This window comes from Megalops cyprinoides, chromosome 20 (assembly GCF_013368585.1).
Source record: "Megalops cyprinoides isolate fMegCyp1 chromosome 20, fMegCyp1.pri, whole genome shotgun sequence".
NCBI lineage: Eukaryota > Metazoa > Chordata > Actinopteri > Elopiformes > Megalopidae > Megalops > Megalops cyprinoides.
In genome coordinates, this window is record NC_050602.1 from 23,591,941 (window position 1) to 23,736,119 (window position 144,179).

Genomic DNA, 144,179 nt, shown 5'->3' on the forward strand with positions numbered 1-144,179 from the left:
TCCGACCCTGCACGGTTAGCTGCATCTGTCCGGAAAACACTGCTCAGCAGATAAGAACCTGACAGCTGTCTGTCCTCAGGTAGTCTGCGCAGCACCAGGATCCGCAAGTGTTTTTTGTTGTGGCGAGTGAAGATAAACTGTGGTTTCCACGGCGAACCCTCTGAAATGTACCAAACAGATCAATTATAACAGAATAAATTGTCAATGTAAAGGGTGACAACTAGACTGATATCCCCTGGCAGGAGATGCCAGGGAGCGGGTGCCGTCTCAAGGCTCCGCCGCGGAGATGGGTTGTCACAAAAAGCCAGGATGTATTACTTGAGGGGCCGCTTCCAGGGGAAGCAGGGCTCCCAGTCCAATTCTTGTCACTGTCTCGTCCAAAGCAAAATATATGTAATTACCAAAAAAAGTGCTGTCAGGGACATTCACAGCTGTCTGCTTTATTTCTGTTTCAATATTTTTTTTGTTGCCATACTCCTCCCCTAATGTCTCACCCCTTTATGACTCTATACAGGAAAGACTGAGGAGATGTCTGCTTGGGTGTAACTATCACTGTGACGCAGAACAACAGCAAACCTCCTGAAGTGTTTTTTGAAGTTGCTGTGTATTTACTGAGGAAGGCAGAGGGGAAGGTTTCCACTGATACAAAGGACTCAGGCTTCATTTGCATTGGAAAGAGAAGGAAACTGATCCACCCTCACATTCTTAAAAATAAGGCCGTTGTCTTCTGTCTTCGAAATAGCTGCCTTCTCTCCAGAGACTGACAAAATATAAACCCAGCTGTGATTGAAGGGATATTTGTTGAAGTTTGTTGAAACGTACATGCGTACATGCATACACACATACATACATGCACACATTGATTTTCCACACAAATACCCTGTAAGTCTAAACAGCACGGTAGAGGAAAGGTTAACAAACCACACTCTGCTGTAGCAATGATGTAAACACAAGTTCTGAGAATTGTGCCCCCCCCCCCCCCCAAAAAAAAAAAAAAAATCACACCAGGAATATCAGCACAGACACGAAACAGATTGACAGGTTACACTCCAGTGCACTCTCCATCTAAGACAAGCCAGCGCAGGAAAAGTGCTCCAGGCCTTGGGTAGCTGTTTTTTTTTTTCGGAGCCATACCTAGAATACCTGCATTGTGACCTGTTAGGATGAATGGTTCTCAGCCTACAGCACCAGCAGTGTGTCACACGGTGTGTTTTAAGTGTTTCACTTGGGAATATGCTTAGGCTTTGCTTCTAAAGAAAACTTGCATTGGATATCATTTGGGGTTTAACGTTTCTACTGTGTATCTTCTGCAAAAGGTTCACCTGCTTGGATATGTCTGTATGGTGTGTAAAAGGTATGGTCAGCGTATTCATTTTTAAAAATATGCACCCTGAAAAACTTGTAAATAAATAAGAAATAGGGTTACTAAATGTGAAACTATACACAAAATAGTTCAAACGTGCTGTGCTGAAAGACCCAGGGCATCTGGATGTGTGATCTTAGGCATCTCCATGACTGACTTATTCTTTAGTGCTGAACCCCATTAGGTGAACGGCTACAAGATATGCAGATCAAACGGTTAAGTTCACTGGCCCAAATAAGATGGGTAAAATGTGGGAGACTTGAAGATCTCAGATCTCCTGCTATGAAAATGAAAGTGCTCCAGTCTTTATGCGCACTTAAGCAAATTCAAAGTCCTTGATTTGGAGTCGATGTTATTAGAGCTCACCACAGGGACCTGCTGGGAGGGGGCTCTGAAGAGGAGTCTCAGTTCAGGGAGTGTTCCTCTGGGGAGCTGCCTCGTGTTCGATGAGAGGGGGATAATGGTTTCACTTTCTCCATCCCTGCTTGGGGGGGGGGGGTCAATCAAAGAACCTGACAAAAACAGTGTTTTTAAGAATACCATGAGTGATTCTGCCCGTTCCGGCCAGCATCTCCGGGAATCTGGAGGTCTGTGTGCATAGTAGTGGCTGAATCTGGGTATGACATTGACCAGGCCTTGAAATATAAAAAGCCATCACAGGAGGGAAATCTTATTAGACACAGCTTTTAGCACTGGGGGGGATCAGATAGGACGTCCAGCCCAAACAGCAGTTGCTTCTTGAAAGGATGTCGTACTAAATATTACTTTATAAATTGTCTATGTACGGTTATATGATATGAGCGTTCTGTTATCTAAGATGGATAAAAAGTGGGGAACAGACAGAGCAAAAACAGCGCGTTCTGCACAGGAAGGTATGGAGACAAGAAATGAGCAGAAAGAAAAGGTTGCAGGGGAATAAAAAGGGGATTCTAGCCTGATGTGTCACTGTCCAAAGTGTTGGAATTGTTCTAAAGAAGCTTGGCCATTGAGAACATGAAAAAACAAATGACTTCCCCATCATGGATGGACCACCTCCATTCACCTTTTACTCCCTGGTGGAGGTGGGAGGGGGATCACCATCAGAGGGGGCAGATGGGAGGATTTTGAATGTCGAGGCGGTGCATTTATGCTGAGAACGGTGAATGCTAACGGAAGGTTCAGAAAATGCAATCAAGTCCCTGACAGACTCTATTCTGCTGTCTGATTGAATGCATGAAGGAAATAATAGATAATGCCACTTCCCCTGTGTGTAGTTGTCTTGGCGTGGGCCTGCAGGGTGGCTTCGGTAATGGACAGGCAAACGGTATGTGGGAGGAAGCCAGGCTCGTGGAAATCCTTGTATCCATGCTTGTGGAAATCTCTTTCAGGCAACCTGGAGTGACCTTTGCCACTTAAAGAGCGACGTGAACGGAAATTTAAAAAGATAGCCTTTCTTGATGATTCCATGCCATAAATTCCCCTTTGGTGACCCTCACGCCTAATAGGCCATCTGACCTTGAGATAGATGAAGTCAAACTTAAAACGAAGAGGTCACTGGATGGGTGGTGACAGAGAGGTGATGGTAGAGGTCTACCTGCCATCTTTAATTTTGCTCCAGCCGGCATGCAGACCTTTGCAGCACACGCTGACATTGTTTCAGAAGCCTGCTCCCCTTTTAAAATATGACTTCAAAATTTGCGGCACACAGTTGTGGGTAGTGAAAACACACTATACCTTCTATTGCTAAGTTGTTCTATGAACTGCTAGTGTATGATATGCAAAACATCATCTTCGAGAAGAAAGAAGAGAGAAGTGTATAATATGCAAAATAACATCTTTGAGAAGAATTTTACGTAAAATGTTTCAGTCATTGACTGGTGTATGACGCTGAATAAAGATGAATTCATACAGCGCGAATAATGCTGTAGCATACAGCCTCAGCCTCAGAACAGTTTCATTGTAAAACAGGACAGAGAACAGGGAAACGAGCAGGTTTTTTTTTTGATAGCTACTGGTATTCCTCTGTGGTGCTATTATGTCTCCAGACACACCGAAAGGTCATTTCAGACATTTACCGGTGGTCCGCTGTTGTTAATGCATCTGTTTGATCAGAGAGGTATTTTCTTCTTATTGCAAGGCGTGTATCTGGCTGTCATCATCGTGCTCCTGTCAAACACAGCTCTGTGCACCTGGAGAGGGTGCGTACCACACTGTATGGGAAGACTGGAGAGGACAACCAGATAAATAACCATGCACTGAATTCACTACACCAGGGATTTTTCCTGTCGGTACTAGCTAGATGATACAATCGACTATTACTTATGACATGACTCCTAAAAGAAACAAAAGAGATTCATTCATTGATATAATTAACCCTTTATGGAAATAAAGTGGTAATTATATCACTAAAGGGTCCCTTTACGGACTCTTTGTGGTCTATAACCATGATCGACCCATTTAAGTTGAGTTTGAGACCTGTGTTTTGACTGGGGTTGCATTTAAGAAGCTGTATGTCTTGCTACCTCATGTCAAAAGTGATGTCCAAAGAATATGCATGGACTGTATATCCTTCACAGATGCTTGTCCACTGTACATTCAGAGTGATTGGTAGTTTATTCATTCATCATTGCAATGCATAATCCAACCCCTGTTCTACAAACCAGATATGAAACATCTCTGACTGCTGACTGTTTTGGGGCTGGAGGTTTGCCTCTTGTCATTTGAATCTATCCCTTCATGGTCCTCTCATTTCAGCAATAAAAATGCACTTATGTATTCTCAGAGCCTTCATGAGGCATTTTTAAAGGCCCTCATTGACATAATGTAACATCTCCAAAAATCATCCATAAGAAAATGCAATGTGTAAAGAAAGATGGCATAACACGTGTTGTGCAAAATGAAAATTAGTAAACACATATCATCAACTCAGTAAACCTAAGTAAACCTGCTGACTTAATTTGCTGCACATATGCTTATAAAGGAGTTATAAAGTTGTTATACTGTGGTAATAAAGTTGATGTATGTGCTATACATGAAGTCTTTAGGAGTACATACAGTATTTTGTGTAAGATGTGACTCATTTTACTCTAGGAGTCTTATTTAAATTGATCATGGATATTGCTTTAATCACAACATGCAACTCTACGATAAAACACAATCATTTACAATAATTCATGATAACATCATGCAACTGAAGGTTTCTTGTATCTTCATGAAGTGCTGTGATAGACTGTGTGCTCTGTAACATTTCATATCAGTAGTCAGTGGTGATTCATGTTTAAGATGATTAAAAATTCTATCAAACACACATGACTTCACTGAATACCGTGTGTATGCGGTCTTGAATCATGCAAAAAGGCATTATGCACACATAACCCCTAAAGTTAAATGTTACCACAAAGGACAAAGAGCCAGCTGTTCCAGTGGAGACGCAAAGCCGAATCCGTGCTAAATTGCTCTACATCACGTGTGATAAATGCATGGCGCTCCCAACACATGCCGAGGCACTGTCTGTTTGTCAGGGAATTACATGCTGTAGGAAGTACTTACTGGCATCATTAAAGCCAGCTGCTTGGCTTAACAACTTGGAGTAGCAACTTCAAAAAAAAAAAAAAAAAAACCCCACACAGCTGCTCACAGCCTCGGCTGCCCTGTCTAGCTCCCGTTGGGGATGGGGAGGTCTTCACATTCTTTACTGTATCCTGCAGTTTTCAGGATATTGTGCTGCAGAACATGATTTTAGAGACAGTAGAGAGTGTATGTGATGTCTCATCCTTCTCAGGGACTGGCTATAGCAATGTGCCATCTCATGCTAGCGTGTGTGGCATCTGGAATCTACTCCTGATTTCATAGAGTGGCTGAGTATACAAAAACAAACCACTAAACCCCATCTTATGAGACCAGAACACCCTGAGATCAGTAATGTTTGAATCAGGCGGGAATCAAAGATTTAATGGTTTAATGCACTAATATCGCTAGTAGCCAGCTTGTACCTTGTCTGGCCAACTATTGAAACCCGTTCATGCAGCACTTCTAATATCGCTGACTCCTTATATGGCTTTTTGCTTGTGTTGTACTGTGTTGTAAAAGCGTCTGCCAAATGAATAGATGTAAATGTAAATATGGGGATGCTGATGGAGTGGCACTGCTTTCAGCTCACTTTCTCAGTGTGCCCTAATAACAACAGTGACTGTCCAACTATGAGAGGCTGCCATCATCATTGGGAGCTTTATTAAACCCTGACCAGAGCCCAATTAGCACCCAGCCTGAGTTCAGCTACCGAGAAGTTGTCATCGCTAATGATCATTTTCATACCGGCGTCGCATTGACAGCCGTGGGAGACTCTTGGGCAATATTGATAGCTGATTATAAAGAGGCTGACATTCAATTATTTTTTTTTCCAAAATGTCACGCAATTACCTCTCCTGGAGACTTTTGTATGTTATGCCGCTGTCTCTTAGTCATTGCAGTTGGTCGGATACGATGACTCTCGGCAACCCGCTTCTGGTGACTCTGAGGGTCTGAGAGGCTATCTGTCAATTCAGCTTACAGCTGATATGACCCTCCTCCTGCAGGTGTGAGTTCCACTCATTAATAGCCGATACGACACTACCGAGCTGTCATTCTCTTCACTGGGTTGCACCAGAAACAAAAAAAAAATACAAAACAACAACACAAAAAAGGGAGACAGGGAACATAAGCTCATGAAGTCATCTCCAAATCGTCTGCCTCTTACCTTAAAACCGTCCTGAGGTGTTTACAAATTTGTCTTTCACTACCAGCCCAATCTAATTCATAATTTATACGCATTAATTGTGGTGTTTACAGCATCAGTCAAACGGGAGTGCCTCCTTTGCTGTTTTAACGGTGCAGCTGCCGTGTGTAAAATATGCCTAATGAGTTTCAGAGACTGAAAACTCAGCAGACAAATGGATGCTACGGCATCTCAGCATGCGTGGAGCAATGAAACAGGTGCAGCTGCCTCCTGTGTGCCCCTCTGCCCGCCTGCGGGTGAGGTGGGCGTGTGAGAGCGGCTGCGAAAAGAGGCTAACGCACGGTGAAATGATGGAGGTCAGCGCCGAACACGGCTTCACTGCAAACTGCGAGTCCCCTAACAGACCATGCAGGCCTCATTCAGTGCTGTGGTTAAAAATAGTTTGATAGAAGTACAATGTTTACCTCGTACAATTTAATGCTCAGGATCAAATAGAGGTGTTTGAATAAAACAGCATTGTCAATATTTATTTCCAATAGTCTTTTTTTCAGGAGTTTTTCCCTGCTTGCCAAGGCTTGAATAACAAAAAGACCCTGTTTGTTTTTTTATTAAGCTTTTTGTACCCTGTTCTTTCTTTCACCGTATAGCCCTAAAATCCTTTGCACTTACTTGTAAGTTCTCTTATAAATCAAGCGGTAAATCCCTAACAGTGGCCACTGAGTGAAATATGCTGTGGAGATTTGTAGAAAACAGTGCACTGGACCAAGCTGCTGCCAAAATACTCAATATTATACTCAATAGTGTGCTGTCTGAAGGCCTGGCAGGAGGAAAAACGTCTTCTAATTTGAAATGATTTGATGGTCCCACGATGAAGTCAATGCTCACTGATAATTGCAGGAAAGAGAAATAAAGGTGCCATCTTTAATCAAGTACAGATATGTCCTAATTAATGTGGAAACATTCAGGCTGAAAACACAATACCGCAGTGTCCGCTTTTGAAAATCTCACTGTAAACTGGAAAAGTCAGGGTTGATCATCAACAGAGATGACAATGTGTTCTCTGTCTGCTTTACCTTTCAGCAAACACTCTCAGCTTCGGCAAACACGTTCAGCTTCAGCAAACATTTTGTTCCTGATATAATATTTCCCCAGGCTGTCCTTCATATCTTTTCCCTTGTAATCATTTCATCTGTTCCCATCTCAGAATTGCATGATACTACCGACACATCAACAGACATCCATCAGTATATGTGCCTCCAGAAATATATAGTGACCTCTCATCTGCTTTCCAACATCATAAGCATATGTACTTTGTGGAAGAAACTTCCTACATGTAAGTATTACAAGAAACTCCTGCATTTCACAAATCCTGATTTCAGGTGGCTCAATGTGTTGCAATTCCAACAGCTTACTAAAAAAATCAGTCAAATGGTTTCAAGGCTGTTCTAACTTGAGAAAAAAACAACACATCTTGTGTGTTAGCCTCTGCCCTGTTCAGATTAATCTCTTTCTGTGTCTACGCTCTCTACACTGGGAATATCTAATCTCTGATAGCAGACAGAAGAGTGTGGCCGGGAATTTGAGAGGGTGACAGAGGGCATTGACATGATCAACTCCAGTCGCTCCTGTCTGCGAATGACGGGGGTGGGGTGGGGTGGGGTGGGGGGGTCTGCAGTCGTTATTGCTCAATATTTCTGATGCCTCCGAGGACACAGAGTGAAGCGCTCTGTTAGACCCATCCGTCTGGGCCACATTTTCTCTGACACACAATTAGAAATCCTCCAGTGCGGAGGCGATCTGACAAGGTTATATCGGCTGTGGCACATCTGGCTTGCTGTCCACTGTAACAGAGGTTTAACAAAAATAGAATAAAAGGTGCAGATAACTTTTCAACATTTTCCAATGATTATCGAAATCCCTACGGGGATGCGCGCCCGCAGAAAAAACCTTTGTTTGTTGCAAAAACATATCTAAAATGTGAGAAAATAACTTTGCGTTTTCCCGCTGCTAAAGTCGCGGCAGAATATAAGATATTTTGTTCCCCGCGTGAACGATCGCAGTCACCACTCTGTTTCTGCTGTGCGTCCAATTAGGACGTGCAAATAAACCAGTGTGGAGGAAATGACAAATGAGAGAGTCTCAATGTTAAGCCTGACTGTTTAATTATGATACTAATTTCTGAGGCAGATGTGGGTTTTGGCAGTTGAAAAGTATTTTTAGCTCGCCCTTGTCATTCCACTCTGCTCCACATTCATCAAGAACAAAACTAAGCATCGCACAGCTCGGAAAGGTCAAGGGCTGGCATTTTGCAGTTGAATAAATTGTAATAAATAATAGAAAAAAAATTAATAAACAATGAAATACAAACTAACGCTGGCAGTGGACACATTTCTGAGCAGGGACAGTGCTGTTCCCGGGAAGCGGGCATGAAGCAGTCGTTGTGTCACCGAGAGGGACTGTGAACTTCCTATTGAAGACATAACACTGAGGAACAGAACATATTTCTCGAGGCTTAGCTGCCCTACATAGCAATTATTCAAACGTATGCAATATTACAGCAGAGAAGAGAAAAAAAAATATTGTGGCAGCAGCCCCTAACATGTCTGCCCCAGACATTTCTTTTTTTTTTCTATTTTTCTCTGTTTTTCACCCACCTAATTTTGAGATTGCAAGGTGCACTACTTTTGGCCCTTCTCACCATGACAGCCTCTGAACTTGCATTGGAGCGCAGGAGGAAGTGAATGTCATCCTCTAGCACGCACCCGCACCAATGGGACGAAGTTTTACAATGCAAGTTCCACAGTGCACTTCAGTGAAGTGGGTGCTAATTGGAGGATAGGCACTGATGTCATTTGAGCACCTTGCTGGTGCTCAGTGATTTGAAGGGTACTGACAGTAACGAAGGAACGAATGATCCACCCCTATTGCTGGCAACATGCAGCCGATTTGTTCATTCACTGCAGGCCTCTGGTCACTGTAGGCAGATGACTGGTTGGCTTTGAACCTGGGCCATAGGGCTCAGCCTACCACAGAAATTTCCAGACTTAAGATTTATAAGACCTTTCGAGAGCTAAGATATTGGAATGACTACAATTAAGACTCTCCTCTTACCTTTCTCTTTAAAAGGTACATTTTCATTTTCAGTGTTAATTAGGCCAGTTTTAATAGTGTTTAGGCCAATGCACATCGTAAAGTCCCCCACCCCCGACAAAAGGCACAGTATGAAAAAAGGGGAAGGTATAAAGAGCAGCTTAAAAACACTCGTGCTCGGAGAGGTCTTTAAATTCATTTCAATCTCTGACTCTGAATCTGTACCTGTTCCTTACTGCAAGTTATTTATATTAATTCACTTTTGAACTGAAAATATGAAAGAATAAGTGATTTCTCTCTAACGGTTACTGTTTCCTTTCTCAGGGTTAATGGGCTGGATTCTGCAACCATAAACATGAATGTATATGCATATGAACCGCTGCTTTTATGTAGGAAGTGTAACATACTTTCAGTAAGCTAAAATAGGATATGTCATATGAGGTGATGTAGCTTCCTCTGAAATCAGCTAACAATTACAAGAAAGCCAGAAACAAAGGAAAAACATCAATTTGAATCTCTTTGTGTACAATGAAAGGGGATTTCTCCCCTCATATTCATTTCTCCATCAAATTCTACCTTCAACCCTTATTATAGCAAGTCTCTCTGAAGGTGATTGCCTTTATCAGAGACAAAATATATTAGCCAATTCTGAGCGCTGAAAGCTATAACCATGATTCAAAAACACAAAAGCAGAGTTCAATTACCCAATGTGGCTGGACACAAAAAGTATGCCCGGATATAATTTCCTAAGGAATGCACAGCAGCAATGTAACAAAACCTGGCAAGAAGACCAGTCACAGAGTCTACTGATCATCCAATTACACTGATCCCTTTACGTTGATTCAACTGCTGACACCTCTGTTGCATAACGTCGCCCTATTGAGTCCTTCAGAAGTGAGGGGAGATGAATGGTGAATGTATTTGTTCAAAGCACAATGAACACACTTCAGCAGCACTGTCCCTTTTTACAGCTGCTTGAGTGCAGTGAACAGCTTGTGAATGGCACATGGTCATGAAATTGCACCAAAGTAAGTGTGGCAGCAACCCAGTCTGCATGCTTGGCTGTTCATTTAAAAGTTGTAAACTGGGTTGCATATGAAGTCATACTTTTTTTTTTTCCTGACATATTCTGAGGTAGAAACCCCCCCAAAAAAATGGTTAAGCAAGCACGTCAGCAGTGAATGGTGAAAGGTTTCATTCAGTCCGACATATCGCTTGGCCAGATTCAACGATCATGTCTGCGTTGTTTTGAACCCACTGTTCATGAAAAACTAAAAATACAGTTAGTTCAGCTTTATGCAAAAAAACAATAATACAAAGCATTACTCATTCCACCAATGTTTGATAACACTGGTGATTACTCTAAAATGAATTTCTGTGCGACTGCCAGAGCTGTAATTCAATGACATCTGACCTGCAGTACTGTAAATGGAAGTTTTCAAGGGAGAAACGTATCAGTCAACTGTCTGTTTTGTTGCCCTTTCACTAAAAGATCACATTGGTTTCCCTTATGGTTGACATGCGTCAACGCCAACAGTGATGCATTGCTAAAGATGAACAACACTCCTCTCCCATAATTCCACATGTGAAGGGAAATGCATACATTCCACCAATGGATTTTGCTTTTATGATCGATGACCATTCCATCCAGGTGTAATCTGCACCTGCAATGTCTTGGGCCTTCCGTAACATTAGCGAGCCTGCTCTTTGCCTCATTATACAGCTAAAGGAGAGCTCCCAACAGCCGACCTCAATCTGCTAAATGGCAATAATGAGTTGCATGTTTGGACTGCACTGTGTGGTGGATGGCCCCGGTTTGTGGGACGTTTGCCCAGGCCTGCCATTATCGCTCCAACAATGGGGTCACGTGACTCAGCCCCCTCACTCTGCCGACCTTCCTCGCTTTTAAACGCACATTAAATGTTCACTGATTATAAATTCCAAAGCTGATCTCCAGATGATTCTGCTTCGCACTGAGAGCTTTGAATTCTGCCCACTCCCCAATGGTATACACTTCTGAACTCCTGATATTTCAGTTCCGCCGCTGAATGCAATTTCAAGTTGTGAAATTGAGAAATTCAGAAAAGAAGCCGATGCATTTTAACTTGTTTTTCTTCAGTGACTCATGCAGTTTTGGTGGCATCTAACCCATGACCCGCACTCTGATAGTTGTGTGGGTATTGTGAGTGAAATCAGCTACAGAAATGCTGACTTTTAAAGGGAGAACAGCATACAATCATTTGACGCTGTCGTTTTCAGTTGATTGATCAGGTCGTAAAGTGCACTTGTACAAGTGAACTGAGAGTGCTTCACAAATTCAGGGATGGGCGAGTTAAGCCTGTTCTGTGAATCCTGCTGGTTTGCAGCATTACTCTCCATAAATACATGGTACAGTTACTTTTCCATTACTTACCCAAACCTTTAGGTTCCTGTTTGTCTGAAGGAATAAACAGTAATTGGCAGAGATACACATTCAAAACACTGCAAGCAAGCAAACAAAATCATTGGCCTATTTGTAACAATACAGAGCACTATTAATCTTTCGATAGAAGGCCAGTTAATTGTCCATGTTTTAAGACATATGGATTTCCCCTTTTTTACCATTTCAGACTAAAATGAAAGTGATGGAAATCAATCTCTCTAAATCACTACCTTCACACCTTACAGACGTGACCTTATTCCTATAACGTCAATATAATTGAAATGCTTTCTGAAAGCCATAAACACCTCACACACGTCTCTCAGGAATGTTTATTGATGAGCTACATTGAAATTCCTGGTGAGTTTCGAAAGGTCACATGCCATTTCTACACACCCTATCTTTTCATAGACAGCACAGATTGTGGCAATTCTGGAAAGCATCACTTTAAAATTCAGTAGCAGCACACTAAGTTGCATTTGGGAATATTAGAGTACTTTTTTGGAGAGCACATCAATAACTTCTCAACAGCAAAGGGCTTTTTTGCATATTGAAGTATACTAAGTACATTGGGGCTCTTTTTTATTTCCCACTTAAAGGGTAATATTGTAATCTCTCTATAGCAAATCTCTATAGCCTGTACCCCTTTTTCTGAATGCAGCCATCTGAAAACTGAAAGCCCTCCAAACAATTTTAATCCATTCACATCCCTTGAATATAACATTACCCAAATATGAATTAAGGACTTCTGACGTTTTGATTGAATCTCCCCATTACTGTAGTGGCAATCCTCTGACATTCCAATGTAGCCTGTGTGTACTTCACCCTGATAATGAAACATAAGTCATTTTGTGAAATATTCTTCACATCTTCCTTTCAATACATTATTCATTTGCTGAGTAGAAGCCCTTATCTAAAGCAATTTTCATTGCTAACATTAGCATATTATCAATTTATACGGCTGCATATTTACAGAGATAGTTCAGATTGAGCCGTTTGCTTGAGGGGACAACAGCCCTGCCCCATCAGGGATTAGAAATTGAAACTTCCTGGTTCCAGTGCAAGCTACACATGCTCTTTGAATGTCATAATACGGCAGAATTTGTAGAAATGAGAAACCTTTGGCTGCGGAGCCCTCATTTAGAGAACCTTCCCGCTTCATTGCTAGCGAGAAATATATCCCTGCTATCTGCTCAAATCTCAATCAACCTGACTCAAATTGTCCGATCAATTAAATTAATCAAACTAGCGACATTGATCTAGTGGTGGCTTTTTGCTTTACATCTTACTGGCACAAATAGTACAGGGGAAATGTATAGAAATGAAGACAAAGTAATTCTGAAAATATTAACAATATATAAACAAAATCTATATTAAATACACTCAAATATCTATATATGATAAAACATGCAGCAATAAATATAAGGAAAAGTACATGGATTATTGCATGAGGTGCATTTCACATACATTGCATTAAAATGTATTCCTCAGCTTAGAATCATAGTTCACATTCACGTTTAAATTGTGTGGCACGTCCTTGCGATGAATCGGGAAAGCAGAGAACCGGCCTTGATCTAAATATGTGAAACTGTACAAATGGTAAAGTCCACCGGAGGTCTGAATGCCAGGGATTCTATGCAATAGGAGTCATGGTGACAATAGGTGAGGCCCATGTGGTGACATTCAGCTGGCCCCTCTCTCCTGTGCTCCTCAGGCGTTACCCGGCAACAGCCGCATTACATCACCGCTAGCAGTGAATGGGAGAGGCAGAAGAGGCAGGGAGGAAGGCGGCGAGCTTATCTGAGACCCCTTTAAAAAAAAAAAAATTTAAAAAAGCAGAGCATTGCTGTCTTCCCCCCTGAGAATTCACTCTCCGCGCCCCCCGAGGAGGTGGCTTTGACAGGTCTGCAAAGGGATTCCATTCACAGAAGGTTTCAGGCCCAAAAAAAGGAAGCACATGCATGCAAATAATATGGCTGACAAAAATGTCATTGTAGTTTTCTATGGACGCAGCGTGGGCTGAGTAAGAGCAATGGCTTGAGACTTTCTCTGACCTATTCACACCCTTGTAGGGCAGAAAAAGCTTATTTATACCAATCTGCATACAGTAGCAATCATAATGGCCCACAGGACTTCTGACTTCTCTATCAGGGTGGGGACTGTAGCTAATCTGGACCGGATATTGTCTGGAGACTGCAGTAGTCTAAGATGCAGTTTTTTTTGGTTCACACGCACTCCAAACCTCTTCTCTGCAGTGTGCCTTCACTGGGTTCCTCTGCAGAGCGCTTTAAGTGAGGCTGAATGTAAACCATCGGACCAGATGAACGGCACGCGGGCAATAACGGAGAGCGGAGGCGTTATTAATTCTTTTCTGCTGATGATGAAATGAATATCACGTCAGGGTACATTTCAGAGGCAATAACCGTCACACGGGTTTTTCCAGCCGTTGAATTTCGGTCAATTAGCGCGCGAGGACTGCGTCTTTTCACAGTCACTCCCCTTTCTCCCCGCTCTCCGCCAAACGCCTCTTAATTCTGCCATCTCCATCTAACACAGTCGGGCAGAGATGCGGAGATGGTTCTGGGAAATTGAATGGTTAAAGAAGAGTAAGATATTAAGAGAGGGGAGATTAAAAGAGCCGGGGAGGGAGTGTGAGTGCGTTTGAGGCGGTGAGAGGGGGACGGGGGTGGAGGCAGATACAGTAGGATAGTTTCCCAGCTCTCTGCACTGCTGGGATGCATTAAAAGCCCCCTGAGCATCAACATCCTCTGAAACACCTACTCGTTACAGTGCTTCTGTCTCACAGCTAATCAAACCTCATTTGCTCGCCGTAATGCGATACCTTAGCCACTGATCTCTGGGTTGCACTCATGCAGAGAGCCGTTCAGAGCGGGGTTTTACAGGGAAATTTAAGGGCACAGATTCCTGTTGCCATACTTTATAATGGCTGGAGGAGAAACACATACAGACAAAGGAAGAGGGTGGACAGACTTTGTGCCATCAAATAGCACGCATCGCTCACAAAGAACTCTCTTAAAGGGGAAGTCAATGTGACCTTCACGTCCTCACACCCCTCATCCAAATCTTAAGTCTAGTAAGGCCTTGAGGAGGGTCCCTATCATATACAAACACAACTACGGCGTGCTCGCAGAATTAAAGGATTACGAATGACACATCGATCTAGATCTCTTCTAACAGGCAGGGATTTGAATGCGGGCTTGAGGCAACTCCGCGACTCTGCTGACTGGCTCACTGGCTTCCTCAGATGCAGAGCCTTGGATCTCGGCTGAGCTCCTTCCCTCATTCTCAGGTCCTTTTATACCTTCAGCTCCCCTTCGCGGTTCTATCAAGGTATAAATAGAAGCCTATGTGCGTATATTCCAGTCCTTCGCTAAAGTACTGCAGTTTGTACCTGAATGGGCCATTGCTTTAAATGAGGGTAGAGGGTAAGTGGTCGGGAGTAGCTGGGTTCGGAAATGGTTGGGCTTTTATTTCTATCTCTGCGGGGTGGAGAGTGTCAGGGAAGAGGTTCGTCTATATCCCTCTGTCCTTCTGCCGGTAAGCTGCAGAGGGAGATGGCACTGAAGTTACTTCGGTACGTTGGACTTCACAGACGGCACGCTGTAGACGAGCTGCCACAGGGACGCAGGGACAGAAGCGCTGATGGTTTCAGAGAATCGGACACAGAAACAGGGCAGCGGGGAGGTTAGGTGTGTGGTGGGCTTCACTGCCCAGAAACAGGTAACAAAGCTTCTGTGGAGAAGCAGTAAAGACACAGGCCCTCAAGAACACAACGGAGAAGGCGCTGGCCCAGGGTCAGGTCAGGAGGGCTGGGCTGTTTGGTGGGAGCAGTGGGCAGCTGCCAGGAGCAGCGCGGCATGACCGGCACCGAAAGGGCACTTGTCCTTTGATGGGCTTTTTGTTGAGAGAGAGCAGAGGAGTATCAGGGATCAGCGCAACGTGGGCACAGATCTGGCCTCCGAAGCTCAAGAGCATTTTCCCTTACGCTGCCTTGACAACCGACTAATAATCCTATAATGTGCTTGCAGTTTGTTCTTACATTGCAAGAACGGGCGGCAGTGTAGCACAGTGGTTAAGGAGCAGGACTCGTAACCGAAAGGTTGCCGGTTCGATCCCCGCTGGGACACTGCTGCTGTACCCTTGGGCAAGGTACTTAACTCACAATTGCCTCAGTAAATATCCAGCGGTATAAATGGATGACATTGTAAAGAACTCTAACCTATGTAAGTCGCTTTGGATAAAAGCGTCTGCTAAATGAATAAATGTAAATGTATTTTGGCATATCAACTTGGTACTTTCTGTTAAAGTAACACATTTATTGGGTGCTTATGTCAGCATTAAGCAGCACTTTGCTTTCCAGTTCTGATGCTGGTCAATTTCAATGTAGCTTCTACTTGTGTGATGAATCTAACACTTTTTTCAGCATCACTACATTCGCCGTTATCATGAGCTGTGAAGTTCATCCTGATTGGTCATTGTTGTTTACTTACACAGTGGCTCATAGAAATGATCGCTAATAACATACCTTAACTTATTGCTCGCACTGATGTAGTGAATTACCATGTAACGGCACACTGTTACATGTCTGTTACTGAGTTATTACATGGATTATGAGGGTCTGTAAAAGGAGACACTACCAGCCCCTCTCCATCTGGCATCCTACTTCTATTCATATGCAGCAGTCCCAGAATGCATTGCGTTTGGGTCAGTGCTTCAGCACCGGACAGCACCGGTCCACACACAGGGCCTCTTCTCACCCCTGTTTTCAGGAGCACCTTTCCCATTTGAGACTATAGACTGCACATGATTAGAGGGTAATTTATTTATTTACTCATTTATTTCTTTGCTTTAGACACAGTGAGGTTCAGAGGGAGAAGAATACTCCCTATCAGCATGACAGACTATGCGAAAATCGCCTGCAGTGTGTGCAGGCTAAAAACAGTTGGACTGAAAATCTCTTCTTAAATTTGCTTTCTTAAAGAGTAATTATAGAGTACACAAAGAATCCATAATTACTATGATATTCAGAGGTATTTGCTCATTTAGATAAACACCAGTTCTAATAAGGAAATGTGAACAGTGAATTTACCAAACTGAAGAATATGATCTGTAAGAGAGTGACTCACATGCTCCAAATAGATTCAAATATGAAATGTTTATTCCTGTTTCAAGAAAAAAAAACAACAACTCTTGATTAGAAGAAGGGTTACATCACTGCCAAATTTCATGATAGCTTTACCGAAACACTGCACATCCACCGTCTGGATGGCGGCCTTCATGGAGAAGGAACACAAGAGGAACCAATGTTTTGACTCTTTTGTGAATGACAGGCATGACCTTACTAGACAAGTGATGAGGCACTGCTCTCTGAATAGCCAAGAACAAATCATGGGGACATTCTTTGTCCCATCACTCCCACACATTCTAATCTGTTACTCTGTTTAAAGTCTGTCATTGTTAGGGCATTGCCCATAATTCAGCAGGCAAGTCTCAAAAGCCACACAGATGGAATATCTATATTCAATATTTTTATAATTCAAATGTTCAAAATTTGATAAGATACACTGGGATAAACTGGGGGACTGTGTAGATACAGCTTAGTGTGGAAATTAAACTGAGGAGTGTTGAATCAGGGTGCAAGCAACAATGCAGAAGCATTTGAATAGGTTTTGCATTGAGGGAATGGACATTTTGCACAGTTTCCTGAAATGGGGTTTGAGAGAACATGGGGTACTGCAGATAATTTATCGTTTCTGAGGATCTGCTTCCCGGATCTGTTAAAAACGCTGAATTCAGGATGCCGCCTCAAGACTTCCCATCACAACGAGCTGAGCACATGCTAGTGAGGAGTTTATGATCCTACTGAGGTACGCAGAGATCTTATAGTAATGGCACACCTGTGAAACTGCATAAGTGAACTGACACAGTATCCTAGTCACTTTGTTCCCTGACTGTGTACTGTGGAGGATATTACTGGAAGAATTCCACAGTCAAAGCCATTATCAGATGTACCCATTACATCAGATATACTCATTACCAGATATAATGCCTTGCAAAAACATTCATACTCAGCTTGTAGATACTTATTCCTAAAGACTTAAAGTTGTTGCAGCAGAGGGTGGCGCTACCAAATATTGATGTGTGAGAGTTGAATACTTATGCAAACAGTATATTTCAGTTTTTTATTTTTCTTAAAAATATTTCCTAACATAAAACCAATGTCACCTTAAAAATAAATAATTTTGGATTTCAGTGTTTTTAAATAAAATATTACACAGAATGAGGTCTCAATGTATCAGTTGTAATTCAGTAAAGTGCGAGAATCGGTCAAGGCTCTGAATACTTTTGCAAGGCACTGTACACGCATGAAATCTTCCTGTTTAATATATACAGGAGAGGAAAGGCGTCACAGCCAGGCGCTGAGAGCGCCAGCTTCTTTCCCCCCGTTTTGTCTTTTGTGAATTTGCGCTGCTAACGCCTGGCTGGCTTTCCTGCCCTGGTCCTCTGCTTCAGCGGGCGCCGTATGATACCTCGCATCAGATCACAGTGGAGCGGCGAAGGTAGCGGTGATCCCCCTGCCCCCACGGAGAGAGAGAGAAAGGGAGAGAGGGGCGTCATGGGCCCCGCCGCCGCCAGGCTTGCATCTCTTACAGAGCCGCTGATAGACCGCGTCTCCCTGCGTCTCCCCGCGCCTGGCTTCCAGAGAGACCGAGAGGCCGGCACAAAGGCATGCAGTGGAACTGTTCCACATGACGGCCGTAATGAGATTCAGGGCCTGGCCGGTGGAGAGGGAGCCGTGTGACAGGGGCCGGCGCTGTCGAAAACACACGGCAGCTTCGCTTCATCACAGAGTCATCTCAGCTTTTCAGATCCCATGAACCCTCCACAGCATCCCCTCTTGACAAATGTTCCCACTTATATAAGCGCTTATATAAACATCAAATTAGTTGCGTCTATTTTTGCCTGTATAAGCGCCTGAAACCTGAAAACCGTCCAAATTTTGTCTTTGAACTCATTCTAGATATCCTTCATTCCTACATTCTATATATTTTTTAGTGTTTATAGCGATGTATGGTTTGGCCACGACTTGTATATTTGTTAAAAGTTAGAAAGGATGCTAGGATAAGAAAATAGTACAAAGAGTCTGGCTGGCTGCATTTGTAAATATATTTTAAGGCCCATTGACCTTAAACTAAATATCTTTAACTAACTTTCCAATACTTATTGAACTTAACTAGAAACTTAATTTTAAGTAGAAAATAATATGGTTTAAAATGTGTAGGTATTAAGTATTAAATGTAAAAAACCCTTCTGTTCCAGAAAAACACAGGGTATGGTACAGCTTGAATGTCAGCTCTGTATGACATCATTGGAATATTAATTCTTGCTGTGCATTACTGAAAAGGCAAATGGTCTTTCAGAGTTACATATGAACATGTCATTATTTTTCTGCACAAAGAGCTCTGATTGCCAAAACACACCGAGGGATATGGCACTGAGCTATCAGATTAACACTTGGTGCAGTTTTAGTGAGAGTTTCGAGGCCAGACACAGTATAATTTTCTGACACCCAAGGAATGCCTATCCATACAATATGTGTCACACATGCTGAATTCCCCTTTCACATCAAGCTACAACCAGACACATGTGACACGACGCTGTAAAGTGAACCGCTGTTTTTTTTCAGAGGAAACTCCCAGGTGCTCTAATTGAAAGGAAGCTGTCAACAACCCGACAAGTTCATACTGCAGTTCCTATACATACCTTACCAACAGCTGCGAAGCGTATCTAATGACAGTTATGCTTTACATTGCATGTAGATAAGTCAAAGTTAAGTCCAGAGCTACAGAAGCTATTTTTATATGCTGACTTCACCTACATTGCTTACCTTCACATGGACCTACAGCACAGAGCATAAGAACGACTAAATACACACCTCTGGCACAACAGTTACCTTGATAAGGCACATACTCTATATTTACACTCCTAATCTCAACACCATGACTGGCACTGTTTGAATATGCCTTGTTCTGTCCACGTTTTGCACAACGTTTCACGCTGTAATGTTTAATCCGCTTTACACTAGCACTTTGGAAGGTGCTCTGGGTAAGAGTGTTTGCTGAATCGCAAAACGTGAATGTAAATACACAGGTGGATTGCTGGAGAGGAAGGGCGGCCATGTTGAAGCCCAGTAAGCAAGCGGAACACTGCTCATGTCTCTCTGGCATTGTGCCTGAAGCATTGGAGCTTCCTAATCAATAGAATATAAAATAATTCCACTTTGATGACCAAACGTCTTCCTGATCATGTTTCGGTCCTTAGTATATCATTATAATGTTTGTCATTTAGAGCCAGTTGAGAAATGTTTTTTTTTTTTTTCTGTGTAATTGCCAGTGTTTGCTATTGCTTGCTTTATTACTAGTTTTATTGCTTTTTTATCATAATATCAGTTCAGATTCTCACTCACTAAGAGGAGGATGGGACTTTGCAGTCGCTGAGGACAATCTATGGTACCAGTAGGTCTTTGCCAGGCAGCCTAGTGAAACAACTTGAAATGAAAAGACCCTTCTTTGAGGTGTAAAACAGTATTGCATATTTGTAAACACCTGCTGTCCAAAAAATACCCAAAGCGATTCCCTTTTTTGTCCTTGCAACGATTTTACAAAGTCCCTTCCACATTAATCTATCACTATTTCAATTATTTTTTTAACAGACACACAAACACCCATACTAACAAATCAAAAGTGTAGATCAAAACCTCCTACATGTAGCTGTGGCTGATACAATTATTAGCCAGTCACGCTTTAATGTGTGAAACCCTCAACTGTCAGGCACGGTGTGGAATTATCCCCCCTTACTAATCTAACACTTCACATTTGCATAAAGCTGGTGAGATTTTGAAATGAGGATGTTTTGTATTAGAGCAACCAAAACCTCGCATTGTTTCCAACGTGGAACCAAAGCACAGGACCACCGTGCAGAGATCACCACTCACCTCTCCTCAACACAGTGACCTCATCAATGTCCACAACAAAACGAAGGGGGGGGGGCTACAGCATTTCATTGACCTCCCTTTGTACTCCTACGGCAATCAATTACACAAACGTGTTTAACAGGAACAATAACGACGGCGCCTTTTATTGTGACGGCGAAAAAAAAAAAGTCAGGTTCTGCTGGGGGTGTCCGGCCAGGACCCCACTGCAATTTACTCTCCATCTCGAATCCCATTGCTTTTTGGAATTGGATTTACCTGACTCATTCGCAGCGTGAACAGACTCTTCTCACAAAAGGGATTCGCTGTGAAATTGTCTGACCGAGTTTGAGGCTCGGAGCGGCGGCGGCGCTGTCAGTCTGCCATTAACCCTCAACAAGGACAAATATCCTCATTATGGGGGAGGCCGGGCCCCTGCCCGGGCGGGCGGGCAGCGTTGGCAGCCGAACGCCGACGTCCAACCCAGAGCGAGGCTTTGTCCCTATTGTGAGGTCATCGCCTTCTGCTGAGCTGCACTGCCCCTCTCTGCACCGACACTCTGCCCATAGCAAGTGCTGCACAATTCAAGCAGACTCGTGCACAGTTCATTAATAAGGAAGGGAGCTAAGGTAAGGAGCGGGGCTCATAACCTAAAGGCTTCCAGTTGGATGCACAGGTGTGCCGCTGCTGTTGTACCCTTGGGCAAGGTACTTAACCCGAATTGCTTCGGTAAACATCCAGATGTATAAATGGATAATATTAAAAAAAAAAAAAAAAAAAAAAAAATTGTAGGCTGTGTAAGTAATTCTTGATGAGTGCATCTGTTGAGTAAATGCAATGTAATGGCCCTTTTATCTTTAAGGGGTTTAAAGGCCTTTGGCGTTAATGCCAAAGGGGCACACAAACACGGAAACACCCCCTTAAAGACACCCAGGGCTGCTGGCTGAAAAATAATCAGGCATAAGAACTCAAGTTGACCTTACTGCACTATGTACTTCTAACTAGAGCTTACAGTTAATTCTATGTGTCTGGGAAAAAAAGAGAAATGCTTCTGGAAAAGAAGTGAACACTAGAGAAAGTTGGACATGGCAAGGTCACACCAAGTTAATGGCTCTTACAAGGCAGAATTATAAATGATAAGGACAACCAACCAGGCGCGTTCCCTGAATTACATTTTCTTACATGCATTCCTCACGTATTTCACAGAGTCACAGGAACGATAAATATGTTATCCTGATGTTAATTCAGAAAGGCACAAAGGGTACATGTATGACAATCTGTACTTGCTAGCTGAGCGCTTTACAGAAAACACTATATTATAGGCACAACCATGAGCAAGACAACTGAGACACACAATAATTACATTTTGCAAAGAGGGAGACTCAGTATTTGAAAATGAATCTTGAATATGTTCAAGATTTAGGGCCTTCACAAAATCCATAAGTGGTAAAAAGGATAACAAATGACTTGGGGAATCTCGAGGGAAAAATATTACCCAGATCAATGTATGTACTGTCACCCTATGGCTGTCCTTTGAAAATATGTGTACATACATTTAAAAACATCAAATGAACCCCATGGCAAGTAGCTACTGCATGAACCCAACATACTCCAAGTCAAGTGGCCCTCACAATGCCAATTTATAAATCATGTGTGTCCAACCAATCGCTTTCCCTGGGTTTTATTTCCCTCACAGAACTACCTCAGGTGCCTGATATGAAATAAATAAGCGGGATCGCCCTGATGCATGGGTGAAATAATCACAGTCTGTGACACCCAAAACGGATGCAGAGTGAATGAAGAATGACTTTGCATTAAGTAAATCGCATCAAAACAGGTTAGAGGACCATCAGGGGCAGATAAATGAATTTAATCTCGGGTCTGGAAACCTGTGCGGGATGTGTCTCTTGACACCTGAGACTGCGGGATGTGTCAGGCTTTGCTCAAGGCCGGCAGGCGAGGCGATGCATCTCAATTTTAAAGGACAGGAAACAATCTTGCCTCCCCCAGCAAGGCCCTCTGCCGACGGGGACATGCGTGGGGAACAGGGCCTGGTCCCTCCGGGTCAGGGAGAGAGGATGCGCAGGGTCCGTACCTGCAGGGGCTGTGTCGGGATGAGCGTGTGATCCGCCCGCTGACCCGGCGTGACCAGGCGAGTCCTGCTAAAAGTGTTAACGCCCCGAGCGAGAGAGAGACAGAGGGGGGGAGAGAGGGAACGAGATTGGGGGAAGGTTTGGAAGTGATGCAGGTGCCTCCGCTTTTGAGGACACGGAGCTAAAACCACTTCCCCTCAGACACACTCCCGTGGACTCATCCCGTCCACTTTCCGCAGGCGATTGCCTCCGAGAGCCCAGGATGAAAAATAGACAATCTGATGTAATACAGCGCAGCCTTTGTTTCAGTTGCACTTCTAAGAGAATGGCCAGGAATGTGGCAAAGGCAATATCACAAGCCATTTTTAAAACAACTGCTTACCGCGAGAGAGAGGGAGGAGGCTGAGTCAGGGGGTTCGGTGGAGCTGCCACGGTGTGAATTCATGACTGAAATCTTGGTTAATACAAAGAAAATCTGAGCAAGGCTCAGCAACCAACCCCCAGACACGGAAATCATATGACATTATCAAGCACTTTGTCATATGTGATTAGTGAGTAATGGCTTAATGTCTGTCTTGCTGCCATTTTACAAAACTTTTCTACTTCCTCACATCTCTGTAAAAAGCTACTGAATCTAGGGCAGCATTAATAATTTTTTTTTCCTGTAATCACTGTTCACAAATCTAGAATTAATACCAAACAGAGACTCTGGTTGGACAAAAAAATCCATCTGAAAACAAAAAACCGCTAATACTGGCACCAAGTTTTCCATTTCTGATTAACTGGTGATTTTTTATCATAATTATCATAATTCCTACCTCACAAGGTAACATTTATTCATATAATGTACCCCAGTAGACTGCCCAATGCCAGGGATTCTACCCTGGCCTGTGAGTAAACCAACTCTCAGAGCAATAAGAGCAAAAATCTAAATGACAGAAAAGTGTGTTTAAAGTCATGGAAGAATAATTATGAGCTTGCATGTAGTTTCGTATATCAGAATTATGTGAAAAGGCTCCTCAATTACTGTGAGAGAATATGGCCTATCATAGCTGTGATTACCAAAACAGAAGTAATTAGTCTGAGAGGACATCTTCAGCCTGCTTAGTCATTACTGTAGAGGCCTCAGAGATCTTGCTGTGAATTAACCAGCCTTCCAGAAGAGTTATGCATAATACAAAGGCAGTTCAGGACCTCCTGATTTATTTTTTTTTAACTCTCAGTGCAGACATACAGACTTCCGTTTTGTGAGATGATCAGTCTAATACACTGCACAATGTATGGGGTTATGGTTATTTAAGCACCTTTAGTGCGAGAGTGACTCAGGAAAAAAAAAAGCAATTTTACACTTAACCATGAAAATGGAAGATGCATTAGTATTGGGAAATCACATTGGACTCATAATGCTATCTTCACTGATGCAATAAACATTACTTTGTGTTAAATTAAGCGTCGTTCAGACATTCAATTTATGTTTATTTTCATATCTTCTGGCATTCTGATTACATTGACATGATTTGCTAATAGTAGAATGGATTCCAATGATTTTCACAAAAGCAGGCTCTTGAGTGGCTCATTTGGCAAGGGGTTGGTCTAGAGTGCAGGCTGAGTGAGTTCAATCTCAGACGTGTCATAAACCAGTAATGACCGGGAGCCTGCAAGAGTTAAACAAATTGGCTTTGTTCCATTGGAGTCGGGGTTGGTATATTGGCAGGATTTCTTTGTCTCACTGTCAGGCACCTGCGAGTTGAAGGAGTGATGTCAGTATAGTAGCACCTATCCTCAAATGGTGGCCCACTTCACTGTGGTGCACTGTGGGATACATAGAGTGAAATACAGCAATTGAGTGCCTGCGGATGATTGGAGGATTGCACTTATCTTGCTTTAGTGCCCCTGCACAACTGCAGTACTTGGCAGAAAGTCACAATGAGAGGTCAAAGGTTATCTGTACACTCTGGGATATCAGACATATGGAATCCTGGGATACCTGGCTATCGTGAGCGCGTAAAGTACATACGTGCATACTCGGTCGAAGGGAGCAATCAAGGACAAGTGAAAGTTCTTTTTAATTTTGGACACCCTTGACCACATGACTCTGTGCCATTTTGAGAGGAAGCGCTTGGGGCAAGTGAGCAAAAATGCCTGTTGGGATACATTGATTTTTTCTCTGCATTCTCAGTCCATCCAATAAGCTAATGAAACCTTTAGGAATGGCACCCTAGACCAGCTAATTCTAAATATTATAAAAGAAAAAAGTTCTTTACATTTTAATCAGAAGCATACATCATATTGGACCTGCCAAGACTCATTATGCACCCTCAGCAAATTTTTACTTTTGTTCATTTTAATTTCATTTCAATTTTATTCATTTTTTTCCAATTTACTTGCTAGTTATAAATGCATGTAGGATAATTACATTACATCAATTATAATACAAATAAAATAGCAGGCAACCTGGTCTTTCCAGTATCTTACAATCAGCAGCTAATTAACACTGAGAAAAAACAGGTGATTTACCTTAAAATCCAATCAATGACATCATTCAAGTAATTAGAGCCACAGGCTTGATCAAGCCCAGAAGGCATGTGTGGCCATACAGTCGACTGGGATGGCTTTCCATACGTATGTATACAAATCCACACATCCACACACCTGTACACAGACATGGGACCATATTACAGCAAGCTGCATTTTCTGAGGCTCTGCGAGGCAATAGTCTGAGCTTGGGGGGGCATGGATATAGGGGGTGTGGGGGCTGGGGGGGCTTCTGGACTGAAGAGCCGATGGCAGCACATTCTGCAGCACGACTGGCGCCGTGGATTAAACGTGGGAAAAGAGTGTGGCACATCCACCCCGACAGCTTATTAATAACGACCTGGGAATCCCCCCTCAATTCCCCCCCCCCCCCCCCCCCCCCCCCCCCCCCCCCCCCCCATTCCCCCTTCCCTCTTCCCTCTTCTCTTTACGCTCGGCGGGCCGCGCCGGCTTTCCAGCTCTATCCCTCTCTCCTGTATCTCACAGATTTGTCAGGCTTGACATCCAGGCACGCTGCAGAGGCCGGCCCCAAAAAGGCAGCTAAAAGGCTGGGAGGGAAGCTGGGACGTGCATCAAGCCCATGTCCCTGCACGCAGGGGTGAGAATCCATGAGCCGCACACAGGGCTCTCTCTCATCCTTTGACTGGATTTATGGCCCATGAGAAAATAAAAGAAATAAAAAAAAAGAAACCTCAGGCAAACACAGCACACATGCATGCCTTTGGGAGGGGCGGGGCTAGCTGGAGCAATAACAGTGGCAGCGGTTGAAATTTGTGTGATTAATGCATGCTGCTTACCTGGTGCGTTAAAGACAATTCAGATGTAGCTGGTGCTTTTTTTCCGAAATGGGATTTTTCTCCTTTGTGCTCACAGCCCTTATTCAGCCCACCTAAATGTCGTTAAAAAAACACTGGCAACATTGTAAGGCAACTTGTCTGCGATGTCTTGAGCACATAAGCAGTATATAACTACATGGAATGTTTGAGATTCTACAAAACAAAATACAAGCATGAATGTGTCAACAGAATTTGAGCTGGTTTTAAGAATGCATGACTGATCTAGGTGATCCAGGATTTAAATATGAAGGCTGTTGGATGAAAACCATTACAAACAGTAAAAGTCACTAAAATTTAGTTACCATCCTCTTCTTTTAGATATACAAGCCCTGTCTGCATTAATTAAACCCCTATGATCATATTCTCCACTGACTTAGATAGCTAAGATGTTAGCTCATGTACTTTTCCAAAGGTAAGGTATGAATTCCATTTCCTGTACTGCAATTAATAGGATACCTTTCAGACATGCACAGTGCTAAATTGAACATGAAAAGGACAGTCTGCTATATGGTGACTTTGATATATGGCAAAGGGAAAACTTTGCTCACCTCGTCTTTATTCAGAGTTAAGGGAATTGTTCCCTTAAAGTGTTGTTATTAATGAATAGTTAAATAGGTGCTGTTCATTTTAATGATATACTATTATTTGCAGTCTTCTGATTTTGAACTCTCACAATTAGGGATAATACAGCTGAAGCAATTTGAGATTAATGGTTAAACATTGGTAATGCCTGATGCTATTGCAAAGGTTTATTTAAGGTCTAAAGCAGCAGTAAGCCTTGAGTCCTGATGCTGTTTGTGAAGAATATTTGGTTTGGGTTCAGTCAGACATAAGATCATTTCAAAAGCCCTATGCACACAGCCTCCGGTGAATTATGTGATCTTTCAAATTTGCGTAAAGTCAAATAAATGTGCGCACATCCTATTGTGATTGTGATTATGTTCATAGTTGTTGCACACAGTTCTTCTATTAATGTCTTGATCAAAAAGCATTTGATTTGATCTTGTATTACGTTCCTCTAACACTCGAACAACACTGCATCAGATGCAGACGCAGTGCGACTGAAGTCTTTATTCGGATTAGAGTAAAAATCTCCTTTGATTGCACATCACAGAGTTTTATTTTAAGAAACGTGTAAAACGAAACGCTTCCCAAACTACGAACGTTATGCTGGAAATGCTCTCTAATTGATGTTCGGATGTTATTCCCCAGTATACGTGACTCACGAATTGTTAACAGGAGCCTTAACTAAACAAAAAGGTATTGAGCATGCCTGACTTCAGGTCATACTGAGGAGACTGAGCCTCATTAAAGGAAACAGAACTCTGGTGACACTCGTGTGACTCCTTTCATAAGCTCGGTAAAGCAGCATCTTCTCGGCGCTCACTTTGAACACAGGCGCGTGAGCCATAAATGCTCTTGCTATGGCCTCTCCCCCCTGCTCATAATGAAACTGTGTTTCAGAATTAAATGCGCACTCCGCCCCCCCTGTCGCCGCTTCCCACTGATGGCTCTCTTTCTTGCCCAATCATTAACTCCCTTTTCATCGTGCAACGCTCTCCATAAGCTCCCGCCATTAAATATGCATGGTGTTTGTAACCGGGTGCCGCCCGGAGCACATTTAGGTAATGCAGGGTATTAGCATGGTGTAATTGTTGCCAAGAGCGCTCCTGTCTTCCTGTACTCTCAGGGCCAGGGGACGTGCAGAGGAACAGACTGCTAACAGGGAAAAAAAAATAAAGCAAGAAACTTGCGGAAATATTGCTTTTGGCAGCAGCGGCTTGTGGTATCGTTCAGTCCGTGAGGCCACCTGTCACTGATAGTGGACCATGTGACCCTCTATGGCTGAAGACAGAGGCTGTCCGAGGCGGGATTGAGATTAGATTGGCACAATTAACAGGTGAGCTGGCCGTTGCTCAGATGAACCGATCCAGCAAGTGTGTAAACAGATGATGTGCGTAGGTATAATGGCGGTTCCACTCTCTCGCCCGCAGCCCAGGAGATTCTGATAGCGTGTAGGTGCGCACGCGGAGATCGCCGGACGATGCGTGGGAGTGGAGCTGGCTCGCAGCGCACAACCCTCACCGCGCGAGAGGACCAGATCCAGGCTGACTGGGGAAGGCCTCTGTTTCAGCACGCCCCTTGTTAAAGCCTCACAAAGACCCGCACCGCGCTCTCTGTTGTACCCTTCAACACCCTTACAGCGACACTTCACAGCGGCAAGCTGAGCAGCTGCGATTTATTCTGCTTAAATCAAAGCCGCGCAGCATCAGACATGCAATCCTCCTCCAGATGTATAGGCAATATGTGACTCTTCCTGTCCATGTGAGTGTGTGTGTTTACCAATACAGGTCTTAGCCTCCCGGGGGAGGGAGGCTTTGCACATGCACACATGCTGTGGGTAATTAAGGCTCGTGACAGGGCCTAACGCTGACACAGTAATGGTGTGGAAGCAACATCAAAGCGATCTCTGCCTGCCAGGTGGAGGTGGCAAAACAAGGTGATACGAGGGGTATCGAATTGGGCGTCAGGGACGGAGGCCCTTATCAATCCCCCTCCAAAGCCACCCCACAAAAGGGGCGCTGAGCTTATTGGGAGCGCCTCTGAGGAAGGCAGGAAATCCTCAATCCCCGCCACACCGGCCGGAATAGCGCTACAAGAGCGAAACCGCCCGCTTCTATTCTGCCCCTTTCTGTCGCCACCTTATAATAGCCCGCATTCATGACTCTGTTCTCTGCAGAGGATAATATGCTTTCAGTGGGGGAGGGATGGTGTGTGTGTAAGGGGGGGTGGATCTGTCATTTTGTAATGATTGCGAAGAGAATGAACCAGCTGAATTTCCCACACTGCTGAGGAGAGATCTGCTTTAAGGAGAAGGCTTCTCTAACGCTGGAAATGTGGGAGAGCGCTGGGAGAGCACCAGAGAAAGGAGAAACCTCACCTGGGGATCAGAATCTGGGCTGTAATGTTGGGAGGGCTGCAGGGAAAAAGGATCCCCTTTTCGAGAAGCAAGTAAGAAGTATCTGACTTTCAGTAAAAGGAGGGCACTAATGTCTTGTGTGGCGTTTGTTGACATTGTGCTGGCAAGGAAATACACCTTTAAAAATGATCTTTTTTTTCAGCAGGTTTATACCACCATTAACATAATTATCCCACCATATGGTAATGGCGTAGAATGGTTTTCAGGTGTCTATGAGCCTTTATGGGCCTCAGATCAGTATTTCACTTTCTGAGTGCAATGTGTCCTGTCAGTACTGAGATGCAAAATAGAGTGAAATATAATTTATCAAACACCGCTTTGAAAGATGCAAGCTCGCATATCTACCGCTCTCTCCCCAGAGCCCTGTCTCCAATTCTTGTTGAAACGACATGAACGTATGAAAAAAAATCAAAGCTCACAATCAAAGATATACCTCCAAAAGAAAAGCCCTAAAAATGTTGCAATCTTACTCTGTAACTGTCTAATTTTCCACCTCATATCACCTCTTTAAATTGCATCTTTTGTACTTTGCATTACCTAAAATTCTACGGAATTATACAAAAAGGGTAGCCAAACGGATGATTAATTTAAAGATAAACGGGTGGCACAGAATACAAGACATATCTTATTTCAGAAATGATGGTTCACCATACTGTAGCACACATAATCCTTCTGCTCAACACAGTGACTTTATGTTAGAGGACCACCCGGCAGCACTCTGCAGGCACGGCTGGAGTCAGATTCTCCTCAGGTGAGCGACTTGGCTCCTGCTCCACCCTGCCCCTGTTCCGGGGCCGGTCATTTCTCTTCATCATTTCACTTCATTTCATTGCTTCTCATTTCTCCGTCGGGGAAAGCGGGCTTTAAACAGCGCCAGCTCCGCCATCAGCTTCCAGGCACTGCGAAAACCCCCCCCCCCCCACCCCTCCTTTTGGCTCAACCTTCTGATCTTGGCATTCTCTTTGTCACTCCTAATCGAGTCCTGCAGATCTGACAGAGGTGAGGGATCAGAGGCAGACAGCTTGCATCCAATAGATGACTATCATCCCCCTCCCTACTGTCCACACGTGCACACACGCACACACACACACACACACACACACGTGCACACGCACACGCACACGCACACACACACACACACACACGTGCACACGCACACGCACACATACACACGTGCACACGCACACGCGCACACACACATGTGCACACGCACACACAAACACACACACACACACACACACACACGTGCACACGCACACGCACACGCACACGCACACGCACACACACACACACACACGCACACACACACACACACACACACACACACCCCTGTGCAGCACTTTCCCAACCTTTTAGCCATGGCTTGCATGCTCCCTTGAGGAGGAGCGATCGGTCCATTGGTGTAAGAGAGCATGGAATTAGAATCCCTATTTCTGCTGCAAATGGCTTGCTGCTAATGAAAATGCCACCGCACCCCCACCCCCCACCCCCCACCACCACCAGCACTCACCCTCTGCGGTGATCTGACATCACAGCTGGCGGGGCCACCGTGTTGCTAACGTAGCAGCAGTGCTGACATTACCTCTGCAGCGACTGGCAAGGTGAAGCCCCCCCCTCCCACTCTCTGCTGAAACGCACTGCTTCTTAAAGACAACCAAGACCTCCGAGGCCTCCATGGGATTTCTCGCTAACAGCTAACAATAACACGTGTGGCGTGGTGGTGTTTGGAGGGAGGTGACCTGACCGAGGAACCCTTTTCACACTGTCACATGGTCATTCCTTTGAGACCCTTCTCCCTGTGGTCTCTGTTCCATTAAGTTTTTTTTTTTTTCCAAAGCAGAGACCGAGCGCCCATCCTTCCTCCTTCTGACTACCAACCTTCCCTGTTCTCACAATATTCCACAAGCTCCTTCCTATGACTCACAATACACAGTGCAGCGTGGTATTTATGGAAATGGAAAAAAGCTTCCGCCCACCTGCCTTTCAGACATCACACTGACGTTTCCCCTCCAATATCTATATTAGACTTCGCGAATCAAGCTGCTGGAAAATTAGTCTCTCTGATTAAAACTTCAAAAGGGCGCACTAACACAGACCACGGAAATATTTGGATATAATGACCCGTAGTGGCTGCCGAAAGAACACAAAAAAAAAATTCTCTTTGATAACGCGTCTGCGACACTTGTCACGGTGAACATAAAAGGTGAAGATGAGCTGGTATGTCGTTGCCTGAAGCTTGCCGGCTCACTTCCAACAAGCAAACCCTGTCAGCCGCCGACTACCTATGAGGAGCTGGACCCAGGCCTAGAATCCACCATCAAAAGCCCAGCCAGCAGGGACTGTTTGGTAACACTGTCATTATCATTGTCATTTTAATGCTCTGCAATTTGCAAAGTAAAGCTGGCATGACAATTACTCAACAACAATGCTTTGCTAATTCGTGAAACTCTAAGGAATGCTCTGCAAGCAAGGGCATCTACCTGGTAGGCTGCGTAGGGACTTTCAAATTCATGTGACAGGCCACATGCTCAACAATCCATATAAAATATATTGAGAATATATTTTATATCTATACTGAGAATATATTTTAGAGAAGTTTTTGGGTACATTGCAATATATTTCTGCTTTGCATTAATATATTTTATTTACATTCATGAGCTGAACACCATATTTCTCAAAATATTACAATATATGTCGTTTTCATATGGAAATGCTCGTGGAATGGCCTTCAGTGTTACCTCAAGCACTGTCTGAACCCTTGCTACGTGGAATCACTGTTAAATAGTTTAGTGAAAAAGGACTGGGTTAAAAATCTCTTCTTCACATGCTGCATTTCCATAACAATGTTATGTTGCTGTGCAGCAAACTCTTGATGGCTATGCTTTCATTTAGGCATCCAGCGTACAGCTTGTCTGGATATTTTTTTATGCATTCACAGGCATGGATTTACATGTCTGAATGCTAATTTTCTGATTGTACTGTAAGCATATATTGTACTCAGTCACGACTATTTATTGATCGTACTGTTAGCAGGCCCCACACCCTCATGACTATTTACCAACCATACTATAAGCAAGCATCGCATCCTCATGACTATTTATTAGAGTCGCACTGTGGCGAGGGAGACGCTGCTTTATTTTCTCACCGCCGTTTCTGGGCAATGGCCCGTTTCACAAGATGTGCATCTCAATCCATGAACGGCCCCATTGTTTCTCTTTAATCCACAGTGTCTGCAGTATGGCACAGATCAAAGCCAAGCCTCTCTGTCTTCAATCTAGCACGCGCTGTAGAACACTCCCGAGAAACAAACGGGTAATCAATCCATTTCAGGGAAACATGCGTTCGCAAAACGACACGCCTCCTCTCCTTCAGTTACTTGCATCTGGAGGAAGGTGGGAGGGGTGCATGGGATGGGGGGGTGGGTTGTGGGTTTGGTGGCAATTGCACCTACTCACATGCCTGAAAATAATCACCATTCAACACAGTAATTTGAGAGAATTTAAAGTTACTTTACATTTAAAATTATCGTTCTTTTATATGTAAATTTTAAAAATGTATTATTACAAATAATTTGGGATGTATAGTAATGCTATTTTAAGCAGGCGTTTAACTAGGTGGTGCTGTATATGTCAGTAGCCATAAGAAGAGACTGTAACACTGCAACAATGGGTGGAATTGTTTTCAGGGCAGACTTACCACGCAATCTGGTCCATCTGTTACGTATTGAGGAAAGTTTTTAAATTTCAGTCCAAGGCTCTTTCTTTGAATCTGCTCTGCGCTCCCAAGCAGCAGTCCCAAGTGCCAGTTGGAAGAGAAATTGTTTGTTCCATTTTGGCAAGTTCTCAAAGAACAAGTTGAGGAATTATGTATTGCACTCGTCGACATTGATGTAGTTGCTTGACATCGTCATAAAACCCTGAGTAGAGATGATGTATATGGAATAGCTCAGCTGAATGGTTGACAATCCCCCTGTTTCTGTGAATGAAGGTAAGTATACCAGCTGTTGTTAGGGTGTTTAATGTAACACACTTGAGGCTGTGAAACGTGTTTGAACTTCTCTGTCTAAACATAATTAACAGCAGAAAATATTAACACACATGATTAAAAGGACTGGTAAAAATAATTTATCGGTGCACCACAGTTTTACACAATTTATGCAAACATTGTTCACTTTTGTCTGTTTTTAGTTGAAGTGATAATTCATTTTTTTATTATTATTATCCTTTTAAATATCGTTATTTTTTCAGGACCTGATTGTATGACATTGTGTCAAGAAATAAACTCGGATGAAAATGGAAAATAATGTTCTGAAAAATAAATGTTGATTTTATGCACTGGAACCGATAACCGCATGGAGTCCCCGTCCAAAGCCGGGGGGGGGGGGGGTTTCAAAGTGCAGGAACATTCTGGTGCACAAAGAGGCCCAATGCCTCTGTCTACGTGTGCCAGCTGGATGCATGGCCGTCAATCAAAAACACCTCCAGAATACCGAGTGGCAGGCAAAGGAGCAGTGATTACCATTTGGCTACTCTCTGGTATGACATATGGGGGGAACAAAACCCACAACTCTCTGGTGTCAACACATACAGAATCAGTCCATACAGAGAAATCGATATTGCTGTTTAAGTGAATGACGGAAGATCTGTCTACTGAAGCTTTCAGAACAAGACTGCAAGTGCTTTTTCCTTTGGTAATTATTGATCAGACTCTGACTGTCTGCTCAATAATTACCAATTGTTGAACATTTGTGTAACTGTCATACTAGGACTGGTGGACATTCCTTAATCTGCAGTGGAGTTTTCTTCCCTTATAGGCTGTGACTTTAAGGGGTATGATCAACCCTGCAGTAAAATTTGAAGGGAGCAGTGATTATTCCTGGGCCTGCGGCTTGCTCTCTCCGTGACATGTGAATACCAAACCATGACTTACTGCTTGGGGAAATAGAGGAAGCTACTCTGCTGGAAAAAGTGCTTGACCATTCAAATACCGGACTCTATCAAAGGTGGGAAGTGCTTGATTTCTGCACCAGTCAGAAGCTGTGACACTTTGACCCAAATGCCTCAAGGTGCTGTAAAAGGAGCCAGTGTTCTGCTTCTCTTGGTTTTCATTCATTAGTAACGCCAGATAAAAAATGCACACCTTGTTATCAACTGCTGAATCTGAAGAAGCTTCCGGAGCCTGACAGAGGCTTGGCTGTTGCTATCAATAATTGAAGTGTTGCCAGGTATTTGATTGATCCTGTACAGTTTCATTTTTAAGTGGTTCCCAGTGATATAACACTAATATGACGACGCATTCAAACAAACTTAACACGGTCTTCTTAAAACAAAGGGGTGGAAATGAATTATTTCAACTCGGATCGAATCAAACGGAAGAGCAACAGCTCCATTCCTCAGAGCGGGTTCCAAGGCAAGATCTCGAAAAGGGAGCTGGGCAACACAGCAACGCAGTGCATTGTGGGAGAGGAGCTGAGCAGCAACTTCTGCCCTTTGCGGCGGGTGGTCTTTCCGGGTCACGTGCAAGGACAATGCTGTCGGAATTGTGGCTTTTGTGAGGCATGACATTCCTTCATCTCTCAGCAGGGCCCCCCCCCCCCCCCCCCCGGGTCCCGCCCGGATCTCACGCCGCTATTTCAGTTGGCCTCGGTGGCTTGACGGTTGTGACAGGCATCTAATATAGGGCAACGCTTTAATTACTGCCTGGAAGTAGGGGGTCAAAGGACACATTCCGCTGCGTGCGGAGGGGCTGGACGGGCGCGGTCAGAGAATTCCAATGCAGCCTTTCGGTCTCATCAAATATCATTCCATCTGCCGCTGTGACAGCTCCGTTGAAGTGAACCGGAACACCGTCGGTGGAATTCCAGGCCTGCGTACTTTGACCGGTCAGCACAAGCCAGCGTACGTATTGAACAAATGCTAATGACCAGACACACGGGCAGAACCACAGCTTGGTCCGTGACACTTGTGTGACACGCTCACACAAAGGGAGTTCGCTTGAGTGTTTGGACCACACACAATGTGACACTGTTACTGTTAATTGGACCCCTGGTGCCATGACTTCATTCATTGGGGACCATGAAAACAAGAAAAAAAAAAAAACAAGACCACAGAATGGAACGATGGAAAACATGAGGCACAAGCATTATTTTGTTGGCTGGTTTATGCATTCGGTGAGATGCCACTAATCAATCAAACAGGAGAACAAGGCCTTTTATGGCTTGCATTTATAAGGAGGGGAGCAGGATGGTGCGGCCCTGCTGTAAATCCAGGAGCCCAAACCAGGTTGCGGCGTATGGTAATTGGATCCCTGTCCATTGTTATATTCTGCTATCCAGAGGGTTGTTATTCTGATCATAAAATACAATGACTGTTCGTAATGATTGTGTCAGAGAGGAAAGACTGAGCCATTTGAATATACTTTAGGAAGATTTAGTTGTTGTGCTTTTGGTACCATAACCCGAACCGGGCTCATAGATTTATTGAATGCATAGCCCATAGCCACCCTGCAACTTCACACCGAGGCATAATTTCACATTAGACCAACTCCAGCCCAGGCGTTTTTCTCTGATTCAGTGGATGGTATCTGTCTCTGACACCTACATTAAATCAATTCTGAATACAGAATACATTTTCTGCATTAAAAGAAAGCAAAAAGACTTTAAAACAGCAGCTCCCAGAGGCTCAAAATATTGCTGTTTATTAAATTATGAGAATCTCAGTTCATTTCGGGTCTGTGGACAACACAATTCTAAATTCAAAATTCTACTTATTTTGTAATGTCTTGAAAAGCTGGCACTATTCTACTGTAGTAGTATAACTTTGCCCCTTAATCCTTCCTTTTATGTTTTGATACTAACTATTTATTTAACTTTTTCCACTTTCTGTACCAGTTGTATTGTAGGCTCATATATGACAAAAAGATATAAATATAGATGAGCGCTGACTAAATCTGTCCTATCAATCAAAAGACACCCGCTGCAAGATGGAGCCACACCTTATTTCATTCTCCTCTGCAAAAATGCCACCATTGTGTTGCATAATTCTTTAAATCTTTCTAGTAATATCAAGTTCGGGCTTGAGCTCAATGTATGTTTTATGGAAACATACAGTATGTGTTGTTCAGGGGCAAAAAAAAAAAAAACATGCCCACGGTCAAAAATGCCATATTACGATCTCTTTTCAAATGACTGGCTGACAGGCAGTGTTTTTTTTTCTTATTGCATGAAATGGTGTATTCTCAAGTGGCCAAACGGTGATAAGTGCTGCCCCCCCACCGGGATGCACGGCACAGGCGTTTACCATAAATATTCATGTCTTATCCGTATCAAAATTGCACCGCGGCCTGTTTCTGTGCGCCGCTCTCTCAGCAAATGGCGCAGAATTGTCATTGCGCGTGGACATAAAGGAGCGAAAATGAGTCCGATCGGGCAGGGATCAGTGAATCCTCACTCCACAGCTATACTGCAATTTCCGCTGCTTACTGTGTGATTTACAAAGCGATTCTCAACAGCGCGTCAATAGGAAGGAGCTGAAAAAGAACTCCACGCCTAAAGAAAATGTGAAGAATGTCATTCCTATTCGGTGCTCCTCGCCTGACCCCAATGTTGTGTGTCAATGTAGGCGTCCATATTTAATTTTAGCTGATGCAGCCTTCAGTCAAGGACTCCTCTGCTCTCCATCTTAGACACCCTGAAAAAGTACAATGTTTAGCATAACCGAACCATTTTTCACATCAGCTTTAAAAGTTGTACCGCAAGGGTGCAGAAAAAATTGTGACGATAACAATGTTGTGATTTGAGATTATGTTTGCCTAAAACTGCAGACATCCCTGCCTTTGAAGAATTCTGTTGTTGGCGCATGTGGTACAAGGAATTACATCCTGCAGACATGAACAGAACGAAATGGTTCCACAGTTAGTAAACTCCATATGTATTTTTCAAGGTTAAAGCCTCTTTCTGCACATCTGTCTGAAATAATCAATCCGTTCAATTAGATTACAACTGAGGGGGGAAGGAATGGTCTATCAAGCCAAATCCAACAGACTCAGTATGAACCAATGGTTATTTTTGTTGATTCAGTGTTTACCCAGCCCTGGTTGCCCTCTCCCCATACTATACTTTCTTATCTTTCTGAAGCAGCTGTTTTGAAGCCCTGGCTTACAAAAGGCTTAATAGAGAGTCCCGAAGTGCTTGGTGCACCAAGAGCAACATCAGATTAAGCCCTGACTGGAGTTAAACGGCAGGTCTCCTATCATTGACAAGCCATCAAACACGATGGCGCAGGGGTCAGGTGGTACGCGCTGGCTGAGATCTTCACCCCTCCTGTCCCCTTTAAACCGGGGGCCCCATTCAAGCTCAGGAGTGGTGGCCATCTCCCCCCATCAATGCGTCCAGATGCTTTTGAGGCGGAAATAAGGGACCCTTTCATTCGCCACGTCCCCGAAATAGCTACTTCTGAGCGGGCGCTTTCTATGGGGGAGGCCTTTCATCTCCGCGGAAACAATGTTCCTCGGCTGTGCCCTGCCTGTTCTCACGCTATCAGCCCCGGACTCCTTGAAAGGCCCTTCCCCGAACCTTTCTCTGCGAGGAAGAGAAATGTGTAGAGTAACCTCTCTCCCCCCGGTGTTGCCTCTGTGCTGTACTTTCCTCCACCAGCCGCTGCCAACCGCGGGAAACTCTCTCTCCTGAGCGGCGGCAGCCAACAGAATGGAAGCGTGTGTCCCGGGCCCCAGCAGGACGTGCTCTGACTGCCCATCCTACTCTTAATCACTGCCTACAAGCACGTCTTCGCCTCCCTGGAAATGAGCTTTCTGTACTGCGTCTGGCCCAGACAACCAGCAAGCCAGCAGAGAGAGAGATCTAGGATAGAGAGCAGTTTCTCTCACTTAAATGTAACTTTTTACAGATTCACCCCATCTCCCTCCCCCCCCCAATCAGTCCAGGAAAGTTTTTTTTTTTTTTTGGTAATTGATTTTACAATTCGCTCAGCATATTCAAACAATGGTGTTTGTCTTGCTGGACCGATCTGTTTCAAAAGTGCTGCTGGGGGATCCGTGCAACACTGTGCAACACTTTGCCCTTGGGCTGCAACGCCTGCACCGCCTGATTGCTGCTCTAAAGCGCTGCCGCAGCAGGATCCTATAAAAAAGGTGGCAGCGATTTGGACATGATTTACAATATCAACAAGATGCTGCTTGACAAAATAGTGTCACTGCCAGCCTCATGCCACCGAATGCTTCACACACTGTGCAGAGAAACAGAAGTAAATCAAGGACAGCTCGTCACAACGAACGTCGAAGCATTCCTCGCCAAACAGAATATGTATGATTAATATTTTTAGAAACCAACAAAAAAAAAAACAAACCAAAAAAAATCAAGCTCGGAATCGAACTGACAACCGTAGAATGTCACCCTGTTTTACTGCCTAGATCTTTATGTTTACAGAGACTGAGTGTACTACAGATCGGCTGGCCTCACATTATAAGGCTTATCCTTGCGGACTCAATTTATACAATAACACAAAGGTATTTACTTCATATTGTTTGCATGGAGACAGAGCAGATCACTGTTAAACAGAGCATTCATCCCCCTCCCTCTGCTTGGAAGGTAATTTATTGTGTGAAATTAATAATGAAAGCGGAGACCATGGAGGCTTCCCCCTCAGCTAACATGCGGAATTGAAATGGTCCCAAACAGCATAATTGTTACAACTTAATGCACTGGTTTCACGCGAAACTCTTTAAAATGTATAAGCCTGAAATTTTTTTTTATTTGATTCACAAATGAGCATTTATTATTTAAAAGGATCGCCATTTTATAGTATGTACTATATATTGGATATTTTATGTCAAAAGCTACCAGTTGATATTTCAACAGTAATATAGTACGCATAATTTTCAACAGCACAACTTGTATCTTAATTTGAACATCACTAAAGCCCATGGGAAAACAACATGGATGGGACTGGGCACAGGCCAATGTTTTCAGCACTACCTGCGTGTCGCTGTCATGATTCACTGAGACTGAAGAATGCTATTGGACAGGAAAAGGAACCCTGAAACTCAACAAATAACTTTCCGTTCAGAATAATCATCCCATCGAACAACAATCTCAGCCAATAAATTCAGGAAAAGAAATGTGCGCTGCCAATATGTTATTCTGTAGGAAATACATTGGTATTTTTAGATTTTCATTTTCAAATCTCCCAGAAATGCAATGCATTAAGAAACAAGGTGCATTTGTCCATTTTATATGCATGCACACAAAAAAACCAAGAAAGGTTAATCTCTTTTAATCTCTCGAAAACGAGAACTTAAATGCCCATTTCAGACGAAGTGCGAGTGAGAGGGAGAGTGCGTGTGAGAAAGAGTGTGACATGACTGAAACAACATCACCAGAGGCTTACAGCTGAGCAGGAGCTTTGATGCGTGAGGGACCTACAGCTTTTGGATTCACTTCACAAGAAGTGTTTGAGTACCGGGGTCAAGAGATCCTCCTACTTACTTCACTGAAAGTAGAACAAACATTTTCAGGCAGCTCAACATCAAAAGGGTGCTGCGCTTCACTCCATCGTTTTAACCTTAAATTGAATTGCTGATTTGGTTGGTTTGGTCTTACTTTTAAACAATATATCTTTAACCAGGTTTTTAAAATTTTAAAATTTAGAGCTTTCTAATTATCATGTTTACCTCATTTAACAAATCTAATTGGAACATGATTTTGGTTTTAAAATGCTTGGTTCATTAAAATGTAATTAAATAATGATATAATTAAAATATATTATATCATATATATATATATATATGCTTTATTTGTACCATGCAATCAATCAGAAAAAACAACAAATTCAATGATATGGATGAAAACAACAAATTCAAATCAAGCAAATCCATTGTTAGGATCTCAAGTCAAGTCGTTGGCCAAAATCTGCCAGTGGGTTGACAGTACACCAGAAGCTAACACTTGAGAAGCCACTGACTTTAATAATGTATGTATAATAATATATACATTACTAAAAATACAAATATATTGGTATTCACAGCATTGATTTCTGTTAGAAATCAGTGCAGCTGAAAATAAACGTTGTGAGTTATTAGGGACACTTGGACCCAGTGAACTCTCTGACGATGTAATTCTATATTGTGTCACATGACCCTTAAATACTTTGCTGTGTTATTTGGTGGGGGATCTTTAGACTGTGTTTGCGGCTTTCTCATCACGATGCCAGTACTTTTATCAATACACCTTTTTGCTTGTGAGAGAGGCTTATGGCAAATGGCAAACACTTATCAGTGTTTATGCAGTTATATGTGTTTTATGCATTTATGTATTTTTATGTATGTTTTTGTATCTGTATTTTCATATAGAGTGAGCCACAACAAACAGTCTGTGCTGGTGCAAACTTTCTTCTGCACGGTATATTACATACACTGCATTCACTCACAAAGCATTAGCTTTGCTCAGCGCTCTAGGCTGAAAATTCCCAAATTTAAAACTGTAAACGTTTTACATATGTGGAGAAGTGCAAGACTGAAGAGTGAAAACATTACATTACATTACATTACATTACTGGCCTTGGGAAAGGCTCAAAGTGCCCGGCTCGGTGGGTTTCACGTTAATATTAAAGGGTTTGACTTCCGCAAAGGCCATGTGTAGCCCAGGCTGCGTTTCCCATTTTCGCTCTCAGAAGAGGGGGAACGTGCAGAGCTCCATCACAGCACCCCTGGTGGCATGTTGATGCGATCGCAGCGGTAGGTGGCTCATGGCTCATGCCACGGGAGCACGTGCTTTCTTTCGGTGAGGGTAATCGAGTCCCTCAGGTTGGCAGAGGCGCATTACCTGGAAGATGAGCTGAGGGGAGGCAGGGCTGTGTGTGTGTGTGGAGGGGAGATTGTGATACACTGTGCCAGCGGGGGGGGGTGGGTTTGGGGGTGGGGGTGGCGGTGGGGGGGGGGGGGGGGGACGCCAACCCTGCAGGTGACGCCATGTGTACAGAACAGTAAGGTAGCACGCTCAGTGATTAAGTGACATAAGTGACACGGGGGGGGGGGGGGAATGGGGGGGTTGAATGTCAGAGGGGTTTAATCATTTCACTGTTCCCTACTGGGATGAAAGCTCCGCGGAAGAGCGTGGCGATGTAGGTGCTCCACTCCTCTCTCTCTGACAGACATCATAATGGGACAGGCACTCGAAAAACAGGCTAACCGCACAATCCTTAGCAAAGGAGAGAGAGGGAACGTGCGTTACAGCAGAGTGCTTGCCAAGGGATTAGAATGCACTTAATCAAACTGATGTGGGTGTCAAATCTAATATCTTCCTATGGGTTCTTTTTTTCCAATGTCCTTTCTTTTCCCAGCTGGATATTCTTTACAAATAAAAGCCTTCTCCTATGGACAGCAGACTCCAATAGGCATTTCACTTTGTGTCACATATCTTGCATCCAGGGACCGCTGATTCAATTCAAACACCATTCAATGCCAGGATTGTTTGAATGCTCGGTTTGAATTCAGATGATGTGGTTAACCTTTAAGAAAGGGAGATAATACATTCATGGATTATACAATATTTAATTTTGGTTTTGCTTGCATCCCTCTGTTTCCTGAAGCTTCCTGTGTGCATCCAATTACACAGCCACCTATCCTCTACGCTGGTCACTTATTAGACAGACAATTACTGACAAATCACTGGAGAGAATGCGGCGCTACGCCACTGCAGATAAATGAAGAAATTCCCATTTTTAAGGGAAAATGAAAGCAATTTATTAAAGCAATGCAGCCTTAGCTTAAAATTGTGTGCTTTTAGTTTACAGCACTACATTTAAGATTTCATTCAAGTTTTGTAAAACAGCTCGTTCAGTGGCCTGAATGCCTTCCAAAAAAAAAAAAGAGGTGAGGCAGCCTACATTGTTTTAAAACAGCAACGGTGATTATTGAAGCAAGTGCGGGGAGCATAATGATGTTTTTATTTCGGCCATAATCACTGCAATTAGTTCTTGTACAATTTAGACTGAACAACACAAGACAAGAGCTAAAAATGGAGAAAAGGCCACCTTTGATGATTGCTGAGTGCGTTCTTACATCAAGAAATGCATTCAGTCTCTGAAAAAACTGTAAAGAGCTCAGAATGCCCATCTATTTGATACACAGAACCCCCTCAGATAGCATGCTTTTTTCAGCTCTAGGCACATTTCCACCTACACATTTCAATCAGTTTTATATTTCAGGTAATTATTTGTGGTTTAATTACGAAGGTACTTATAGTATTCTCGGAGAACTTGACATTGAGGCAATCTATCATTTTCATGCTCTATTGAAAAGTGAACAACCTGAAGTGTTTGTTTACTTTAGGAATAAGTTGCTTTAGGCAGAGTGATAACTTTTAGGTACTTGTCAGGGTAATGTGCATTTTGAAGGCGATTCTCTCAACTGGCATGCTTCCAAAGAGATGCATTTTTGCACTGACTAGCTCATCATGGTATGGATCTTCAGTCTTTGTAGAGACCCTTTGTAAAACACCACACTTTGTTTCTTAAAATGTCTCGGTCGATTGTAGTAGGCGGCCAGCTCATCTGCATCAGCATCTCCGTCAGCATCCAAACTGCGAAAGCGACTGGGTTAGCTATCCTCTACTTCCATGGACTCCCTTCCACACTTCTCCATCCAATGAATTACAGCATCCCATTAAGCAGCCAATCCAAGGCCTGGGGGGACCAAGAGGCAAAGAAATCATACAAAGAGATGCCTTGGAAAGAAACTGAAAGTTTCCCTCCAAACTCTCACCGCTCTCGTGGAAATGGTATGACTGCACTGTATCTCTCTGTTCATTTGGGAGTGGTAGTTCTGGATGCAATCAAGGCATGCATGAACTCACAGGAATGCGGTGCAGCTATTGACCAATTAAAGATGCAACACATACAGGGTCAGCAATACAGCACATTTAAATGTGGGAAAATTAGCCACCAGTGAGTGTAATTGTGTTGTGTAATATTCTCGATGCTAGTGTTTAATAATAACACACTCAACATTGAATGTGGAGTTAAGGCACTAGCTCAGCTTATTTTTTCTGTGGCTTTCTACACTGCAGCAGACCAACGCCTCAATTAGGAGCCAAATTGCTGCCTTCTGTGTAGGAGGCTGGTCTGACAGTTGCTTCTATTGGTTTTTGGGACGATTGTGGCGGTTTCTAAAATGCAATTTCAATGACACCCCTCACCTGAAGTGACCACTGGATTCCCCCTTTGTTTAAGTCTTATTTCAGAGCTCCTTTTGAACCACCTCAACTCAATGACTACTGATTGGGACAGTTCTTTATGCTGTTGGTGTGCTTCTCAAAATGAGACGGTGGTTTCAAGGAGTAAGTCTGAAAGTCAGCTAAAGTCCAGCTTTTGGTAAAAGCCCAGACTAACACTGGCCCTTTTAATATTTTAGTCAACATATGTTGATTGAATATTGCTTGTTCAATATAAATTGTGGTGGAAAGGTATTCAACCAAAGTTCAGATATCTCCATTAACAAAAGAAAACACTAATAAAATGAATCCTAAATGCACACATTAACACAGCGCAGTGGTGAGTTAAAATATCCAATGCACAACATGAAGAAAAGATGTAGGAGCTTCTTTTCAAATCCAACACACTTCTATGAAACCAAAGAAATGACTGATGCGTCTCTCATAAAATCATTGTCTTCATTAAATTAACAGAGAGAACCAAAACTCATTGCTCAACCGTTGCTCTCTTTTGCTCACTTTTCTGTTGCGGCTAGCCTCTTCTCATTTATATCTACACACACATCACCTGGTATTCTGAATTAAGAGATGCGGCCAATCAATTAACCAATTAACTTTCCCAGTGCCTGAACAGCTACTCACACAGACACTCACATTATCATGCACACAAATGGACTGACAGAAAGTGCTTACACACAATTAAAGATAGTTCACTAATTGAAAAGAGGACGGAAAATATTTGTGTTGGTGAGGACTGCATAGAAAGGTTATCCTTTCACATGTACAGACAGCCCTCTTCCCTGCTTATATGAGAAATTTCCAAAAAACAGTCTGCTTCTCTCCATTTATAAGGAGAGAAGCAGACTGTTTATCAATAAAATGAATAAAAATCACCAACAGGTGAAAGCAATCAGGATTAAGCTAATTAAACCCAACATGTGCACTGTTCAACTAAGCAATTAGGAAATTTGAATCAGGGCAAATGCCTTCCTCTGTTATACAGGTCCTTCTCAAAAAATTAGCATATTGTGATAAAGTTCACTATTTTCTGTTATGTAATGATAAACATTAGACTTTCATATATTTTAGATTCATTACACACAACTGAAGTAGTTCAAGCCTTTTATTGTTTTAATATTGATGATTTTGGCAAAAAAGTAAAGATAAACCAAAAATCCCTATCTCAAAAAATTAGCATATGTCATCCGACCAATAAAAAAAAAGTGTTTTTAATACAAAAAAAGTCAACCTTCAAATAATTATGTTCAGTTATGCACTCAATACTTGGTCGGGAATCCTTTTGCAGAAATGACTGCTTCAATGCGGCGTGGCATGGAGGCAATCAGCCGGTGGCACTGCTGAGGTGTTATGGAGGCCCAGGATGCTTCGATAGCGGCCTTAAGCTCATCCACAGTGTTGGGTCTGGTGTCTCTCAACTTCCTCTTCACAATATCCCACAGATTCTCGATGGGGTTCAGGTCAGGAGAGTTGGCAGGCCAGTTGAGCACAGTAATACCATGGTCAGTAAACCATTTACCAGTGGTTTTGGCACTGTGAGCAGGTGCCAGGTCGTGCTGAAAAATGAAATCTTCATCTCCATAAAGCTTTTCAGCAGATGGAAGCATGAAGTGCTCCAAAATCTCCTGATAACTAGCTGCATTGACCCTGCCCTTGATAAAACACAGTGGACCAACACCAGCAGCTGACATGGCACCCCAGAGCATCACTGACTGTGGGTACTTGACACTGGACTTCAGGCATTTTGGCATTTCCTTCTCACCAGTCTTCCTCCAGACTCTGGCACCTTGATTTCCGAATGACATGCAAAATTTGCTTTCATCCGAAAAAAGTACTTTGGACCACTGAGCAACAGTCCAGTGCTGCTTCTCTGTAGCCCAGGTCAGGCGCTTCTGCCGCTGTTTCTGGTTCAAAAGTGGCTTGACCTGGGGAATGCGGCACCTGTAGCCCATTTCCTGCACACGCCTGTGCACGGTGGCTCTGGATGTTTCTACTCCAGACTCAGTCCACTGCTTCCACAGCTCCCCCAAGGTCTGGAATCGGCCCTTCTCCACAATCTTCCTCAGGGTCCGGTCACCTCTTCTGGTTGTGCAGCGTTTTCTGCCACACTTTTTCCTTCCCACAGACGTCCCACTGAGGTGCCTTGATACAGCACTCTGGGAACAGCCTATTCGATCAGAGATTTCTTTCTGTGTCTTACCCTCTTGCTTGAGGGTGTCAATGATGGCCTTCTGGACAGCAGTCAGGTCGGCAGTCTTACCCATGATTGCGGTTTTGAGTAATGAATCAGGCTGGGAGTCTTTAAAAGCCTCAGGAATCTTTTGCAGGTGTTTAGAGTTAATTCGTTGATTGAGATGATTAGGTTAATAGCGTGTTTAGAGTACCTTTTCATGATATGCTAATTTTCTGAGATAGGAATTTTGGGTTTTCATGAGCTGTATGCCAAAATCATCAGTATTAAAACAATAAAACACCTGAAATATTTCAGTTGGTGTGCAATGAATCTAAAATATATGAAAGTTTAATTTTTATCATTACATTATGGAAAATAGTGAACTTTATCACTATATGCAAATTTTTTGAGAAGGACCTGTATATGTAACCATGATTTTGTAAAGGTGCATTCTATGAGGGATAACCGCAGTAAGAGAAAGGACTACGAACTTGGCTAAACTGGGAGAAAGGATAAAGTCCTGGTGCGTTTTGGTAGGCTTCCTAGCAGTGTCGTTAATAAAACCGGTATAAAAAGAGCTCAGATCAGAACTACTGGTGATGAGAATACCCACTTCACTGTGGTACCAGCATGCTGCTCGACAGAAACAAACTCAGTTCTTCAAAAGGAAGACAATGCTAAAGGAAGAAGAAGAAAAAAAACGATTCCTGGTGTTGTCATCACAGTCACAATAAAGGCAGCCTGGATGAGAACGGAATTGGGAAGCGGGTAAAAACCATGTGGGTTGTAGGGCCTGGAACGCTCAAAAAAAAAATAAAAACAAACATAAAAAAACCGCACTGCTCATTTTATTTTCATTTTGGGGAATATTTATTCATGTGCGTACCTCAGAAAATGAAACAGATCAAGACCAGTGGGTCTGTCATTCCAGGTGTCATGGTCCAGGTGGAATGACCGCAATCCTGCAACTGGATGTCAGAGTTTCGGAGAGATGGTGAGGCAGAAATGGGTGGAGTGGTCACTTATAGGCCTCAGCATGGCATGCCACATGTCACACCTGGGCCAGCAGGTAAAAAAGATGCAGAATGCAGATTGTGATGACAAAATTACTGGAATTTTGTGTTATGATGGCAACTGGTCAGAGTTTAGCACTTTCATCTCAGCTGATAAAGGCATCCCAGGTGAACACCAGTCTGTACTAGTGTGAACGCATCCGATTGGAGGACAGTCCAGAGGGTATGCATCTGAAACCAGCTGAATGGCCAGAGGAAGACTGGCTGTTTTTAAAGGAGTCAGGGCCGAGTCAGGCACTACCAGTACCACTGAGAATATCATCAAGACATACTTAAGAGATCTCACGGCAGAGCTCAGTGTTGTTGCCCAACAAACAAAGTTTAAGAAGACAGTTCAACAATGGCTGGCAAGCAGGCTCCATTCAGGAAGTCACTACATGCTTATGAACTTTTAGAAACGTTTAAACTTTGCGGATAGAGTCTGTGTAGATAAGCACATTTTTGAGATAATGCATCCAGACTGCAGGATAGGATAAACAAAGAAAAGGTTATTCACATGGTCAAGTAATATGTGGATATGTGCAAATTCTATGCAATATTATAGGTCACATAGTTTAAATTGCCACAAGAAGACACAATTAAGAGACAGGAAATTATCAACAGAATGGTGCATGTTGTTCCACAATTTGATTGACTATTAATCAAGTATAATGGAATAAACAAAAATAGGTTGAGGAATGATTCTTTTAAAGGAAAAGCTTCTGAGCTTACAGTGACAGATGAATAAATACAGCTCCCCAGCTACCTACATTTAAGAGTTAGCCTGATATCACCCTGATAAAAATATGTTTCAAGGAAATATGTATTTGTAAATACTTCATGGATGAAACAAACCATTCAAAGGTTCTCTAAAAAAGAGCAGCTTTGCGCATAGGGATTTTGTAATCATCCATTTTTCATGTTTTAAAACATTTTAACATGAGATAGGACTTACAGTTGTTTGTTGTACCACATGGTGGTATTATTTTAATAATTTGTTGTATGTGGTGTTGGCCGTGGACATGACATGTATAACTGTGTTTTCTGTGAGAACGGCAGACTCCACACGGGAGACCTGAATAGACTATACGCAATAAAGGTACGTTTATAAGAAGAAGTCTGATTACAATCAAGACGCCCATGCAGAACTCCACTTCAACATAACGACGTGGCACAGCCCAGTCTGCTTCTGCTGAAGAGAATAAGCACACAGTTCATCTAAGTTCTCGTTTACAGGTTGGGGATTGGCCAGCTTCAATGGCCCTGAAACCGTTACCCCAGGATTCGGCCTCAGTGGCTGTAACGGCAATTACCTGTGCGAATAGCCACACCACAGGTTATTGTGGAAACTTGATTCACATCATACATGGCCTGGGGGCAGGGGGGGGTAGGGAGGGGGTTCCTGGGTTTTGCCCATCTAAATGTAACACTCATCCCTTTGCACTGAGTTTTCATTATAACCACGAGGCAGTAGCCCTCTCTCCTACGGTATGTACTCTATTTCCAAAGGGCGAAATCAGCGTAAATCTGGATTTCTACCACTGATAATGACACTTCGATATTTAAGGCATCGATGTTCTGTTATCTGGGGGAAACAAACTGCTTGATTGAATGACCACAGACACAGATTGTAGAGGTAATTATAGGGTACTGCTCCCTGTGTCATACGCCAAACCTGGGTCAGGGAATAAAACTGATATAGATTCTGATGACAGGATTAAGGGAATTCAGTCCTGGAATTAATTAAATCACAGCTCTTTTGGTTTGAGCTGAGCAGGTCAGAGTGGAAATGCAAGACAAAGAAAGCAGAATATCACAAACCTGAAAGCATTGACATAATAATCAATATCACTGCACGCCTGAATTTCATTTGAAGGCAAGGTAAGCATAACCTCATTGCAAGAGCTTACCTAATTTAACATAACTGGTAATGCAATGCATTAGCAAAGAGGAGCTTGTAAACTAGAAGGAGCAAATTAGTAAAAATGCACATCCCATTACAAGGATATTATTTGAGAGTTCCACAGCATAATAAAGACGGAACAGCTACATTTCCTCAGTGATTTAATATATTTGTGGTGGTAAGGAATTAGCTGGGAAATAATATTTTTTCATTATTTATTTTTTGCTCAGCAAAATCCCTCTGCCTCCACATGTTGTTAGTGATATTCTCTAATAATGGTGGAGTTGGTCTATTCTGAAAAAAGAATAACTAAGACAATTAGCCTCTATATTTCTGTCAAAAGGTAGGTGGAGAATTATCTTTAAAACATTTTTTTTAAAGTCCAGCAAACAGCTAGTACACAACCAACAAGTGCATCTAGTACTCCTTGTCATAAGCTTAATGGGCCTTCACCAGAATTCTTATCAGGTTTTCAATCCAGCTTTGACTCGGCTTCAGAGAAACTTTTCACAGTGAACAGCAGAACTGTCTCTGAGTACCGGGATGGCTGTCGGACTGAGGTGAAGCTCAGAACTTCGGAGGAATCAAAAAGCCGAGTCAAAAGCTTCAGCAGCAGAGAAAGATTGATCACTCTGCTGCGGATCAAAACATTTAAAGCAAGGAGCGAGGAGATAAGCAAGTGTGTCTGGAGGGCACCGGCATTTCGCTTTTTTTTTTTTTTTTATACTTCAGCCAACCTTTGTAACCCCAGGCAACAGAGCGAGACATTTGGGCCTGTGAAGATCTGAGAGCCAGGCAATGAACATCTTTCTCAATTGCCTTTTTTTTGTTTTATTAATATTGAAGTGGACAATAGGAGTGATAAATTTCATCTTTCGAAAATCCTGGCGCTGGGTAATGTAATTCTCATATTGGAAATGCCCAATTGTGTCTGATTTTTTATATTATTATTATTTCACACAGGCTCCGCGTGAAACAATTGAATAAAAGTAAGAATATGTTTTTTTTTTGTTTGATAGGGAGGCCCATGCGGCTCTGCTTCAGTGTTATTAACAGCACGGACGCTGTGCGTTTTTCACTTCCTTACCCGAGGCAGAGAAACCGTACCGCACTGTGAACCTCACTCACATCAGCAGGTGCTAAATGGAGAACCTGTACGTGTTGGCCTGACCGCTTCCTTCAGTCTCTCCAGTGTGTTTTTAACACGTGAAGAGCAGTCTAATATTGCCAACCTGCGTAGATAGGACAGCTGTCACTCATGTTCTCGGGAGGCTTTGGTTTCTGCCCATTGCACAATTCGAATGGAAACTCATAGGGCTAAATGGCTGAAAGTTCAGTAGTAGTGGTTCAGTTGAATCAGAGCAACAGACAAGGATAAAATCGTCTCTGTACTACCCTGCACAAACTGTCATATTAATACATACGCTCTAATGAGAATAGTTGTCAGAATTTTTTTTTTGTCTGAAAGATGGTAAAATACAGCAATACAGTACACAGGAGGATAACACTAATTCTTAATCTTATAACTAACTCATTACAATACATGTACACTGTTGAGTCCTCCATTATAGGGCTAGATGAAGGTCATTTGTTCTTTTTCCTGAATTTACATTGATGAACAAAGAGTTTTGAGACATAATCAACAATATCAATACTGTTCTTTGTGAATGATGTAATACTTATAGTAAGTGACTTTGTCAAAATTTATAAAAATGCACAGTGTTCTAAGCCTTGTTTTTTTCTGTTACACATGATATATACCTTCATTCAGGGTACCACCATCCTAGGAAGAGACCACAGCACCTACAGTCATGTTCCCCACATTTTAAGGCCGTAGAGGCTGCTATTTTGGTCTTAACACACTTAACCCCCCCTCCATCTTGCACGCTGCTCTTTACGACCGCACCGGTCAGGATTCAGGATTCTTCACGGTCTCTGCATACCTCCGCAGTTTGGGGGGGCTGAGAGGAGGGCGTTAAGAGGCAGCGATCGCTTACATCGCGGCCACAAAGGCGAGGATGCTAAATCCATCTCGCGATAATCCTCATAATCCTCAACCCCAGAGAACCCAAGAGCGCCACACAAAAGCCACTCCTAATGCAGATATTTCCCACCTCGAACCACGGCGCCCGGGGCTGTCTCCGGCCACTGGCACCACCGTGCAACGGCCCAGAAGTTTTTCCGGTGCCCCATTTATCATTTACAATTAGACCCCAACCCCGCCGCATTAAGACACATGAGACCCGCTGGTGTGGGGAGTAATAAAGTGAAATTTTCGGGGCAATTTGTCCGCTATGTGGCAGACCCGTGGTTCTGATTAAGCATAGAGGGGAAATCAATGGAGTTGCCCCCCGCTGATTGAGTGTTGTTTTGCCTCTTAGAGGCCTCCGTGGGCTATTATAATCACCTCGTCCCAAATGAAGGGACCCTCTATTGATTTTAGGCGGGATTAGCCTTCTGGGACAAAATACCAGGCCTGATCAAACAACTCTAAAAGAAGCCCTGTTGTCTGGGGGAAGATTTATGTCGCCGACGGTAACCCACTTAATGGCAAAGGGAGCTGTTACCGCATGACAATAGAAATTTCATAAATCAAAGACAAATTAAATTCTATATTTCACCACTGTCTGTGGGTGATGTAGCCTGGCCCAAGAATTCAAGAGTAATTTATTCCCAAAGCCTTCTGTGGCGTTTATAGACCGTGTGTGCCACCTACCACGAATCCCGTTGCTAAAGATCACCATTTGTTATCCTGCAATCATGAGCGGGTCTCATATTTTATGGGTAAAATTGTAACTCTACATCTTGTTAGTGCGAACCTTTATGAAAATATTGTATGGGAAGAATCAATTTTCCGACAGTATCCTGTAGGGCTTTTTTTAGTAGCCCTATAGGATGTATGTAACAGAATGCACCATAAAAGACACTTCGCCCTTAACTACATAATCCTTAAACTTAACTGCGCTGCTGGCCAGAACAATGCAGTCACTCATTCACAACATTAATTGTCCATGAAAAGCATAACTTTTGTAACTCTTTTTTATGTTTTTCTGTGACAGCAGTGTGGTGTAGTGGTAGGGAGCAGGGCTCGTAACCTGAAGAGTGCTAGTTTGATTCCCTGCTAGGAAGCTGCTGTTGTACCGAGGTACTTCACCCTAATTTGCCTCAGTAAATATCCAGCTCTATAAATGGATAAAATCGTAACCTATTGCATGTAAGTTGCTCTGGATAAGAGTGTCTGCTAAGTGACAACAATGTAGTGTTTCTTCTCTGTGTAAACACCTTGACAGTAGGACAGAGGGTTAAATTTTAATCTTACACATATATTTTTTTTATATGATGGAATTTTCAGCCCTGCTGGAGCAGCCTTGTCATATTCTTAATAACTGCTGCTCTCACCAGTACTGCGATATGAATCTTCTGAGTCAAACCATTTGATGGAGGAGAGTGATAAATGTCATGTCTCCCTGCTGGCGCATGCTTCCCCCAGCTATCCTGCAACAAGAGGCAGCCTTCTCCTGCTCATTAACATGCAAACATCTGTCTCTGCTTTCAGAAAAAAAAAAAAAAAAAACAGAACGCCGTGCCTTTTCAGCATCTGTTGCCAAATGTCTTTCCTTTGGGTTTTGTTTCGCGGGGCGTTTATTGGCAGTTGACCCGGCCATGACGGCGCTACGAGGGGCTAAACGCTCACAAATAGCGGCAGTTAGCAAATTCCTTGCTTCCTTCTCTGCGAGGTGTACCTTTTTGTGTAATCTGTCTCATTCATCCCCCCCCCCCCCCCCCCCCCCCCCACCGCCCCCAGTTGTCTTGGGTGATGCTGACATTACTTTGCATGCAGAAAGGAAAAGCCTTGCCTTACTTGAATACAGCAGAAGTTGGCCACTTGCCAGCGTGTGACGTCAGAGGACATTAAAGCCATACATTGGAGGGTGGAATCAGATACTGTCATACTGTTCTCTCCTGCAGATTAGGAGCACGGTTACAGAGAGCCCAATCTCAGCCAGTACTGAAGGCCAGAGTGCATATTCACAACTATGGCCATCTGAGGGGCAATCCTTTCATGATGTGCCCCGATGATTTAGTGTGAAGACTGGCATGCTGCTTTGATCATCGTTGAAAACAAAAGAAAGGATGAGAAGATGAAGATGCTTGTTTTTGCTCTTGGCCCACTTACCTGACAGAATACTGTACCCGATGGCAATCCAGCAATCCTTCCACAGAAGAAGAGAAGAACGGAGCTCACATAACAGCCAGAAACTTCCCAAACCCCTAACATACAGAGGGACTCTGGGGACACACAGACATGCTGAATCAAACTGGGGTCTGGAATGCCAATGTTAGCATTTAGTATATGGTATGATCCCTCATCTGTAAGCTAACAATGCATACCAAGACATACCACTACCACTTGGTGCAACTGTGAGATGTAGGTCAAGACAAAAAAAAAAACATAAAAAAGGAAGTAACGGGAAATTTACTTTGGCATTGCACTGAAAAGGTGTATGAAAAGGTATGAAAAGGTTTGCTCTTTTATTGTAAGCTCTTAGACTTGCACTGCCATGCAAAGTCTATTTCCAAGTCTTACCTAATTCACACTCATTGATTCTTGGGTAATTTCATTGCGCTTTGCAAATCTACCATAAAGTGTGACAAAATGTGGAATTATGGGGGAAAAAAGGTTTAATTAACACACATTGCGTGACCTTTGAAATGTGGACTTGAATTCCTTTCATCCATGGCTCTCCTCACACATTAACCCACATGTTCTTTCACATGTCATTCATCAGATCTGAAAAATGTACCAATTAGATATCATCAAACTGTGCATCAAAGGTCATGTCTTTGACTTCTACTATTAGAGCCATTGTTTCAATTGCAACAGTGGATGAAGCTTCCTTAAAAATACTGCAGGCCATGAACAACATAACTCTGCTACTAATGAGATCTAAACAACACAAAGTTAGTAAATTGCCAGAGCAGAGCTGGAGTCATTAGCAGGCCAGCATTTCAATGTGCGTTTGTAAAAAGCACTTGAAAAACATATTTTCAACAGACACCGTGATAATCTCCTTTTACATGGAATCTGAGACAAAATCAATACCCTCCTTCCAAGCCTGGCATAATTTTTTTTTATCTCTCACTCTGTTCTGATTGCAGTGATTGCAGCGTGCTCTTGATCGCTTCCACTCTGGGTCCCTCTGCTCAGCATTTGCTCCGAGCTCTGTAATTCTTGCATGGGAAGATAGCTGCCTAAATGCAGAAAAACAGAGCACATTCCCTTGAAACCGTCAGGTTTCGTGGAATTTAGATCAAGCGCAAATGCAGAAAATATATATTAAAGAACAAAGCTGACACATCTTTGACAAGCACTGCAATATACAGTACCAGCTGCATCACTTATTTACCGCTAAAAGTCATTCATTCTTTTCCCTGTTTTTCTTTCTCAGTTCCACACATCAAAGTGTCTCTTACAGTTCTTTACGTTGGAAAATTGTCACTAACGTGGCAAACGACACAAATTCACTGGAAATACACTACTTTTACTGTTTGTTGAAGTTCTTAAAAGTTTGCTTTTTTTGTGATAAGTCAGTTTGAAATGTGCATACTCTTCTGATGAAATCACGCTACATGGCCACAGTAGTTGTATTTTGCATTGAAACCCTTATAAACTTTGTATGTCTTTTACTTGCTTTTAAGTTCATGCTGGTGTTGAAACATTATGTGTTTAGCTTTATAACTATTTATAAAAATGGTTGTAAGTGAATGTAAGCACCCATGAAAACAGTAGATTCTCACCTTGCAAAAACTATTTTGTGACGTAGTTGGCGACACAAAGTAGTATTGTGAATGTAAGGGACGGAGGATGCCAGTACCGACAGATATAACCACACTTTCGCAGAAATTGTAGAAACACTGGAATGCTTCTGGATGGTAATGGTGACCAATGAGTTCAAAACATCCATTTACGTTATGTTCCTTTAATACTTGGCAATAATGCCATGCAATAGTGTGAAACTCATAAGTAGTTACAGAGTACTTTCATATTGTTATTGCTTTGTATTTTCATAATAATTTCAAATACACATGTTGTTTTCACAAAATACCCTGTTATTATCTCTGCAATAACAAACTGGTGGGACTGCGTAGCTCTTTTATATCTCTTTTACATTTACAGTGGACCACGCACCCTGGGGGATGTTCAGATCATTTTAACTTGACATTGCAATCTAAACACATTTGACTGTATGTTTATTAATACCCCTCATGATAAACTGAAAAGTATAATTATGTCACTTTATCTAGCAGACCTATTAGCACCCGTTTAAGTGGTAATCATCATCTTATGTCTCTGTGACATCAGCTTGCATACCACATGGGGTGCGTTTATCCCAAAATATGTCAGCTGCTACAACACAAAGTGTAAACTAACAGTTAAATACTGTAAAGTACCACACAGTCATACATTTTAATTATGAAGGATGCAACATGCCACTTAACGCAGGTGTGAATGATCTGTGTGCTACAGGGAATCACACTGGAAATCATCGATTAAAAGGGAAGTAAAGGAACTGAAAAGGGACTGAAAATGTCATCTCAGATACCCAGGATGCATGAGGAAATACCACATTGATATTATTATTATTGATATATGTTCTATCGATATATCTATTCATCAGCAACAACCATGGAATTCAAAGCAATCCGTACTAGGTTAGTAAGGGGCAGAGTATGAGAGGTCCATGCTCCAGTTATTAGGTGTTAATTGGAAAGTCTGTGGCTTTATACGTCAATTAAAATTCCAATTGTCAAATGATTAATTAAAAATCCTTAATATATAGTTGAAGTTGGAGCCTTGATACAGAGGTTTTGCTCCACATACGGAACAATAAGACGCATGAGATATTTTCATATTTTCCTCAATTTCACTAATTCAAAATCGCACAGGGGAGACATGTTGAATTCTAAATGCTTTCAAATTTGGCAGCAAGTCATTAATCTTTGCATATAATTAGAGCTGCAGTATATGTGTTTATGTAGCAATGTGTTTTCTACACATTAAAGCCTTTGAATTTGTTCAAATTATTACAGCTGTATTTATAATTATAATTACTACTGCTAGTGTTTTTCTTCAAAAACTTGGAAATTACCTTCTTATTTCAACTGTTGACTTTAGCAATGTGTGAGTACTGAGCATATTGCAATGACACCCTGGCTAAAGTATATTTACTAATATATAATCTCTGCAGAGTGAACATATATGATGTAAGTGTTTCAAGTTAATTTTTGGCAGAATATTTATGAGAGTAGATGTACAACAAAGCTCACAAATATCATGGGCCTTCATATCCTTTAATTTCTATTAGGAAATTTAATTTCTATTAGGAAATATCTCTGTTGGCAGTGACTCTGATATATCATATACTGTATATTTCATTTATGACATATGAACATGGACATATGGATATCCATGCAGTTAAGGTTATGGACCTTGCCCAAGCATATAACAGCAGCATCTTATCAGATATGACAGTTGGTGGCCCCTTGATCAGGATTTTGGGATGCCTAACTATACCTTAACACTGTAACCTTTCCCTATGGTGTGTGAAGAAAAATTCTGCATGTCTATGTGTGATAGAAAAGCCAGTGTTTCCTTGATCGAAAACTAAGAGGTGCATAGTCAGTGGTGAAATGTTTTACCAACAAAACATGAACTGTTCATTTCCTTCAGTGTGTAGCCTCTTCAGTCTTCTGGAGGGTTGGAACAGATATGAAAATGATGAATATGCAGTGATTTCAGGGTCACGGGTCAGTTCTCCTTGACCTCTGTTCTCCATAGGAATGACACAGCACCAAAGGACACCCCACACAAGCTCGAGGGTATTTTGGTGTCCTTGAGGTCAGAACTCCAAGTGTGGAAGCAAGAAAACATCAGATGTGACTCTGAGTGTGTGTGTGTGTGTGTGTGTGTGTGTGTGAGTGAGTGAGTGAGAGAGAGAGAGAGAGAGAGAGAGAGAGAGAGAGAGAGAGAGAGAGAGAGAGAGAGAGAGAGAGAGAACACCAAAGAAAAGACCACACAAATAAACTGTTAACTCAGCACTCAAAAAACTTCCTGCCAGTTCTGGTGTTTATAGGTTCTTCAGTGTTATTAAATGAATTACCTCTTACCACCCCATTTCCTCCAACATTAGATTTTGCAGCAGGAGTGCATGGTTAAGGAGGGGTGGGGTAACCTTAAAACAGTTACTGTTTTTTATTGGAAATTTATAGAGTCCTTTGCTGACAAGTGATTAATGTAATAGCTATTGTACTCTAATAAACTTTGCAATGTCACAGATGAAGAGTCTGAAGATGCTGAGCTACCACAGCCAGTTAGGGACCTGGGAAATCATAATCAATAAACATTAGACTTGCAATTGGTATACTTCAATTATGCACTCAGAGCAAAAGTTCCTCTTCAGGAAGTTTGCTTTGAAGGTCCTTCCATTACAGGCCCTCTACATTAATGTCTGGTTCGCTAATTGAAATAATCTCTTTCATCCAGCAACATTGTACATTTACATCAAAGGCTACATGAAATCGCTGAAATGGCTTCAAAATCCAAGACATCATGATTATATGAACTTACTATATATGTTAATCTCCCTTTCCATGCACTGAGCAGTGATCTATGGTACAGCAAATCTGGTGAGTAATTACAGCAGCTACAACTACAAAAAATTCTGTTTTTCTTGGAAGAGCCATCCAGGCTTTGAAGAACGTTCAGTCTGAGATGGCGCTCCCACGGTCCCATCAATCTGAAACCACTTCTGAGCTTGGAAGAATCCGTCAGATCAGAGTTCTCTGATATTACCAAAAATGAAACAATTGTGAAATATTCTGTATGGTGTGTTTTTGCATTCAGGTCTGGTCCGGACTGCCGGTTTGGCTAGGCTTCACCACAAGCCGCTCTGCGCTGATTTTGGGTAAGTTCTCCCAGCCATGTTATCTACTCCAGAGCTCCTTATTGTGACTATAGAGCTATAGACTAGAGCTCCCAGAGTGACTATATCTCTGAAGACTTCCCCAGGCTAAGGAAGAAGAGAGCTGGTTAAAGTTTGCTCCTATCTGGGTATGAATTTAACACCTCGACACGCTGCTTCAGTGTATATACCACAGGAAAGGGATAAAACTGAGATCAGTAATTCACTAAAGCAGAACGAGAGGATTTGACCGCAGGGTAGACCTGACTTCATAGCCTCTTCCAGGTTCTTACTCCTTTGCCAACTGATATGAAACATCAACTCTCTCTCTCACTATCTCTCTCTGTTTCTCTCTCATACGGTATTCCTCCGCCTTGTCTTTAAAGCAGCCAATGAGCACACAGGAAGTGTTTCTGTGTAAGATCTTCAGCTGGGGACTACTGCACCACATCACTTGTGTCCTGCATGGGCATTGGCTGGCCAGGAAAAGACAGATCACTCAGATGATGTTCCAGAAGGGGTAGAGAGAGTCCAAGGAGATAGATGGCGATCTGGCATTCCTCTGCGTGTTCTTTCATTTAGTCACTCTTCTGCTTAAAAAACAAACACACCAGCTGGGATATGCTTTTTGTTTCACCGTTTGATGTACTGTCAGACCAAAAATCAAACCAGCATCCCTCTCCCCTACTGACATCAGTGCTGAGAGTCCATACAAAAACCAATTTATGGAGAATATATTTGAGAACAACTACACTGCAATGTGTTTCTGATTTGTGTTGATATATTTTAATTATATTTCCAATATATGCTTGGGCTGAACAACCTATTTTTCATTTTATTACAATATAGTTCATTTGCATATGCAAATGACCGAATGCAATGAAACATTGAATACTTTGAGAGCTCACCAGGAGTCATACCAGACAATGTGTAAGATGAACAGGATATTCTTATATATATGTTTATATAACCATACATATAATTGTTGATTTTTTGTAGGCTACTTGTATATTTGTGAGTAAAATGAACTGGGATCATATAAAGCATTTTAACAGACAATCAACACTCAGCTTCCTGAAACGGTTTGTATAAAAATGGCAGTGATACAAAGGCAGTGAGGACTTTAATTAGATGTGATGGCTCCTTCCAGCATGAGAGGACAGGCGCTGATATCCTGGGACACTATATTCGAATACGTAAAGACACAGATAGTCCCTCTCCTTTCACAGGCAGTAACAGCTTCGCATCTGACGATTAAGCCTAGGGCGCTGTAGCTATTGGTATTCTTCCAAAAAACCCAGCGAGTTCCATAAATTTCCAACCCAATGGGAGCGATTGATTAAAGGCCATTATTCTTTTGTCACTCAAGCTGTCTTGAGTGCCATGTTGGACTGATTGTGGGTTTTTTTTTTTTGGACGAGTTAGGGAGGGAGGGTCGGTTGCGTGCGTGGGTGGTTGGGGGGGGCGTTGACAAGCTATTCACCAAGTAATGGTTTCACTGCATTCTGTGCATTGTTGATGGAAGTCATATGACTGCACTGTCACAGGTTACCACCTCGGGGAAATTGTTTTTGCGCAAGCTGTGTCCAATCCAGCCCGTCCCATTTCAACATCATGCAAATGTTTCACAGGATGCATTTCCATACACATTAGTCAGGGTTCTCATGCACCAGCAGACATGACGAATAAACTGCTCCTCATTCCGGAACCACTGCTACGGAACACACAATGCAGTTCCAGAATGAACAAACAATTAGTGTCTACACTAATTTAGTTTTTTTTGGTCCATTATTGAATTTAGGTTTTTCTCATTAGGTCTAATTGCATATGTGTACATTCGTCGAATCAATGAAATGATGTGTTGGCCCGGGTTTCCTCTCAGAATATGGAATGTCAACACACCTGTTTCAAATCAATGAACATTAAAATTCATGCTGAACACAGGTAATCATTATGCTGTCATCTCACACTGAAGGAAAAAAGGTACTGGTATACTCATAACATTCTTCATAAGATTACCACCCGTGCGGAAATTACTTTCGGAATGGTCTTCCATTCACTGTTCCAAATTGACAATTAAGAATGCTTGGGTTGCAAATAACATTCTCCATAAATGAGGAGTCAGAACATCTTGTCAAGAAGGTTTCACGACCCTCTCGACAGGTCAGATGCTACTGCTTCAGTGGGGGAAAAATTGACCTTTTCCATGAAATATTTATAAATGCATTTGTTGTATCACAAAAGTGGCACCGAAAGAGGGCTAATTCCATTGTAGAGGTCCTTCGTGCCATTAACCGAGATAAATGGCAATATCTCGACCAATCTTCCCATTTTGTGAGATATAAGCACATGGGACTTTTGCTTAATGTACTAGAAAAGTCTCCTTTGTGAAGCCTTCAAGTCATTGTGTTGGCTTGTCAGAACTGAAAGGTGGCAATCATGGAACATGCGGTCTGAATCACTGACGAAGAAAGGAGAGGAAAAAGGTCAGGGCGCCAACCTCATCTGGAGGAAACGACCTGCTTTTTCTGAGAGCAAACGGCTGCTCTTGGCAGGAACAGACCTTGATTGGAATTTCTCACCGTTCTTCCAAATGTTTTTTTTTTTTTTTAGCTATCAAAAATGCATTCCCTCAGACCACCTAAAGGACGGTAATCAAAAATGCTTCAGTAGCTGTTTATTTAAAATTATCACCACAAAACAGGCTTTGTTGTTTTATCCTGAAGCCTCCTCTTAGTAAGTGAGGAGATATAATTCTTTCCTGTCGCCTTGGCCGGGAACTGCGAACACCCACACCCATTTAAAGATGCCGTTTGTATTCATAAGTTTTGATTGGAGTGAGGAGACTTGGAACATTACAGCATATTCATGTACATAAAAGCACAATACACAGTAACTATAGCACTGTCGCTACCTTTGACCCCGTATATATTTTGTTAGAAAAAAAATGCCACACACGGCAATTGCTTGCAATTTAGTGCCCCTCATTAACCTCGGAAAATGCAAAAGAAGGAGCTTAATTGTGGCTATGGACCATGCTCTATACTTTCACTTGATTAATGTAGATCCACATCTATCATTGATGGGTCTTCTATATCTGCATCGGCCGCGTCTAGAGAGCCTCTCCTAATTGGTAACTTGAGAGCAGCTATCACAGCAGTCGGCTCGCCGTAACTAGCGGTAACATCGCTGGGGCCATTACTAATGAGCTTACATATATGAATGCGTTTCAGGCCCGAGCGGTGGCAAACCCAGCCTCCTTTCAGTTTTTCATTCCTTTGATCTGTTAATCGGAATGAAACGCTTCCGCATTTAGGGCGGTGAAATCGATTGTGATGCTTTGCGTCGTGTTTTAAGACGGGGGAAGGGTGGGCGAAGCCTTCAGCGGTTGCGGAATCGTTTTTTGCCACCCCCCCAACCGAAAACGCATCAGCTGTATCCTGGAACTGACTATGAAATGCCTTCTTATTTGTGTATAATTCTTTTTCTTGTTTGTCATTGTCTTATTGGTATGTGGTATTATTATTATATTTTTTTAATGCTTGTATTAGTGCACTTTGTCTAAACTATTGACAGAATAGTTTATGTAACCATTATTGGGATGGCTGGGTGGGGGGGGGGGGGTATTATATTTGTTCAATCTTGCTGTCATTGTAATTCATAAATTTGCTGCAACATAATAAAAAAAAATAACCACACAAAAAACACACATCTGCTGCAGGAGCTTCCTCCCTCAGTGAGCGGGTAAATTGTGGGGGTCCCCCGTTTGTGGGTGCACTCTGCCGCCGCCGCCACCTGCTAATTACCAGCTCCTTCCTGGTGGACACGGCCTGGGCGAGGGAACGCCAGCCTTCCCGCCCCTGCCATGTCTGCGTCCTCTCTCCTCCGCTCTCCTCCGGAGAGCTCCATCTGTGCGCGGAGCCCTTCCAGAACTGGAGGGTGCGGGGGAGAGAGCGAGAGAGAGAGGGACGGCTGAGGGGGACCGGAGCTGCCAAGACGCTCTGTGTATACAGACGGCCCAAACAAGAGCCCCCCCCCAGGAGAGCACCATGAGGCGGAGGGGTAGCGAGGTTCAGCAGTCTTGCGGTTAGTGTCCATCCTGTTCCCGAAAGCTTATCGGTCATTCCACTTTGCCCGCTTCCTGTCCGCATGCAGCTCAGCAATTAATGGGATGACCTGTGTCCTGCAATAGAAGCTGCCGTCCTATCCAGGGAGCTGCTTGCACGGTGCATTTATCAACTGACTGGTGGAGCAGACATTTGGATCATCTCAGACCCTAGGGGCCACTCTGAACAGAACGTGGCTTGTTTATTGTAGTATTATATACTCACTCACAGTATTATTGGAGTACTATATACAAGGTGGTTGTTTTCAGTGTAGTTTTGGTGCTGCGATTGGGGTTTGAGTATAATATTGAGTATTGACTATAGTATTATATACCCGCTCCTGGGTGGCCCAGCCAGTTAAGGTGCTTGTTTGAAAAGGTATGTAGACTTTCTAGATCCACTGTATATATAATGCACTTGAGTATATATAATGCAAAGCAGTAAAAATCAATCCTTCTACTCTTCTGTGCCAGTCAGAAAGCAGGAGAGGGCTTTGTTTACATGAACACATTCTGATTAAACCTAAACACATGTTTATGATCGTACTCGTTTGCAAGCTATGAGCTGGAGCCCGTGTTTGATTTACGGGCATGGCCTCCTCTTGGCTGGGCGTCTGGTCTGGCTCAGAAGGTGACGAAGCTCTCATGTAGCTGTTGCCTGCCTTGAGAGTCACAGATGGCTGGCTCTCTGCTCCTGTACTGTGGCAGCATCGGGAATAATGGCATCACCACCGACACACATGCTACCATGGACAGTATTTCCACACTGTGCATGCCACTGTACTGTCTCTAAAGATACAGTATCAGAGCGGAACCTGGGTCAGCCGTAACCAGCCCAGGTGCCCAGTTTGGTCTCTACTCCACATCCAAAATGTTGCTTTTTGGAGATGTTTTTGGCACATTACTTTTGGACGCCACCCTCAGCTATCACATTGCATAGTCCATTGAAAGTCTGATAAAAGATTTGAAACTCTTTCACTGAAACCCATTACACATCCCTTAGGTGGCTATCAGTTCCTCACGCTGAAAGGCAATCCTGCAGTATACATGTGACTTACTAATAATTCAACATCTTTAAAATTCTGTTCTTATTTTACTGCTGGAATTGTTTTATGCTGATGAAAGGCAAACATGATAACATGAAGGCAAACAAACTGGGAAAGAGAGGGAAAAAAATAAGGAATATCCCAGCCTATAAACACAAGATTCATGTTCCCAGCAGCTGTTGTACAGTTTTGACTCTGAGTTTCTCCCCTTTTTCTTCCTCATGCAAGAATTATTGTTCTGGGAGATAAGCATTTTTTTCTCAGCTGACCTTTAGAGATGTCCATTGAAAGATGGCCTCCATTATTATTATTGTCTAGTTCAGCCGTCATTTAAACTGCTTATCTTGAAGAATCAGCCGATTCCCCCACAGATCGCACAGACTCCCACTTTAAATGCTTCCTTCAGTTAGGATCTTCCAAATTGCCAATATCTCCTAATACCCATAACGCTTGGCCCTTTGCGCTGTTTGGGTTACGCTGTACATCATGTTCTGTCTGCAGTGTAGTCTGATCATAGGAAGTGCTGAAACTGTGCCCTCACAAGGATATGTTTGGTTCAGGCATGCTTTTCCCATTGTCAACATTTGATAAATGTTTAATGGCACCCGTTTAAAGCATGTTGTCATTATGTCTGTCTGTCTATTAATAGCGGCGTGTGAGCCCGTGTGTGTTTCAGACCCCATGGGCATGTTGGTGGCCCAGGATGAACGTGGCAGGCATATCCTCCATCACCGCGAAAAAAACTCCCCATGTGCTCAATGGTACGTGTAACTTTCTCTTAAGAGAGCGTTCACATTCAACACCATGAGCCATGAAAAAAATGACTTGAGTGGGTCATTAATTATGAATGCCCACAGTCTCTGGGAGGACGGCTGACTGTACGTGCCTGAAATGTGCAGAAAGCCAAGAAATATGCAGTACAGAGTGCCGATCCTGGTGTTGCGAAATATATGAACATCACTCCGCCAGTGCATAAATATCATACTCTCTCTCTCTCTCTCTCTCCCTCCCTCACAAGATTATGGTATTGGTTGGGTCTGAATTTGTTACCACCTGTACGGCGAAGTGCTGCACGGCCCAGCGGCCGAGCGGACCCCTGTGCATTTCACCTGGGTGAGCTCATGCGCTCCAAAGCAAGTGAGGCAATAAATGTTCAGTCTGAGCCTTTAAAATGATGTCAAACTGCCCAGAGAGGTCGTGTTGCATTTCTGGTTTCTGGGTCAAGAATTATTTGTTTCAATAAAAAAAGGGAACAATCTCAGAGGAATGCGGGCTGGAAGGCTATATTTCTCCTTGGTGGATGTCAGGATGTGGGGCTGGGGGGTGGCGTGTCACTGGTGGAGCGGAATAAACCAACTGAGATAGTGCAGAGCACCGCGGCCATAACTGTGAGTCCCCTGTGACCTCCTGGTGATGCTGTTGTTATTGCCACACGTTGACAATTACGCTGTAACACAACTAGTGGCCGTACCAAAAGCAAGGTGGTGTGATCGTCTTGTGTTCAGAGAGGCTTGTGTCGAGTCTCATGTAAAAAACCATCTGATATATTCGCACTAATACAAATTTTAAATCTCAAATCCCTCAATACATATTCAGTATCTGATAAAAAAATTCCCCAAAGTGACAATTGTGTCTGGTCGTATGGGAACATGGGAATGGGTTTTAAGGCAGCGTTGCTTCCTCACATTATAATGAGGTGAAACCATCCTCATATCTAAAATGGAATGAAAAGAAATGAAGAGAGATATACAACAGATGTGTTCCCTTCCCAAAAGAAAAAAAAAAAAAAACAGACTCGTTTTTCTGTTAAAGAAAATGCTTCGGCATTATTCCCCATCTTCCTTTGAACTATGGTGCCTTTGGAAACCAACGCATTAAAATAAAATTATCATAAAAGTATGATGGAAATATTATTATGGTTAACAACACACTTCCATATCCTCTGTCTAATTAATTTCCCCAATGGAAATTCAATAGGGCACCGAATATGTCAATAGATGAAGCTTCCTCTGTCAGAACTTTAATTAGAAAACACTCTATCAGCTTGGGGTTTTGCAAAAAGGAATTTAAATATGTGCACGGCAGCTGTTTCGTTAATGGAAAGGGGGGGGGGGGGGTGAGAGACTTTGGTCTAAAACGCTCATAATGATTTAATATACCACACTTGGGTCGATGTTTGGTCTTTGTATAAAGGCTTGTTAAACACTACCAGACCCTTGACTGTGAAGGTTTCCTATTGGAAGAGTCAGCTGTGGCTTTCTGGCATTATCTGAAATGACACAGAATAATTACAGATATAATTGCGGTATTGAATTGCTACCACTCGTAATGAAAATAATTACCATTCAACAAGCTGACTCACCGCGTTTGATCGCGTTCGGCTGCCCATCCGGCCTCCACCCCGCTCTCCCCACCCACACTCTGCTCCGAGCGTGACCTATTGGCAGGTGAATAAAGCTGAAAAAATGGGAAAAATGTGAAAATCAACAAACGCCTCAAAGCGCTGGCCTTGCTAAACAGCCCAAGGCATTAATATCTCTCACGCTGTTTCACGCTCGCGGTTGATGGAGGGTGCTTTGAATCTGAAAGGTTCTTTTTTTTTTCTTTTTTTTTTTTTTTAATAATGTCGAAGAGCGTTCAGTGACAGTTTTTTTTTTTTGCCCAAAGCTCCAATTCGAGGCATTGATTCCCAACACACGGCAGTCTTTGCCAACAAGGCCAGCTTTTTTGTTTTTATTTTTGACCGTCAAAAACACTGAGCTTGCATCTCAGATCTCTGTATTGTCATAAAGAAACAAACAATAATGTGAGGTTTGGAATGATAAAACAGCTCTGGGGAATTGAATACAGGTATTGTTTGCCTCTGTTCTGCTTTAAGCTGACAGCTGGCACTGTCATAGGATTGATGTCGACTCAAAAAAATTTCATCACTGACTCAGAGTAATTGCCGTGCATCCCAGCTGAGCCTAACTCGAAGAAGGTGTTTTTTGCACTGCGTTTCAGTGGGAAAAACGGCACTAAAGTGTTAAACACCCATGCAATTGGACTGGACAGTCGACGCACGCACGGAGCATTCAATGCATGGTTGTGTGATTTCGTGTGCCTGACACAGTTCGACAGGTTTTGGAGCGACAGTTCAGGGACGCAGTTCGCATCATGTGATGACTTCAATTTCAGTTCCTCAGCTGCTGTCACAGGTGGCCCTGCTTCATTTCCCTGTTTCATACAAATTATTCTGTGCTGATTGAGGAACATTATCGATGATTATTTCCGAGTGCATTCAGAGTGCCTGAAAAAACATAGTGTACATAGTACATGTATGTACATTTGTACATAGTGTTTTTTAATGTTTTTTAAAGAAATGTTCCAAGACTGTCTTTAATTAAATGATTACAAAATGAACTATTTCACAGCGTGAGCCACTGCATATTTGGATGACATTTTATTGAATGACTCAAGTAATAAATCTCAATACTGTTTTGGTGGTGAAAGTCGAGGTTTGCTACTGAATTAAAAAAAAAAACCTCAAATGGGACAGACACCCTGCCAGCAGATTAATGAGAACGGCTTTCTCTCATTTAATGTTTGCAGGGAGGACGTATGCAAATTAATCCAGTCAACAGAAAGCTTGAATCAGGCTCGGATTGTTCTGGCCTCCCCTGCCTCATACAACCGTGTGAATTCTAATGCTACCACTTCGATGAGAACCAGATGGGAAACTCCGGTTTGGCACGCACGGCTTGTCTTTGCTTGAGATGCCATGCTGTTTACTGGGTGTGTCAGCTGTGGCTAAAATTCTTTCGGCTTTAGATCCAACACGCACCTCATCCCATATTACCCGGGTGGGTTTCTCAAGAAGTACCCCCAAAAACCTTGAGGGACCTTTTTGTGATCAAACTCGCTGCTGCTTTAGACAGCCTCTGCCAGTGATTTAAAAACTAACTTCCATTTTACAGTCCTGCATCTTTACTGACTTTGAGCAACTAATGTAAACCTCTTTCGGAGTACAGGGTGAAGCTAAAAGGTGGCTGTAATGAACATTTCCCAATTAAAAATCAGTACATCTTTTAGCTTTCTGTTTCCCACCACCTTTCCTCCTCCCTGTACAACCTCAATATGCTTTAACGTCTCTAGCGATTAAATTCCCTTCAGTAGTAAGTATTAGGATTTGCTGTACTGATTTACCTGGCAAATGTAAAAAAAAAGCACACAGTCCTGAGACAAAAGTGTTTGTTCAATACTGATGCACAAAGGTTGGCCTGATACCAAAAAGGATAAAGCAATAGAGCAATACTGCTTTAACTAGCAATGTTGTGACAATGTTGTAATTGTGTGGTAGTTTTTGTGGGAAGAAGAATCTTTGCAGCATTGTCCCTAAAGCACTGGACATTTTACTGTTATTATATAGTTATTATTATAACTAGTAGATTATATAGTTATTATTATATAGTTTCAAGAGAAAAAGTAACAAAAAAAAATTCAAAACAGAAGTATGCAAGCAGCAAAGTATTTATACAACTACATTAGCATTAATAATGTTGATGTCAAGCTTTCTGCTTTTTTATTGCTCCAGCAAAAGAATGAATTATTTGTTAATCAAACTGAAGTGTTTCAGACTCTTTCAAAGCCACAGGTGTTGTTTTGACATAATTGTAGATGGATTTGATTGGAGAAGGTACAAAAAAAATCTTCTTGTATGAAAAATTAATTACAGTAGAAGGATAAAAAGAAACCGTCAAGTGACATTGATGAATACATTCTAACTTTAATCTAGAGTCAAAATTAATATAATAAATATGTTAATGACACTGCACTGATTCTCCAGACTCTTCTTCATCAAACTGACAAGGGTATAGTATTGGATCCACCACAGATGTGGGTCTTTATTCAGAAGCCTGCATGTAGTAGCAAGTTCGGCTCTTACATGTAAATCTCCTTCCCTATCCAGCTGAAAAGTTATTTTTATGGTTAGCTTTTAGGTAGTATGCGATTTAGTGGGAAGGTTTAGAAGGTTTCTGAAGAGCCATTGCTACTCTCTCTGTCACTGCGGTCTATTTTCCCTCTGTTGTGGTACCTGTCGCACAAGATGTCAAATATACAGCCGTGTTTGTGCCATAATTCTGTTTGTTTCTCCTCATTTTCTCGGGTTCACGCAGATAAAACTACAGCATCTGCCTTCATTGTCGTCGTTGTGACTTTTGATCATGCTGCCAAGTTACTATTGGGCAGTGACAGTGTGATGGTGAAATCTTGTCATTGTGTCAATGACTTGCAGGTCATCCCTGCAACCCACCCCACAACCTCCTTGCAATTATTCAGCCCCAGCCCATGACAAAATACAGGACAGATGGGTAAAACAAAGGTAAATTTATTATGTTAAATATTTTAATATATAAAATTTCAAATATTTGTTCATTTAATAAATATTGTATGAATTGTATTAAATTTGTCATAAATACATTTTAGTATTCATCAGATGTAAACACAGATGACAAATTGAAGGCTGATGCTCTTCCCTCTCCCCCATCCAGGGAAGCTCATTTTCCCTCATGCCTCCCCCACCACAGGCCATAGCACAACCACAAAGCTTAGCCGGACAGCATCGCACACAATTACAAAATATAATCTTTGTTTGCGCCTTTCCATGGCCCACACCCCCAACAGCAGCAGCAGTGAGCACCCCCCCCCCCCCCCCCTCCCCGGTTTCCAGGAGCAACACGTGGTGTGTAATCCCTTCCCACACAAAACACACAGATGCGAACGCAAAAACCAAAGTTGCAGATGGGGGTCTGGCCCGTGCCACGCCCCTGGGATGGACACACTGTCAAAATTTGTCCACTGCTGGCCCCTTCCTTCCTTTGCTTTCACATCTGCCACCGTGACGCCGGTTTTGCTGCCTCAGGACACCTGTGATCCCTGCCAACAGGTAAGTCCCTTTACTCAACAGCGCACTCTCCACCCAGCATCTCTCTCTCACACACACAGTCACCCCGAGGTAATACTTTCTTCCCTTTCCAGATGTGGACACCCTCCCCATAGACCTGCTCCTGCTCCACTCTCCCCCAACCGGTCTGGCTGTATTTCCTGGCATGGCCACTATCATTCTGTTGCGCTTAGCCGTGGTTGTACTTCTGCGGCCCTGAACTTCCAGGCAGCGCTCTCCTCCTCTCCAGCTGCGACCACACTAATCACAAACACAGATGCGGACCGGAAAAAAACAGAACAGGAACACTCCCCCAGTGCTCCAGTGCACCATCAAGGGGTTGGCTGCCAAGCCTAACTGCACTAGTACGCCTTGTTCCCTTTATGTCCCTAGCCCCCCAGACCCTGGATTGCCCCCCCCCCCCCCCCCCCCCCCTCATTCCCAGGCCAAGTAAGTGAACTCATCTTCTGACAGTAGCACTGTTTACGCCACATGACCGATAACAAAAAAAATTTGGACATGCCAGTGTTATCGGTAGGACACAGGGGGCAATGAATTGGACCTTGTTGACCTTGTCAGGAGTGTACTTGTAATTCTGTGGATAATAACCTTTAGCAGGGACAGGGGTTCTGTGGTAGAGAGGGTGGGAGCAGAGGGAAATGGAAGAAAAGTGTTTCTTACAATTCGTGAACAATAGAATACTGTTGAACACTGAAACATATTCAAACAAAATCTCTTTGCTAATAAGGAATAAGATGAGATGCAACAATTTACACAAAACAAATTAATTTAGTTCTGGCAACATTTTCAATTCAGCTGTCCTTCCTGTTGTGATTTTCTGTCAAAATATGAATTCCAGAATTTTAAGATATGAATCTAATGAACTATTTGCGAACATTTCTAAGACATTCAATCAAAAAAGAGCTGGTGATCAAACAATTGCTTTCCCTTTACAGATACAGATGAAGGACAGGAAGAACTGAAGTGGTTATTCAGACTGGAAGAAAACACAGTGTACTTTACTGTTCATGGTTTATATATATATATATATATATATATATATATGCTGTGTGTGTGTGAGATCGACCAACATTTTTTGGTCTTCATCATAAGCACTTATTGTATACGTTGTGCTTATTGAAAACACTATATCCAGACTTGTAATTCTTAACTTCTTCCTATGATACTCGTATGTACGTTAGGATAGACCATATTTGAACTGCATTGCCATAAATGTGCTGCAATTGATGGTGATTACTGATTATGATAATAACTATAAGAATGAATTGTGCATATAAATTGAACCAGTTTAGACTGTATAATACAGCATCTGTTATTTATTTATCCGTTGATCTACATAAGAGATAAATGTTTAGAGCTATGACGCTGAATGGATATTTAATATATTGAAATTATAATGAATATTAGTAAGAGTAATATGTTTTAAATTTGCCCCTGGGATCACCTCCAAGTAATTCAAGTGTCATTCGTCAGCTTTCCTTAAACATAAAACAATATTGTATTCATACTGGCTGTTCCTTAAAACTCATAGACAACAGTTATCTTTATTCTTAGTTTGCTTCAGGCAAAAAGCAGGCATTTTGAATATGACTATGTTCGATACTACTACTAAAACTGCTACTACTACTACTACTACTAATAATAATAATAATAATGAACACCTTTGCAAGAGGAGGTTTCCAGCATCAGTGCTGGCCTCCTTCACATGCATCATACTGTCAGGTGATATCATGAGATGCCAATGGTATAACATGTTTGGATCAAAACAGGACATTTCTGCAAACAAACGGCAAGCAACTGGCACAGGAAAGAACTCAAATATGTTTGAAAGACCCTGATTACTTCGTAGTTTACAACTTTTATAGTGTAATACCTGTCCGTGCAATTCATTCATGCACCTGCTTCCAAACTGGGAGTGTTGCACAGGTGAATGTTTGCCATTGTCACACATCTTGTCTGCAGTTATAATTTGGCAAGATTGAGTTTAGTTAATGTCAGAATGTGCCAAAATAAATCTGTAATAAACGATTTCAATGTGACCTTAATTGCTTTGTCTTATACATCTCCATTTGTTTTTCTTGTCAAGGAAATAGTGAATTCAGTGTTTTAAAGTGACCCAGAGTAATAATTTCCTTAAGTGGTTAAGGTAATTTAGGAGTTCTCAAAAGAGCTCCAAACTTTTTACTGGCTGTAGAGAACATTTAAGGCCTTTATTAATCATTTTCAACTAGATTCTTAAGCTAGCAAGAAACCATTACTTACTCTTAGACTTAAATTGCATTACTATTTAATGAATTAAATGAATACAGCTCTTAAATGCAATTTAATAATTACTTCAAAAAGGGCACAAAAGTATTAGACTTTATTGTAGTTATTGTAAAACAACCTTGCAGATGCTTTTGGGGAAAAAGTAAGTATTCATCATTTTTTGTGGAACCAAACTTGACAACAATCTATGAATTATAAAGTGCAAGCAGTGTGTGAATCTAAGCACTGATTTTACAATTGTGCGAATCATAAATCAGTATGAAAATATAAACTTCAAATAGGCCCTCAACAATGTCTTTTACCTTTTATGCACATCTTTATTTGATGTAGACTAATGCTTGAAATTTGACAAAATAACTGTGAAATATCTGTCAATAGATCATAGCCCTGACACCAAGAGTACTATAATGCATAATTTAAAATATAGAGCACCATTGCACGCATTATTGATTATTACATTTCCTACAGTGGAAAGGGATACACGGGGAGAAATGTTATTGAGCAGCTGAATAATGTTGCTCCAGTATTTGGATTTAAATGACTTTCAAACTCAATCTCAACGAACCGCAGCTTGTGGGTCAGACAGTAAAAATGATGCAAAAACGTACCACCCAACCAATTACTCTCCCATATAATAGAAGGGGGACAACAGACGGTGTACTTCAATTGTTTTTTTTTTTGCCTTTTTGTAAGATTAGTACAGTAGTTTACATCAGTTTCAGGCAAGGTAAAAACAACAACATCATGCTGGAAAACTGCTGATTTTTGTGCCACGGACCTGGTGGAGAGACTATGCCTATCAGGGGACATGTCAGGAATGATTATTGTAAAGGGTTTAACTCGGGATACGGAAAAAAAGTAAAACCTTGGTGTGTTGATTGAAAGTAACGGGTTTTGGAGCCTTTTGTCCCACTGTTGCACCTCCCTGTGAGAAACACTGAGAGCTGCCAGGGGGGCCTGTTGGCAGATCGGGGTGGAGCCGGGTGAACCTCTTTGTGCCAGTGGGCAAAACTGACCTTCTAGTCTGAGGACTCTTAACATGAGACCAGTGATGTCAACTTAGTGCTTTTGTCACTGGACTTAGAGAGTTTTCACACCCTGTCTGTCAGCACTCTTTTTTTTTTTTCTTTCTCAAAATGCCTAGCGACAAATCTAACGCTTTTCTGGAGCGGTTTGGAGAGGCATACATCATGACAGAAAACAAGGTCCCTCTAGCGAGATACATTTAGGGGAAGTAGCCAACGGTCCATGAGACGCTTGTTCAGAGCCTCTCCTTGTTGGTTTAACCCGACAGACCCTGCTCTGTTTTCTAATGCTTTGCTACACCCCTCAGTTTTAGGCAGATTACTTAAGAACTGTAACAGCTATCCACACATGCCATATATAATTTTGTTCATAAGTAATTTGTCTAATGTAAAATGTCACCATAGGCCCTGTCCGTGACATGAGGAATTCGATATGCCCTTTTATATGAGGAAGAATAACTCTTGCATGTTGAAAAAATGTGTTTACTTGAATGCCTCTCTAAAAGCAAATGTGTTAGCTCTGGTGTCTCCACAAAGACTAATAGTATAACTCTTGTTTGTTTACATATAAAAACCATGCTGGAAATACATTCCATTGCTTTGTAATTTGGTCACAATTGGTGAAAATATGGTCAGAAATATGAAAGTTGTTCAAACATTAAAAGTGTTGCCTTTTATTTTTAATAACCTTCAACAATAAATGACTAATTACACAAGTAATTACATAAAATAAATGCAAAACAGCTAGAGATCCCAGCTAGACATTACTCTTTAATATGAAATTATATAAAATAAATACAAAACAACAATAAATAACAATACACATTTTAAGTGATTGCAATCAAATAAATCTAATATTTCATATTTGTTATATTACTGATAAAAACTGCTTTCAGTAATGATCAGATTTGCTCTTGTTGTGATCTGCTGAGCTCAGAGATGCACATCTGAATACAGTGCAGCTATCGATAACATCAAGACTCCTGTACATAGAAGTATAAATGGGAAGTTTCTACATGGAAATATGTCAGAGTTATTCAGCAGGGAATGAGGTAAGCTCATATGGTTGCAATTTGTGGCTTTCGGGTTATAGGGGTTAATGTCTGCTGAGTTCATGCTAAATTCACTGGATGAATGCCTGTGTTGATGTGACTAGTATTGTCAGGGGCAGGTTCCTTGACTTCTGCATTTGAAATGGCAGATATTGGGGTTAATTATTATAGATCCTGAGGACATTAACAATTATTTGAAATAAATTGGTCCGGAGACAAGTGCTTACTCACTACACATATCATTGCTGAGCCTGGATTCAGGCCAGGAAGGAAGCCTTGAAATGTTAGCCAACGATCTAATAGGCTCCGTAATCAGATCATGAGCTGAAGAATGAAAAAGAAAAGAAAATCGGTAAATAATTTAAAAAGTGAATGAATAACTCAATAAAACCTATCACAGTGTGACTTCATTAAAATGCTCCAAAACAACCGCCATAATTATAATGCCTGGGGCTGTTTCTGTGCATCTCAAAGCTGCTTCAGTACCTTGGACTCACTGCAACATTTACTGACAAACTGCCCCTTTTGATACAAAACAGTTCATGCCACAGAAATTGTACAGTAAAATATTGACAATACATCTGAACCAGGGTTAAAGTAATTATGAGAAGGAATAATAATGGAATAATTTTACTTTTGTATTCCCTCTTTTGTATAATGATAGGGAATATTTGAGGCTTAAACAAAAATCAAAGCAGGGAATTGATGGCAAAAGACAAAGGAAATAAATAAATTGATTGCTGTTACATTATTAGATGCAGTGTTTAATTCCATGTAATTAAATCCTGCCAACCTTTACAGAGGATCCGCATTTGCTTTTTGGAGTCCCCCTCAAAACCATCACCTGTTCTTCTTATCTACTTGCCTCATATTTTATCCTTTTGCCAATGGAAGTATGATCAGGTTACTTACTAATGCCAAAGATTCCAGACTTGAATAACTGCTAAGTTCATTATTCAGCAATATCCCTTTATCCAGAAACATCAAAAGCCATTTATGTTTCTGCAAAAGCAGTCTCTACCTCTCTAAGGTTTGTAAAAACACATCCCTTTTTCTTATTAAATCCACCTTAGATTTAAGAGATTTCCCTATTTTCTACATTGCGTAATGTGCTTCTTGAACATCATATAATCTATTCACATTAAATTTGAGCTCTTTAGGTAAAAAAAGAAAAAAATTTGCTCAAGGTACAACAGGTGAATATGCAGACACAGCCTGTCTTGAGCCTACAGCCCTTGAGTTAAGTGGCTAGTAATGTCCATAGGCGAAGTACCTGGCAAGGAGCTCTGCATACAATGGAGCACTCAGCCGTAGTGGGTGTGTTTTTCTCTGATAATCTAAAATCCACCATCAACTGGAACAGGGTGATTTCAACCGCCAACATTTGAGACTCTGACCATGCAGTACGGTTAAGTGGACTGAAATGAAGGTAAAGAGTTTCCTGCTCAAACCCAGTGGATAGGCTGAATTCAAAGGCAATACAACAACAGCCTAAGTGTTACATGATCGGAGAGGATATTCTGCTATATACAAAGCACATGCCGTGATACAATTTTAATTACCCTCTCTCAAAAATTTGTATAGGTCTGTAGTGGCCATCGTCACCTCTGATGTTTGTGAATCTGTAGGTCTTTAGTCTTTAGTATTATATTAACAGAAATTGAGAAAACAGCTGAAAATGCTTATGGAGTTTTGGGAAGTTTGTTTTTTTCCTCTAAAACTTTAGACAGTTCTTTGTGGTTTGGCATGAATCTGATGCAGGAGCAAGGTTTATTATCCAACAGTCTCAGGTTCCATTTTCAGGTACGGTGCTGCTGCTGTACCTTTGAGCAGAGTACTTAACTGAAATTGCTTCAGTAAAATATCCAGCTGTATAAATGAAAGGATATGAAAGCTCTGTGAGTCTCTGTATCTGTAAGCAAGTAAATATCAATGAAAAAAAAAAATTGCAGCATTCCCACCGACCAAAGAAGAGGCTCAGAGAATGAGAGGATTAAAAATCGCTTGTGAGTGAATGGCAGAGAAGGAGGTAGGCTTATGTTGCCTGACCTGACTATTGTCTTTTTTTATTTAATTATTTATTTGTATGTCTTAACATGCAACAGTTTAATTTGACACTCAAGAACACGCTTTGCGATACCGGATTGTTTTCTGCACTCAGGAAGGAGATTATCATTCAATTCCATTTCCTGCCACTCACTTTTGTGTCAGCCGAGGCTTGGGAAGCCTTATCAATAGCCAGCACATGTTTGGCTGGTAATATTAGGTGCTGTATGCTGGAGACGGAGAGCTGGCCTCAAGTAATATGTCCAGGAGTGTCCACTATGGGAGTGTGGATCCACAGACCCGGCACACTTCTCAGTACGTCCTTGCTTACTGAGTAGAATTCACAATACGCCAGCCAATTTCAAATCAGGCAGCTCTATCCGATTCAGCTGTGTAGCGGTAAGGTGGAGACATATAACCTGATCCCTTACTCTACATTAATCAGTTCTATTCTGTATACATTATCAGGGAAGCCAAAAAGAAAGACATATTTCACTGCTGTATTTTCGTCAGGAGGTGCAGATGAATTACTTGGCCACTGATTAAAAACACCATAAAGACTCCTTATATGTCTTGACATTGCAGGGCTGTTCATCCAACAGCAATGACCCCCCCCCCACTCTCCACTCCTCCGGACAGACAGCTAGGCCCGCATGTGCTGCTTGCTTGTCTCCTCTCCGACGCGTTAAATTATGTTTGTCATATGCGAGCAGATTATTATGGCGGAAAATCAAGGCGGCCGACACAAAGATCAATGAACACTCTGATAGATGCATCTTTTATTGAAATAAAGGGCGCCCAGGAGAGCAATTGCACTCTGCCGTCTGAAGCGGTCAGGTAGAGCAAAGACATTAACACAGACGTGGACAAGGTCACAGTTCAGCAGAAGGCCAGTACTGAACCCATGCTAAACATATGCTTTGTACCTGTTTCTTACTGTATACTAAAGTCCTTACCATGAGTTAACGCTGCTCATCAACCGCATGTTTCATATGGGGGAAACCCCCATGTGAAAAACTCCCTTGACGAGTTAATGTGGTGCAGCTGAAAATGACGCATGTTTGATTTGTCGTGCTTTTCCCTTTCATCTTCTTCCCTCGCCTGTGGGTAGCCGCGCCATCCCCCTGAAGGAGTAACAGGAGGGTGTGAAGGACTATTGGCAAGAATATCGGCCCTCATTACTCAGCCGTTTCATAGAGTATCACAGATGAACGCAAATCAAGCTCAGAGGTACCACTGACAGGTAGACTACCGCCAGCTGTTCACTTATCATTGGTGCAAATAGAGTCCCCCCCTTGTCTTTGCATTAATTTGCATAGGTTACATGAGGTTAAGGTAAAGGCAATGGAGTATTACATTTCAAGACAAATACTGTTACAAGACACATTGATCAATATATGATGCAGTGAGTACCTCAAAAGGTAACAGTTAACTAGTTAGTGTGTGTGTGTGTGTGTGTGTGTGTGTGTGTGTGTGTGTGTGTGTGTGCACTCCCCAGGTTTGTGGAGTGGTTAATGATAAGAATGATATATCGTTCATGTTTCAACAATATCTGTGCCATTTCTCAGAGTCTCCATAATCGAGTGTCATTACAGCAAGATTCATTATCCATTGTCATCAATTATTCATTAAGTAACGTCAGTTGAAAATTACGTTTTAGATTTAGATGACAGATCTATCATTCCGAGTGTACATAGCGTGACTTTCTGTACCGCGGATTGAAAGATTGGGGGATACTTCAGGTGGGAAACTGATACTACACCAGTATCTTAGAATATCCACTATTCATGTCAAATAATGTAAAAAATAAATTAATACATAAAACTGCCAGTGTGCTGCATGCTTTTGCCAGTGTGTTAAAGGTCATACCACTGTGTGTTGAGGGTTGAAACGCTGAGGATTTTATGAATATCCTCACTTTCACATTCGCATGTCTGGAATTTCATTCCTGGCTTTATGCAGATGGGGCCTCCTTGCCGCGATTGGTTTGTGTAATGAATTAACCCAAGCTGTTCACACAGTGGAGACCTGAGATCTGTCTTTAAATCCTTATGTGCATATTTCTCGGTGTTACCTGTAGACACAACCAAAGCATAGGGGAATTTATTGGGGAAATCTTGTAGGATGTATTATGTTTGGCTTTCTTTATCTGCACTAACCTGCACACATTTAAGGGCAGGCCAATGCTGTTATGACATCTGTTTACCATGGTAAGCCAGTGTAAATATCTTCTTGGGACAGCTGTCTTAAAAGCATGTATTTGATTTGCTTTCTTTGCTCACAATGCTCTGGAGATGGCGAGGAAGACAAAAAAGTGAAAAAAATTAAAACAAACAAACAAAAAAAAAAACTTCCAAGAATTATAATGTAAACAAGGGTCTATGTATATAATTTAACCAGTCAATTTGTATTTGAGATCATAGTTTAGGTGTAGAAAATTGTGTCCATACTTCAAATGTACCACTGTCTGGCAAGGGGCTTCTTCCCTTAGTGAATTAAAGGAAAGATGAGCTATGATACTGGCAAACGAGTGCATATCCTACACTGATCCAAGGAAAAAAAACATGCTGTTCCATTATAACAGACTAAACACATTGACCTGCTCCACCTTAAAAAAGTTTCCCATTTAGAGGAAGCATAAGATGTCTAGATTGCGCAAAAAGGCTTAAATGGGAAAGACTTGTAAGAGTTATGAATAATGCAACAGTTTTATAATAGAGAGAACAAGGAGATAGAGAGAAAGAGAGAGAGGAAGGGGGAAATGTTTCATTTCTTTGGCAATTCTCACAGCCAACATGGGATCATCCTGGCAACCTTTTTTAAAATGTGTACATCTGTAACGCGAATGTGCTCCACTGGCGGTATTAGCGGGAGGTGTGGGGCAGATTTGCTGCGTCTCACTGCCTGCCGCCTCTCTGACAACTTAGGGATAACAGGGATAATATGTGGAAATCTCCGGGACTTATATATGTTCTTCTACAAAGAATTCTTTGAAGGCACAATTTCACGCCTGGCGTATCAGTGCGAAACGGTGTAAAGCAAACAAGCAAACAAAACCCGGAGTAATGCCCTTTCGGTGCAGCATTTTTGTTGTGACTCTTCACGTCTCCCTCAAAATAACGAACACTGCTCTACGTCCCAAATCGCAGCAGAAACGAACGGTTCCCCTTTGTAAAAACCTCTGTCAAAACTGACCTTGTGAAGCGAAAAGAAAGTCACAGAAACATAGCCTGGGACCTGCAGCTTCTCTTGATGGGAAAATGCAGCATTTGTCTCACAGGTTAATAGGACAACAGATGAAACATTTCTGAGTCATAGTATCATGAATTTCACTCCGCGCCGTCTCCAGAACAACAGGATGTGTTTTCTCTTTCCTCCTCATGAGAATAAATACAATTATCTCATAATAGGACCCCTGGTGATAAAGGCTGTCTTCGATCAAGCTACTGAGAGGGCCAGAGTGTTGGATGGGTAGAAACTCCGTGTTAAGTACTTCCTTTATCAGCCTTCCTTTTTATATGCAAATGAGTGCAGCGGGCCCATCTATTTGCCATTGCCATATTCAGATGAGAATTGCTGGAATGCTGACGTCCGACCTTAGCACGTGATCAGACACCAAGAAGGAAAAATAGCAAGTGTTTGAGGAAAAAAACCCTGCATAGTTAAACATGCATCTGTGGTAGGTTCCATTTCTTGCACTTTAGAAAAAATGTGTTGATTCTCTTTTCATTAGTGAAGAGAGAGAGAGAGAAAGAGAGATAGAGAGAGAAACTTGTCAAAGCACGTACTGTCAGTTAAGTTGGGTAAATGTCAAAGTCCAGATTCACCTCATTAAGACTGGAAAAGCTTTCTAAATTAAGCTTTGTAAATGGAAGCGAAGGCGGAGACTGTGAAGGTGTGTTCATACTGTACGTCACTTCCCTGCTTCTCACTCTCACTGCACTTGCTCCATCACTGAAAAACTGCCCTGTGATTGGACAGCAACTTCTCCATGTCACAATCGGGGCATCCATGGAAACCATCCTTCCCTCAGTTTTTCCACAGGTCTGTGGTGCAAGTCAGCCTGCCTGTGCAATTTGCTTTCAACCAGTGCCAAATAATTACATATACTTTCAAAATGATCCAACTAAGGTAAATACATTCATGAATTAATTTTTCAAAAGCACAAATTGTCAGCTGACAAATGTTAATTATTTGGAATTGCATGAACATGTATTTAGTGGTGGAAATGCCTGTTTTGGGAAAAAAACAGAATCATGTAAAATAATAATTATTCTTTTTACCTGATAAATTCCCCTCTGTATTAGCCATTGTGTGTTATTCTGATGACAACAACAGACAGGAGTAAATATGTATTACCCAGAGATGGCAGCCAAATAGGACATTGTGATCCATGAAGTACTACCTTTCCAAATTAGTTGCATTTTCACTAATGAGCACCTAATACTTACCCTTATCCTAATCTATTTCAATATTTTTTTCCTAATCCAAAATCCAATCCAAATGCAAAAGCTTCTAGTTTTTATAGAAGAAACCGACAGCCAATCTCTTACTGTACACACACACACACACACACACACACATCTGTATATATATATATATATATATATATATATCTACCTACCTATCCAGCTGTATAAATGGATAACATTGTAAAAACTGAAACCAATGTAAGTCGCTCTGGATAAGAGTGTCTGCTAAATGCCAATAATGTAACGTAATCTTTATGATATATAATACATATTGATATATCCAATGTATACATATATATATATATATATATATATATATATATACACACACACACACACACACACACACACACACACACACAGTATGTATATATGTGTATATGTACATACACACACAAATGAACATGTATTATACAGGGTATATCAGGGCAGGTACAGGTTGTTCTGAGTGATGCAGCAGATATTAGCTGTTGTGCGCAGTGTGTTAATGGAGAGCTGGGCCAGAGGTTCTCTTCATCATCTGCAGTCATTTACAGCTAACAGAGCAAGCTGCTCTGCTCATTGTCAAAATACGCACATCCTCTCTCTGCTCCCGTCTGCAAATGAGCAACGCTGCTGCCCTCCGCACACCTCTGATGCAGTTGGGACGAAAGCGCAATGGAGAGCCAGCGCGATCAACAAAACATGACTAATTTCGCCCAAGAAATGGGAGAGATTTACATTCTGGGGGGAAAAAAAAAAATAAAGGGGACCGCGCCAGATTGGCGTGCACTGGAAGATTAGAAGCAGCTGGGCAGCTCAGTTAATTAATGTGAAAGCTGCTCCCACCGGAATGCTGGTTTCTCTCCATTCCCAGTTATTCGGGATCAAAAGGCTTTTCCGTTTCGACCGTTATCTTGTGGGCCTGTGTGAAACAGAATCTGGCTTTCGCGAGGCCCGTTTCTTTTTTTTTCCCCATTACAGGTTACATTTACATTGTTCCACCGAAGCTTCCTGACACTAATTGACAAGTTTGATGTCAACCTTCCCGAAAGCGGGAGGATTTGCCTGGATTACGGCCCGAGAGGCGAGCCAATTCCACGCGCCGTACGGCGGTTGGATTGAAGGGGCTGATTTGAAACCCGCTGGTGGCAGATGGCCAATTCGCCGAACGTAATGTACACAGCAAGCGAGGCCACATTCGGAGCCGTTCCCATCATCGTTTCGGCCAAGAAAGGTGATGGAGGGCCAGGGCTGAAACAAATTTCCCAGCTTTTATGGACTCGAATCACAGAGACAGTGTCTGTGTCATTGAAAATACAGATTCTCAATTCGTAGACCACGGTCTAATGCTCAAAATGAGCAGGGCTGTGAGTTTTCAACAAGTAGGCCTTTTGTACTGGGTTTTTGCCCCCCCGTGATTTGATTTCTTAATTATTAGCAATTGTTGCACCACCGAGGACTGACACTGAGTAAGGTCTAAATGACTTGTGTCAGTGTCATGAAGCAGTATGGATTCTACATGTTATTCATGAGCAGAATGTGTTAAAGTGTGATATGGTACAATGCTTTCATAAAAGTCTGTATACACTAAGCCATACTTTACAAATGCGTATGTCATTTACACCGTATACTTTAATGAATGACAGTACACTCTTTTTCAGCACCAGCAGAAAGTGCTGACACAAAAATACAGTTTGCTTTTTGTGATATAGATTTTGAAACTTGTGGCACTTTCGTGACAAAAAAAAGCTGCAGGAACGACCAAAGCAATTTTACGTGCCAGACTTACCCGGTGCTGACCCTCGTTCAGCTGCAATCTCCTCAATCCTTCAATAAGAGTGAAGCCTGGACGGCTGTGATAGTATCAGAGGATGGGGACAGACTCTGTGGCTCTGATGGTGGCAGTTGGCCCATTTCACCACTAGGGGAGCTGGTGAGGGAAAGTGGTGAGTGTGCGGTCAGAGAGGGGAAGAACTGCAGGCTGACTAGAGGTTGCTAGCCAGAGAGCTTTTGCAGGGGTGGAAGGTCTGGTGTGGGAAGAAGCTGTGTCCCTGTCTGCCTGGTAGGCTGGCACCATGGTGCCGAATGTGATGAAAGTTGCACTAGCAAGCCAGTGAGGGAAAGCAAGGACAGGCGAGAAAGATCAGGCAATAGGGCTATTTTGGGGGACTAAGGACCAGTGTAACAGCGATGTTCTGAGAAAGATGGAGTTGTCTGGGGGCGCAGGCAGACAGAAAGGCTTGGACCAGGAGCTGGGAAGAGTGGGTGGTGCGAAACAGATGGATTCTTCTAAAGATGAGGAGGAAACTTCAGAGGGAATCACCAGAGTGATGCGGTTTGTGGAGAGTTTTGTGCAGAGATATGATAGGATGTGGGAGTAAGAATTTTAAAAAAAGTAAGCAAAAAAAGAATTGGCATGAGAAAATGTCAGTTTCAACATAACGTAATGTTGACAACAGCACAATATAAGATGCAATATAAACCATAATGTCCAATTTTTTATGTGTAAGTATCCAAATTTCCCATGTGTTTGATTAGAATCTTTTTTGTGTGCAAGAGAAACCTTTAAAATCTTCCATATTGAAAGTACATAGACTATCATGCACCCATTGTCAAATGCTACCTGACAGTCAACTTCTGATGCACATTAATGGAAAAAAAACATGTCTTTGTTTTTCAGTTCAGCATGAGACGAGCGGTGTCTTTGAACTCCCAGACTGTGACCATGATTCCCAGGAGAAGAACAGCATGACCTTTTAGCTGAAATGGTACAGTATGTCAATAAAGGGGGCTGTATTTATGCCACAGCAAATGAAGGTGATATGAGTTTTTGGCATATGCAGGACCCTTGGTACTAGGCAGCTCTGCACGCAGCTAGACATAGGTCCCGCGATGCTCTGCCTGCACCAGTTTGATCTGTCACATGTCAAGCCGGAGCCTGACATGGATAGGTTGACACAACAGAGTCCGGTGGAGTTCATGGCAGTCACAGTGAGGATACAGAGAAAGATGGTAATCTGTCTATAATTAGAGAGAGAAAAAGTAGACACATGTACGGCATATCAGGAAAGACCATCAGTGATAAAAACCTGCTTAAAGCCATGTTGGTCAGCAGAGAAAATGCAAATGAAAAAAGCTTTGGGGTAATTGATGTCATGATATCAGCGCAAGAACCACACTGAGTTTACTTTACAGCAGGGATAACTCAAGGATAAGAAAAAGCCCAGGTTAAACATGGAATGCTGTCCACACTACATTTTTTTTTCATTTAAAACAACATTCTCTTATCACACCTGTACTGAGAGCCACAGAAGGATTGTAAAGCTTCATACAGGGCTGAATGTAAAAATGCATGATGAATTTATAATTACTCAAGGTGAGCTGTGCCGTCCTTAGGTCATTACTGGTATGGTGTTATGTACAGCAGATCTCCAACCTCTTGAGATTATCATCACTTGGAACTATTTCAGTTACCCTACTGAGTGGTGTCCCTGGAGAGTGTAATTGTACATGATAACTTTCAGTATGGGGGCCAACCATTTTCTGTTGTTCATTTCTATACATGCCTCACCCAGCAAGGCTACAGCAAAGGCTAATGCAATGGCTGTGAATATCTGTAACATTTACATTCAATGTGTTTTCTTTGAGCTGTAAATACCGTAAAAGTTCGCAAAACATTTTTTTTGCAAACAAATTTATCAGAGCCCCAGAAGAAACCTCTTTCATTTTTTTCCCCTAACCATCAGACGTTTAGAACTTGTTAAAAGTTCAAACTGTAAAATAAATCCAATTTCCTCAGACTCATAGTTTTAATCACACAGGCAGAATTTGGATCACTCCGCTGTTACGGAAGCTATACGGCGCTCTGCTTGTGCGATATTAAAAATTCCCACTGTAATTAATATTATTTGCATTATCGGCAATGACTCAGCACAACTGCCAAGCTGACTAAATGTGGAAATGCTACTCTGTTAAGAGGCCCAGCTTTATTCGGCTGAGCCTTACAGCCTAGGCTTTCTAAGTAGTTTTGCAGGATACTGGTGTTATATTTTTTCCTGCATGACGTGGGGAAGCCATTCGCAGAAAGCGATGAGATTTTTTTTTTTTTTTTTTTTTTTTTGCTCATTCAATGCAAAATTTACTCCTTCAGTGCTCTAAAACCCGTACGTCTCTTTAATTCCTCTGCCTGAGAAGCGTTTTCGGGGGAAAAAAAAATGGACAAAAAAATGTTGAGACAGAGAAGCGAAGTGCTGCAGAGATTAAGCAAAAAAAAGAGAAGTGAAAACAGCACAGCAGCAAATGACACTGTAACACAGCTAGAAGACCCATCAGGAGGGACTTGTTTTGGCCGGGAGATCTTGCTCGTGGTTGAACAGCCCTGGGCTAGGAAGGGCCCATGTCATCTCCGAAGTGCAGCAGAGCACTCACTGGTTGCTTTGACTGAGGTCCATCTGGGTGGGTGGGGGGGGGGGGGGGGGGGTTGGGTATCATGTGATTATGGTTTTTCACCCACCCGGCATGAAAGGTTTTTTTTTTGGAAATGCCATCCGCACGTACGACATTGCTACAAGGGAAAGGGAGAGGGTATGTCAAGGGAATGAGACGGAGCTGGAAGGATTGAGACAGCAAAAAAAAAAAAAAAGAGAAGAGAAAAACCAAACACTGCAAAGCAGAACTATTGAATAATGAGCGGGCCAGTTTGTGCAGGCTTCCCTCTGTCGCGGCCTTGCACGCCAGCTCATATCTGATCTCTGAAGCTAAGCAGGCCTGGACCTGGTTCTGACTCGGACGGAGCACCATCTGGACCGGCACCTGCTTCAGCAACTGAAATGGCCCCCGTAGAAAAACTGCATGTGTGGAGTTTCAAAGTGTTCGGACAGGATGTGGGCAGTACGAAAAAGCAAGGTTAAAAAGTGGTAAATTCTCGCCAGTATGTATCTTACATCAGGTGCGCATTAAGAATGCAGAGTTAGCATGCGGATAGGAAACAGTAGGGACGAGTCTGTCAAATGCTGCTGTTCTGTTTTTTTTGTCCTTCTTCTTAAAGGGAAACGTTTGTGAAATTCTTCTAGTCGCCACTTATAATCAATATACAGCAAACCCCCGGCTATGCAAGCTTGGATAATCTGACAGAGTAAAGCTATGTGGATTCCTGAAGTCTGGTTAAATGAAACGTCTCTTTGCATTAGATTCCAATCCCATCAAGAGTATAAGAGTGAAGTCTCACAGCCTCACAGCTGGCGTTACACAGGTTTTGTGTACGGTAAAATCTGTGACATGTGACTGCCATTACCCTCTGTAGAGCAGTTATTACATAAAGGCAGAACAATCCTGACCCCCTTCCCACCCCAATTAAGAGCTGTCCTTCACTATCCAAGTGCAATAAATTGGATGATTACATATTTCCACATATGCATTTTACTCCAGCTTGCTGAGCATAACACAGTGCAAAGGAGACATGCGGTTTTGTTGTTGTGGGGATAAGACAATGCTACATTTTAGCTTTCACAACAAATCAAATTTTGCCTTTTAAAAAATACTGGTTTTAGCCAACTGGGATGGAAATGGAATAGCTCCTCTGTATCTGTAAGGAATCATCAGAATATATGTATAGGCCAGATGTCTTTTCTCTACAAAAAATGTGGAAGGAAGATACCAACTCTTCCCGCACAAACCAGAGCCCCTAAGTCTCTACAAGGGCTAATTTAATTGGCTGCATTTAAACAACTGAAAAGAGCACATTAAGCTGTGATACTGAAAGCCCTTCAAAGGACCACACTGACAGGAGCAGCAGCATTTTAAGAGGGTTTCAGATACAAGCAGGGGGGCAACATCAAATGATTTATTTTCGGTGACAAACAATGCATATTCTGGACATGGAAACCAGAGTGAATACGAGCACTAGGAAGGAATGAGTGAGGGCAAGCTTTAAACACCAATGGATTCCCCTGATGAGAATTAAACAGCGTGCAGGCATTGAATACAGTGCTTTTCCGGTTCACTTGTTCCAGCAATTACAGTTACAAATACTGAGATGAGATTGAATGGTACCTTTTTTTTTTTTTAAATAAAACCAAAGCCGTTCTCTCTTTTTGAAACATTAAGAGCAGGGTGTCATATGGTGATGTGGTCTTGAACTGATTCACATCCTATATGAAATTTCAAGGCTGCATAGATGGACTGTAGAAAATTAAGGCCTATAGGCAAGCGTGCCCATTGTGTCACATGAATTCTAGCATATGAGAAATCACAGTTAATGACATGGCATGCATGGTGGAATATTGAGCATTTCAAACCATTCATATCTTATATATGTTATCTATTCTGAAAGTAATAATTATGTCATTAATTATTTATTGACTGCCATTTCTCATACCATATTCATGTCTTATTTTTTTTGTATGTACCAATCTGCTTATTCAAAATTTAAGATCACAAGTATTCATCAGTCCAACGTGTCATCTTATTAAATTTTGAAAATTAGATCATTTTCATTCTAATTTAACCAAATTTACTACAGTGTAGCTGCTGCTTGCATGCATACACAAGTCGTGCATTAATTGTGTGTACAAAATTGTTTTTTCAGCAAATCACCTTGATTAAAGAATTGGCATAAGTACACGTTTGTAACAGCTTTTAAACTGATAAGGCATTTGCAACTTAATGAGCGCTAACGTGCTGTCAACTGTTTTTGGTGAAATAGCATGCTGATATTGCGAGTATCTTAAATAAGCTGCCAAGGTAAGCTGCTGAGTGTTTTCACAGCTCCTTGTACAAATGCTGTAATTAGTGGAAATATTAAACGTGACTTTGGATGATTTGTTACTATGCCATAAATGGAAGGTACAGATGATGTAGTGTGGTTTTCTACACTGGCTAAAATTGTTTGCTTTAAATATTTTTCCACACCTACAGTAGCAGATCTTTGAAGCTTCTCTTGCCTCTAAATGAATCCATACAAACTTCGGTTCACTTCCTTTATTGATCATTAAGTACCATCTGAAGGCAAATTTCTACCATTCACTGGCCTGAAAAAGTAATGACAAGTAAAGTTTAATAGCTCAAAAAAACATTTAAGTCAGCGGTCTTCATGGCGGATAGGATTGCAATAAGAAACAACCTTCAGGTCTCGAGTTGGGGTGGCTATTAAGAAGTTATATTTGTCCTTTACTTTGATCCATGAATTTAACTACCATAATGTTATTATTCATCAAAGCAACACTACTGGACATGTAACCAAACGAAACAGCACTTGCTAAAATAAGGACAAACACCGAAGCATGAGGATCAGATTGTCTCACAGGTCTCCAGACTATACAAATTTGCTGTATTGGTAATCTGACTACAGTCTTAATTAGCTATCATCATATTTATCAGGACTTTCAGTTCTCTTTATCAGTATTCACCACACATACTACATATTCCCAATTGTCCATCCCTGCCCCTCAAATAACAGCCCTACCTCCTGCTTTTTGAACAGACTGCGGTACATCCCAGACCGTCCACTGTAATCAGGTGCAAATTACTGTACTTTACTTTTCTACTTGGTCGTAACTTTCTGCTTGGATTGTCTTTGTAATTGGCACGGTGGGTGCAGTTTGCAGAGATGGACCGTGCATGGGGATGCGCAGGGGTGTCCGGATGAGAACGAGGACCAGATGCCGGGAAAGGGCACATGCTGGGCCCGCAGAGGCCAGAGAACACCCAAGGAGAAAACAGATCTCGCTCCATAAGCACATGCTGTGTGGGCAAGTGCAGAAGGAGAGAGAGAGAGAGAGAGAGAGAGAGAGACAGAGGAGAGAGAACGAGAGAGAGAGAGAGAGAGAGAGAGAGAGAGGGAGAGAGCAAGTGAGAGAGAGAGACAGATAGAGAGAGAGAGGGAGAGGGAGGGAGAGAGTGAGCAAGCGAGAGAGAGAGACAGATAGAGAGAGAGAGGGAGAGGGAGAGGGAGAGAGCGAGCGAGCGAGAGAGAGAGACAGAGGAGAGAGAACGAGTGAGAGAGAGAGAGAGAGAGGCAAGCAAGAGACAGAGAAAGCATGGGACAGAGAAAGAGAGGGACGGAGATACATGCAGAGAGCAAAGGAAAGGGGAGGAGAAGGGAGACAGAGAGAGGCATTTTATGCCGTTTAGAGAGGATTTTAAATAGATACATCAATTGGGATTTGGCTCAGAATATTCAAATTAGTTACTGAACCAATTGCACTGTAAGGCAGTGAGGTATGGGGTTTGCTTATGCATCAACAGTTTGAACACCCTATAGAAATCCTGTAGAGTTCTGCAAAAGAATCCCTCATGTATGTAGGAAAACACCTAACAATGCATTTAGGGAGGAATTAGGCCAATATTAATTACTAATTAACATTAGTAAAAGAACAATTACGTTCTATAAAAACCTTCAAACTATCAAACTATCGAACCATATTCTTATCATAATCAGCCTACGAAATGCCAAGAGCTGAATCCAAAGATGATTGTCTTCAGCCAGCTGGTCCTGAGGCTTATAGCACGACTGTCTACTAATACCAGTCAGTCTCAGGATAACGCAAGAGGAACGAACACCGTTAGAGTGAAGCAAATTATAATAAGACACAAACAAAACTACATTATTCAGTGGGAAACACAAAGAAGCAGCAGAGAAAATGGTGTGCTATCTGGGCCTAAAAAGAGACACGGCGTCAATCTGAGCGCGGTGGAAAAACCACAAACAGAGAACACTGACAAGGTGCGGGCTTAGTGAGCGCAACCCAGCTGTCGAAACCGGGAGAAGCCAGCGAAGATGGCGGGCCCGCACAGGAAAGGCTGTCCTCACTCATTTGTCATTTTCAAGAGGTGGAGACAGAGCTGAAATTTCTGCCCAAATGTGAAAAGTACAGGGGTGCAAAGGGGCATATTACTCCCCCAAAATAAAGGAAATCTGCCCAGACTTTGAAAGCATCTGAGAGACTGAGCTGCTGCCATTCTGCTTGGGAGAGAAGGGGGAATGAGTGGTATTAACAGCACAGTCTGCTGCCATCTGACAGATGGTAAGTGAAACAAACAGAGCCATTTCATTTACAGTTTGCGGTCATGATTTATTATTGTTATTATTATGTAACGTATCCATTCACTTTAATTGATCTTTATCATTACCATCTTATCATTCCATTTGTTGTTGGTATGTTGGAGGCTGTAATAAGACAGCCATCCATGTTGGCCATTCACACCAATATGTTTCTACTATTTATACAACAAATGCAAAAGGATACTATGGGGGAAAAATAACTAAATTTTGTAGCAGGCACACAGCCATTTTATCGATGAGACAGAGCATAGGCTACGTCATTACGCCGCCTTTGTTATCAACGGGGTTGATCGATAAGGGGTTCTGCGATGGAGGTGCGGAAGCTGTCGGAAGCCGCAGACCTGCGAGGTGCACTTCTCACCACGGGTCAGAGATGCTGTTGTGCGAAACTCTCTCCCCTTAGTCTTGCTGAGCATGAACAGGCACGCACCACTTCACTGGTTTCCGAGCCCTCAGGTGCCACACATCACACGTCCCGCTAATGTTCACCGGACCACGAGGCCGGTGAGTAATGCAGTCATGGCGTTGCTTGCTTTCTCATCCTGGAGGAAGCCGTTTTCAAACGAGCAGCAGAGAGGACAGAAAGCACACATTTCTGCACGGATTTTTGGGGATTACAGAGGTAACAAGGTCTTCTACTTTCTATATTTGCATAACTCCTCTTTTTTTCAGATCAGAAAGTAAAGTCAAAGAAGCCCCTACCACAGCTAACTAGTAAACATGAGCTACCAAGCTCAATAATGCACTGATATTCTTGCTATTGGAAAACCCAAAGAGATGCACCTCAAAGATCAGTAGATCAGATTACGGTCATTTAGCAAACCCTCTTATCTATAGCAACTTACATACATGTAAGTTACAATTTCACACATTCATACAGCTGAATATTTACTGATATAATTGTAGTTTCAGTACTTTGCTCAGGTGTACAACAGCAGTGCCCCAGTAGGAAATCAAACCAGCAACCTTTTGGTTATGAGTCCTGCTCCTAACCACTACGTCACAATGCTACCACGTGTTCAGACATTCAGCTTCTCAACCCCAGCACAGCAGACACTAAACAGCCACAGCTACAGATCCACGTGACAGCCAGCTAATTTTCCAAGAGTAAGCTATTCTATAGTAAGCCGAGCAACACACAGTGAAACGAATATGATATATTACTGTAGGGAAAAAGTTTGCTGTATCGTATGTAGGGAGGAAGCGCATCAATGTCGTGATTTATAGTTTCATTACTTCTTGGAGATGGGGGCTCGGTGATGACACTCCTGCGGTCAAACACGTGCAAGTTAACATCATTCACAGAGGCATTCCTCCGGAAAAACAGTAACTCACGGACCAAAGGCCGGTGCAGGTGCTTATCGTTTTTTTTTTTTTTTCCTCCCTGCAACACTTGGTTTCTGAAGGCTATCAAAGATTAAACAGAGAGCAGCAAAGTAAGAAAGTATTAGGAACAATTGGATGTCATTTACATAACGGGGAAACCAATGTTTCCAATTCGTTGACATTCTCGGATGGCAATTACAGGCCTGGAGAGGAATGAAATGAAATGAAATAAAAAATTGAACAAATAAAGAACAAAGAGAAACAATGAAACTGAACAGAATTATAAGTTTGACAGACACGCCAATAAATTAAAAACACTGTACAATCGGCGGCATTTTATGTTTATTCAGAAGGCTGCAGGTGCTTATTAAATGGAAACCATCATTTGCAAAGGGACTGTATTTCAGATTTACAGTTATAATCAATGTTTTTGTATCCTCTCACCCTTAAAACTGGCAAATCTGAAGGGATGACTAACTGCAAACAAAAAGAAAGCCTTCTGAAGAAGCAGCCTGCTGCATTTTTTTCTTAATATAAAACAACGCAGAAGTGGATTGCTTTAAAATATTGAAATACAAGAATACAAGCTTCACAATGTTATTACCATTCGCTCCTCTGAAAATGTACATCCCATAACTCAGTTCTGGACATCCATATTGTGGAAAAAGAATGCATAATGTTTCTGAAATATGTAAAGCGAGGAATACATTTAAGGCCCTTTGCAAAGAGCATATTAGTTTTCTAAACACCAACTTTTAGACTCAGTATATGCAAGGAGTTTTTTTTCCTAATCAGAGGATAATGTTATCACTTATCTCTTCAGGCAGTTATTTATAGTTGCTCCAACAGGAATGAGTTACCTGCTGAGATGATGTTCATTTTTCATGTACGCCTGTGAACCGCAGTTGAAAATTCTCCTTGCCAGATGTTCCACACATATAGACATCTATCCTACATAAATAGGCACAAAGTTATTTAGTCGCTATATATCTTACTGTATCTCATACATACATCTGTATGTCTCATACATACACACATTGTAAATTCAAATCTTGGGGAAAGTAGGAAAGTGTTTATATTTGTGTGCCAGGCACACCAGAGAGACAGGCTTAACAAGGCTATGGTATAAACACTGGAGAACAGTCAGCACCAGCATGGGTAGGCTGGTCCTGGAATGCCGGAGATATTTCTGGATTTTGTTCCATCTGAGATCTAAATTGCGTAATTGGATTAATTATGCTAAATTAAGGCAGGCTAAATGAATGCTGCAGAATACAGAGACATCCCTGGCACTCCAGGCCTGGGATCGCATATCTCCTGTCTAACCAAATTGGGAGCTTCTTTTTTTTTTCCCCTGGAGATCAGTCCTAAGAGCCCTTTACACAAACAAAGACACAGATAATTGGAAGTCACTTCAGCTGGATAAAAAGAACAATAGCAAAGAAATTGCACACAGAGCATTTTCTCGTTTAAAGCTCATATCCATCCGTGGGATGGAGAAGAAGATATTGGATCTTGAGGACAGTATGGGCTGTAAATGTGACAGGGTGCCATTTTTGATCAATGATAAATGGGTAGCTCTGGGCAACCTGGCCCAGGCTCCATGACCACCATGAAGTATAAAGCGTTTTCTCGAAGCACATCACACGGGCCAGGGCTCTTGCTCACTCTGCCGGTCCTAACAGGGCTGCTGCCATGACAACTTGTAAAATACATCAAACCCATTAACGGGAACAAGTCTGGGAAAACAATTTTTTATGTCCATCCAGCATCCAACAGAAAGCTTGATCTAGTCTGGGTCTGTTTTATTGGTTTTGTTTGCTTTGTCTTGACAAGAGGAAAATGTGGGATTTGTGTGTCCATCAGCGTCTGTTTAAAATTGTAAGGATGTTTTTTTTAATGCCAGACATTTCAGGTTACAGTCCTGTAATGCTCTTTCTTTAGCAAGCAATTTTCAATTTATTTCAATATATTTATCTGTCTCAATGACCAGTTTGCCGGGATGTGTATTTCTGGGAATTGTGTTTGATATTACCATGCTGTCTCGAAGGCGTGCGTATGCTGTACGTCAAGCTTAAATGAGACATGTTACCCAAGCATTTATTTTCGTTTCTCTCTGGCTGCATGTCCTTGGCTTCATGGTTATCGTCACTTTGGCTGGATTGCGGCCTCATTCGGTACCTGCCGGGGGCCCTGCTATCTGTCTGATACTTCCCAGAATCCATTATTTATGGTCTTGTCTAATACTGTGTTATGCCACCAGTACTGTTAAACCTTCTTGGGGAGTTGTAGAAAAAAAACAACAATAAAATCTGCTACTTAGGATTGTTTTGTCTACAACGACGGATGAATTCTGTCTGTGATTAATGTGTCTCTTCATCAGGAGTGTCCTGGTTGTTTACATCACAACTCTCACAACAATCAGGCTCACTTAGACAGTTCTTAGATAGTCACCCTTTGCATGACATTTTCTTATTTTTTAGATTTACATTTACATGGACCATTTAAAATATGCCAGCTCAAGGGAGATAAATGATGTACTGCATATCTTGTGAGGAATATTTGGACTGAGGGCAGGATATATGTGTTTATATTTTTGAGCATAGGTTTTCCTATGATCACCTCCAAGCATAGAAAAAAACTCATGCAGCACTCTGTCAGACATTACAATTTGTTTTGTCAGGTACAACTGCAGAAACTCAGAGTAAGCTGCCGTCTTGATTAAAGATGTTCTGTACCTGAAAGAGCCCAGTTTGAGCGTGGCATTAACATATGAAGTCGTGTGCATTTTAATGGAACATGCTGTTGGTCTCGATTTTACATGCATACTTCTGCAGTAACTTCACTCAGAATCCAGGTATAGAAATCAACATGTGCACTTCTGCAGAATATTCCAATCTGTTTCACTGGGAGAGAAAAACTTAATTCATGCCTTATGAACAGACTCACCGAACATTCAGTCTGCTCTAAGCCTGATCTTTCATCCTGCTCTTCACCGCTGTAACTTTCTGTAATGGACTGTCAAACATATATATGGAAAAAAAGAAATCACAAGCTAACGTACTGATGTGTTGCAATTAAAGGGTTGGTTGCTTTTACCAGAGTGCAAGTGTACAATGACCTTGGGATTTCAATAGCTCATCTCCTGTGCGTTCTTCATATAAAGCAGGAAGAGGTTGTGGATGGCAGCTGAGCCTCTATAACGTTGTGTCTTCTGTGTCATCTTTTCCAACCCTTCTTTATGGATCATGAAAAGTACACACACACACACACACACACACGGAGTTCCCAAGTCTTTCTGCCACTGATCCACTGCTTGGTTGAAATGTATTTAATAAACGTGCACAGAGTTAAAGGAGCTGACATTTGTAATGCAATAAAAGGACTGTGTGTGGACAGCAAATTGGTATTTACAATCCACTTAACACCTAGATTAGGATGTATTGAGTTGCACAACAGGAATGACGTTTACAGACCAAGGAGGTAAATTTAATTATATTAGAATGCTTCAGACCTGAAACTGGCTGACTACATTCCTATTGGTAGCCTGCTTCTCTCTCAAGTGGGTACGCTCTATTCATACGTAGGAAATTGGATAAAACCCTAGCATTAATATGCATAGTGCTCTTAAGAAAACTGTAAATAAATCAATGCACACTATGAACTGTGTGTTTTTTTTTATTCATTTTATTATTCAGCTACACTAAAGCATTTGGATGACGGATAGTATTTGTGATATATTCTACTAATCTATTAATAATGATTACATTATTTTTTTCTACAGGCAGACATGCTAAGTAATGTTTTAACAGTTATGAATAATGCCTTGTAATCAATATTTCACTGTCAAAAAATATGAATATGCACCAAAAATTCTGATGAATTCCGCTCCAACACAATGCAATTTTATTTGTTTAGGAGATTGATTCCATGAATACATATAATGCCCTGTGTTTTTGGTCACACGTGTGCTTATATTTTTAGTTTGGTTTCCTAATTGCTAGTGACTGAGGAGCTGAAGTGTTTTTCATACAGTTTTTTTTTGTATCGCTATTTATTATGAACTGTTGAAAACAATTATTTGAAAACACATATAAGGGAGAATTAGTTTATTCCCAACTTGATTGAGAATAGCTATGAATATTTTAAGACTGTGCTGCTGTTTATACATATATATACGTACCAATTGCTTGGATCTGTGTCTGACCTGTCTGCGCCTTAAAAAAAAAATCATCCAGTATAAGAAATGTTGATGAAGAACACAGCTGCTGTATGATGTATGATATAATGGCTATAATATTCAGTCATGTCAGTAGGTCTTAAGTAGCTGTAGATCCTATAGATATTTCATTCTGCATCCACAAATATCAGGAGCCATAACAGTTAAAACACTCCACATTTTTATTGTGTGTCATGAATTTTGCACAGCAATGCTCGATGGTATTCTAGTGTGATATTACCGGCATATGTCACTGCTTTTCGGATTAACTAAATGCTGATATTATGCACTGCAGAATGGAATAGGGAAATGCATTTTAGAAAAAAAAAAAAAAAAACAACAAACATGCACAATTTATTTATCATACAAAAATTGCATTGTGAGTCATATTTCACTGTTTCGGCTTATAGATGTCTACCATCAGCAGTAGGCCATGTCGATGTTTCTAAACTGTCCAGATACAAACTGACTGTAAAGCACAAGGCCTGCAACCTCTCACCCGCTCCTTCTATCTGAATTTATTTGACAACGGGATACTTAAATAACTTCCAGAATCGGTGGTATTAACCCAATTTTTCATCTGACGCAGACACACATACACATACACATCTAGATGATTTAGAAAGCAGAGGTAATCAACTATTGGTCTTTTGTTACATTTCTTTGCAAACCATTTCCTGTCAACAAACGTACATGCAGTTAACATAAACTGCCTCAATGCTAATACCCAGTGAACATAAACCAACACTTTACAAAGGAGAGAAGATTTATCAGTTCTATTCTCAATGCAATATGGTGAACAGTTTAAAACAAACAGCCGAAAGAGGCTTATAATAATTGTGTTTATGTTACTGTTTGAATTGCTGGCGCTCTGTAGGCTATAATGCCGTGATGCAGTCAGTTTCCATTACTAAACTGGTGTGATCACTGGAGCTTTGTATACTACAATGTGGTACTGGAGCCTTCCCCATTAAAGTTTTCATTTATACACCATAATCGTGTCCCTGTTTTTTTAGAATTCTAGGGGATGATTACAGATTGGGAATTTTTCTTAGTGCCTTGCTTACACTGAATTCATTTTTTTTTATTCAAACTTAACTTACACACATGTGCATCCCTTACAATGGGAACTACGAACCCGCCTGCTCTCAATAAATGCATTATTGCACCCTAGAAAGCAACGCCTCCCTTACAGCCTGGCACTCTCTGGATCAACCTCGTGGCCAATACAGGTTAGTTCGAGCGTAACTATTGCTGTGGACTGATTTATGCAGGTCTTCAGTGAAAATCTGGCATAAATCATAAAGTTTTTCTTTGACAAAAGTGCTGAAAGACACTGTCAGACTGTTCCAGTGTAACTTTGTCAGCTCGTTCATGATTCTGACAGGGCTAACTAGCAAGCATCTATGGACATCTGAATCCTCGTGTCAATCTCTCCTTTCAAATGTCAGCATTAAACTACAGTATTTTACAGTAAAATGATTACCTTTGGTATTTGCTACCTAGCTATTTACCTTTTTAAGAGAAGACCTGAGTGGTCCATGCCATGTACCACAAGAGCTTACCATCAGTTCATGTAATACATGGCACATGGCAATTTGCTCTTACAGGGAAAAAAAAAACATGAGTGGGGACATTATTTGTGATTATTTGTACAGTATATGTATGGGAATACATACAACCAATGATCACATGTTAATGATTGAAAGGTCTAAATTTAAACAATGTTGACATTACACTCAGCTGCCACTGTGGCCCCTGGCGCAATATTTCATTCCACTTTTTCTTACACACAACCATAGTGGAGTCTGGAAAACATTTCTGAAAATATTGTACCTGCTAGTTTCTTTGGTAATTAGCGTGAGATACTAGCTGACACTGGAAGAGATCACTATGATGAAATTCTAAATTACTTATGAGCCGTTGGGCTTGACAGAGTATCGCATTACCTATCCCATGGTAGCCCAGACTGTTACTTCTAAGCAGACTGCTTGATTCGTATATGCAATTGACTCTTATATCAGTAACTCCTACACACAAACACACACACACACACACACGTCTAAACCTTGGAAAAACAAACAGCTATGCTTGTACAACCATAGCATAATGTGTGTGTACAGGAGAAGGCACGCATGATTAAGACTGTATCAGCACAGCTGTGAATGAATCTGTTCAAAATGACTAGTCATCCTACATTTTACACAGCTGTTTTTCAGATGGGTATGGGGGATGACGGCTGTAACACAAAACTCTTTTGAAAGGACTTCCAAATAGATTCATCACATGCTAACCCTATGTAACAAAAAAAAAAATCCTCACACTGTTAGGATCTGCAAGGTTTTTTTCTTTATTTTTATATGCATACTTTGTCCCACCAGGATTTGTTCAGAAAAATACCGGGCACATTCATACTTCTGCTGAATTCACCCGCAAGCACAAATAGTTGCTGTGATACAGAGGACGCTAAAAACAAACACTGATGCTGCTACTCTGAAGGGGTAAAAGAGAGGATCTTATGTCTTTCTCTCTCCCTCCTATCAGTCAGTCATGAAAACAAAGCCGCAGAGAGGTGATCTGACCTCTGATAACATTTTTCACACAGTGTACCATTGATTCACCATTGAATTACCTCAATGAACAGGAATACCCACAGAGTCATTTGTTAAGCACAGGTAAATTGAGCTCATTCATTTTCCTTCTTCCTCATTTCTCTTTAGTGGTACAGTACGTCTTCAATTTAGCTTGAGAATAAAAAAAGAAAAAAACAATTATTCTTTTGAATTCCCATATCTTGAGGATATTTATGCCATCTGAGGTCAGGCCAGACTAATTCAGCAGCAACGCCATGAGAGCAGCTCTGACCGCTTGCTGAAAGAACACGTCTAAACCCAAGCAACTGCCGAGGAGTGTATTCTTCACCTTTGGGCATGAGGCGAACTCCCGGTGACTCACATACAAGCCTGATATTCTCAACAGAATTCAATACAGTTGCACGCTCCAGCGAGCACCCAGAACTTTTTTCTTCACTGGCAAGCTTTCACGAGAATTCAAGGGGAATCGCTCCGGATCGACAGTCGAGAAATTTCATTTGTACGTGCATAAAGACAGCCGCTCTGGGTGGGACCTGGGCCTATTGATTGCAGCCAGCACCTTCATAACCTGGGCTTTATCACAACAACACACAGTACTCTGTCTGGCACAGAATGTTACTGCCCAAACCTGAACAATACATTTGTATGAAATGCACACACAAGTTGAGTGGGGAAAACTGGCTTTCGTGGATGTCCACTCCAAGAAGGGAATAGAAATAGGTGAACCTCGGCGTAATTGAATTTTCACAGCGGGGGCGTGATGTCAGTTTATTTGCGCAGAGAGAACGGCCTTATGGGATGCAGGTCGTGAATTGTCTTCATAAGTGTTCATATGATATTCTTGTTGTGTCTCCCACATGTCAGTGAGGCAATCAGTAAATCATGTGGAATCGCGTTCTCCCAGTCTGTCCAATTTGCGCAAACGGAGCCCTCGTCCAATGCTTTGTCAGTAATAAAGAATAATTAGATACGAGTACAATTTGGCTGATAAACGGGGGAAATTCTGATGTAAATGAGGATGATGGAGCCTGAAATGCATTTCCATGACAAAGGTATCCAAGCTGCTGTTGACAAAATGTCATAATTAAAAAAAGACCCATACTGTAGAAGAGGCTATATGTGCAGAGTGAGCAAACTCACGATTGTGACACCAAACTAAATGCCTGCCACACTTCCATTAAGGGTAGCTAAGATATGCGTAATAAGATATGCATAACTACTCATTATGTACAGTTTAGTAGACATGGGTTTTCATACAATCAAAGTGTAAAGCTTATGATTTGGTAATAGGTTGCTAATAGAATTGCTAGTATTATATCTGACTTTGAGTCTGATGAAGGGATCACTAATGGTGATAGGCTGAGGGTTTTTGACCCCATTTGGGCACCACAAACAGGAGAAAAGATAGACGTGAGGTTTAGCTCATTTCTCAACCGCGATTACTCTTTCAGATCTAACTGTAATTATTAAAAAAATGACATAATACATTCAAGCAGACAATAAAATTATGGGAAAGCACTCCAAAGGTTTTTTTAATGATTATTATAGTCTACATCTGACATCTGTGCTAATGTTAAATAGTTGATACTTGGACCATGATCCACAGTCTCGTTAAGTAGAGGGGAGAGCTGACGCCAGATTGCCGTTCTAGTGAGAGTTACGTTGGAGGAGCCTGTTAAGATCCTGGATATGCCTCCGCTCGTCAGAGGTCAAGCATGAGAAGGCTTTGTGCAAAAGATGCGTCAACAGGGTTGTGTCTAGGAGTGTCTTCCAGATGTGCTGAATCAAATTAGTCTTTGGCAAGGATGGAATACATTTTATTTTTAATATATTCACAATACAGAAAATCCTGCTCGAAGCGGCTTAAAATTGAACCTGGCAATTCTGAAAGGAGAATGAGTGCGGTTCACCTCAACTTGGCTGGGATATAAATTGCAATATAATAAAAAAACCACGCTTGTATGAAAGCGCCCCATGTGACAAAATAAAAAATAACGGCTCTGTTTTGGTGGATGGCCCTCTCGCGTGATGTTTTGACGGCACGCTCATCAATCAGTGCGCTTGTTTCGGCTACGGGACAGCGCCAGACACCACAGGAGAGCCCCGGCAGTGCACTCCGGCTCCCTTTAATGTGGAGTCATTTCTTGTTACATCAGCCAGTGAGGTGGAAAGAGGACTGGATGGATATAAAACCTAAAAAACAGCGCGTCGTTTTATCTGCCAGTACAGTATTTCTCAGACGGTCCTCCTGACTCTGGCTCTAGCTCTCTCTATTCACCCCCCCCCCCCCCCCCCCCGAACCCTCTGAGGGTTATGTTTCATAAATGTCTTTTTTATGACATTCCAAAAAAAAAAAAATGCACAGGTTCGGCCGTCTCATCAGTATCTTGCTGGGAGGCCTCACACCTGCAATCCACATTGCTGCCGCAGAAAGGAAAAACAGGACAGTAGGGCAAACCTGGTACCTTCCAGTGATCTAATTTACTCCCTTGCATTTTGTAGGCCTTCTTCATGCCCCTGTTGCAGGCACTGCTGAGGCTTTTTCACTCCGGTGGCTCTCTGGGAGGGAAAACAAGGTGTTTTTCCCCCTCAGCTTAGTTATACTTTCATTAGTTTGCTCCTATTGCATGTGCAAGCCTTTTATTTCAATATTAAATAAATTAGTTGTGTGTTGTAGTAGTACAGGGTGGCAAAATGGTTTTTACAATATGTTAGAAATGAATTTAGGGGTTATCTCCAGGCCTTTTGGATCAAATGCTATAAAAATGTTACAGTAATAAACATAAAAACAGGTAAGATTTTTGTTTTGGTTGTTGGTATACCTTGCTCATTAGGAAGTGACTATATTTTATTTGTAAGTTTGAATATCAAAGATGAAGCCTTATATTAGTTCACAACAACACAAACAAAACATTCAAAACAATCCAAACCTAAATAAATTTTTAAAAACAAATATTTCTAATTTAGCAGTTAGAAAAAAGTTAATTATCTAAGTCATCCTCAGTTCATACTTTTCCATGTATTTATCAACGTCTGTCTGTCTAAAATGCTTAAAGGTGTGATTCATTCATTTTATCAGCTCACCTCATCAGCAGCTGTTGATTTGGAGAGAAAAAAAACACAATATATGAAAATATTTTAATGGGATGTGCTCTAGCTCGGCTCAAAGCAGATACCAATTAGTCTGTACAATGGTGAAAACAAGGGACCGTTTAATTTTGCAGAACACAAAAATATGGTGAAATTTTCTATCATACAGGTGAGTCAGTAATCTTCCACACTACCTGTCTCTTATCTGTAATTGAAAGTCTGCAGAATGCATGCAGGGGATACTCTCACCGTGGCTCAATATGTTGTTGGGCAGGGAGAAAAAGCATACATTTTGAGGATGCTGGAGGATTGCTGCAAAAAAAAAAATCAAATCACCAAGGGTTTACCTTCAGCTTCAGAACATTAATCACAGTTGTCCTTTTTTTCCCCTGGAAGTCAATGATAATCAATAGAGATGGATATTGCTTAGTTTAAGTGCAAGGGCAATCAATGGCTCGCCTATAATTAGAGGTCTTCAATTAAAACAATGTTAGGCATACAGAAAACAATGTCCATTATCACCCCATTTCCCTCATTCATCCGTACACAAATAAGATGGATTTAAAGCAAATGAACCAATAAAGGAATATGAATAACTCAAAACACTTGGCCTCGGCAACTGGAAGCTCGTAATACGTATATAGATTTGAGAGACTCGTTGTGGCCATGCATTCCTAAGAAATGCTGTGAATAATAATTTGTAACAATAACCATGTCATATGACTAACATTAACTAATTAACTAGCCATTTCAGGTTTGTCAGTATCTTTACAGTAATATCAGAATGCTCTGTGTGCTTTGACAAGAATGTTATTTTAGAACTTTGATAATGTGAAGGAATAACACGTAGTTACATTATAGAAGCCTGAATTTCGCTTCACAAATTCTTTGCTTTGTGCTGTATAATTCAACAAAAGGACAATTCATTGCAGGGAATTCTCGCAAATAAGCAAACTGGAATCTATTGTTCCAGAGTTTTTCCCCGTAACATGATTAATGGCATAGACACTAAGGCTCTATTTACCTTTTTTTTTTACCACAGTAACATAAATATTTTATATAAACATGATATAAGCATAAAAATGATGTTATTAGCCCCAAAAAGTACAAATATGCATTTAGAAATTTAATACAAAACCGTGGTACACTTATTAATCATACATGTTCCACGAAGTCGGCGTTCACAGCTTCATTAAAGGTCTGCTGCAACACTGATAAATGATTTTGTACTATACTTGCATAGCAGCTGCAAAGCAACCAAAAGAAACCAGGAAACAGGAAAGAAAACCACTTCATACAGTAGAAATGGAAGAAACCTTTTGTAGAATGCTTTATGTGCAATCAAAAGAAATATGCAACAATTCATGTATATTTTTACAAAATAATCTGTACTTTATGCAGTTTTGGACATTAAAATGTTGTTGATGTCAATATGATGAATTTATCATTCATAACCCCAGTATGTACATTCATGTGACTGCTGCATAAAAAAACAACACATCATCACTTTAGTTGGAGAGGTGTGGAGCCAGGTGGGCACAGTGGATTGTGCACAGGGGATAAGGTTTTACTACCTGATGACTGTCAAGCCTGGTCAAAATCAAGGAAGAGCAACACGGAGAGGAGGTAACATTTCCTGTTTAACGAGAGAACGCCTTTGTCTTACTGGTGTATTGGAATTTCATCTTTGTCACTGTTGCTGACCATCTGGACTACTCGCTTCCAGAATTTTACAACCTGGCAACAGGTTACAGCCAAACACAGTTTTCCAATGACGGGCCAAAATCTTGGGAACCACGATTCACAACTCCCTGCCAAGACATTGTCGTGTTCCAGGCTCGTGATCATGAAGAGGTTGTGTCACTGGTGCTGACTGGGGCCAAGGGCAGAGTCACGATCTTAATCCAGTAAATGATGCACTCTGCCAGAGTTGGAGTTGCATTTTTTTTTCCTTTTATTGGTCTGTTTGTGTGGACAGATGTTTAATGTTACAGTAGAATACTTCTTTAATTTCAATACAGTTTGGCCATTGTGGGAGTAATATTTATTATTCTGCTATGTCCTATGTTAAATACTTTGAATTACTGATTATATCTGCACTAGTTAATGGTATTGGTTGGCCACTGATTCTGAGAGTGGGGCTTTTACATTTAATTGTTAGGCCTGAAGTAAACGATGGCCTGTTCTTGTGCTGTCGGATGCAATTGGTGTCACACACTTTAGATGTCAATCAAACACACTGATTAAAAGCACTGAGTGTTCATGCATGGGGTACATTTATACAGATCGTGTGATTGAACGTCGAACATCTTAACATCTATCGTTTGACACATTTTGTATTGACTTGGACATTACTTGGACATTACTTGGACATTACATGGACATTACATGTCGAGACGCACCCAGAGCTGGCACTCTGCCTCCATCTTTAAGTGTATTACAGAAGCTGATGAAGTTCTGTTTCCCCGTGCGATCTCTCAGGCCGGGGGCCGGCCGGAGCAGGCGGGCTGGCTGGCAGTGACCCCTGTGATGAGTCATTATTCCGACCGGCTCAGCGGCTCCCTGCAGACAATGCATCACCGGCCCCGCGGGTGAGCGGCGGCCCTCCTTCTTCTGCCTTATTGATGGGGGCCTGCCACGGGACACACCGCAGAGCGCGATGGAGCCGGGCCCGGCCGGCGCACTTCCGCTCCGTCTCACTCACTCTGGGCTCGGGGCATGCTGGGAAACCTACCGCAGGAATCAGAGCCTCGTCGGGCCTAATTATCGATGTCACCCCAAGTTTAATGCCTCTGTAATCACTTCACAATCATTTAGTGTTTTTTAAACACTGAGAATGTAATACAGCTACATAAATATTAATAAAGTTTTTACACACAGATTTTATGTTTTGGAACAGGCGAAGCTAATACGTTCTGTCATTTTTTAAAAAATATTTTGTGGAATTTTTTCAAAGTTCCCAGGGTTTTAGTGTACTTATCCTCCCTCCTTCTATGCAGACAGAAGGGACAATCCATCTTCAGCTCGGCCATGTCAAATGTCCTCTGTCCAGTTTCTGTATCATCCTGTATTGAGTGTAGGAAAGTAAAGTTTTAAATACCTCTCACACATTAGCTATTTGTAATAAGCTCATTCATGATGAATGAGGGCTGTATGCAGGACCAAATTTTTTAAACTGGACTTTGTAACCCAAAGAAATTTTCCTTCTGATGTCATCTTACTGTCATTACATTACATCACATCAGTGGCGGCTGGTGAGCTGGAAACAGGGGAGGCTGAAACATTATCTTTAAATCTATCATTACTTTCAAACTGTTCCCCTTTATCCTCCTTGATTAACAATAAAACAAATAATTCACTGAATAATTGACACCAATCGTGTAAATGGAGTAAATGATATGCTCGCGAAACAGCGCAGAATGTCTGAAGTTTGTGTGCTTGCGAAAGCTACAATGTGAGATTGTTTAATTAACAAGGATGGCATTTATCAATTTAAATTACATTAAATGCTCATGACACATCACAGCTTTTGTGAGGTCTGTGTTCTAAACGTTATAGTTCGTTGCACTCAAACTAACCTAAAAGTTTATTCTCAGTAATTTAAGCCGATCTAACTAAATTTAGCTCCGTTTTGTAATTTGAATTTTGTAACACAAGAAAGCTATAATGTGAAACATTTAAGAGAAAGCTTTGGGATTACTTGCCACTTAATTGTTCAAATTGCCATACTTGTGAAATAAACAACCTCATGCTGTAGCTTTCGCAATAGCGCACAAACTACAGACAATCTGCACTGTTTCGCGAGCATAATCTCTATTTACGCATTAGTGTCAATTATTCTGTGAATTATTTATTTTATTGTTAATCAAGGAGGATAAAGGGGAACAGGTTGAAAGTAATGATAGATTTAAACATAATATTTCAGCCTCCCCTGTTTCCAGTTTACCAGCCACCACTGCATCATATTATACAGTATTATTGGCATTTAGCATATGACTTACATCAATAACAGGGTTTTACAATATTATCCATTTATACAGCTGGATATTGACTGAGACAATTGTGGGTTAAGTATCTTGCCCAAGGGTACAGCTGCAGTGCCCCCGTGGGGAATCAAACTGGCAAGCTTTCGGTTAAGAGTCCTGCTCCTTACCACTACGCTACACTGTCACCCCCTCAGATGTAACTATCAGTTGCATAATGGTATGAAAAAAAATGCCTATTACAACTATGGCAGTACCCTATCCCACCATGGATGAAATGAGGAAATTAATTAACACAGGCATGTAAACAATCATATTCTTAATATTGGCGATTTTATATAAGCAGAAAAAGTGGATGATGGTGGAGGTAGGGGATTGTGCAGAGCAGTACATGGGGGTTTATGCCAGCAGCTACGATTCAAAACAGACTGACAGATGTGTCTCAAAAAAACCATGGAAGATGCAGATAATGAAAAAAGTCAAAATGCCACTGCTGTTATGCATTTCTTGTAAATCACTGCAAAGGTCAGAGTATGAGAACATAATTACGGCAACTGCCACGGTACAGATACTGGTAATTTTTTTTGTTGTATTCGTATGTACTGTGGTTAAATTGTGCTGGGTGGTTATGAGACTTTTTACTCATTCGTTTGTCAGTGTACTACATTCCAAATTAAACCATATCTGGTTATATATTAAATAGAAAATCAAAATGAGGTCTTCACCAACCTGCTAATATCCACGAAGTACTGAAAATGAAACCTGAACTGCTCGATATGCTGATTTCAAAATAAAATAGTGATGGCAAAACATGTAAAGTATAAGGAAGTGTTTAATGTGCATCACAGCATCTGTTTTCAGTGTCTGTGTCTCAGAGTGCAAAGTAACCTGTTGGTATCAGGTTAATTAATCAGACTTGAGCTTGGGGATTGCTTCCTTATGTTTATATTCTAATAAATATATTTCTATACAATAGAAAGGAAATTGTTCTGTAGGCTGTATTGGAATATGTATTGTATATGTCATGTTCTAGCAATGTTTATCTCAAAAAAGTCATAATGGCATAGATGTAATTAGAATTTTGTTGCATGTGAATTTTGTAGCATGTCGGAATCTCTCATTTGAAATAACCATTTATGTAACAGTGTAGAAAATTAATTCCTACATCTACTGTAATTAGCACTTGTAGGTATCCAGCATAATTATATAGTGATTGGGTACCTTTTTTCTGTGCCTTTTTATGATATTATTATGATTATTATTTTTAAATGAACCATCTTTCATTATGTGTTGTTAGTTTTGTATTATGTTAGATTGAGTCCCATTCCGAGAAGTTATTTTCTCCATTTTCCTTTCCATCCATTTTTTTAATTGTCCATCAGTAACAGAGAAAATCATCCACATTGTATTGCTCTCCAGGACATTCCAATTTAATAGATCTAATCTACCATTTGGTTCTTTGTTTTCCATACATATAAAGTCGACCATGGAAAGTAATTTCTCCAAACACAGAAATTAATAATGCATTTCCCTCCAAAGCTTCAGCCCACTGTCCAACACTAAAATCCTTTTGGTAACTTCACAGCCATGTCATGGAACAGGGGACAAAAGATGATATACAAATATCTGCATCTTGTTCATTACTGGTTAAAAGCTCGACCAGGGCCTGTTACATGAAGGATGGGGTTAAGGGAAACACATGTACAAATCAAGTCATCTGCGCATGAAAAGCCCACAGTCCACTCAGAAAGGACAGAGTATAAAACCCAAGGGAACGGTTCCTTTAAATGTTGATTTTTTTCTGACTAAGTGGTATGACGTTCAGAGTCTGCGGGGTATTTAACAGTACAAGCCTCCAGCTGTGTTCCTGGCTAACCTCCAGGCCTGCTGTTTATCCATGAGATCCACCTTTTTAATGCTTGACTGTGTCTTGACCGGTAGTCCATTGCCACAGCTGTTCCTAGCTGTTACACCACACTTACGGGTAACGACTTCCAGTGCTGTTACCCATTAACCTTGCACACAGACATATACAATGGTATCGTAAAATACAAAAGGGTACAGGCTGGTACAAAAAGACGGCAGCAACAGCAATAACAGTGATCATAATGGTAACACAACTACTGCTCCTACCTCTGCCAAATGTTGTAATCATTATTTGTTAAACAATTTGAATACAACATGTTCCAAGAGCTTTCCAGCTAGAAACTTAGAAATAACAAAAGGAAGCAAGCTTATTATACATTGTAGATATCACATATGGATATAGTGCCAATGTCTCCACATTTACTGTGAACACAGGCAAATGCATTAATATGTGTCATGTAAGCACGTGCAGGGAAAGGTCCATTTCCTCTATGCTAATTTTCTCTCCACAAATGAAACATTTGAGTTTATGCAACTATCTTTTGTTTTCTCTCAAAGCCAGAGTTTTGCAGCTCATGAGTTTAGCTTTTTCCTTACCCCAGCTGTTTTAATTTTCTTTCTCATTACTTTACAATTAAATTACAATTCAATATCATTGCAGTTTAGTGGCATATATTATTGTATTCTAAGTATTGCCTGTTGCATTTGTTAGCACAATTATCACTGCCGTGCACTCTGGCATAGATCAGGGAGTTTCTTAATGAGGCTACTGGGCAGTACTCACAGCGTGTGTGTACCATTACGCATAAATGAGCAATCATCCTCTTTTACTCCTTTTTCGCCAAGCCTCTCCAACTCAGAAGATAGAGGCTTTTAATGAAAACTTAGATCCTTAGCTATGTCTTCTAAGCCTTCGAAAGTCTATGTCTATTTAGGCTGTTTGATCATGTCACGTCCGCATAACCCTAGAATTACATTACGTTATTGTCATTTTGAAGACACTCTCATTCAGAGCGACTTATTTTACAATTTTGACATGTTATCCACAGCAGCAGTGCCACAGCAGGGATCTGAACTGGCAACCTGGTTACAAGCCCTGGACCTTACCACTGTGCTGCCCCTAGAAACCTAACCACATGACAGAGCAGTCTATACATTAAATATGGTAGGCAGTATGAGAGCTTGCCATATTAGACACCTTTGTAAACAGGTAGCTTTTTATAAGGATTCTGAAAGGCATTAAGCCTTTTATCTTAGCCTTTATGCATTGCAACTGTCGTTCAGTGTGATTCTACTTATTATAGCTGTCCCCAAAAACCTGGGACCTCTATTTTAATTGGGAGCAAGGGTACTGTATGTATGGTTTAAATTTAGTCCCTGGAAGATCATTCCAGCTTATCTCTATTGCAGAGGCAGAGAGACATTCTTTGTGCTCACATGCAGAATAATCAAATCAGTAACGATAGTTCCCTCTTTTTCCTCCTCCCACCTTCTTTCTCTCTATCTCTCTCTCTCTCTCCCCTTCTCGCTGGCTACATGATCTCATTATCCAGTTTCTGGTTCAAGATATCTGGAAAATTCAAGAGAGGTGCCTGAATGACACTGAAGATAATTCAAACTTCAGATCCGCGTTAATAGTTTTGCCCAATATAAGGGGTGACAATATTAATACTCAAGAGGGCATGAAAAGAAGATTAAATATTCCTGGATTTGAAAAAAAAGGAAGAGATTTGCTTCTGAAGCTAGACCAATCTGAAGAAGTCAAGTTAGTACAGATTGCTCGTTCCATCACAATCCTTTCATGCAGCAAAGGAGGATTCCCTTGAATGGGGAATCATCTAGGCAAATTAAGTTTCAAAAGTAAGTTGTGCTGATGAGTCTGTAGGGGGAACTCTTGTCTCTTCACCAAGCGAAAGTCAAAGCCTCTGTCCATTTTTTGGGGACACTGTGCTGTGGAAAGTTTTGGATGAGGCCCTTAAACAAGATCTTGTCTAATGATTTTTTAAAGCAATTTCATGGCCCATGAAGTTATCATCAAGAGGAGGGATGCTGACCCCTGTTCCACAGTGGCCTCATAGTCTGACCATGCACCAACCCATAATTTATATTAGCTGGAATCACCGCTGATTGCCTGTAGTATTTCAGAGGTACCAAGACGCAGAGAGAAATGGTCAAACGATATATTGCAAACTAAAGTAAACTAAAGTAAACAGTCAAAAACATTGCACCTGTCTCCCTCTTATCAGTGTTAAAAGCTATTCCCTCTTGCTACCTACATTCACATGCCAAAAAAGTACTCAGTCATATGCCTAGCAGTGAATTAACATGCTTATGGACCGATCCTACGCTGTTTATTACCCCTTGTAATTTTGATCTATGGCGGTGTCTCTATTCTTGTTATTATCAAAATTAATTGGAATGTAAAATCCATATGTTATCTATATAATTGTGAATTCACGAGTGTGATGTCTACAAAGGCTTTCAGGAGCCCTTGATTTAGGACATCATTATGTGAGACTTGGCAGTATAGTACCAATCAAGGTTTAAAATGGCCTTAGAAAAGGTCTTAGACAATATAAGAAATCCCTTTAAAAACCCCTATTGTGGTAGTCAATCGTTCATCCTGATTGTGTTTAGGTTGAATGTACAAAACACAGGAGGTTTTAATGTTGATTGTGAGAGCAATAACCTCACTATTGACTTATTCTGATGTAATGAGAACCCACTGAAAAAGCCTGGTCTATTGGTTAAAGGTGCCCATTTTCCATTTTAGGACACTGTGCCAAAACTCCTCCAGCCACAAACAGAAAGGCATTAGTCCAGGTACTGTGAAGCAATTGCACTTTGCCCCTCTTTCATCGCAGTGGAACACACAGCACAAAAGTGTTTCATTCCAAAAAGCTTCCTAACTTACTTAAAAAAAAAAAGCATCACTCCATGTGCTGCCATCCAGTTCAGCTTAAAGTTTTATTTACCGCTACAGCCTCATGCAAAACTTTCATACCAAAAGTCTTCATATCTTTGCCAAAAAGGAATTATATGAAACACTGTCACAGTTCAGCTTCATCCCAAACTCCTTCAAACCCTGCTCATGCTACCCTCCTTACCGGAAGCCAATTTTTATTGGCCAGATTACAAAGCTCATAAAATCACAAATGGCCGGGGACCAATTCCTCTCTGCGTGCTCAATGTATTTTTTTTTCTTTCATGGTTTGATTTACCAAGTTAACTGAAGCCAGTGTAATTGAGAAAAAAAAAAAAAAACGGTACCAGAACAGATGAGATTTGAAAAAGAAAAAAACCTAACAAACAAGCTATACAGCACTGTCTGCCTATGTCCAATATTAGTGAGCAATATTACTTGACGGACATCACTCATTGTTACATAGCTAATGTAAAACATTTTTTTTTTATTTTTAATATTTTAATACAATCATTACGTACCCTCACTGGTAATGTCTTACTCTGATTATGTTCTACAAAATGTGTGCAGTCACAGTATCTGATATTTGTGTATAATATGTACTGCATGAGTTAACAACATTTTAGTCACTCTAGTTTATTATGAAATAGATTAGTTTTATCTGCTGCTGGCTTATATGTCTCTTTTGCCATCTCAATAGGGCTTTTCTCGTAGCTTAATAAGGACTACTATGAGAATAAATATAAATGGATATGGAAATATATAATATAAGCTGCTAAGGTCATTCTGGATAAGGGTATCTGCTAAGGACTGTTGATGACAGTGTGTGAAAGAGTGCTTTTCTCAACTCAGGTATTAAAAATAAAGCTGAATTGAATGACCTGAAAAAATGCCTTTGAGACTAAGGCATGATGATGCTTGGGATGACACAAAGGCTATGAGGCAGTGATGGATGAAGAATGCTGCTGAATTAGATGAAGGTCTGTTAAGTGATGGCTTTTTGGTTGAGGTCTGAAGATCGTTGGCTGAAGTCCGACGAGGTTTTAAAATGGACAGAGGAACTTTGTTCCAGACGTGCTTGATCCAAACAGAAGCCATTCAAGCCTGCAGATTGGCTTTCCTTTTAGTCCGTTGAATTATATAATAGCTTAGCTTTGTCAAAACAATAATGTCAAAACTAGAATTTTTTGCGATTAGTTGTAACCTGCTCTTAAAGCTGCCCCATTGTATGTATCATAGCTCAAGGACAAATGAGAAGTGCAGTGATTTACAGTATTTTCCTTGCTTGTGCATTATGAGCTAATGTGGTGCAGGCTGGTCAAGAGGCTGACCCCTTGTCAAAACGTTTGAATGATTAAACAAACCTCTAGTGTCAGTGGATTCACGTTCCTTAGAGTGAAGATTTGACGATGGTTCTGTTGCTTTCTGAAGGAACAAATACATGGCAATGTATTATGTATACAGAGATAATATCTACGAGTATGTGTCCATCTCAGGAGTATCATTAGAACAATTCTGTCTGAGTTCTGTTCAAAATTGCTCTCAACCAATCATTTTTGTCCCCTAAGCCCAACTAATCAGTTTTTTTCAGAGATAAACACTTCAAATATTATATTCTGGATGTATTACATTATATTAAGTCCTTACAAAGGAATGCGAGATCAAGTTAGAAAATAGGTCCCAAAAGTTTCTCTGGAAATATTGTATGAATTGCTGCACTTCATAATTTTCTATTAACAAACATGCTTCTACACACATTATTTTACTGTGACAGCGTGTGCTCCTGTAATGAGAAAAAAAACACTTTGGTTGGCTGTGTTGTCTGCTGATGCAACTGAAAGTGTTTGCTGTATTTTTCAGGAAAGCTACAAACCAGGAGAGCACATCAACACTGATCATTTGTTGCACGTTGAACATGATTCTGAGATCTTCTTGACATTTCTTTTCATTCCAGTGTGAATTTTCATCATATCATCTATTTTTCACAGCCTGCTATTCTGCATTTGAATTTGGGAGATCAAAAGCAGAAGAAAAAGCCATTTAGCAGTACTAGCACCCATAAATTGCAAGTATCGATTTAGCAAGTAAATTCATTTTAGAACAGCGACACAGTGCATAGTTGTCCCTAAGACTTATCAAAGCACACCACTGACACAAGATGCGGAGGAATATATATCAAGAAAATCAGCCGTTGAGGATAATATGCATCATATTCAGACATTAGTGAATTATTACTGGAGTGGATGCTACTTGAATCATAAATTTATATTTCAGAAAACTGGGATTTTTCAGTGCAAGCTTCTACTGTGGCTGTTTAACATGCTAAATTATAACAGTAAAGAATCTTTTAAGGTGGCTGTCTAGCTAACTTTGACATGTGTCCATGTGTGTGACTTTTTTAATTTTGATGTATAATTTTTTAAAAAAATTTTCAATAAGAGTTCACGACCTACCTTTGTTGCTTGGTAACTTATCACTCCTAACATTTCAGACTAACTGGTTAGCTAACTACAGTAGTGTAGTGTAGTAGTGCAACCATATTTGAGATTGTCACCTAATTGTTGACTGGCTAGCAATCACCAATGGCCAGTATAACATTTTAACTGTCTTGATACAATACCATCTGAATGGACATGTGTCCTTGATCCATGATATTTCATGACATCTTAACCTTGCTGATCCTTGGATAAAGTTGCTATAATGAAAGCTGTAAGCTTTACCCGATAAATACATAGACATATATCATATCTGCACAACAAACTGGTTATAGCAGAGGCCTAATACCACTCTTATCATGTGAAGTACTTTATGTCCCGTTGATATATAAGATAGCATGACAAAATGTCCATTTACTGATATTAAGAGAAAAACAGGAATTATTAGTGTGGTTATCAGGTATGTACAAGGGACCTACTGAATTCATTAACATGTTTGGGATGTGTATGTGTCTATCAAGGATGGGTAGTAATTGTAACTGTGACTAGCACTCTACAGGGAAAAGAGACTGCCGGGAGAAGTGATGGGAAAAACAGCAGTGGCATCACTTAGGGGAGCGTCAGACACATATTCATACATAACAAAGAAATGAGAGAGAGAAGAATCCCTCTCATGAGAAAAGAATGTTATAATTAATACTATTTTTAGAAGTCATCCCTTAACCCTCTCAATGTTTACTTTGGTCATGCAGGCTACTCTTTTGGTTCATACATAACATCTCCATTTCAACTGAAAAGTTAAGAAAGCTCTGGAAAGGTTCTTAAACAAGAGTTTTAGGTAATTGTGAGAAAGAATATATTCTCTTTCTTGCAATCATCTAAAATTGTTTTAAGTATTATTTCCCAAAACTGCCTGAAACTTAGACATCAATGGCTGGCTTAAGCACAGAGTTCCTTTTAATCCTATGACTGGACAGGACACTGCATAAATTTCAAACACCTTCACTGCAATTTCTCACACAACCATCTGAGTTCGTGTAGGCAACCGCTGTTTTCGGGTGAGCATGTTAGGGTTTTCAGAGCTTGACAAAATAATGGAGTGCAAAGTATTTCTTAAAGTACAAAAAGTCAGGCTTAGGTGAGAACAAAGGTAGAACAGAAACTACTGAAATCAGATTCCATTGTTAGGTGTGTGGGAAAAATATACGCAGCTTTTATTCCCCTGCTGCAAACAAAGTCAATGTCAAATTATCACAGTTGTCTCATTCATAAATACCCATGATACTTTGCAAGAGGAACACTGATTTAAGTTCTTGCCGAGGGGCTGACAAATGGAAAATAAAAAAAAAAAAAAATACAGTACAGGTGAAAGGATCTAATGAACACCCACCGTAAATCCTCAGCTCCTAACAGAATTGCAAATGAACTGCATTAATTAGCACGGGGCTCACTTCTTTCAGTGAACATTTGCAGACACTGTGAGTGAGTGAGGTGAGAGTGAGAACAGAGAAATTACTTACACGTTTAAAAATCAAATTCCTATTGAGTCAGTCATTATTACTATCAATATGAACTATATCTTGTAACAAAAGTAACTCCTTGTCTGGGCATTGGTATGTGTACTTGTATAATTGCATTACCATCCATTTTGTCTTCTAGTTGCCGGCTCACATTTCAGCCTTACACACAAAGTGTTAAGTCCACTACCTGTGTATTCATTTCTCCAATTATCTAGCTAGAGTGCCTTGTTCTTGTTTTCCCTTTTGTGCTGACACCTCACATCCCCCTCAAAGACACCCATTTAAAATTAGTTTCCATAGCTGCCCACCCATTGTAATGCTGTAATGTTTGCAATGCTTACAGTGACCGATGGTGATTTCTTGGTTTCTCCCACCATTAGAAATTAAATAGGTCAAAACCATTTGAGTGGATAATTAAAAAAAGGTTTGAATCCAATTAACTTGGATCCATTAGGCCTGATGTATATGTGAAGTAAGCCCCTTGCTTGGGTCCACTGCACCGCACTCCTGTCTGGTTGTACTGAGCTGATTAATGCCTGGACGATGCTGGCAGCATTTTTTTCCCTTATTTCTTTCTCTTTTTTTTGTGCAACGTGCCTCTGTGTTTTATTTCTTTAGCTGCTACTTAGCGCCTGACGATAAACGATAAGCTCAAGGACCTGGATGGACACCAACAAACAACGGCCTTCTCACACCGAAGAGGTTTGTTTGTGTTACTCGACCGGCACCCAGATCTCCTCTGAAATCTCCTCTTCTCTCGAAGAGAAGGAAAGAAAAGCACACAGGATAGAGGGAGCATTAGGACTCTGCTCAACATCCTTTTTTTTTTGGCCAAATCTGAAAACAGCTAAAGGTATGCTCAAACTAATCTTGAGCACCTCACTCATGGCCGAATCGAAATTTCGAAGCCAATCTCTGCTTCAGTCAATCTATTTCTCACTCTATCAATTTCTCATAGTCAGGGACCCTCTGACTGTGGAGGAAAGTTATCTTCCCATTTATCTGACACAGCAGGGCAGCCTGCATGTGTTTGCTTTCTCATCAGATGAACTCATCATGTTGCTGCCCAGCTGTAGCTGTGCGGGGGCTTTTACAACTTGTGGCAATGAAAGGCCAGCAACGTCACGTGGATTTGGCGGGGGGGGCACAGCTTTGCTGCAGCAAATGTATCCTTGACAGAAAAGGCACGAGCGTGTTGGCAAGCCATGCCTAGCTGCAGTTTTGTTTTTTTTCATACATATATAAAAATAAACTGTACAATTTGTTTATTTGTGGTGGCAGTGTAGCGTAGTGGTAAGGAGCAGGACTCGTAAATGAAAGGTTGCTAGTTCGATTAACCATGGCGGCACTGCTGCTGTACCCTTGGGCAAGGTGCCCAACCCAGAAATATCCAGCTGTATGAATGGTTAACATGTAAAAATTGTAACATAGGTAACTTGCTCTGGATAAGAGCACCTGCTAAATGCCAATAATGTTCAGTGTTTATGAAGGCATCTTATAACGTCACTGATGCATACAGGTAAAGTGCTATTGAAAAAAAAATATGCGTTAAATGCTATGAAGTGCAGGGAAGCAGACCCCATATGAAGCAGATCCTGGTGGGTTCAAAATCTCATAAATTTCAACCTTTTAAATGAAGGATGACTTTACGGGGTGCTCTGGCCCCTGCCGGCTTCCAGGTAATATTCCAGCCCCTCACCACGTGACACCCGGTCCCTCGGCGGGTTTTCGATATCCCCCCTCCCTCTGCCGCTGCCCTCCCCCTGTCATACCATAGATCTCCATCCCATAAATGATAAGCCTGCCGCGGCTCTAATGTTTCCATAGTGACTAAAGGTCTGCGCGTGTGGGTATTACCAGAAATGTGAAGAACAACATGGAAATGACATTGTGCCCGGGCCGAGACTCGTTCTCTCAGGGCCTGTGGGGAAGGCAATTAAAATAAGAGAAAGCATGTACCGGACTTAGGGTTTCATCCCAATTATAGCATATAGGGAAGAAGAAAGGGGAGGCAATTATATTGCCATATAATGTATACTGGTAATGGAATTTATGAGTATGCCGTAGGCTTTTGAATTTAGTGCTACATGTTGTTGCATTTTTTAAATTATTACACTGAAATCACGCTGGATGCTGGAAACTGGATTTGACCAAAATAGACCCGTAGCATAATTTAAATTATTAGCTCATCTTGTTTTCAAAGAGATCCAACAATCAAACCGATGCCTCTAAACAGATGATGCAGCTACTGCGGACACCAGGCAAATTCAATTAAAATGATGAAATCTGATAGAGCAACCAGAGTGACAACGATATCCCCCACTTGATCCTTTTTTGTCATTACAGTACTTCATTAATTCAACAGAAATTAGCAGAACTGCGGTTCATTACCACAACATACGGGTGCAGTGTGCGTGTGTAACAGCTTAACCGCCTGCCTCAGTCAGTCATTGTCTGCAGGTGATCGTGGGAACAAGGAAGTGCATCAGAAGAAGCCCTCCTCCGTTACCACGCAATGCTCAGAGGGAGCATATGCAGCAGGCTGTGGAGAGCTGGCGAGGGAGGTGGCATCGCCGGGCGCGGGGGTAACATGTCCCGAACGGTGGAACGCACAGTCTCTGCAAGAGCACCTCCGTCCCCCCAGGGTCAGACGGCGGAATCACAGGAAGGCGAGCGAACAAGCCGCCGGCACCCGTGCTAATCTCGCACAGAGCTAAAGCGAGATAAATTAAATTGTTATGCATGATTCGGCCTGCATTGTAATTACTTTTTTACAGGAGGTGTGACTCGAGGTGTGAATCTTTTGAGCGTCGCGTTTCGCTCCTACTTATACAAAGTACCCTTTTAGCGGCCTCTCTCTAGACATCGCATGACTGAGGGCTCAGGGTGGTGTCTGTCTTTTCAATGCCGTTCGGGACTAGACTCTAACGGAGGACTAAGACAACATGGCAGCGTGGTGTTGGCTTGTTTTCCTCTCTGTGGAGAGGAGATGGTCAGACTGCCCAGGCTTCATGCCTTCAGCTAGCGACCCAGTTCAAATGACACTCGGTCTGTGGGCAACGCCTCCAGCTGCCTTCGTGCAATCAGAATCCCTGAATATCCAAATCCCCGGCAGAGACAACCCACTTAGACCTATACAACTTCATCGCTGTTGCATAATTGCCAAAATTTTAAGCGGAACCACAGCTACATGAACTGAAAATTAAGGTAAAAAAGAGAATCGATATTTCGCGGCACAATATTTTGTTCTTTGTTTTGTTTTGTTTACTTGTTTTTCTCAGTAATGCTGTAGGATAATGAAACAAATGGATACCCAATACAGCTTGTAATGAGGTAATACGAATGTGACGGTTTGAATTTCCTGTACGCACACCCCTCATTTATGAATCCATTGACGTGATTAAATGTAGAAACGTCACAATACTTTGAAAACGGTTTCAAATATGGCTGTGTCAATGCTGGTTTTTCAAAAAAAAAATACAGTGCTGTCCACTGAGAGGAAATACTGATATAACGATCAACTACTAATCACAAACTCTAACTCTGCTCATAGGAATCAAGCAGTCTGCCTATAAGAATAAATTTGGGCTCATTTCCAACAGGTAATACAGTACCCAGTGGAGTGCAACTGTCCATCATTAATGAAAAACGCCATTAGAATTTGAATATGGTTTTTGTCTTATGTAATTAACAAAACACCTAGAAGGAAATGCAGTTTGGGGCCTGAATGTCAGTCAACATGGCAGAAATAAAGATGTGTTTTCAGCAGATGAAAAACACTGCCTTCAGTCCTTCCATAGTCTTAAGACCAGTGCTGGAAAAGCAGCTGGGAAATAGTCATTATACAAACTGCACTGACTAAGATTCTAATGAAGAATTTAAAAAAGTGTCACATCATGAATATGATTGTGAAACACCAAGGCACCACTGCACCAATTATCACGGTGGCACTCAAAAATAATTAAAGTGAGTCCAATTATTATTTTATGTTTTAATTTAGTTAAGGGCATCGGCACGGCCCTGTTGTTGTCTATTCACACCATGACAATCAAATAATTCACGTCATGAGTCATGTTATTTTTTATTTTATTTAATAAGGCACCATGATTATTATCATATGCATTGCAATTATAAAGAACTGAATTCTTCAAGTACATTTTGTGCCATGTCTGAAGAGCTTAACTAGTCATTTGTTAATCAATTTAGAAAAAAAAAATGTTTATACCACAGCTGTCTGTCTGTTTTACAATCCAATTTTAAGAATCAAAAACCTATAAGAATAGCATTTTTATTTGAAAACGAGCCTGAACATATTACACTTGAATTAAGCACTGAGGAAAAACAGTGCATATAAGAGACACTCCGCTATTCAACCTGCCTTGTATGCAGGGAGGCTTTGCTATCTAGTGTTCAGACTGAGGGAGTGGTGACCACATACAGACCTCACCCACTACATCCATCTTGGGAGACTGACAAAAATCAATGGCAGAGATTGTTATCGTGGCCTGTTAATAATTCATGGCGAACCCATGGCAGGGTTTAATTGATCAGGGGGACGCGATACCAGCATGTGATGAATATTTCAGGACAGAGGAGTGAGGGGGATGGGGGGGCAGGGACAGACAGGCTGCGCTCTAACTTGACAGATTTGGCCATCGCCCTGTCGGCGGTAACCATGTCACATCACCCCAGATGCGGCAGTCACACTCAGTGGTGACACACACGGTCACCGTAGACACTGTGATATAGTATCACACTGTCTATAGACAGAGTACATTGTACTGACTGAGCTGATTGACTTGAGAGGGCCAGAGCCTACACACTATCAGGTTCTGTTCGGCCTGATGGTATATGGGAACTCGAAAAGGAAAAGTGTCCCTGACTGTAAACAAACATCACAGACATATATACAAGATATTAAATATAGACAAAATATATATTTTTTCATATAAATATGTAAAAACACAGCTATGGTGGATTATATTGCATTTTTTACTATGTTTATTTGCTGAACAGAAGCCCCTCCTCTGACTCTGGCTGACTTTTACAGAGCAGATATTTTACAGCCCAATATTTATGAAGCAATGCAGGTAAAAAAAGAATAAAAAAGCAGTGTCCCATCCAGAATTTAAACCTACAGCCTGCAGTTAACCATTTAATTTCCCTAACCACCGCCACTAACACCCTGCCGCTCATTTCCTAGGGATCATTTTCTTTTAAAGCATGGATGCAGAAATCTGTTGCTCGGCAAGTTAGCTAAAATTAATCTTGAAAGAAGCACTCTGGTTTGACTGGTGCAAACATCGGAGGACTGTGGCCTACTCTTATGTGAGCTGGCATGGTCAGGAAAGAGAGGTGGAGCTGACATCCTCCATGAATAAACCATCAAAAACAGGGGAAAGAATCCCCTTGGCCATCAAAGATGGATGAAGGAGCTTTGACATGCTGTTCTGCACCCCCTCACCACTGCTGCCTCTAGTCTGGGTCCGCAATGCGGGTCCGAGAGTTCACCCAAGAGAGGGAGAGCACCTGACCTGGACCGAAAGATGGCCCATCTACCCAGCCACTACAGACCACCTCAGGCTGGATGAAGTGAAGATGAGGGTGGAGACAAAGACCATCATGGTGCAAATGGCTGCACATGTGCTGTCTGGTGGGTGCAGTGGCTGGTGTGTTTTTCTGAACATTGTTATGATACTGTAGAGTGAGCTGCAGGGCGGTATTAAAGTTATAAGGTTAGAGGCCTGGGGGGCGTGGAAGAAGTGAAACCAATAAGAGTCACAAGGATGATCTGATGGCTGTGCCAGCACTGGGTGGGGAAAGAAGTTGGAATTCTGGACGGAGCACTAGGAGAGAGAAACTGACTGGTTTTTATGGCTCATTCATACATCGCATAGGAAGTGAACAAGGATGGGGAAAGGTGTCTCTGCAGCGGCTTGTCTCAAAACGTGATTTGGGGAAACATCAGTAAGAGCGCCAGCATGGCATTAGATGGGAATGGAATTACGATATATACTTACTTCAGCAAATAAGAGGTGTCCCCTGATGGAAGTGTCCATGGTTGGCAGGGCTGTCAAAACAATTCAGAGATAATGAGCTGGGGAGAGATTTTTGTAAACACACCTCCGTCCGTTGCAGTTTGCTTAAAACTGCGCTGTGAAACAACTCAGCTGACATGACAGCGACTGTGTGGGCACTTTAGGGCTACACTCCGGAAAATGAATAATAACTTTCAGTTCCATTAAATTCTGATGACAGGAGTGAAGGAAACAACACGGTCGGTGTCGCTTTAAAACGGGTACTTCTTGAGGACAAACGAGAGTGAGCAGCAGCAACCAATCAAAACTTATTTTCAAGGATTTGCATAGGCATAGCCGTAAGAATAATTGCACTGGGATTAAATTATGTACCGAGTGAGGAAATTGGAAAGTCCCAAGTCGTTCCCTAGAAACCCATTTTGCCTGTGAAGTCAAGCTCATTTAGACCTACACCCAAATATTGGATATATAACAGAGAAAAAGAAAGGTATTGCAAAGGAACCAGATTTTACTACAGGATCCAGAAAATCCTCTTTATTGACTGAGAATTAATCGTGGGCATCCGAATATGTGGAGAACCAACCCTGAACTATTCTAAAAGTCAATTGAAGTAACTGTTTATTTACACAGAGTTTATATATAGATCATCACATACAAACAGGTTATATTAACGGCCTCTACTGAAGCCATGTTTGCTAAAAAAATAATAATAATAACTTCCTGTGCACCACTTTCCTACAGTCTCCAATATCCCCCATCCATCACTTTGTGTGAAGTGTGGAGGAAGCTTGACCCAAAATTTATTTCCTTTGCATTGTGTCATCACAACATCACCACCATCACCTGCTTCCTGGCCCCACCTGTTTTATTTTGTTGCCCTCTTTCTTGACAGAATAGATCCATGAAAGGCCACATCTTTACTGTCTGCCACAGCTGTGTCTGGTACTGCAGCAGAATAACAAAGCCCCAAGGAAATGTGAGAAGTGTTAGTATCACCATGTTGGGGTCTGCCATGTTGTAGCATAGAGGTACAGAGGGCAGCCCTAAGATGCTGATGATGTTTCAACAACGGGAACATCATTGTTGACTCTGTGAGAAATTGATGGGCCCAATTAAGTTGCTCTCTCAGCACTGGCCTGACTGGATCTGAGCAGCCAGTAACCTTGTTTAACAGAACAGAAGTTTGAAAATCCATTGATAACAATGGTAGTGGAACATGCAACCACTCTGTCCTGAAGTCATCCAAGGAAGACATTGTAGTAGACAGACATGAAAGAATAAAGAGTGTGAGGTTGGACGTTAAGAAAACCTTGTAGCGGGTTGCCAGATTGCATGAACTGAATGGCTGTTGTCTGCAGCTGAGAGGAGCCAACCAATTATAGCAGCAGAGTTTTGCCCGATTCATAAATAATCAGGTTACCTTACACAGCAGTGTAATGCATCTGGGCAACACTTTAGAGTACAGAAATGATTCTGTCCCCTTGTTTGTTTGTATTGATGAGTGTTCAGATCTTTCAGTTTCTGAATATTGCCCTTTTGGAATCTCCATTATTGAGTGACCTTTTGTTTCTGACAACAATCTTCCTTTAGACAGAAATGAAATAGAACTAGATTGTCTCATTTTCTGTCGACTGCTGTGCCATATATTAAACATAAATGGCACATTTTCAGGAAGAAAATGTAACTGACAAATCTTTTATTTATTTATTTATTTATTCGTTCACACAATTTCCAAGAGAATGGAAAGGATCGCGAAATTAAAGGACATTGTGGAACGGCAGTACCTGCATAAATCAGATGCTCCTTTTTTGGAACGAATTATAAAAACAATTCATTCCACAATACATATAATTACTGCGGTGGCAGGTTCTGAACAAATGAGTTCAGATTACATTCCTTTCTGTTTTCCAGTCTCAGTAATTGGACTGCACATGTGATATCTCACGTTTCATGAAAGCACATTAGGTGTCAGCGATAGACAAACAGATGCGTAACAATAAAAGAAAAATAGAACAGCCTGATCACTTGAATGAGGTCTCTTTTACTCCACACCAGATATGAGCTCTATTGCGTGAATAGCAAGGATATTCTGCTATTCAGTGGAAAACCATTTTTGATGCAACACATATTTCATAACTTTGGCCTCTTTGTTATTATTAAATCCATAAAGAGACTGTGTTTTCCTAGTTTAATCCTGCTTACATACGTCATTGGTTACATTTTCTGTGAAGAGTGTGTATGAAAAAGCACTATAGGGTTATTTTCAATGTAATACAATGCATAATGACTGTTTTAAAGGTATGCACCCACACAGGATATTATAATATAATATATTATAACTACTTCCCAGCTGACCTTTCCTTTTTGTTTTCATCTAGCTCTAGCTCTAGTTTACCACAATGCTGGAGACAGCTAATGTTTTATTCCATATCCTCCTTGATTAGGTGATTTAAGGCCAGATCACAGTGCAAATAAACTGACTGAAAAAAAAAATGCCAGTCTTACTAATCTTAATATCCTTCCTCCTTTTAAAGATGTATGGCCCTATACTATAGAGTAGATGGTCTACTCTATAGTATAGGGTTTATTAAGCGTCTCTTACAATATATGTTTTTATAAATCAGAGACAGTTTCAAGCATCCAGGTATTTCTTATCAGATAGTGGTTTGGACAGAGTGAACAAATGTTTAAATGGCATTGTTTGGAAGATATGTTGAGAATGCAAAAATGTTTCATTATTAGGAAAGTTTTAAACTTATACATACTTTAAACATTTATACTCTTTAAAAGACAGAATACAGTATCTGCAAATGTGAAACAATGTTAAGTTATTTTTTGCTGTGTCCCTGCCAGGTGACATAATTTAACAAAAATTGAAGCTGTGTTAAAGGGCAACACTGTGCCCTGTCAGCAGAAATCTTCTCAGCAACTGTGGCACACTGAGAAATACAGACACAAGGCCAAAAGACATTTCACATTTTGCAGTTTATTTCTGTCTCAGTGATTCACTGGTAGATTTAAAAGCATTCAGCATCACAATTTCAAATGTCCTAAATGTGATTCATTAACTGGCTGCATGATTTCTCCTGACATGCAACAAACAAATCCCAGAGATCTTTAAATATATGTATTTAATAAAAAAAAAATTGCAAAAATAGCTGTGCCACTTGCTTTCGCGATAACGTCTATGAGTTTCCTCCACGGTAATTCGGAAAGACAGAGTCTGGCACGGTGGCAGAAAAATACAGTGAGCCTGACTGACAAAGAGCGTTGAAGTAGCAGCAGAGGTGTGATTGTGTGAATGCGCTTTCAGTAAGCGCATCTGCAGAGCATGCTTGCAGCACCCTGCTGCCTCCAGCACCTCCGGAAAAAAAGGTGCAAATCGAACATGCTGATTCTTTGTCAGGGAAACACAACCCCCCCCCCCCCAATGTCTGAACTGTTTTGCAGATATCAATGTTGAAATGGACTGCTGCCTAGCATTAATCTGTCTCTGTGTGTGTCCTTGTGTGTGTGTGTGTGTCTGTCATATAGCAGCTGATATTTCACTCATATGGTTTCTGTCCTTGAGACCCATCCATCATGGTAGTGGACTAGCATCCCACCCCATCCTGTGTGAAGGTCACCAAGAGGATGCCACACTGATCACAAGACCCCTTTAGTGGTTCTCGGGAAACAAAAAAAGAAAAACCATTTTTGATTGTGTACACCACATATTAGCAAAGCAAGACCATTTATGTCACTTGATTTTTTTTTTCCAAATAAAAACTTTTTTAAACCGTTTTTTGTGTTCATGTTTTCTTTTTTTTCTCTTTCAGAGAGCAATTATTTTCATGCTCCAATTAGAGGCAGGGGTGAAATGGAGAGAGAAAGGTCAGCTACAGACGTTCTCCTTTCAGTGGGCAGCCCTAGGTGTCCTGAAAGGTTGTGCCCGGTGTTCTGATGAAGCAACTCAACAGGCCTGTGTGTGTATGTGTGTGTGTTTTTTTTTTTTTTTTTTCGCAATCCAGACCACGAAAGGAACACAGCAGGGAATCAGACTAATGAGCCTTCAATTCATACATCAGCCCACTGTTCGCCATTTAAGATTCATGTGGCGAAGCCGCTGTGAACTGAGAACCGTCTCATGGCTGTCTTTTTATTTACATGCTGCGGTTTAAAGTTTGTGGCTTTATCATTTAGGGAGCGATTTAACCGTCTTCTCAAAAAAAGATGCAATTTCAAACCAAACAAGAAAACAAGAAAGGCTGAAACTCTTATGCGGGAAATTGATTATCTGGAATTTAAAAACTTTCAAGCTCTTCTGGCAGTTTCAAACTTGACTTATATTACCCCTTTGTATGGATAGGCCCATTCAGTTGGGTTAACCTGGGTAAAGAAAAATTTGAAAGGAAGAGATACAGCACACAGAACTTAAAAGGTCAATGCAGGAAAAAGGCTTCACAGAAAGCATTTGGGAGCCTTGTAATTGATTGGTTCAGTCTCGACCAATGATAACCAGATAGAAAGGAAAGATTCAGTGTGCATCTGTCTTAAGGAATGATTATCGTACCGTGAGCTGTGAGAGATTTAAAATGATCAACACAGCTATTAGGAAGACCCATTTACATATACATTTATTGATTTTATAACTGAAACATGAGAAATCAAGGGAAGAGGATGACTTGTGTAACTTTCCTTAAAACTTCATTGCATAATCAATGTCACCTAACACAAAGGACGTTTTCTGCCTGCTGTGGATGCAACCCCGCTGTGAGTAAGTAGATGAAACCCCAAATTCGCCGCTTCTGTCCTTTTCCCAATACGTTCAACTCAATCAAATGTAAAGCATGGACTAAATATTTTATGCCGTAATATAATTTAGAGATCATAACTCAGCATGAAAGCACAGATGGATTCCACAAAAGACCTGACCTTAACTTATGGTTAATAGCATCACTGTCCCGTAATGTAATTACAACTTTGCCATTTGTACTTTGGAAACCTTTATTATGTCCTATAGGCTATATATTTATGGCATTTTTTAATTGAACTGTGAAAAGTTCAGACTTTTAACCCTTAAAATGTGCTTTACCACAACACTCTGCAAGACATTGAGTGTGACATCTTTCTTCCTCAGCTGCACTCTGTCGAATTATCATCTTGTGATCTAATTTGGAGTCAGTGTGTCATTATGAATGAATGCAAACATGCTATGAAAAGGGATATATAACACGCTTAGTCCTGCCATCCCTAGGGAATTAACTAATTTGCAGAACTGTTCATCTCTGTCATGTGAACTGGAGGGCCAGCAACTAATACACGCTATGTATGAACAAGACACCCTAACGAATACGATAAGTATGAACTGAGCTTGAAGCAAAAGAGACTTCACATAACCACAAGCTTCTGAATGACTCTCTGTCCTCTCTTATCTGCTCAGTGCTAAACAACAGACTGCTAGTATTAGCAATTCCTGCCCACACTCAATACCTTCCTGCTCTTCTCCTTAGATAGCCAATCAGCTCTTTCCGCCTCCAAGACATGCACGGCCTATTAACCAATAAAGTAATCTGAATAATGAAGTCTAGAGCACATCCAGCTGAAAAAGGTAATTGAGGTGTGGAGGTTGGGTGCCCTGAAGCAGAAGCAATTTGAAATGGCCATTTAAACCTTGTAAGAGGTCCATATTAATTCCATCCAGAGTGGCACAGTGAGCATGGGAGGGCAGGCTAGTTAAGGTAAGAGAAGTCAGAGACAACCATCGCAGTGCTGGCAGAAGGAGTCCAGTGACGGAGACGAGAGAGAGAGAGAGAGACAGTGGCCATCCTCAAGCTCAGAGGCAGTGTGAGGTGGGGAGGGAGGGTGCGGTATTCTGATCTCGCACAGCCGTTTATCTCACCACCTGGGGGAGGGAGGTTGGATAACGTGGGGTTTGAAGCTGGGAGAGCTGTGGAGATCTAGATTACAGGCTGGTGGGGGGGGACAGGGAGGGGGCGCGGGGACAGATACAAGACCAAAGGAGGGAATAGAGCTGTTGAGGACAAGGCTTTTACAGACAGACAGAAATAGCGTTGTCCTTGTGATAATAACTGCACATTTGTTTACCTGATATTTTTCAATATCAGCTCCAGCACTAACATCCTCACTTGGAAAATTCAATTTTTCTTTAAAAAGGGTAAACATTTGCGGATGCAGGAAACATTAACAGACATTTATAGCCATTAATCCAGCTAAAATGTTTTAGAACTTCAATTTCAACAAGCTCTTGGAAAAAGCTCCTTAAATTTGCCCGCATGTGAGCATTTTACATTGCAACAATGTGTTAAATTTTATTTTTATTATAACTATGCAGTTTCCTTTTCTCATCACCCCAGATTTTAATGTCTTCAATCACTATTAAACTTTGTGGCCCCATCACATTTTAATATCCGCCCATGAACAATGCAATATCTGATTGTTTAATCACTCCTGGCACAACAAAGTCAATTCAGTTCAAAGCCCCCCTCCTTTCTCGGTTCTATGCACAGCTAATATTACAGCCCTCTGGTCTACTACAATGCAGAAGCTGCTTTCTCACAGAAATCTCTGGGAAGAGCTGCAGGTTTCCAGTGTGGGAAGTAATCAGTGATCTGGCTATTTGCTTTCTTTTCTGTGCCAATATCCTTTCGCCATTTTATTTTCACACACACCTTGCACACAATATTAGTGGTCAGAGATAATAAATAATAAGAGCCAACGGCAGTGTTAACTCTACTCAGCCCAAGCTTTTAGTTTTTCCACTTGTCGTGGGTCCTGCAGGCTGCACATCCCAGGGGAGACAGCTGACATGCTATCTATTCCAGCAGTGAGTTCATCACCTCTCCCACAAAACAAGATTGTATTTGTTTGAGATGAACAAAACCGCTCTGATGTCTAATGGATTCTTCAGATCTCCTCTTGGATGACACTTGATTGGATAAGTGGTATAAAACACACAGGATCTCTCCTTACCAAAAATGCCTGGCTGTAAAAGGAAAATACTCCTCTCCCCAGGTGGTACAAAGCGGTACTTTAAAAATCCTGTTGAGAGGGTAATTAATCTTGCTGGGGGGTAGAATTTCTGAAAGACCACACTTAAAATAGGAGGAAAAAAACGTGTGGAAATACAGATGCCACAGATCAGAACATGAATCCATTTCACTGAGGTGGTGTTATTGCAGATGTTTTTTTTTTTCTGGAGCAATATTACTAGGCCAATCTATGTCTATATATAGAAGTGTGTTGTTATCTTGTTTTGTATTCAAAAGGCAGAAAATTGCAAAGGCTTTTTCATCAGTATATTATATACAGTGTAGCATAGTGGTTAAGGAGCAGGACTTGTAACCAAAAAGTTCCCTGCTAGGGTACTACTGCTGTACCCTTGAGCAAGGTACTTAACCCACAATTGTCTCAGTAAATATCCAGCTGTATAAATGGATAACGTTGTAAACAAACTTGTAACTGATGTAAGTCGCTCTGGGTAGGAGTGTCTGCTAAATACGTGTGTGTGTGTTTCATGGTAGCAAGATCATTTCACTAAGTTAATTCATTTCACAAGATCATTTCATTAAGTTAATTAAATAAAAACTGAAAAAACAAAGTATTACATTGTATGAGTTTGCTATACAGTAAAGATAGAGATTATTTGCGATAAATACAACACACCATTTTATTATTATTATTAATAATTATTATTATTAGTATTAAAGCCCCTGTGTCTTAAACCAATATTCCAAATGAAAATGCAGCTGAATGCAAACAGTTAATTGAGGTGCCATCTATTGATCAATCGCACAGAACGTTTCACAGCGCCGTTTCACCTCGAGGCGTTATACAGCAAGCAACACCCCACCACCTAACCCAAGTTCATTCCTTCATTCAGAAGTAGCACGCTCCGCTGTGGGTCAACAGTGTGAAATTCCATTTATGCTACATCAGGGGAATTCCTGCTTCCCTCTTAATGAAACGCAGTGCACTTTTGAACCCGGGCTGTGAACTGGGTATGACATCTGACGGCATGTTGATGAACATGAATGTAACAATAAGGGAAAATTTAACTTCCCCCCCGGGCAGCCAATTGCATGAAAGGAAATCGGAGAGGATGGTACCATGTGGTGGTGGTGGGGTGTTGTAGTGGGGGGGGGGGGGGGGGGATTCACACCAGAGGTGTGCTGGCTTGCTACACCCTAAGCTGAATGAGGTCTCCGAAAGTGCAGAAGGGTTTTGACTTGCAGGTATTGCTGGTAAGAGGATTTCAGTAAGCCAGGGGTCAAAAGATACAGTGTGTAGCCTAATTCCAAAAATGAGTCTGCACTGGATTAGTTACACATAAGATTACTGTCTGCTTATGAATAAGGGCCGGGGGGTGCTTTTGTGTACCAGGCTGTGTAGCAACGCGAGACAAACCCCACATTTGAACTTTGCGCAATTGCTTTTTTTTTTCCTCCTCCACGGTGACTGTTTTAGGTTTTAAACCGAGGGTTCAGCTGGAAAAGAAGTGAAGCCACCGAGCTTGGCAGAAAACAACCGGATGAGTGATAGCTCCAATGTCAGGAAATGTACGTTTCATTTAATGTACGTGTTTTTATTGATCCCCAAGAAACCGAATGCCCAAGAGTCTGCAGCATGCTGGGTATGCTTGTTTTATCATCTGACAGGGAGTTCTGTCAAGGCCGGCTCTGCACTATAACTGTACCACTGTACTGTACAAGGTTGTTGAAGTGTAAAATATTACATTCAGTGTGCAATGCTAGCATATTTTTATTTCCACCAAAATAACTTATGTCGGGTAAATTGTAGATGGGAAATCAAAATATATGCTGATCCAAAACTAAATTCCAAATGACCTGTTATGACCAATTACATTCCGTGATCCAGACAAGCCAGCCAGGAAGTGAGCATGAATTATTCTGACCTGGGAACAGTGAAACTAGCATGGACAAAGAAAAAGTCCTGTAATTGCTTTAGAAAAATTCACTGAAGTGGGGTTTATATTGTTTATTTGCCACTCCGCATAACATTACTATGATGTGTCATTTCACTGAACGCAAAAACATGTTTCCTTGATAAACTGGGACTCTAATAGCATTTCTGTACTTCTCTGTCAAGGTGCCACTCGGACACCAACAGTCTCTGCGCTCTTTTTGTTAACGTTTGATTCAATACTGTCCGCAGGAGCAGCATCTACTGGATCACTCAGACAGGAGTGTGATCTGAGCACAAACCAAAAGACAACAGCCACACGCTCCAGGCAACAGAAGTTGCCTCATCCGCCTCCACCGCTGTACGTCTCCAGAATGTCCCCCCCCCCCCCCCCCCCCCGGTTTCCTGCTCCTCATGAGCTCGACGGAGAACGCCGCTGTGTGCGCCACGCTTTCATTAAGTCTAGCTTCCTCAGCTTCCTCAGAGAGGAACCCGCTCCGTTTAGAATGATGCAAAGACGGAGTGTGAGAGCGCAAGGCGGACCTGCTTGTGAAAATAGGTTCTGACAGGACTGACCTCCGATTGTGGTGGTTGGTTGGGGGGTGGGGGGGGTATGGGTATGTGGGGGTGCAGCAGATGGGACCTGGGGGAGGGGATAGACCTGCATGTTTACCGTGCAAAGCAGCTCCCAGGTAATTCCATGCGCTGTGGGAAGTCTCGAACCTCCCACAGACGAGTGTGAATTGTCTGAAGGACTATCAATTATTCAATAGCCTTCAAAAAGAGCCACATGATAAAAGGCTCCAGTCTAAATGGAGACTCAGATGGAGGGAAAAAAAAAAAATCTTCCTTTATCTTCCTTTATCTCAGTAAACAAGGCCGCTGCACCATTTGAGTCCATTTAGCTAGAGGATGTAGCAATCATGGCTACACAAGTACCACCACATGGCAGTTTGAGCCTTTCTGGCTGCAAAGCCATACAAACCCAGACTTACAAACTCAGCCATTTACCACTGCGGCATTGTGGACCATCTCCGGCCATAAGACCAAAAAATCTCGAAGTCAGGCAAGCTCTACACCACATGACCTCTGCCATTGTAGCATCGCGGCTCCTCTCGCACCAGCAGGGATAATGCCTATGCTCTGGGCTTTAATCTGAGCAGGAGAACACAGAGGAAGATAGCAGTGGTGGAAAACATAGGCTATTGATGTTGCAGCAATAGATTAGGGGGATAGATGTCTATTTGAGAGAAATAAAATCATAATAAATGATAAGGATATATTTAGTCATACCTTATTTACATTGTCATTTAGCAGAAGCTCTCATCCAGAGAAATTTACATACTGTAGGTTGCATCTTACATATTATACAGCTGGATACAACCGCAGTGCCTCAGTGAGGAATCAAACCAGCAACCTTCCCGTTACAAGCCTTACTTATTACCACTACACCACACAGCTGCCCAGTGAAAACCATTTGTGTAGTTTTTAAATGTGCGTGCATCATAATTTTGGCGGAAATGACGAACATAAATACACACACACACGTACATAAATTGAGCAATTGACAGCCAATGCTATGACAGTGTATGAAATTTAACAGTGTAGCCATGACAGTGTAGCAGTTCAAGTTTAGAAAGCGTCGGATGTCTTGCAAAAAAAAAAGAAACATTAAAATGCACATTTGGCGACAATGGTGTTATTAACACACTCTGCTTTTGACCTACTAGATAGCTGAAGTTACTACTAACTGTAGTGCATCTTCTTAATTTGCTTTACAAGCTTTGTGTGTCTCAGTGCAATTTGTTAGCGTTCCGACTCTCATAAAAGATGAATATCTCTGCATGTGGGAATGTTGTTTACTTTCCAGTTTCAAAATGAATTTAACTCTATGAATTTGTTTCATATAGTCCATTACGCATAGGACTTAATAATGTGCATAGCTATGACAAGCAGAATTAAGTTGATTGGTGTTAGTTGTTAGATAGTTGATAGTGTCTAAACATATCAAAACCATTACATGCAGGTTTATACTTACCATGTCCTCTTTTTCATTATTTATCTATAGGTGCTCTTGTGGTAATATATTACACACATTTAAAGTCATAAAATATCTTATTACTTCTGTTTGGGTGATTATGCCATGTTAGTGTTATTGCATGATGCTGATTGTTGATATTAAAATGAAATCATTTTAAGTACAAACAGTGCCAAGTAATTAATATTAAACTTGAACTTCCAGAATCCAGAATAAATTGCCGAAACTAATGAAGGAATTTATCTAAATTATGCAATTTGCCTGCTGCTTTGCCTGCACAAGGCTCAGATATTTCTTTTTTTTTTGACTTCCAGTGTCTATTAACATGACCTTGAGATTTTCTGGCTGTATGAGAGAGAAAGGAAGGAAAAAAAAATACCTGAAGCAATGATTGGATTAATCTCCTCTAATGCAGCTACAGGGCCCGGGCCAAACCAAAGCAGAGGCCTTACACCACATCATGTTAGATTAAAGGAGAATTAACGTATTTAAAGTGTCAGGGCCTGGAACATTTCTGAAAAGAATACAAGTATATTGACTGTTTCTACAAAGCATATCTTAAAGTATCCCCTGGCAGTGCACAGTGCATCTCAACAGGATTTGAAACAGGGGAACAGATGGTGGAGTTTAAAGGCAGGAGTGAGTAGATGTCTGCTCATGTGCATTGTTACAAAGGACGGTACGTTACAGAAGGCTGCCATTCTCTGGGCCTGAGTCATTAACCAGTTGTTTTTTCATTATTTATTTGAAGCAGGCCTTGTTCATAACTGGCCACAGTCCATAAAAGACAACACTTTAATGAATAATCGAAACAAACATTCCCCAAATAGCAGTCCTCTGGGTTGCAGCTGAAACCTGTGGATTAGAACTAGGCTGTTAAATGCTGATTTACAATGCATGAGAACAGCACAGTACGTGAAAATCTGTTAATGTGAATGTATTAAATTTGTCATTTTATTTAATAATTCATCATCCTTTTGGGCTCCCATAACACATGCTCTCATTCCTGGATTGAAGCAGTGTGATTCAATAAAGAATAAAGAACATGCCCCCAAATAGTCATTCATTGTCTTTCAAAAACAGTCCTTACAGGGGCAATGAGATTCTCCAGAGCAGTTTAAATATTTAGTTCATCCAAAACAGATAATCAAAGAAAAAAGAAATTACAAGAACAATTACACCTATTTATAATCTTTCCTCTTGCAGAGCTTCTACTTTACACTCTTACTTACACACACACACACAAGCACACACACACATACACACAAGAAAATGTTGCCTGAAGCTTCTTTCCCCCTCGCTGTTCTACCGCATTTTCTGGATTTCTTCAAAATGTGTTTGTGGTAAAATTAAAAATATATCTTTCAACAGAGACCAGGTGAATTATTGTGGCTGTTTATTCTCTGAAGTCCAGTTCTGACAATTGATCTGTCCTGAAGACTCTTCTTCTGTATTTATTTCCAATAACATGTCCCTGCTCTTTCCACTGACATTCAGTTAAACTGTTGGCTAAGAGCAGCTCTGACATTTGGGGGCCCTAAGAATGAGCGCATGGGAAAGAATTCATTTTCGAGTTTATTTTGTGAGCAACGTGAGTGCGAAAAGGCCTAAAATGCCGTTACTCGGCAGGTTTTTCCTCTTGTTAACAGAAGAAAATCATTAGTTTTGCTGCACCTGGAATAGCGACAGTGAGTCTCCACAACTCTATAATGCAAGCAGAGTTACAAATACGGTAAAAGGAGGAACCACAGCTCTGCAAGTCATATGCACAAATTCTAGAAAAACCCATCTTGGATAGAACAAAGCTGTTGCTCGCATAAGTTTCCTCCGTCAAAGCAATCTGAAATGTAAACACTCTGGCAAATTATAGTCACACACAATCACAATTCAAGAATGCGATGTATATCCATTGTTGAAACGGAATTGTTCTGTATATTGATGTATTGTCATGTTGAACATTTGTAACAGGCCAGCTAGCTTAATGTTGCTCAATTTGTAACTCTGGTAAAGTTATGCATCGATGTGGCAGATATATTCCATGCTAATTTCATACTAATGAATTTAGCATACTTATTTGTGGAATATTGGTTTCAATAATAATAATAATAATAATAATAATAATAATAATAAGAAGAAGAAGAATAAGAATAATAAGAATATTGAGTTCTATCTTAGCTGTTTGGGTTTAGACATAATGTTCATTTTTGCATCTGTTTCTCAGTTTGTATTGTTCCTTGAATGCTGCAAGGAAAGAAGCCGATGATATATACTTGGTCTTATATGATATTATACTTTAATGGCTTGGTATTAGGTTGTTCACCAATCATTACTTTTCTATGAAGGCACATCCACAGGGTCTAATGAGGTCCTTATAGGGGCTTGTCCCATACATCCTTTACCAACACTAGGACAGCTTAATCACAATAGTCAGCGTTTTCTCTTTGGTGGTTCAGGTGTGCTACATTTGTTAAGTTCTCCACAATCATTAATAATTACAATTTCACAGGACAAAATGGGCATTTGCACCACAGTAACCATACAAGACATTACAATGTGTTTTTGTTCATTGTTATAATCATTTATCCTTACTAATTAACTTATTTACAGCCTGAAAAAAACAAGACACTGCTTATGAAACATAAAGCTTGCATAGAATGTAGCTGCATTTTAATGAGGGGAAAAGCTTTCTAAAAGCATACCTTGCCGTCTTTCTCCCGGAATAAATTGTTTTCCATTTCTGCCATGTTCTGGCACACAGACCTGAGGAGTATGGAAATAGCACCCACTGCAGCAGGGCAGTTATGGGTAAATGAGATCAGTGCACGAGATTCCATTTCCGCTTTGAATAAAAGGTCACATTGAGCTCTTTGCTATGTCTCAGGCTTCCTGCGAGGTTTTAATTTTCAATTAATGCTATTCGTCTGTCTGGGTTTCAAAATGTTTTTTTTTTTTTTTTTGTCCTTGAAATCCAGAGGAGCACAAAAAACATTACATTAGAAATCTGTCTCCTTGCTCTGGAAAAAACCATGCAAGGTAATTAACTGTTTTAAAAACAATGCGCTGACAGTATAATTAAACGTTTTATCTGGGTGTATTTAATTAAAGTGCAAAGGACACCATAGAGTGGAACACTTAAAAAAATAATTGCCATAATTGAAAGTTGCTCTGCCTAATGTATGTCTGTCTGATGTAATGCAAGACTTCCATCCCTAGACAGTGGAAACACGGCCAATTTGTCGGGTCCGTTATGTGTTAGTCATGGCCAGAACGAACTGTCAGGCCATGGCTTGGAAAAGGCATTGTTATACTTTGTTCAGATCCATGATTTATGGTGGGAAAAGAAACAAGTTCAGCGATCCGGATCGGGGCTCTTCGTTGACACTGTTTGATGATGAAATTTACCATGTAACCAAGCTTTGACAAAGCTTGTGCCCAGTTACAGCTCCTGCCTCTTATTAGTCACGGCTCCCTTGAGCCAAGGAACCACATGACCTCACCTCCGGCACTGCTGACGCATGTGCGTTTCACAGCGTATGCGATGTTCACGTTGACAATGACATGGGACTTGAAATTGGCAAGATTAGAACGAAGGAAATGAAGGGCCAGAGCTGAATCCTAACTGAGAAGCAGAAACGACAAAGTCAGAGAGAATTGCAGGTTTCATACAAGCTGCAGCCATAAAAACGCTGCAGCCTCTTAACAAGTGAGAAAAACCTCCTTCCTCAAGCCCTGAGGGAATTTCACTCAGTTCATTTTAAGCAATTTTAATAATGTTTCTAAAACAATACGTGCTGGAAAATAATTGGGATCGCAACATTACCAACGAAGGCGCCAGTGTTCTCACACATAGGGCTCTGAGTTTGCATGTCACAGTAAATTTCAGGTCATATGATCCACACAAAGAAACTGTCAGAAATAAAGATTGAAAATAAAAGTGCTTGCTTTTTTTCTGTACATATTCTAATACATGAATGCTTGCTGTTACAAAATGACACAGAGGGACAGAATGGTCATGTGATCCAGTAACATTGTATAGTATTCAGCTTCATTCTACTATTACACATTAGAAAAAAACAGTAGTCATGAAGTGCAAGCATAGCATAAAGGAGTGCATCTTCATTTTAATGAAAGGGAAATGCCTTCTAAACCCTTATCTTGCAGCTGTCTTGGTTGAATATGTGCCATCGATTGGTTATGGATTATCTCAAGCAACATGCACATGAATGTGACGCACATGAATAAAAGTATGACCATTGTACATCATGCAAATGCAGCCTGTCATTTATTTTCATTCACAGCATATCCAAAAGACTGGAAGAACTTCATGTTGCTCCAACCTTTTTTTAAGTAGTTTTTAGAAGCTTTTTTTCCCCTTGAAGATAAAGTTTGGAGCTAAAATTTGGCTCACATTTCCTGAGTGCACTTAAGGAAAATAAACATTTGGAGCGAATATGTTGGGGATTACCATACTAAAAAAGTGGCATTTCTGTTCCAAGGTAAATATGTAACTATGAAAAACGGGTTGGGAAAATGTTAAATAAGTGCAAACCTTAGGGAATCTGGCATAAGCAGAGGGAATTAATGTGAATTGGAAAGAATGAGTGGGTGTAATTAAACTTAGTTGATCCTTACAGTTTTTTGTGCACTCTTTACCAGCTGACCTTATTTGTCATCTAGGTCATACAGTTTTAAGTTGACCTAGGTGACTGTATGCTTAGATGTATGCAGAATGAACACATTAATGTTATTTTTGTGAGAACAAACAATTTTAACATCATATATTTATTACAAGGTTAAATTCTATTTGGTAAAAGTGAATATAATTGACAAGGAAAGAATGATAAAGTCTATTAACACTGACGTGTATGTGCTAATAAAGATTATTAAGAATCACAATTTATTTATTATATCGTTAATATTAATTTACACCACTCAATTTTTACTATTTATACATCACAGCATGATTACAAATTACGCAACTAGTTGCCTTTTGACTGCAGTTCGTCGGCATACGTGTTGAATTCATCAGCATAAAAATGATATATTTGAATGTAGCTCTCCCATGGACATTATCAACACAGACTTACACATCCCTCCCTTTTAACTCCATCCACAGCAGTAGTCTTATAATTACCACACTTACCGAGGTAATTTACAGTTTATAGGTTATAAATACAGTGGATACAGCTGGCCAGTGTTTTCACCAATACAATCACACTTTAATAGCCTCTTCACGTTTAAGGCTGCACAAGAGCTGCATTACAAATTAAGTTGCCAGCGATATCAGTTGGGGAGAGAACCAGCGATGACTTTTAGTCAACAGTGCTTTTACCATCACCTTTACTCTACTTACCGCTAAGAGGCAAGCTCAATTCACATTACATTACATTACTGGCATTTAGCAGACGCTCTTATTCAGAGTGACTTACATAGGTTACAGTTTTTACATGTTATCCATTTATACGGCTGGATGTTTACTGAGGCAATTTTAGGTTAAGGACCTTGCCCAAAGGTACAACAGCAGTGCCCCAAACTGGCAACCTCTGGGTTGGGAGTCTTGCTCCTTAGTACTATGCTACACTGCCACCCCAAAGTAATTCAAAGTAATGAAAAACATACAACGTCTTTAAAACAAAATTCTGAGGCTAATTACATTGAGTATGACTAATATATAGTATTGTTGCCCAGGGCATATGAACATATTTCCAAGTATATGGGTCTGGATTACTCATAGGTCAGTGGCATTAAAAAGCCTCTGGACCATACATAACACTGCACATCTGCCCCAAAAAGGACATGGTGAGGTCACTCCTTAGACGAGCACTTTCCATCACTTTCTCCCATTTCATTATTGTTATATTATACTGCATGATGTCAGACTTGAGCTAGAATTATTATTTTTAAATGTGTGCTATTGTAATTTCAGATTAAGGGGCTTAATTAAAGTACTAATCCTTGTGAAGGGTTTCTTTCTTTCTTTCTTTCTTTTTTGCAAAGCCGAAGGAACAAAGATCTCTGCTTATACCCCGAGTTCTTTTGACACAGCTATTGATACTGGAATTGTAAGTGAAATTTTAGTTACCTTATGCATATTAAATGCCTGAGCCATCTATAAAGCATGTCCTTTGGTTAGACATCACATTAATAATAATAATAAAACTTCTGAAAATAGCTGTTGAAGTGCAACTGATTGGCTGTTTACCCTACTCAGGTGCACAGCGCACATTGTACAATAACACAGTGGCTCTCTGCAGAGTACACAGTGAAGGCAATATACTGCGTGCTCTCAACCTATCAATACAAGTCCACAAATGCACTTATTTTCAGACAGACCTGTGGTCTCGCCTTCTGTTACATTCCACCCCAATACAAGCACTGTACTGTAGTTCAAGGACATTGCTCCACACAAGCAGGAAAACAATCCATCTATGTTGCTTCCGATTTATATAGCTGTTGCTAATGAAATCTCACGAACTGCTCCTGCATTCACTTGTGCTGGAGAAAAAAAAACATTGATTTCCTACTGTTCAAAAAAATTATCCTCCAGATCAGTACACATAATGGAATATTTTTGGTGAGATTTTTTTTTTTTAGTATCAAATGATGTATTTGTTAACACACAGAACAGAACTTGTCAAAAGAGATTTCCTCAATATGAGGATTAGAAATGAGGACAGAATGTGCATCCAGCACTGTAATAAATGCATTAGGGATCAACAGGAAGATGCATCAAAAACTCGATTGTAGTGTAAAGTAGTGCATCACAGTCAATGGGCTCACAGAAAGATTGATGATGACCATAAGGGGTCTGTCCCTGGTTAACGCTCTATTAAATAAATAAACCTGGACATATTGCATCTGGCCAGGGGGTTAAAGCCACAACAGGCACAACACAGACACCCCCTGCAGCTTGGTCTGAGCCACGACAAGGTCCACACGTGAGCAGAGCTATACTGCCCAATCCGGCCACAGTACACCTCTCCCAAAATAAAACCTACTTAATCAGATATGGCTCTTGTTGGTCTGTGTGCAACCGCATTAAGCCCAGACCAGAGATTCACAAGAATGACGCATTGAGCTGCGTAGCCAAGACCCAGCTGGTGCCGGCTGGTTCAAGGTCGCGTGATATATGGACCTACTGTAACACCACATTCAGAGCGAAAAAACTGTTACTCCCAGTAGGCCAGCAAAATAAACATGCACTGAACTGTAGAAGGGCCAGGAGAATTTGGGAAGATGTATTAACAGCAGTCATGGGCAAGGAAGCTAGGGAACACTACAATAAAAAATTATAATTCTAGATTCATTTTTTTACATTACAGATTATCCCAGACAAATTTACTACATTTACTCATCGCTCTCCTTGTTCTTTGACCTTTAACTCACGCAATGCACAAAAAGTGCATCTAAATTGTGATTTAAAAAAGGTCACTAAAGATGTCCATAAGGGGTCCCGTATTGTAAACTCAAGAATGCCAACAAATAAGCCTAAATCAAAAAACTGCTTTAAGAAAAACATGCTAGGGCACAAGGTAGGACACATTTTAATCCTCACAGAATCACAGAGGACAAGGATGCTCAGAGGACCACCAGCCCGAACAATAATAAAGCCTGTAGTCATGTAAGAAGTAACAAAAGAAGTAACACTTTCCTAAATGTCAATCAAAAGTTAAACACAACTATAAAACCGCAGAATTAGAGAATTGAATAGCCCCCATAATGTTCTTTGTGATGATTTCAAATAAAAAACAGCAGCATGCAAATAAAGACTCCTTTATAATCCAGTGGTAATATAATTATCTGGAAAATTACTAACGCTGTATGGCAATTTCATGGCAAATGGTACACTCTTTGAGCGCACAGGCACAAAAAAGTATCCAGCACCTGCTGCTAGGGAGATATCACCAATGCTTCAAATTAAAAACTCTATCACTGCAAAATAGGGAAAAAAAATAGGTAAAACAGGAGGGGGAAAAAAATCACAGTTGGTTAAGAATTGTTGAGACTGTATTCTACAAAACACTCACAGAACCACTGGAGCTGAGCTCATGGCATAATACAAAGATACGTTTTCCCCAGCGTTACTCACAGCGGTGCATATTTGATTTAGCAGAGGCCATTTCCCTCACTTATAATCCCTGTCCTGTTCCTGGTCTTAAATTGATATTAATCTCCTTAATGTGAGACATTCCGAACGGAGCAGTAATTATTTTGCTATTGTGTTATTTGCATAATCATAGCAAATGATATTATTGGTTTAGCATATTAACAAGATAGCTGCTTCATTAGGCTTTCAAGCCAAAATGGGTGAAGGCCTATTGCTACCTTCGCAGCTGGTAGGTGAAAGAGAACTAATGTGATTTCCTTTAGTTGTCTGTCTGTGAAAGCAAATCACACTTTTTCCTGCTGTTCCTCCTGTATTTTTAAGCTTTCAAGCCAGGTGGCTCCTTTCTTATTTTCTTCATGTTTTTCCTATTCATCTGTAACTTCTGACTTTGCATAATGCCTCTCAGATTTGGTACACTAATTCATCATACATGAGCATGCAATACATCAGCGTTTCCCAAATCTCTCCTGGAGGACTCTCCACCCTGGGTGGCAGGTCCTTCAGTGCCATGGCCCCCAAACTCTGGAACTCCCTCCCTCAACCTCTTCGCGACTGCCCTTCTCTTCCGTTCTTTAAAGCACATCTCAAGACCTTTCTTTTCAATGATCACTTCTCCTGCACCACCACTGCATAGCTCTACCTTTTTTTTTTCCCTTGAGTACCATGTAAAGCGACCTTGGGTATTGAGAAAGGCGCTATATACAGTACATGTAGCTTCTTCTTCTTCTTCTTCTTCTTAATAATAATAATAATAATATTTAAATCAGCTGTGTTGGAGCAGGGAGAGATCTAAAACATGCAGGACAAGGGGTCCTCCAGGAGAAGTTTGGGAAACGCTGCAATCCATTAAAAAAGTCCTAGACCACTGTCCGTATGGCTCTGAAACAAGTTTTCCAATGTGTCACATTGTGTCTGGCTTGGACTAAACAAACACACAGTCTGTAATACTGTTAGAGTCTGGGTACTGTAAGACTGTTGGTCCCTGGTCATGCCCACTCATGCCCAGGGCTGGTTGCAAAGTTTAACTTTTCACAGCACTGGTTGATCATTCTCAAGTTTGGGAAGTTTCTTGTTCATTGTGTCCAGATGGATATGCATAATTCCATTTCCTAGACAGAACTGCCATGTACATTTCTCAAACATGCAAGATGTACTTATGACCACAGCTCAAAGTCACCAGCCACTCGGCTTGAAATCCCTGTTGTTGCCGGCAACCTCTACTTATTGCGTTTCATGAATACTGCATATTAACATGGCAAATTGTAAATGTGAGCACAATTTTTAATGGCCTGGCTCAATAACAGTGGAACAGTAAGGTATGATTTCAGACTGCTTTATTATTTTCAGTAGTATTAAGATTTATCACATGAAAATTGATGTGTCAGGCTGCACAGTGTCTGAGTGGTTATATACGCACTGCACAGGGTATACAGTGTACTGCTCAGTTTGACAAAGAAATGAACAGGTCCTTAAGATATGACAAGCAGTGCATTGTTTTATAGAATATTCATTTGTTTCATTTGTTGGATTGGGTATTATCATTAGTGATTAAGGCTTCACACTTACATTCACAACCTCCACTGATATCACTGTTCAGTTAATTAAAAAAGTTTTTTTTTTTCCTTTTGAAATTCATATTTCTTATTTGTCATTGTATTAAACGATCATTGTCATTGTTATCGTCCTAACAGTGGAGACTCAATCAGAGGAAAGGACATTTTCACTGATCTAACTTCTGCTGGGATTAATTCCTGACTAATTGGCATGTGTTTTCACTAGATGAAAAAAAAAATAAATCAATAACTTTAATCTTATTTTAAAATACTAATCCTCTGTAATCTTATGCTAATGTCGTTTTGCAGCTCTCCAATTAAAATCTCCTCTCATTATGGCTAACACCAATTATACTACTCTGAAGTAGAGATAGGGGGAAGAAATTGATGAAAATAACATCACACACTGAGTCCGAGTCATTAAAATGAAACTAGCCCCTCTCCTGCTTCTCAGTGCAGTTGGTTGGACTTCTCTTGTTAATAACCCGAAAGGTGACAGTGGGTGTACAAACAGCAGGTTAGGTTGTTACCATTATATTCAGGACAAGCCACGAAGATTTCAAATCACATTGAAGGAGACAATTCCCTCAGGTGAGATAATATTAATTCCCACAGTTCTAAACCCAAGAAATGTCTCAACCCATAAACTCGGCCTAAGACAAGTATCACACCAAAGAATCAGCGGCCAGGCTTCGGTCTTTGTGTTGTCAGGGTGGAGATGCCCAAGGTATTATGGTAGTGTAGGGATACTCAGTGTAGCATAGTGGTAAGGAGCAAGACCCCTAACCCAAAGGTTGCCGGTTTGATTCCATGCCGGGATACTGCTGTTGTACCTTTGGGTAGGGTACTTGATCAAGATTTGCCTCAGCGAATATCCAGCTGTATAAATGGGTAGCACGGCAAAAAAATGTAACTCTCTCTGGATAAGAGCGTCTGCTAAATGCCTGCAATGTAATGTAAACAAATGCCTGTTGACTGTGTTGGTGACAGACAACCTTCTCAATACATAGGCTCTCACCCATGCTAATTCCCTCCCAATGATCCCATCTGACTGTTTAAGGAAGTGCCCCGAGGCAAGACCAGCAGTGGTTAATGCGAGAGGCCCACGCCCTCACTTAACCTGGAGCCTCTGCTCGTTTCCCTGAGACACTGCCATATGAAGTGCACGGCTTCACCCCAAGACGAAAGTACTGCTACCTCCCTCTGTCTCTTGCAAGGGGCTGACATGGTACATCTGGCTTTTGATGCATGACAGTCCCATCAGCACCTTCCCGTCCCAGAGCAAACTCCCTCCTCTCGCCCGAGGCGACCCTTTTCAATTACAACGCAGCGTGCCACCACCTCTGTAGTCGGGAGGAGGAGAAGAATGAGATCCCTGTTAGCAGGTGTTGAAGCGCAAATCCAATTAATGCTCGTTGTTAGAGTTTGCACCGGCAACAAAATAAATAAATAAGCAAATAAAATGGCTGGTTGAGCAGACATCCTTTTAACACCTGACTTGATGCAGAAGCTCCATGGAGTTTCCTCTCTGTGCACTTAATAATTAAGCAGTGCACAAAGGATCATGCTATTCACAGTGCATATAAGACAAGGCACAATCGCTTTTTGACTTGCAAAAACCCCTGTATTTGTTAAGGGCTGCTCAATGCATATTGGGCACATACAATGCGCTCCACCTCTGCTTTCAGCCTGACTATTTAATATCGATTTCAAAAGGGGAATATGGTGTATGGTGATGAAGGCCCATGAACGTAACCTTAGATAACCTTTGCCAGAGATGCCCGACAGAAAGATGGGGGACACAATTAAGCAAGATGAATAAAATCATTATTTTAGCAACAAGTGGCCAAGGTCACTGTAGACGTGTCCCACAATAAGGCAATGTTCTGGTTCAGTTTTACAATCTTCAAAAGAGTGTTTCAGCACACTAAAGAAAGTACAAGAAATGCCTGTTTATACAGACAGCATCACAGGGGCTGTTTTATAATGCAGAGTTTGTAGAGTTAGCTTTTCTATATTTGTGATTCATACAGTCAGTGTAATGTCAGTAACATTTCAAGACAATTTGATTGCATTCCAAAGTAAAACTCTTTGATTCAGAAACACAGAAAAATGCATTTTGTTTGGACAAACAATGCTGATATTTTGTGCTTTTCAATTCAATTTTTGGATGCTATTTAAAAAAGAATCTAATGCTCAAAAATATATATTGTAATGGTGCCAATGCACCATATATAAAAGGAGAAACACCTATAATATAAACATAGCTTTTAAAAACCAGCCTTGCTAGAGCCACAGAAAATACTCAAGTGCTGACTAAAGATGGCTTCTGTTTGCCACCCACACACCTGTATTTAATGAGGCCTCAATTAGGCAGGTGGGGCTTTTTAGCCAATGGCTGGGTAACAGATGATTATTACACAGAGTTACAATTATCATGCTTGAAATGAAGTTGATTGAATTAGGCCTGTTATTGGTAGACTTTAACTGGTGATTTAGAAATGAATCCTTCATTAATCAAACAATTATTTAAGTGTGAAACACAATTAACACACATTACTAAAATTGCATTAGTTTTGGGGACAGGTGAAGGCATATTATTAGCATTGGAGAGAACAATTAATTAGAACAGAAAAAATAATTAATTGATTTTATTGCAGTAAAAAACAAATGTCAAATTATTCAGATCCTGGAAGTTAGTGTTAGTTAGTGTAATCCTTTTGTTGCACTGACTATACTGAGAAGATGCTATAGTCTTTTATGACACTTCTGGTTGTGACCTATGACCATTCACCCTGGGTAAATTACCCTAGGTCCTTTAGATCTCTTTTTCATTTGTCTGTTTGTAAAGTTCTCCTGTGAGTTTGAACTGTAAATGTATATTTTGTATATGGATGTATATTCCCCTAATTCAGATTCAATTGAGAACTTTTATTTAGTGCTCAGTTAACCATTTCTTTGTGGATTGTTGTATACTGGGGTGCTAATTTTCTGCCAGGTTTGAGCTTCTGTGCAGAGAAAACCAGGTTTTGGCCAAATATCAAATATGGGTTGGACTTGTAGATGCAAAACAACCTGAAAATTGAATGAACCCCCATTACATTTTACTGTGGGCATGGGCTGTTTCTCAAAATAAAGTTTCACCTTTTATACCAAACATAAGGCTGCTGAGCATATCCAAAAAAGATCAATTTTAATTTCATCTGACCATGACACATACTTCCAATTGTTACTCAGATGTAGTCTAGCAAGCTTAACTTCCCTCTTTTTCTTACCTTGCCTCTAAAATTGGCTTATTCCCTGCAACCTGGCCATGACTGTAATATTCATGCATGCACCTATGGTTATTTTAAGGTTTTGTAACCTTCAGTCGTTACTTCTGGATTTGCAGTTGCCTCTTGAACCAATTGTCTTTTATCCAATGGTGGCAAGATAGACATGCATCCTCTTCCTGGCATGGATGTCATTGTACCAGAAGCCTTATATTTCTTCACAATGGACACAGTGCTGAATGGTAAATTCAGCTTTTGTGTAATGTTGTATCACCATCTTTTAACTTGTGGAGGTCAATGACCATTTACTTGCAGTCTCCAGAGAGCCGTAACTGCTTAACTATGATAATGCATGGTATTGATGATTTTCTTCTGTGTGTTACCACCTACTACAGTGAAACAGGAAGCTATTGCTGGCCTTTTTTCTTATTGCATACTTTTTGTTCCTATTTAGTTAGGTGTTTTGTGTAAAAGGAGAACAACATGGTGAAGCATTATTTTGTCAAAACCCAGTATTTAGGAATCTGTTACTTGAAAGAAACATCAAATGGTGCAGATAATTGTCATTTGCTCAAAATGGCTGGGCCAAGCCATGATCGTTCTTTTTTTATTCAGAATATATTTATCTAACCTTTAATGGACGTCTTTCAAAATAAACACGTGAACATGGTTATTCTCAAAACCCAACTCAACGCACACGGTTATACTCTAAACTCTTATATATTAAGCTCTGGAAGATAAGGAAAGAGAGGGAGGAAAGGGGTTAATGGACCCATGCAGTCACATTGCAAATGCAAACTGCTGTAAATAAAACAAACCAGGGCTCGTAGAAGTGATTTATAACGTGTTTCAAATTAAACCCACATTTATTCTGCTCCATTAATTTAGTGCAGTACACTCCCCTGCTAAACCTTATAACGGCCACACAGAAGACGTGTTAATTTGGCATGAAACAGCTAATGCATTCTTTTTAATGATAAAAAAAAAAATTCAGACGAAGTCAGGACTCGGGTAACAACATGGCCAATATAATTATCAAATATAATTATAAATATAATTCAAATATAATTATCACACAAAACAGAAGAGCACATGACACAGAGGGAGAAAGAGGAAAGAAATAAATTATTACAGTCACCACTTCACCTGTGGCATATGCCCATTTGACTGACTGCATAACACTTATCCAATGCACACTTTTACAGTTATAGTTACATATTCCACATACCGTACAGAAACTGACTTATGTCCTTCAGCAGCTTATGGTTTATTGTACAGTGTTAGCCCTCGACTGCTCTGACTGTGGGTTTGGGGTCTTATGGGCTGCAGGGGAGGACTGTGAGGGGTCTACTCATGCGTGAGGCAGATCCTCTCATTTTAACGTTACACTGAGGCAAACTCATTCAATTAAGATGCCTTCAATCCTAATGGTAATTGCAGAAAAAAGTTGCTGTGTGTTTGTCTTTGTGGCTGTTAGTGTGGAACATGATTTCATAAAGTGGAGCAGAAATTAAATGTTAAATGGGTGCAAGGTCAGTGTAGAAGGTCACAAAACTTTTTCTCGTTCTCTCTTTTTATTTGTAGCATGTTGCACCCACGAATCAAACTTAGACAGATTTGTAGATAGCATCATATTAACAACGCAGCTGTAGTCAGTTCTCAATCACACCAACAAAAGATGACAAAAATAAAACTTGTGCCAAAATACAAAGTTTCTGATTTAACAAACAAAAGCATTCAGGATATTACATTTACAGTTAAAATGCTTCCAAATGAGAGTGTGCATTCTGGAGAAATGGGGAGTCTTGTTCTTAACCACTGTGGTTACTTACCAAATTCCATTTCACAAGGCAAGAGACAGAATGCATTAAAGTGCATGAAAATTAATTGTCCAGCTGTGAGATTTGTCTTCTAATGCACATATGGTTTGAGAAAGTCATATGATAACTTCTGTTTAC